The 114,019-nt window shown below is 36.4% G+C and overlaps 17 protein-coding genes across 22 annotated transcripts; 12 read left to right on the top strand and 5 right to left on the bottom strand.

The window, feature by feature from the left end:
* Nucleotides 1–311: 311 nt before the first annotated feature.
* LOC149392292 (uncharacterized) lies at nucleotides 312–4,995 on the bottom strand. Its single transcript, XM_089621318.1, has 6 exons — nucleotides 4,893–4,995; nucleotides 1,973–4,010; nucleotides 1,815–1,890; nucleotides 1,167–1,543; nucleotides 953–1,051; nucleotides 312–817 (listed from the first exon to the last, which is right to left on the bottom strand). The coding sequence occupies exons 2-6, from the start codon at nucleotides 3,938–3,940 to the stop codon at nucleotides 644–646; spliced, it is 2,694 nt and encodes an 897-aa protein (XP_089477444.1). The 5' UTR covers nucleotides 3,941–4,010; nucleotides 4,893–4,995; the 3' UTR covers nucleotides 312–643.
* A 1,228-nt stretch (nucleotides 4,996–6,223) lies between these two features.
* Nucleotides 6,224–8,035, top strand: LOC149392291 (outer envelope pore protein 24A, chloroplastic-like). The gene is made up of 3 exons (XM_089618589.1): nucleotides 6,224–6,483; nucleotides 6,858–7,217; nucleotides 7,635–8,035. The coding sequence occupies exons 1-3, from the start codon at nucleotides 6,283–6,285 to the stop codon at nucleotides 7,713–7,715; spliced, it is 642 nt and encodes a 213-aa protein (XP_089474715.1). The 5' UTR covers nucleotides 6,224–6,282; the 3' UTR covers nucleotides 7,716–8,035.
* Nucleotides 8,036–12,438: 4,403 nt separating this feature from the next.
* LOC149392290 (putative membrane protein At1g75140) lies at nucleotides 12,439–15,049 on the top strand. Its single transcript, XM_089620430.1, has one exon. The coding sequence runs from the start codon at nucleotides 12,717–12,719 to the stop codon at nucleotides 14,814–14,816; it is 2,100 nt and encodes a 699-aa protein (XP_089476556.1). The 5' UTR covers nucleotides 12,439–12,716; the 3' UTR covers nucleotides 14,817–15,049.
* A 5,317-nt stretch (nucleotides 15,050–20,366) lies between these two features.
* Nucleotides 20,367–23,729, bottom strand: COP8 (Proteasome component (PCI) domain protein). The gene is made up of 14 exons (XM_089620966.1): nucleotides 23,452–23,729; nucleotides 23,187–23,338; nucleotides 22,897–23,000; nucleotides 22,712–22,772; nucleotides 22,363–22,455; nucleotides 22,152–22,252; nucleotides 21,901–22,009; nucleotides 21,745–21,789; nucleotides 21,593–21,661; nucleotides 21,401–21,492; nucleotides 21,269–21,311; nucleotides 20,983–21,042; nucleotides 20,847–20,906; nucleotides 20,367–20,712 (listed from the first exon to the last, which is right to left on the bottom strand). The coding sequence occupies exons 1-14, from the start codon at nucleotides 23,579–23,581 to the stop codon at nucleotides 20,638–20,640; spliced, it is 1,194 nt and encodes a 397-aa protein (XP_089477092.1). The 5' UTR covers nucleotides 23,582–23,729; the 3' UTR covers nucleotides 20,367–20,637.
* Nucleotides 23,730–25,667: 1,938 nt separating this feature from the next.
* On the top strand, nucleotides 25,668–31,230 carry LOC149392288 (alpha-1,6-mannosyl-glycoprotein 2-beta-N-acetylglucosaminyltransferase). 3 transcript variants are annotated; one of them, XM_089620465.1, is made up of 16 exons: nucleotides 25,668–25,846; nucleotides 26,502–26,713; nucleotides 26,971–27,107; nucleotides 27,189–27,299; nucleotides 27,404–27,505; nucleotides 27,608–27,716; nucleotides 27,796–27,993; nucleotides 28,266–28,434; nucleotides 28,585–28,633; nucleotides 28,722–28,812; nucleotides 29,243–29,339; nucleotides 29,682–29,775; nucleotides 29,994–30,066; nucleotides 30,234–30,407; nucleotides 30,503–30,628; nucleotides 30,722–31,230. In XM_089620465.1, the coding sequence occupies exons 1-16, from the start codon at nucleotides 25,834–25,836 to the stop codon at nucleotides 30,881–30,883; spliced, it is 1,917 nt and encodes a 638-aa protein (XP_089476591.1). In that variant the 5' UTR covers nucleotides 25,668–25,833; the 3' UTR covers nucleotides 30,884–31,230. The 3 variants fall into 3 exon arrangements, with proteins under 3 accessions (XP_089476591.1, XP_089476590.1, XP_089476592.1); XM_089620464.1 differs by having other exon boundaries at nucleotides 28,552–28,633; XM_089620466.1 differs by lacking the exon at nucleotides 25,668–25,846 and having other exon boundaries at nucleotides 26,519–26,713; nucleotides 26,991–27,107; nucleotides 28,552–28,633.
* Nucleotides 31,231–38,985: 7,755 nt separating this feature from the next.
* On the top strand, nucleotides 38,986–42,107 carry LOC149392287 (zinc finger protein GAI-ASSOCIATED FACTOR 1-like). Its single transcript, XM_089619393.1, has 4 exons — nucleotides 38,986–39,433; nucleotides 39,521–39,917; nucleotides 40,015–40,259; nucleotides 41,104–42,107. The coding sequence occupies exons 1-4, from the start codon at nucleotides 39,286–39,288 to the stop codon at nucleotides 41,787–41,789; spliced, it is 1,476 nt and encodes a 491-aa protein (XP_089475519.1). The 5' UTR covers nucleotides 38,986–39,285; the 3' UTR covers nucleotides 41,790–42,107.
* Nucleotides 42,108–44,317: 2,210 nt separating this feature from the next.
* Nucleotides 44,318–47,733, top strand: LOC149392286 (cytochrome P450 734A1-like). The gene is made up of 4 exons (XM_089621006.1): nucleotides 44,318–44,815; nucleotides 45,432–45,682; nucleotides 45,888–46,275; nucleotides 47,068–47,733. Exons 1-4 carry the CDS (start codon nucleotides 44,318–44,320, stop codon nucleotides 47,482–47,484), a joined length of 1,554 nt encoding a protein of 517 aa, XP_089477132.1. The 3' UTR covers nucleotides 47,485–47,733.
* Nucleotides 47,734–49,873: 2,140 nt separating this feature from the next.
* LOC149392285 (cytochrome P450 734A1-like) lies at nucleotides 49,874–55,582 on the top strand. The gene is made up of 4 exons (XM_089618671.1): nucleotides 49,874–50,451; nucleotides 53,322–53,566; nucleotides 53,883–54,237; nucleotides 54,832–55,582. The coding sequence occupies exons 1-4, from the start codon at nucleotides 49,957–49,959 to the stop codon at nucleotides 55,249–55,251; spliced, it is 1,515 nt and encodes a 504-aa protein (XP_089474797.1). The 5' UTR covers nucleotides 49,874–49,956; the 3' UTR covers nucleotides 55,252–55,582.
* Nucleotides 55,583–55,969: 387 nt separating this feature from the next.
* On the top strand, nucleotides 55,970–60,352 carry LOC149392284 (cytochrome P450 734A1-like). Its single transcript, XM_089619414.1, has 4 exons — nucleotides 55,970–56,523; nucleotides 58,372–58,616; nucleotides 58,907–59,270; nucleotides 59,845–60,352. The coding sequence occupies exons 1-4, from the start codon at nucleotides 56,029–56,031 to the stop codon at nucleotides 60,262–60,264; spliced, it is 1,524 nt and encodes a 507-aa protein (XP_089475540.1). The 5' UTR covers nucleotides 55,970–56,028; the 3' UTR covers nucleotides 60,265–60,352.
* Nucleotides 60,353–62,250: 1,898 nt separating this feature from the next.
* LOC149392283 (cytochrome P450 734A1-like) lies at nucleotides 62,251–66,036 on the top strand. Of its 2 annotated transcripts, XR_016300128.1 has the most exons (5): nucleotides 62,251–62,887; nucleotides 63,463–63,707; nucleotides 63,817–64,180; nucleotides 64,373–64,862; nucleotides 65,747–66,036. XR_016300128.1 is itself a non-coding variant. In XM_089619413.1 (4 exons), the coding sequence occupies exons 1-4, from the start codon at nucleotides 62,393–62,395 to the stop codon at nucleotides 64,796–64,798; spliced, it is 1,530 nt and encodes a 509-aa protein (XP_089475539.1). In that variant the 5' UTR covers nucleotides 62,251–62,392; the 3' UTR covers nucleotides 64,799–65,009. The 2 variants fall into 2 exon arrangements, 1 of the variants encoding a protein (XP_089475539.1); XM_089619413.1 differs by lacking the exon at nucleotides 65,747–66,036 and having other exon boundaries at nucleotides 64,373–65,009.
* A 3,433-nt stretch (nucleotides 66,037–69,469) lies between these two features.
* Nucleotides 69,470–71,590, top strand: LOC149392282 (putative protein phosphatase 2C 55). The gene is made up of 4 exons (XM_089619415.1): nucleotides 69,470–70,379; nucleotides 70,467–70,794; nucleotides 70,938–71,087; nucleotides 71,172–71,590. The coding sequence occupies exons 1-4, from the start codon at nucleotides 69,781–69,783 to the stop codon at nucleotides 71,475–71,477; spliced, it is 1,383 nt and encodes a 460-aa protein (XP_089475541.1). The 5' UTR covers nucleotides 69,470–69,780; the 3' UTR covers nucleotides 71,478–71,590.
* A 532-nt stretch (nucleotides 71,591–72,122) lies between these two features.
* LOC149392281 (arabinosyltransferase RRA2-like) lies at nucleotides 72,123–74,187 on the top strand. Its single transcript, XM_089619416.1, has 2 exons — nucleotides 72,123–72,495; nucleotides 72,926–74,187. Exons 1-2 carry the CDS (start codon nucleotides 72,304–72,306, stop codon nucleotides 74,051–74,053), a joined length of 1,320 nt encoding a protein of 439 aa, XP_089475542.1. The 5' UTR covers nucleotides 72,123–72,303; the 3' UTR covers nucleotides 74,054–74,187.
* A 2,616-nt stretch (nucleotides 74,188–76,803) lies between these two features.
* JAC1 (J-domain protein required for chloroplast accumulation response 1) lies at nucleotides 76,804–81,704 on the top strand. Of its 2 annotated transcripts, XR_016300259.1 has the most exons (10): nucleotides 76,804–77,419; nucleotides 78,663–79,096; nucleotides 79,187–79,276; nucleotides 79,865–80,344; nucleotides 80,439–80,509; nucleotides 80,602–80,670; nucleotides 80,805–80,882; nucleotides 80,978–81,154; nucleotides 81,242–81,342; nucleotides 81,433–81,704. XR_016300259.1 is itself a non-coding variant. In XM_089620724.1 (9 exons), the coding sequence occupies exons 1-9, from the start codon at nucleotides 76,977–76,979 to the stop codon at nucleotides 81,278–81,280; spliced, it is 1,881 nt and encodes a 626-aa protein (XP_089476850.1). In that variant the 5' UTR covers nucleotides 76,805–76,976; the 3' UTR covers nucleotides 81,281–81,704. The 2 variants fall into 2 exon arrangements, 1 of the variants encoding a protein (XP_089476850.1); XM_089620724.1 differs by having other exon boundaries at nucleotides 76,805–77,419; nucleotides 81,242–81,704.
* A 12,630-nt stretch (nucleotides 81,705–94,334) lies between these two features.
* On the top strand, nucleotides 94,335–97,066 carry LOC149392279 (PPPDE putative thiol peptidase family protein). The gene is made up of 4 exons (XM_089618806.1): nucleotides 94,335–94,791; nucleotides 95,684–95,970; nucleotides 96,059–96,346; nucleotides 96,596–97,066. Exons 2-4 carry the CDS (start codon nucleotides 95,760–95,762, stop codon nucleotides 96,841–96,843), a joined length of 747 nt encoding a protein of 248 aa, XP_089474932.1. The 5' UTR covers nucleotides 94,335–94,791; nucleotides 95,684–95,759; the 3' UTR covers nucleotides 96,844–97,066.
* Nucleotides 97,067–97,123: 57 nt separating this feature from the next.
* LOC149392278 (Phospholipid/glycerol acyltransferase family protein) lies at nucleotides 97,124–99,839 on the bottom strand. Of its 2 annotated transcripts, XM_089618805.1 has the most exons (9): nucleotides 99,197–99,839; nucleotides 98,979–99,098; nucleotides 98,766–98,803; nucleotides 98,554–98,618; nucleotides 98,300–98,368; nucleotides 98,080–98,213; nucleotides 97,840–97,980; nucleotides 97,653–97,716; nucleotides 97,124–97,354 (listed from the first exon to the last, which is right to left on the bottom strand). In XM_089618805.1, exons 1-9 carry the CDS (start codon nucleotides 99,674–99,676, stop codon nucleotides 97,347–97,349), a joined length of 1,119 nt encoding a protein of 372 aa, XP_089474931.1. In that variant the 5' UTR covers nucleotides 99,677–99,839; the 3' UTR covers nucleotides 97,124–97,346. The 2 variants fall into 2 exon arrangements, with proteins under 2 accessions (XP_089474931.1, XP_089474930.1); XM_089618804.1 differs by lacking the exon at nucleotides 97,124–97,354 and having other exon boundaries at nucleotides 97,362–97,716; nucleotides 99,197–99,838.
* Nucleotides 99,840–102,726: 2,887 nt separating this feature from the next.
* PEX11A (peroxin 11A) lies at nucleotides 102,727–103,833 on the bottom strand. Its single transcript, XM_089618807.1, has one exon. The coding sequence runs from the start codon at nucleotides 103,714–103,716 to the stop codon at nucleotides 102,937–102,939; it is 780 nt and encodes a 259-aa protein (XP_089474933.1). The 5' UTR covers nucleotides 103,717–103,833; the 3' UTR covers nucleotides 102,727–102,936.
* Nucleotides 103,834–108,157: 4,324 nt separating this feature from the next.
* On the bottom strand, nucleotides 108,158–109,717 carry LOC149392276 (anthocyanidin 3-O-glucosyltransferase 5-like). Its single transcript, XM_089620805.1, has one exon. It carries the CDS (start codon nucleotides 109,683–109,685, stop codon nucleotides 108,246–108,248), a length of 1,440 nt encoding a protein of 479 aa, XP_089476931.1. The 5' UTR covers nucleotides 109,686–109,717; the 3' UTR covers nucleotides 108,158–108,245.
* Between the last annotated feature and the right edge of the window lie 4,302 nt (nucleotides 109,718–114,019).

Genomic DNA, 114,019 nt, shown 5'->3' with positions numbered 1-114,019 from the left:
GAGAAAAAACTACGTGATAAATTTTTTATACGTTCAAACGCGGCCAGTGAATGAACGTATTGGAGAGTGCTGGGAAATGTTGCCTCACATGGTCAAATCACATCACTGAAAACTGAGTCGGAATGCGTTGCTCAAGTTTCGTGCCTCGATATGCCCGAAAATTGTGCAAATAAGCCTTTTCGTGCCTAGTCATTAACAACAAACAAGCTAGCATATTTGTTGACGTCGAGTTCGGCTCTTCAACAATCACAAACATGAAAGCGAAAAGGATGTCATATTAATGTGGATCTCAATATAAGGAAATAGCGAACAAAAACAAATTCTTTATTAATCAGCTGGAATGAGTAACAATATTAGAAGGTCGAAAATTCGGCAACATCAATAGCAAATAAATTATGTCTCCATTTCTTCGCTAATGGATGCTATTCATAGATCAATCTTGTCATGACACGTGTTCGGCTCGAAACGGGAAGGCAAAAAGGATCGAAAATTTCCTGGTTCTAGGTACAGTTTAAGCAAGTACACAGGAACTCGAATAGCATATGTAAATAGTATAAAATCTCTATCATAAATAGTATACAGATCTAACTTTTTTTACTCTACCGAGCATCAATGAGATTATTAAATTTGGGGTTCACGTAAATTACTGGTTTGGCTTTTCTGTATCAGCATCCAACGAATCCGAAGAATTTTTCTCAAAGAACTTGACATGACACAGTTTTTCTCCGGCTTCATCAGCAAAAGTGATCTTTTTTCTCTCCTTGTTCACAACAGCACTTTCTGTTTCAGACACATCAGAATCTTTCTCGGCTAATGTCTGCGATGATGATGTGAGAAAAGAACCACAGTTATTACCAACCAAAGTATTAATGGAAAATAATTAAATAGAAAAAAGTACCGCTAGAGTAAGTTGTGATTTGTGTTCAGACCAAGAAAGTAAATTAAAACGAACCATAATTTTGCAGAAACGATTGCAGTCTCTTGCCATCATCGAAAGCCATTTATTAGTTACTTCTTCAACTCTTGTTGCACTCTTAACGGCCATTCTCACCTGAAATTAAAAATGACTAAACATTAACTCGGGGAAACTTATTATTAGACTTGTGAAGTACTAATTATTCGAGCAAAAAAATTCAGCAAGTGACTTTAGAAGTATACAAACGTACCTCATTTGGTTTATATTTCAAGGATATAGATGATGAAGCTTCATAACACAGTCTATCTTCTGCAATTTCCTTCATGGACTTTAATTCATTTGCGAGTTTTGCTACGAGACATTCGATATCTTGCATTTGGCGCTGTGAGAACGCAATGGCACTCTGTGTACAGCTTTCTATAGAATTGCACCCAGTAGTGAATCGTGGAACATCATTAGGGACGGCACTGCTTTGAGCATTTCTCTTCTCGCGCTTTGGTTTCCCAATGTTTTGCTTGTTACGGCTTACAGAAAATCTGATTTTGGTGATACGGCCAGTCGTCTCGATGTCATTCGCTTTTGCTTCACTGCCGTTCTGCTGTGCAAACCGCAGTTTCTTCTGAGGTCCTGTAATTATCACGCAGTGAGAAGCCAAGCAAATATAGGGTGGAAAATAATTTCACAATAGGGAACACAATGATATGCATATTGTATACGGACATGTCACAATACAATATGCATATCATTGTGTTGTATATTAGGAGACCCAATAACTTCAGCTTAACTTAAATCACAAATTTGATAACACAATTCATTCACAACGTAGATATAAAAATTGCATTTTATGCATCAACGGTCGTTAAGCAGGTAAAATCAGTAATATTTTTTATGAACTTACTGCATACTTCTCCTCCTTGTATTTCGATCGACTCCAAAGCTTTGCACAGTTTTTCTTGCGAGTCTGGGGAAATGGCCTGCAAGCAAGGAATATTTCTCCAATGAACAACCTAGACAACACGAATCAATCCGAACATGCATTTGATGGTCATTACTTACCTTTCGAGTTGATAGAAGCCGTTGAGGAGTAGGATCTTGCTTTGAGCGATAGCCCTCGTCACCGCCTGAAGAAGTTAGCTCTTCACATGTTTCTCGGTCTAGCTTTTGAGGGAGGCAATGATCGGAAACATCATAAGAAGAGCTTTGAGAATGTTTCTCTGGTGACGTTGGTGAATCTTCGGTAGACGCTCCAAAAGCGGTGCATAGCTCTTCACATGTTTCTCGGTCTAGCTTTTGAGTGAGGCAATGATCGGAAACATCATAAGAAGAGCTTTGAGAATGTTTCTTGGCCGACGTTGGTGAACCTTCAGGAGAGGCTCCACAAGCGGTGCACACACAATTGGTATTGTGGCTACAAAACAAATCATCGTTGGCCCTGACTTCTATTGCACATAAATCGCCTCCGGGTCCTGAATCGATCTGCCGAACGGACTTGGCGCTATCAATGTTACAAGGATGATCGCTGGAAGAGCTCGGAAAACCATGTGACATCTCAACACTACAGTCACTGTTTGGAATCACCGGTTTCGACTGGATACTTGCACACATATTTTGATCAGCATATCCCCAGCATGGAGATTCTGATCCAGGTAAATACATGCCCTGGTCATCATATGCTTCTGTATTAAAAGCACAGATCTGAATATCTTCTGTACCCAGAAAAGATTCAGTTTCTATCTCGGTCATTTCCCTGGGCACTGCTCCACAAGAATCCACTGATCTGTTTGCAACCTTGGTTTCTTCAGAGCTAACAATAGACTCGTGGTGTATTTCTCCGACAACAGAATGTTGAGAGGCCTTTGTCAGAGAAATCAGTGTTTGGGTCTCCGACTCAGAGTCAGAAGATACTGTTGCTGCGCTACTTCGTTCTGCTCCACAAGAATCAGACCGGTCGTCAGAAATGAAGAAAGTAGTGTAGTCAGTGTCTATTGCAGACACTTCACTGAGTACTTCTCCACAAGAATCCACTCGATAATCACAAATTAAGGAGTCAGATTCAGCGGCTGTCATAGGCAGTTCACTGAGCGTTTCTTCACTGTAATCTACCTCATCGTCGTAAATCAAGGAAGACTCAGATTCAATGCTTATAACAGTCACTTTACTAGACCCTACCCCACAACGATCCACCTTGTCATTGCAAATCAACGACGAATCACTTGTACAGCCGATCTCGTTCCTGCCATCAAAACCCGATGTTTCGGTCTCGACATCAGGCTCACTAACTATCTTCTCCGTTTCTCTGAAACTTTGGCTATCTGTACCAGAATCTAGATTGTCACCAAGCAATGAAGACCCGCCAATTGTGTTATGGTGATCTGAACTGATGAGTTCCAGAGCTTCCTTTTTTACCTCTACAGACATAGTAAAAGACTCAGTAGGTACCAGGAAATCTTCTTCAGACGATATCGGCTCAGCCTTTATAATTGACAAATCACTTTGAGGAGCTGCAGAAACTTGATTTTCTAAGCTTGCATCCTTGCCTTTCCTTTTCTTTGAAAATCTTCTTTTCCAGTTGATCAGAGGCTCTGTCAGATAACTTTCGTCCTCTTCAGTCTCTTCTTTTACACCGATGCAAAATTCTCCAGCCCTGGTGTCTACAGATTGTGAACGTTTCCTTTTCTTTGCCTTGCATTTCTCTTTAATTTGCTTCAGGGTGATCATACCGAATTCAAGATCATCATTATCCGCGTTGCTGTCTATCCCACCATCATCCTCATTACAAATCGAGTCAGAATGATCAGAATCACTCATTATTGGTCTTTCGAACTTGACTCTTTTGCTACCTGAAAGAAAATCCCCAAACTCATAATTTGGGTTCTGATGCTTTTGATCTTCAGCTTCATATATATCCTCAAGTGCTTTAATATGTAAAGCTGGCTTTCCACGATGAACACTAAAAGTTTTTACCACCGACCCATCTTTCAGGGCTTGGATGAAGTGCCAATGGTTGCAGCTTCTCAGCCCCATTCAAGATAAAAGGCTTATATTCTTCCAAATCTTTCGTATGAGCACTCACCAAATGACAGTAGCTATTGGCCTGCCACAAAGAGGTTAGTCAGAAAGTAAGAAACGTTGTATACAAAGTTACAAACACAATAACTTTGTGATACTAAACATGTGACCCATGAAATATTCCAACATTGGGTCTCTCTGGTGCTTTAGCAAATATAAATGATCCATAAACTAAGCAAGAAACGTGATAAATGCAAGTCAGGTATTGCATTTATCCCCAAAGTAGAACTCAGTCAATTCAGCCTTCACAATCCGACAAAATAATCGCCTATAACTATTAGCTATTGGCCTATTATGCAACGCCACTGAAGATAATGTTAAAAGATTGCCCAGTCTAATTGTTACCAAAAGGGCCTAAGAGTGTCGAGATCTATATTACCAATACCAATTCTAAGTTCATAAATTATGCAGACTCGCTGATAGAAAAAAAAAAAAAAAAAAAAAAAAAACCTTATTTTCATTAGAACATTCTAGATAAAAAACTTAACTAGACCTGATTTAAAATTAAAAGATAAAACTTTACTCACGCAAATGCAAATCCAGGACTCGTAGGCCAAGATAAGTCTTAAATCTGAACACCTAATGATTCTCACGTAGTACCATTATTTAACAAATCTAAAATCCCTCCCTCTCTGAAATATGTCAATCACTAAACTTGTTTTTAATACTGAAGGAAAAAGAAAAAAGGAAAACAAAAGAAAATCAGCTCAACATCTTTTTCTTTTCACCGAATACTTTAGGTTTTCAATTGATTATTTTCGGCCCGTAAAACTCAGCAATCTTTACTTGAAATCTTGATGATCGGCATAAACGAAAATCGCAGATCTCAACAATTTCCCATGATAAATTAAAATAAATAAGAAACCTAAAACAAAATAGAAATGGAAATCAATGGGCACGGACTCACCTGAGATCAGCAAAACAAGATCTGGCGAGGTCTCGAAGTTCAGATAGTGAGAGAAAGTTAGAGAGAGAAAATCGCTATAGGGCTTTAGAGAAATGAAAGAGAGGGAAAAGTAATATCATTATTGTTATCGACAATGGCGCGAAGGGTGTTTGGCGGGAAGACTGCAATGATGATTAAATAATATAAATATTATCGGGGTAGTAATAGCCTGGGACGCGGGAGTACCGTACTAGATCTAGCTGTAGGATCACAAGCGTTGGATCGGTGGATGTCTTTCTTTTGGGCTGTAGCCCAACTTTAGAAATAAGAGATTTCTCTATGAGCCCGATATACCTATATCTGATAAAAGTCTGTATATACTTGGATTTGTTTTCGAAATCTCTAAAATATCTCAATTATTATTTACGAAAAATATTTTAAATTAATTTTATTATGAAAAAGTGTTTCTTTTTTTCAAATGGAAAAGAGTTATTTTTATTATAAACCTTAGCCCGACATTAAACAATATTTACTAAATGTTGAGTTTACAACGTAATAAACTAAACTAGTTTCCCGTTTATTTTTTTCGAAAAGTTATTTTTGCCAAACGTTTCAAAACAACACTACATAAATTATTTCACGTTTTTTATGCTCATTCTGAAATCTTCCACTAATACCGATTTTTTTTATAAAAATAGTAAACAGCTATTATTCTACATGAAAATGTATATAGTAAAAATAAAATCATAAATAAACATAAGAACAAAATTGTTAAAGTTGATGTCAACAAATTGTTAATGTATATAGTTAAAGCTTAACCATGAATACAAGTTTAAGCTTAGTACTGGCTACAAAATATTTTTTTTTCTGTAGGTGACTGTTTTGAAAAGCTTATTTACTGAAGAGAAAAGAACAAAAGAAACGGAAGCTTAACCTCTTAGTAGCACACGCGGTCTCTCGGATATGTCTCATTTTACACTTAAATTATAATATAAAAACGACATCAACGATCGTCGAATATTTTTAAGTAAAAAAGAACAGGACTGAAAAAAGAAAAAGTCACATGTATGTTTTCTTTACATTTCAATAGTCATCGAAATAACTATACCTAACCTATCCATTGAGAGAAAAAAAATTATACATAAAAAAAGTGACATGTCGAATTCTTAACGATATTTTTGGTCGTTTATCACATTCACAGCCATAACATTATGAAATGGCGGTAGTTTGGTCATTTTCTCTATATTATTTATGTTTTTTTTTAAAATTATTTTACTCGTTCATTTATTTTTCTGGGAAATTGACAACAACAAAAAAACACCTTGAAAACAGACGCATATAGGTAACATAATCGCTTTGACGCACAATCTTCTTTTAAAAAAAAAAAAAAAAAAAAAAAAAATTGTATACAATGAAGGCCACAATCAGGGGCAAATACGACACTGACAAAGTCGGCGCCGGCGCCGCAAGCCTCACCGCGAAGGCCGGCGATGTACGATTCCGAGCTTCCATCACCGATGCGACCTTCGTCGGCGGTCCAAGCTTGAACGGCTTAGCCCTTGCCGTCGAGAAGCCTGGCTTCTTCATGGTCGATTATAACGTTCCCAAACAGGTACGCCTTTATGAAAAATTGAAGCCAGTTTTTTTATTTTATTTTTCCATGACAAGGACTGTTTGGCTGCTGATAAAACCGAGGCAAAGTAACGAAAGGTTGAAAATTGAAAAGAAACCTCAGGTCTAGGGTTTCTTTGTGACCATTTGATTTTATGGTATTGATTTTGTTATTATCTTTCGAATATCCTATGGAAATCCGATAAACCATAATTTTTTGTCATCCACAAATTTTTGTTTGTTTGTGTGTAATATGCAATTCAATAGTTATGGCAAACTTTGAGATTGGAATTTGTATGATTCTCGGAGATAATTTTACTGTTATGCAGACTTGTTATTTTCTTTTGCAATCTTAGTTTGAGACTTGTGCTACAGGATGTTCGATTCCAGTTCATGAACACTATTAGGGTTGCAGAGAAGCCGTTGAATTTGACTTACATTCACAACAGAGGAGACAACAGGACTATTCTCGATGGAAGTCTGGTCTTTGACTCGGCGAACAAGGTTTCGGCTAATTACATGGTCGGAACCGGAAATTGCAGATTGAAGTACACTTACGTGCACGCAGGTTCAACGACCTTTGAGCCTTCCTACGATTTGGCGAAGAACGCGTGGGACTTTTCAGTGTCGAAGAGGGTCTACTCCGATGACGTGTTCAAGGCCACGTATCAGACTACGAGTAAAGTCTTGGGTCTTGAATGGTCGAGATTCTCCAAATTGAATGGTTCTTTCAAGGTCTGTTGTTCGATGCCTTCTCTTATTATGGTTATTTAATGATGATCGCTTTTTTTTAGCTTTGCTTTTGCTGGCTGAGTTGAGAGTTATTAAAACCGAATCACTCGAAGTTGAATGAATCTTTCTATGTCTTTCGATGGCTTCTCCTTTTGAGCTTTTCTTTTCTTCACATAGTTGAGAATTCTTGAAAAAGAACGTTTCTACGTTTTTGGTCCATTTTTATCCATAGTGAGCAAACACGGAGATGTATCTTCTCGTGCAGCTAATTGGAAATTACTGTACTGGAAAGTTGTACTCAGTAGTCTAAATTAAATATCACCTCTGTCGCGAAATTATCATTGTTTTTATGGTCTTTTTTATTATAGTATATTACTGTCCATCGCTAAGCTTATCTGAGTTTGCATTTGCTATCTGCAGATTTCGGCAACCTGCGATTTGAAGGAGGAGAAGAAGGTCCCAAAATTAATGGCAGAAAGTTCATGGGATTTTGAGATGTGATTTAATTTCAATATAATTTTTTAAAATTCAATTGTTTACTTGTATTTCAAACAACACTTCAAACGCTGATGGTTTGAAAATCCCATTAACATTTATATTCTTGTTGTTATCGAGCTTGCCCTTACGGAACAGGCATCTCGGTGGCATGGACTGGTTTCTCTTTTTCAACTTAATTTGACTGGTCATTTGAGTTTTGTGTTTGGAATAATTAAAGCGTAGCTTCATTGGTCCAAGTCTTAAGAGGTTAATTCTTGCTTATGGCATTTTGATTTGGCTTTCTGCAAAGCTGTGGGAAGAAAAAGTTACTCCTTCATTTCCTTTTGACGTGCCTGTTCTTAGTGTCACCGAACAAAACTTAACACGGAAATAAAATATCATGTATATGAGCGCTTGTGAATTGCACTGTCTTCTTTGTAGACTTCTACTAGAGACCCAACATTGAAGTCCAATTGTGGGATGTAAAATATGCTCACACGGTGAGTTTTTCTTTACCAAGATACAAGATCGTGAGTTTGGTGACATTCTAGGTAATTTGTTGCAGGGGCGGGAAAAAAAATCTAGTTCGAGCCATCTCAAGTCACTCATTTTTAAATCTTTGGAAAGTAGCAATAGAGAACATGCATACAAACAATAGTGCTGACATTGTAATTGCGCTCATACTTTCTTTTGGATATAGGCTATATAAATGTGGAATCCAAACAAGAGTTTTCGAGCTAGTCTTCCCATCTTTTCTTCTGTCTGATCATTGCATATTAGAACTAATTACTCACTGTTTTGCCCATCACAGGACTTGTTTTCTGATTCCCATACAAGTGAAGAGGGTTTTGCCCGTTCAGGAATTTCATTGAATCAGCATGGATTATCACAAAGTTACACCCTCTCAATATTTTTATTCTTTAGAATTCTTCTTTCATTTTATTTTATAAACTGCACATGACAGTATAAAATCAGGGTATAGCATTTATGTACTCACTTTCAGCTCCAAGGAGAAGGTCGATCCCAGTCCACGTGGATCATCTGGAAGACGAACAAATGAAATGATACCTCATATGTTTACGAGTGATGATGATGGAAACAGAAGAGAAGCTGATTAAACAGTACCTTCTCGAGAAAGCGGTGAGTTGTTGGGGATTTAATAGATGATGTGAATTCTGAAGCTTTTGTTTCTGAGTCCGGAAGTATTTAATATACATTGTACCCGCAATCTTTTGATGCTGGTTCTTATTGTGGACTGGTGACCCTATTTTGATGCTATTTCTTACTCTAATTATTGTCTTGCAGCTTATTTTGACATGTCACTTATGGGAATAAACGCGAGTATTTCATCATAGGTAAGTTTTCCGCAATGTTCGGACTTTTCCTCGAATCCACGGTGCGCTATCTTACTTCAATGTCTCAACAAGCCTGTGATGAAAGCATTCCATTAAACCATTAGAGTGAAAATTCATCATAAACCATTAATGCGGCTAGGAAGTCCTCGCGTCGGTAGTTTCTCGTATGCTTTTTTCCTTTCTGATCTCCAGATACAGCAGTTATAGTTCTCTGTTCTTTTCTGAAAGTGAAATATGTTGGGACATGATGCGTAGAAGCAGTCAGTTACAGTCTTGTATAAAAATGAGAAACTGCACATTTGAGCATTGTCAAAATTAAATTAAATTCAGTAGCTGACTTGTAGTTTGATTTTACCAAAGTCTGCAAAAATTGGACCAAATGATATTAACATGTACCCACTCCTTGTTCTTCTATGCCGGAGATCTAGTGCTTCCGTGTCGTCGTCCGAGAAGCAAGGATCAAATGGCCGTTCGTTCTTTCATATTAGCATCATCTCTTGAATGTATTATGTATTCTGTAAAAATAATGTCAAATGTGATATCATATGATCCTAAGAATCTTTATTTGACAAGGCAGATGCTGAGAATCTAACGAGGACTATTTTCGCTAAATTCATAATCTTGTAAACATGGATTTGTACGCATTGGGTAGTGTCACAATGACAATAATCCAACCCGAAAATTGTGCCTGCGATGGCTCGAGAGCACTCCCTGCTTCGATCAACCAAATGCCTACACAATTCATAGTGAATAATCGCAACATGTGATTACAACAAAATAGTTTGAATTTAACACCAAACGTAAAGGAACAAGCCAACAAAAACACGTACACGATAACAGTGGACACTTTCCAACCTTTATTACTCAAAACAAAAGGATTACAATGAGGAAGACAAGACTGTAACAATAATCTTATTAGATCAACCAGTGACTCAAGTCATCCAAGTATAAAGAAATAGCTTTTGATAATCGTCGCTGTCCACATGGCAAGTTGTCTAATTATGAATTGACATTGATGTCGTAGCCATCGCGCATATGATGAGATAGTGTGCTCGATCAACACATGACCTATCGCGGACTCTTTTGTGTAAAAGCCTCTCACACACGAGCATCTTGACCCTCGTCTAGGTCGTACCCGAGTCCATGTCTCGGTCTTCACCATCCTAATACGACACTCAATCTGAGTTGTGCGATATCTTCAAGTGGCGTGTGCCAAATTCTAAACTCCATCAAGTATCTTTGGGAAAATAGTCGTCATTATGGACATTAGCAAAATAATTTATGTTAAAGTTGGCGATATTCTGTGTCTATATCATGCTTACCCGTATATATGTTGTAAAAGAAAAATAAATAGAGTGAGTGATGAGTTACTGATCAAAACATTCACGAAAAGTCACTCTATTATTATTTAGTGGGTCTCGAACTCGCGTCGAAGATACTCGAATCCAAAGACAAGGAATTAAAACCAAGAAACAGGAACGTATGAAAAAGACGATTTTATTGAGAGTAGTGTGTAATACAACAATTAATTGAAAGAGATAAATAGTATGAAGGAGTAATGAAAAATAATGTACATGAATAATCTTATTACATGCTATTTATAGATAGAAGAATAGTAAAATTTAAATCTAAGATCCTAGAAACAGGGATGACTTGTTAATAATTGTTGTTGTGCCAACTCGTCCACTCGATTCCTGCGTCTCCCCTCTTCTCAGAATGGTCGGTTGCTCATTTGACTTGACTGGGTTCGAATTGACTTTATCTCTCATAAAACGTTCTTCTTATTCTTTTTATGAATGGGCTTCTTCCTTCTCGGCCCACGTCGAACGAACGTTTTGTTTCATGATACACATCTAATTGGACCTCGTCCGGCCCAATTACCATAAGGATTTTAATCCACCTCTACAATTACCATTGTCAGAATTGGCGATGTGAACAATCCAATTCGATCTAAAATCAGACTAAAAATTGAGACCAACAGGATCATATAAGAAAAGAAATCAAATCGGACAAAAATGATTTTGACTGGTCAAGTCCGATTTGGATCGGTTTAAACCGTTTTATACTTTAATTTTTTTTGCAAATTTGATGAGAGGATCAGCTAAAAAGCATATATTTTATGGAAAAAAAAAAAAAAAAAAAAAAAAACTTAAATATTCTATTAATTAAGATGTTAGGCCCAAATGAGTAGGTTTTAATGTCTTAGAATTATAAAAATATGAAAACTTAAAACTTTAAAACAAGTTCGACCTAGACTGTGGTTTAAAATTTTGAAATCGAATCAAACAATCTAAAAAATTAGACCGAACCAATTAAGAGAAAAGTCATTTTAAATCAGACTGTTTTTTTTTTAAATCAGATTATATAAAATAAAATTGATAAATTTTGCTTACAAATATTGGAGAAACGAAATTTTATAGCTCTGATAAAGAGAAATTAACGTTGAATTTTTCTTTTAATGTAACATGTGTGTAAACTGTAAAGACTGATATTTGAAATTTCAACTAACTTTTTTTTATTTATTATTAGATGAAAAAAGAGAAGTGAATTGATTTGTCATATAATTATTATTAATTTTTAGCGTTAAATGGGTCCCGGAAAGTACTGATGACAACGTTGGAAAAGAAAGATTGAGTGGAAAGCTATTGAAAGGAAAATGCGGTGGAGCTTAAATTTTGTGCACCCTGTTATAGGGGCAAAACGGTGTGTTTTCACGTGACAAGATTAGATTACCAAAGAAATTGCCCACTCGCACGTGCGGTTCCTAAATTCGGCTTGCGAATCTAACTTCTTTGTATTATATATTGCACTTTCATTCTTCTTCCATATGATATGTTGCGCTTAAGATCCATTTGAAAAGGAAGTTCAATTTTCAAACGCCCACCACGCTTTGTATAATTATATTCATTTTGGATTTATTATAAAAATAATCAATTAGGGCATCGAATTAATTGAAGCAGTAGAAAACTAACCACAAGAGGAAACGGCTAATAAATACTGTTGGCACTAGTAGATTGCACATGCTCTAGTTGTATTATTATACTAAAATTATGACTGTCTAAACTTTTTCTTTTTTATAAATTTATCAATAAATAATTATGTTTGTTGACAAACATTTCAATAAACAATTGTGTTTATGGACAAACTTATCCTAATTTAGTGCATTCATTGTACATTCTTGTATTTATTTTTTAATTAATAATTTACATCATATTGAATTTATTCATCACAAGCTTTTTCTCCTTTACCATAAAGCCTCAGAGTAATTAACATATGAAATGCATAATACAATTTCACGTGTCAAAAGATGATTGAATGGAAAAATAAACGGAGGATAGGACTTGCTTACTGGAATATATAAAATATTTAGTTGCCAAAAAAACCTCGTTCGTGTAAAAAATTCGTTTTAAACTGTAGATTCTTCTTTTGCCCTAAATCTGAATCTAATTTATATTAGCTCCGTGACCGTACAGAGACCCAAGTAAAAAAAACCTCACAGTGTGACTCAGTTTGATTGAGTTCATCCTTTAGCTCAGATTCATTCAACGAATCTTGAGACAGCAACAATTTAGAGCTCTTACAAAACGCGAATTCCCTAATCAGCAGATCCGAAATGGATCAACAATGGTGAATCAGCGAAGCGAAAGGATATTTTTCGAAAGCTCGTTCAATGGCGAATCACGTCACAGGCAAGCTCTTTTTCGTCTGTTTTCTTTTTCTCTTAGGTTCTCTGCGTTTTTCGGGGGTCTCTGCTACTTCTGGCTCGGTCTCGATCGAGAACGAGAACGTAGAGGAACACGATTTGGGTGATCGGAAATCGGAGATTGAAAAGCCGAGCGGTTTGGATCAACAGAGTGTTCTGTTGCAGAGACTCGAAGAAATAGTGAGAAATTTGAGCGAAATAGTGAGTAGATTAGACTCGAAACTGTCGGAGCATCCGAGAATATCGCTTGACGACGAGAAGCGTGAAATCGAGGCCTTGAAGTCGGATCTCTCGGAGAAAGGAAAGGAAAGGATCGAACACAGAAAGAGAAAGCTCGAAAGACAAACCTCTGTCCCTGAGGTCTCAGCAGGAGCAGAAGAAGAAGAAGAAGAGAACTCCGAGGGCAAAATAGTCAGAGACGTTGAGAAATCCAGGGCCGTATCGGTGACAAAATACAGTCCTTTCTGGTCGGAGAGGTTTCAATTCGTGTCGGCGGTGAAACTGGATTCGCGAGCGACTTGCATCGAGGTTTTGCCGTTCAGAGACTACGAAGGGCTGAGCAAATACGTGGCGGTCGGGGACGAAACCGGAACAATCTACATCTTTCTGAGAAACGGCGATGTCCACGTCCAGTTTCAGACACCGTCTTCTTCCCCGATCACGGCCATGGTCTCGTACCTCTCGGTCCACAAGAACGAGAGCTTTCTCGTGACCGGCCACGAGAACGGCGAGATCACGACGCACCGCGTTTGGGAGCGATCCAGCGGCGAGGATTGGAGCTCCCTCGTAATGGAAACCCTTCGCCGGTTCGGCACCAAAGAAGAAGAAAAACAAGAAAGCGATCCGAGTCCGGCGGCCATAACTCTTTTGGAGATTCACCAAGCCGGAAGATTGAGGTACGTCTTCGCCACCGACTCCAAAGGAAAGATCTTCGTGTTCCGCGAGAACGGAACTCTCCACGGCTCGGCTTCGCCCAAAAGCAAGCCTCTAGCTTTCTTGAAGCAGAGGCTTCTCTTCCTGACCGAGACCGGCGCCGGGTCGTTGGACCTAAGAACCATGAAGGTGAGAGAGTCCGACTGCGAGGGGTTAAACAACTCTCTGGCGCGGAACTACGTGTTCGACGTCACCGAGAGGAACAAGGCCTACGGGATCACCTCCGAGGGCGATCTCATCCACGTTCTGTTACTCGGCGACATCATGAACTTCAAGTGCAGGGTCAGATCGAAGAGACGGGTCGCGGAGATGGAAGCGCCTCTCGCTTTCCAGGCGATCAAAGGTTACTTGGTCATCGCGAGCGGATCGAAGGTCTTCGTGTACAACGTCTCGACCCAGCACTACGTCAGAATCGGGGCCCCGAGGATTCTGTTTTCCGCGGGGCTGGACGAGATCAGAGCGTCGTTCCTGAGCTACCAGGCCGTGGCTGATTCGGAGGAGGATCGGAGAGACTCGATCCCGTTGATCGGAAGCAACAGAGACAAGTTCGTGGTGGTGGGGCTCGGAGGCGGGTACGTTGGGATGTACCGGTCGAATCTCCCGGTGTACAAGAGCGAGTTCAACACGGTGTTTTGGACGAGCCCGGTCGTGTTCTTCGTGCTCTTCCTGTTCGCGGCGTGGCATTTCTTCGCGAAGAAGAAAGAGGCGCTGACCTCGTGGGGCCCGGACGACCCATTCACGTCCACCAGCACGGCCTCGGCCACCGCCGGAGCTCCGTTGGCCGGGACGAGCTCCGGCGAGAGGACCGACAGGGCTCCGGAGAGATCCTCGTTCATGGACTCTTCCTCGAGGAACTCCGATATGATGGAGATGAGAGGCGGCGGCGCTGGGCTCAGAGGGCCGACTCGGAGGTACGTTTCTCCGCCGAGATATGGCGGCGGCGGTGGTGGGGCAACGAGTTCGTTTAGGCCGAGTCAGGTTGTCGATCAGAGGGGCGGTGGAGCGGCGGGCGATCCAAATTTCAGGTCTGCTTCGGAGCTTAAGTTTCGAGGGACGGGTTTGGATTCTTCGGGATTTCCGAAGAGAAGAGAGAGCCTGTATGTTAACACTCAAGGCGTGGATGATAGCAACTAACTTTGTTATGAAAGTTGTTTGATCCAAAAGTGTATGTGACTCTGAACTTCTTTATTGTTTCAGTTTTTTTTTTTTTTTTTTTTTTTTTTTTTAAGTTTTTGAAATTTCACTCCCATACCACGCTTGATTTCATTTGGCTTTGGAGTGGCATTTGAACTTAAAACTTGTTGCACCTGTAACCCTGGCTGTCGCTGAAATAAACGTATAGATACTGAAAAAAATTGGTTTCAGAATAATAACAATCCCTTTTAGAATTATCCCAGCCATATTGATACGTCGGATATGTTTTATCCCATGTTTTTTAATCCATCTGTAAATTTAAGCCTGCCATTCCAAGGCATATTGGAGGAGGGTATTAGAAGTTGATCTGCAGAATCCATTTTACAAAAAATTAAATTAGGTTGGGCAAGTTCAAATTGCTGCTAATACCTAGAAATTAGAATCCACACCTCTGAAGAAATTAGACCTTAGTGTGTCATCTGTTACATATTTGTAGACAGTTTTCAACTCCACGTCTTTGGTGGCATAATAAAAGAAAACGCAAAAACAGAGAGAAGCCTTTAGAAGAGGATACAATAACCATTTATATTTCTCAAGGTCTTGGGGATAATTATTTAGTATGCACAAGTTTGATATTACATGTTGCTATTCTAAGTTCCAATAAGAAAATCATAAAACCTGCCAACATCTATCACCCCATGAAGATTAAAAAGAGAGAAGACTAAGAGCACGTACAAGCCATCATGTAGCAATATTGCATCGTTAAGACAAAACAGGAACTCTAAATAGTATGTAACAAGCTTGTCATCTACATCAGCATTTTTCATATTGTTGTAATGTTCGTGAAACTGAAATCGCATACAAGTATCAAAAGGGCTAAACCGAAAGCTTTTTACGGAAATGCAAAAAGAAATGGTACTGGCTCACCCACTAGCATTAGCGGAACTTCGGAGTAACAATTGACTACAATGGCGAGAGTGTCAAAACTAGTTCACAAGCTCGACTCGGGCTTTAAGCTAGGTCTCCTTAGGAAATAACTCTCACTAGACTGGATGTTAAGAGCTTTACAAACATAATAGCCAACTTCCCATTATATCCCTCAAAATCAACAAAAGAAGCCATAAGAAGTAACGAATCAAAAGCAACAACTATAACCCCATTTCCTCTTAAGGCGACTGTATGATGTTGCCAACATATGGAAATCAATCTAAGTTTAGCCGGCGATCAACATGTTGGGATTTCTTCGTCGAAACCTCTCTCATAGAAATAAAACGAAATAAATAAATAGCAAAGAAACGACACAAGAAATTATAGTGGTTTACTTTCAATGCAAAAGTTACATTCATTTTGCCGCTGCAAAATCACACTATTGACCCCTATTTATATACTCTTAGAGTTCACAAAGTTGTTCTCCATTTCCCATGTGGGACTTTTTTCACTCCTAGTATTTTAGACTCCACATCTTCTAACAATCTCCAACTTGGAGACTAATCTCATCACGTGTATCCATTCTGCAGCGGCGACTCAACTCATCAGGCGAGGAGTCCAACTGAGGTCGAGCATAACCTCAGTTTGTCGTATGGCACTGACTTCGTTAGCATGTCAGCTGGATTCTGACTTCCCGCGATCTTCTCAAGCACCAACACTCCATCTTCTAACGCCGATATGATGAAGTGGTATCTCAACTGTATACGCTTCGTCCTAGCATGATACACTGGGTTCTTCCCCAACTGAATGGCACTCTGGCTGTCACTGTACAGCACACTCTCGTCTTGGTCTTGATCCAGCTCGTACAGAAATGTCTACAGCCATATGATCTCCTTCGTGGCCTCGGTGATGGCCATGTACTCCGCCTCGCAGCTCGACAAGGCAACAATCTTCTGCAAACTCGACACCCAACAGATAGTCGTCCCTCCGAACATGTAGATGTATTCGGACGTGCTCTTCCTGCTGTCGACGTCGCCCCCATTGTCAGCATCGACGTAACCTTGGAGTCCTAGCTCGGACTTCCTGAATACCAAGGCCGAACTCGAGTTGCCTCCCATATATCGGAGGATCCACTTCACAGCCTCGCAGTGCTCTCCCTGGGTTACTCATAAACTTGCTCACAAATCCCACTGCTCTCTCTCTGGGTTACTCATAAACCTGCTCACAACTCCAACTGCATGAGCAATGTTCGGCCTCGTACACACCATTGCGTACATCAAACTTCCGATGGCTGAAGCATAGGGCATCTTGTTTATGTACGCCAGCTCGTCCTCCGTGACTGGAGATTGCTCCTTGGACAATTTGAATTGGCTGGCCAGCGGCGTGTTGACCGACCTCGCGTCCTCCATGTTGAAGCGTTGGAGAACTTTCTTAACGTACTCCTCATGTGAGAGCTCGATGCACTCTCTGGTCCTCTTGATCCTCATCCCGAGAATCTGCTTCGCGGCTCCTATATCCTTCATCGCGAACTCTTTGGACAATTTCTTCTTCAGCTCGTCGATCTCGTGTAGGTCTGCACCTATGATCAACATGTCATCAACGTACAACAGAAGAATCACGTAGGAGTTTTCAAGTCTCTTGAAGTAGCAGCAATGGTCGGCCTCACACCTACCGAACTCAGCTCACTTCATGAAGTTGTCAAACTTCTTGTACCACTGGCGCGGGGCTTGCTTCAGCCCGTAGAGACTCTTCCGGAGCTTGCACACGAGCTCCTCTCTTCCTTTCATTGGCTATGTTTAATGCATCATATTTACGTTTCCATTAATTTTTTCTTATATATTTCAGTTATTTCAATATTTAAGGTAGTAACGTGATTTTTCTACATCTATGGTATTAAACATGATTTTTCATCAAATACAATAGATCTATTTTTGAAGATCTCGGCGTCACGAATCCGTAGGATTTGGAATCACTCAATTTCGAGTTCGTATGAGAAATTTACGAATTTTTGAAGTTTTGATGCAAAAAAAAATATTTGAAAAAAATATGAGAGAGAAAGTGACGAATTTGTTAATAAATAAGGGCAAATCAGACCTTAATTATTGCCACATAAGTTATTTGACCATATCCCTAAAAATTGTCAAACTTAAGCTAAAAACAAATTTCATACTTTCATTTTAGCTATTTTGCTACACTGCCCAAAAAAATATAATTATAAACATAAGAAAATAATTGTTAAATTTATTTTTGACCTAAAAACTAATCAAATTTCATAGGTTTAAAATATTTCAAATAATATTTTTGTTTATTTGACGTTCAAAAATTCACTTCTGTTAACTTTTTTTTTTTTTAAATCACATTTTTTTCTTTCGACTCTTTTGAATTTAACACTTTTTAATATTTTATATGATTTTTACAATCTCTCATGATTTTCGGCGATCACGCACAAAACTCATCATAAAAAGTTAATTATTTTTCATTTATAAGTATATCATTGAAAAAAATAGTGAATTTACCATTGCAAATCAATCCCTCTCCAAACATAATTGTCGCAAATAATGAAAGAAAAAAAAATAGATACTAACAACTATGAGCGACTCTTTTATAAAACTGAAAAAACAACATCGACTCTCGTTGAAGCCACTTATATTATTTGTGATGGTTAGCGATGAAATTCATCATTTTATTCAATATTGTTGGTCGAAAATCATAAAAAGTGTTTTAAGCTTTTAGCAAAATCGAAAGTGTTAAAATCGAAAGAGTTCAAGAAATAAAGAAGTCCGAATTTTTTTTGAGAAATTGTTTAGATAAATACTGTTGTCTAAAAATAAGACAATAATATAATATTAAATATTTTGGACATATCTGATTTTGTATTTTTTTTTTCAGAACATGATCAACATATGAGGTTTATTCAAGATATTTAATTTGTTTTTATGTCTAAAAAAAGATTATTAATTATAGGGCGCTTTAGCTTACTAGCCTAATTAAAACTTATAATTATGAAATAAACAACGTTTTAGTAATATTTTGTAATTAGATCTTTGATGCAATAAGACATAATTACCCTTATTTTTTCCCTAATTCTTTATCATAAATTAAATGAAAATAATTTATCTATACCTAAATACTCTCTCTCTCTCTCTCTCTCTCTCTCTCTCTCTCTCTCTCTCTCTCTCTCTCTCTCTCTCTCTCTCTTCGTTACATTTTTAGCCATAACGGAGGTTTAAAAAAAATAGCATCGCTGTTAATAGTCGATAATAACTGTTAATAGGTTTATGGTAGAAACCTATTAACAGTTATTACTGATTATTAGTTAAAGAAAAAACCTATTAACAGTTATTAACGACTATTAATTGCGCTTTATATGCTTTTGACCATAGCTAAAAAATGTGACGAGAGAGTGAGAGAGATAGAGATAGAGAGAGAGAGAGAGAGTGAACGTGAAAGTAGAGAGAGATAACTGAGATCCTAATAATTAGGGATTTTGAATAATAAATTAGATTTAATTAATTTCTAAAATAAATTATATTAATTAACTAATGAATAAAGGTAAAAATGGTATAAACAATGTGCCGAGCCCGGTTGTTGATCAGAGGGGCGGTGGAGGAGCGTCGGGCGATCCGAATTTCAGGTTTTCTTCGGAGCTTAAGTTTCGAGGGATGGGTTTGGACTCTTCGGGATTTCCGAAGAGAAGAGAGAGCCTGTATGTTAACACTCAAGGCGTGGATTATAGTAACTAACTTTTGTTATGAAAGTTGTTTGATCCAAAAGTGTTATGTGACTGAACTTCTTCTTTATTGTTTCAGGGTTTTTTTTTTTTTTTTTTTTTTTTTTTTAAGTTTTAGAAATTTCACTCTCAGACTTGATTTCATTTGGTTTTGGAGTGGCATTTGAACTTGAACTTGTTGCACTTGTAACCTCGGCTTTCGCTGAAATAAACGTATAGATACTTGGAAAAAAATTATTTTCAGAAAAATAACATTCCCTTGTAGAGTATCCCAGAAATATTAATACGTTGTATTATGTATTATTTTTCTTGATTCAATGACGATTATTTCAACCTCAGTCTGTTCCTTGACATCTTTTTCTTCAAAATTTAAAATATAATAAAACCTTTTGTATCCACAAAGTTAAAATGTTTAGTCACTGCGTTTGAGTGATCCAGTTTTGGAATGAATATCGGACAAAACGTCCATGCTTTATCATGTAAATGTTCACTAGCCGTGTACCATAAGGATTTTGCTATAGTTTAGACTCTAGTTTTAAGTCAGCCATGGATTAAGCTATTTTACATGGCTTATTGGAGGGTAAAAGAAGTTGATCCACCTCTTTGGCCAACCAAACCAATGGTCGGCTGTTTCCACTTTAGTCGTGCCACATAGATAACTAAATCCCCATGTGTCATCTTTTACATCTTTGTAGACAATTTTCAACTCCACGTGTTTGTACACAGAGAGAGCCTTTAGAAGAGACTCATCAATTAGACCATTTATATATTTTTAAATCTTGGGGACAATTATATAGTATACACAAGTTTGATATACAGGTTGTTATTGCAAGTACCTATAAGAAAATCATAAAATCATCCATCACCCCATGAAGATTAAAAAAAGAGAAGACTAAGAGCACGCACAACCCATCACTTAGCAATATCGCATCGTTAAACAAAACAGGAAATCTAAATGAATCCAGCTGAAGCAGAAAAGGCTTTTCTAATTAGAGCATGTAACAAGCTTGTAATCTACATCAGCATTTTTCATAGAGTTGTTGTAATGTTTCGTGAGACTGAAATCGCTTACAAGTATAAAAAATGGCTGAACCGAAAGCTTTTTACGGAAATGCAGAAAGAAATGGTAAAAGGGTTCTGGCTCACCCACAAACAACTCAAGAGTCAGACAGGAATTGATAATCCCTTCTTTGCCATGCTATCCAAGACATCATTGAGGGCTTGGCACAGACCTACAATCTGTAATGTTAAAAGTAAATAAATAAATTAATGGTGTCAAAGTCATAAAGATGGTGATTATGCTAATAACTGGTCCTGAACTGTTGGCAAGTCCAATTATTAGTGAACGCAATGAGAATAAACAAAAATAAAACCTGTTGATCCCAGCGCTGCAATTCTTCAGTGTCATCCTCGAAATGAATCGCAGCTTCCACCTGATATACCAAATTTAAAGAAGATTGGAATCATGGGCTCAACAAGAAATTGATTGAGAACCTTCTGTTTTAATACCTGATCAATAGAGCCCTTCATTCTATCTTCATATATCATTTTTGACGCAATCTTTTCAGCCTGCAACCAAATTACTAGAGCCATTTAAAATATTTTATGTAGAATTGTACACACAAAAAGAAGCGGTGAAAAAAAAAAGATTTCTCTTCATCACACATCAATACCTAAAGATGCTAAAATAGAAAGAAGCTAGATCCATGAAGGCTTATTTCATAAAATTTAAGACTCGGCTGCAGAGGTAAGCAAGGCGATTTACAATAGCACTAGAAGAAGCCAGGAATTGTACCTTATGAGGTTCAATGCCCAGTAAAGTGCCCAACTCATCGAAGCTACCAAAAAAAAATTAATTAAAGTTATTAATTGTAGAAAGATGGTCAAATAAAGAAAGAAAAAAATCCAATAAGTAAAGCGTAATAACCTTATATTTGTATAAAGTTTGCTTGCGCTCAGTAGATTATGCTCAATCATAGCACGATCAAGAACGGTAAAGTTGTCGGGCAAAACTGCTTGCTGTTAAAAAGTAAAACAAATTCAGTCATAAATTTATTATCTAAAAATCTTTGTAATGGATTAAGATGCGGCGAGTGGTGAGTTGAATGCAATACACAACCTGATGAGCTTTTAACTCTTCAGCAAATGCATCGATTTCTGGTTTTCTTAGTATTCTCTCCAAATACACCTAGCATCAAATAAATATACATATAAGGTTTCAGCAGGAATACAAACAGGTGCATAAGGAAAGAAGTCTTGCAAAAGGAATACCTTTTGGAGTATAGGATAAATCTTCAACTTCGAGCATCGTTCATCCTAAAGAAGGCATGGCAAAGCATCAGCGATATTAGAAGATTGACTCCATAATTTAGACATTTGTTTTGTGTATGCAACACCATTCATCATGACTCATGAGAAGATACTTACTTTGTATAAAGTTGCAAGAACACGTGAGCGTTGAGGTCCCGCGGCAGCCAGAATTGTACATGTTACAGCAGCAGAAAGTGCTTGCTCCAGTGCTTCCTCGTCAATCTCTCTAAAGATAGATTTTAAATATTACTCATTGGTCAATTGACCCAGGGACAGAAAAATATGCTTGGACCTAGAAACTAAAAACAAGCGATGATTTGAAACACAAGAAACCATTAAACAGCAAGAAAATTGTGTATATGACATACTCATCTCCTATTTTTCTCTTCTCAATCTGAGAGATGGCGTAGTATCGTAATGCTGCTTCTAAGAACTTCCTTTTCAAATCTAAAATCCTCGCATAACAAACCTGCCAAGAAGGACAAGCAACGATTATTATTTAGAAAGAAAGAAAGGAAAAACTTGTGTACATGCTCAGAATTGAACATCTAAAATTCACTCCCGCCACTGCCAACAAACCTTGTATTGTAAATTAAGAACTTCATGCTGACTGTTGCTAACCAAAAAGGATGCTTTGTTAATAAAAGCTTCAGCATTAACAGCATCATCGTCCTGCAATCAACAGAAAGCTTCAACAGATAAGAGACAATGCAGAGCTTATGGCACAAAGATTGGTACTACCGGTTCTTCCCTTGCAACTAATCGACAAAGGGATAATTCAAGTAGAGCTATTTTTTTGGGGGGGGGGGGGGGATTTTCAGACAGATAGCTGGCTGTTGGGGATATCACATCAACTTACTGCTGAAGTTATTTCGTGATAACAAATCTTCTAAATTAATAAGCTGCATCTAAAATTAAGGCAACTTGCCTCAAGATACAATCGAGCTATTTGAACGCATTTTGATAGCTTGAACGTGTCATCAATCAATCTGATGGAAAGAAAAAAAACAGAGAAAAAGAATACCCTAATTAATGCAATGATTTCAGAAACTTGTGAGCAACTCTCAATGAGATGAAACATATACAACTTATAAAAGAATCTTACTCTCAGACCTCATTCCAGAATCAAGATCAATTCCACTGAGCATCTGAGCTGCTTTTGACCACTGCTGCTCAGACTCGTACAACTCCGCAAGTTTCTCTCGTATAATTAGCACCTGAAACATAGGAAAAAAAAACCCTAATAAAAAACTTGCCTATACACTTTACTTAACGACAACACATTAAACCCGTAATATTGCAAACAGCTTCATCAATGTGACACTCAATATCAACCGAGAGTTCAGAATTTCAAAACTAACGAATTTCTCAAAGAAATGCCAAAGGTAAACACCGAAATGAACCTGTTCTTCGAACGAGACGACCCGGTGCTGAATTTGCAAAAGAATGTAATGTGCGATTTCCTTCTGACTATCTGTCTCCAACCTCCCCAATTCCTGAGCAAAGGTTTGAAGAAGTTGCCGGGAAACGACCAAAGGGACATCATCAGACAGCACTGCATAAAAAATAAAAAGCAACCGACGAGACCAATTAGGTTAATCAAAGATAAAGCATATCAAACACTAGAAATATATGTTCAATAACCAATAAGGGATTGGAAGGCGTTACCGTGATCGATGAACTTCCTGGACAGAACCACGTCGTTGGAAGAGATTACGGACGAGAGAATGTGCTTGTATTGCTCAATCTTTTGCCTCTGATCGGAGATCGAGGAAGCGTTAGAGAAAGCGCTCTCCATTGTTATATCTCGAAACCTAAACCCTAATTTTGTCGGAGATGGAGAGATGAGAGAAATCGCCGATGCTGGCTTTTTCTCTCTGAAATCAGTGTTTGTCGAAATCGAAACTCTTACTGTGAATTTTTCCAACCAGGTTATTATCAAATGTATACAATTGTAGGGTTGCACTAGTTGTAATTGAACACGTCATTTTATAAAGGGTGTTGCCAACAATTCGTCGTTTTCAAATTACTATATTAACCCTCTCCGATATTCCCATTTTTGACGCGTCAGTAAATTATTTTTCAGAAGCGGGAGTAATCTTTTTATTTTGAGTAATCGTGGACATAGAAGTTATTAGAAATGGAAACTCAGAGAAACCAAACTCAATTCACTATCACATTTGAAAATCTAGCTCCGTCCTAAACACAAAAAAATAAAGTTTTTGAGTAAATAAAATGTCAAAAATATTTTTTAAATTTTTTTGAAATCACTAAAAAATGAAGATAAAAACTTCGAAATCACAAAAAAAAAATATTAAGGCAAAACATTCGAAACGATCATAACGATAAAAAAAAACTTCGAAATCACTAGTGTAGAATAATCTTTTTCAAAGTTTTGCATTCATTTTTATATCTTCGAATATTTTGTCTTCGCTTTTCTAGTGATTTCAAAATTTTTGCTTTCATTTTTCTAATCGTTTAAAAAAAATTACAAATGATATTTTGGTCATTTACCTATCCCAAAACTTAGTTTTTCTCAAGTGTTCAAAATGGAACTTGATTTTCAAATTTGAAATAACATTAAGCTTGGTTTATCAAGTTTTCCTTGGAAATTCTTATTCCAATGTATAACTTTACGCCACCTAAAGTGGTAGGCGGTATCAAAAGCTCACTTTTTGATGGAGTGACAAGCAGATGATAGTCCACGGAAGTACTCATTGTGTCTTCTAACAATTCGTTGTGGCGAACTGCAATGTTAAAATTATCATAACTTAAACGATCAGAACTTAACAAATTTAGATTGCGTTATTGGAAATTTAAATTATGAAGAAACCAGATAATTGGTGTACAGTGATCGGAAGCTTCCGATTCCAGTAAGCATCGGGGATGGACTTATTCGGAACCAAAATTTTTGATAGTCGACAATGTCCAAATTCAAGCGGGAATAATGATGTTTGGGTATAGTGAAGCTTTTCTCAAACTTCTATATCAAATATCAAAATATCAAAGAAGGGACTCGTTATGCGCATTTTATTTAAAATTAAATTTTTGTCACATTTTGGACAAAAATATATCTCCAAACAATTTATTCACTTCTCTAACTCTTAAACTCTCTCAATTCTCATATTATGGTGATCTCCTTTGATTTCTGATGATCGCCAATGAATACGCGCAAAATTAATCTTAAAAATAATTTCCTCACTATATTATTGAAGAACACACGACTTCCATTGTTGTTGATCATAAATGATCGCAAATATTTAAACAAATAAATTGAAATTTTTAGTAAGAGCAAACTTCTTTTGTAGATTTTGTTATCTAAAATAGTTGTAATAATTCAATTTATCTACGATAGTTGTAACTTTTTACGATGGAATTTAATTTTTTTTTCAATTACTCATATGAGATTATGAATTCTCAAAAAACATTCGAATAAGATGAGACATTACACAGGACAAAATTTAAAAGTTTATTTTTTTATTTTTTGCTCTCGAAAGTTAAGATTATTATGTATAAAATAATATAAACGTGGAACAATAAGATTGAAATCTATAGTACGAGGTGAGTGAATAAAAAGAAAAAAGAAGCAAAAAGATGTACTTTTTCATAAAGAAATAAATCCATACCACTCAAAAAAATGAAAATGGGACAATTCAGTCTATTGTCTTTTTTTTTTTTTGCTCTTATCTACATCCCGTTGTTTATGGTCGTTTGAACTTTGCTGTCGTTTTGTTACAGTTTAGTTGAATAAATATAAGTAAAATTGCAATCGGAGTTAAAGTAAAAAATAAAAATAAAAATAAATAAAAAAATCGTGCACTGCCACACTTGAGTCGAGGTACGCTTATGCTTATCACACTTCGTTTCGTTTCGTTTCGCTCTGTTTCTCTCACTCACAACACAACACAACAATTTATTAAAATAAAAAATAAAATTATTTGATTTCAGTCTCTTCCTTATTTATTTTCTTCATTTACAAAAGCGATCATCTCTTTCGGGTTTGTTTTCTCTGCAGCGATTCTCTCGTGATCGTCGTGGGTCGTTACAATCATGGAAAATTCTGGTCTGTCTATCTGCTCTGATTCATTCCATATGCTCTTAGCGTTTAATTTATTCCATGCGAATTTCTCGATCACTGTCTGAATTGAACACTGGTGTCTGGTTAGCGGGAAAACCGTTGTTTGGCGCGTTTTGTAAGAGTGGTCGCTAATCGGAAGTTTGTTACCAGATTTGTGCTGTAATCTCCATGAAATCAAACATATGATATGTCTGTATTTTGTTTCTTAAATTCATCGGATACCGATTTCTAGGTTTTCCTTTTGTTTGCTCACTCGTCTTCTTTTTGCCAGTTTTGGTCGGTATTGTTTCGCCGTCTTATTTTAACGATCATCGGCGTTGAATTAAGTTTCAGATTAACGTATAACGCCATGTTCTCTGCTTTCTAAATTATATTATAGTTGTATTTGGTTTCAGATTTCGAAATGAATTTCCAGATTTGTGTTTCCTAGTGTTTTCATACAATCTGCATTGAATATTGCAGTAATTGTAAATAACTTATATAATGATATTATAACTCTTTTTTTTTCATTATAACTTTCGAGTCTGCTATCTGGATTTGGAGCTCAAAAGGACATTGTGTGGCTATTAATTTCTTTATGAAAGTTATAATGCTTCGGTTGCTCTGCCATTAATGACTTGTTGGATGGTGATATGAACAGGGAATTCCCAGGAAACATGTGTTCCTCCAGTAGAAGGTGTTTCTGGAGGCGGTACGGCGTACGGATGGAATGATGGTAGTTTACCTAATTTAGGCTCATTCAAGGGATCGATCGACCCCTTGGAGGTCCCGACGGCAGATTTAGTACATGTGTGGGTCATGCCAAGCACAGCAAATATTGGAACACAAGAAATTCCTAGACATTTGGAGCATGTAAGTGTAATGGTATACGATTTTGTGGTTACTTAGTTATATGTTTAGTTTTCTTGCTTATGGGTTTTAAGTTTAAAAGTTGCAAGAATTGTGACCTAATCATCTAGATGTTTTTACATCGGCACTTTGCTTTACCTTTTTATTTAAGCTCGTCCGTCTATGGGCATTGTCCTGGATTCCAACGTGTCGGCTAAGACTGACATTTATGCTTTCCTGATATTTTGATATTGGATGAGTATGGTTTTTTCTTTTTGAAGATAAATCTTCTGGCTGCTAGGAATGAGAGAGAAAGTGTTCAGATTGCATTACGCCCAAAAGTTTCCTGGGTTAGTTCTGGCGTTGCAGGAAGTGTGTTGGTCCAATGTAGTGACTTGTGCTCTGCATCTGGCGATAGGTAAGCTCTGTGAAGTTAGTGCGTCTCTCTCTCTTGATGTTTATAGAGACTTGCTGATGTTTTCTGTCTGGCGATTGGCAGATTAGTTGTTGGACAATCACTGAAATTACGACGTGTAGTACCAATACTGGGTGTCCCAGATGCACTTGTTCCTCTTGATCTTCCAGTCAGTCAATTAAACTTGTTACCGGGGTACCAATCTCATTGTTGATGCTCTGATGCTTAAAGATATGAATGGTCCGAATTTGATGCTTAAACTTGTTTGCTCTTGCACTTTCTATCGTTTGGGTCTACAGAGAGACTGCTGCAATCTGGGTTTCGATAGATGTTCCTAGTGACCAACCTCCAGGCCAATATGAGGGTGGTATCAGCATCACAGCTACAAAACCAGAAACTGAGTGAGTATACTCCTATTTACTGTGTTGGTTCAATATTTCGTTAAAATATTGAAATTCAGGAATCTAGATATATAATTATGCTCTCATGTTGTCAATTTGTAGGTTTTCATCTCAAAGCTTTAGCAGAGGCGATAAGTACAATCTGTACAAGGAGATTCAGAACATTCTTGAAATAGTGGGGCCAATTGACAGTAAACCATACGATGAAGTGGTGCGCTTCTGTAATATCTTCAATTTGTGTCATTATCTTCTTTACTTTGATGGGTTGTTCTTAATATTTGGTTTTTTAGGCAGAAAGAGTGAAATCTGCAACTACATCTTTAAGAAGAGTTCTTCTGTCTCCGTTATTTTCTGAATTTTCAGAGAATGGACAAGTTGATATGATGGAAGAAGATGCTATGTCCAACCTTTCGATACATTTGAAGATAAGTTTGACAGTCTGGGATTTCGTTCTTCCCGTGACACCATCACTGCCAGCCGTATTTGGAGTATCCTTATATGGGGGCATTATTTTTTTTCCCTCTGTTATATATCTGCGGCTGTTATAATCTCTTGCTGAAGTTTTTATTGCGTTATTCTAGTATCCCATGCGCTAACATGTATCAAATTATTTAGGATCGATTTCTAAGAATTTATTGATTAGGTGTTCTCTTCTCATGTTAGATTCATATTTTTTTTCTCTTTATTTTTATTTATATTTTTATTTTTTATATAGTTGAACCTTTAAGAAACACAAGTCTTCAGATTAACCATACTTTAGATATCTGATACTGTTATTGAAGACCGTTTTGGCGTCGCACATGGGAGTGAAGACTGGTATCAGGCGCTGGATCAGCATTTTAAGTGGCTTCTCCAATTTAGAATAAGCCCATATTTTTGTAGATGGGGCGATAGCATGCGCGTCCTTACATACACTTGCCCTTGGCCAGGTAACTTGCAAGCAGGAGGAATATTATATAATGCTTTGATCCTTTGTTTATATGATGATCCAGTTTGTTCAATCAATATGATTGTCATCGTTTTTTTTATTCTTTTGGACATTGTAGCGGATCATCCAAAATCAGATGAATATTTTTCAGATCCACGATTGTCTGCATATGCTGTACCATATAGTCGAGCTTTTACTGGGTATGAAATCAGTTGTCGAAATAAACTTATTCTGCTTGTTTCGGGATGAGAAGTGAAAGTAGGTTTGACCCTCTTGACGGTGTTACAGTGATGCATCCAAGGAATACTTGCGTCAACAAGTTGAGATATTGAGGTTGAAGAATCACTGGAAGAAAGCATATTTCTACTTATGGGATGAGGTACGCCTTACTGTAAAGTGATGAGAGAAAATTTTTATTTCTTTTCTCGATCTAAGTATGTCTGGAAAGTACCAGTAGCACAATGTGAACACTTCGATCAGCCGAGCACTAGAGAGGCTCAGTGACTCCCAGATGACTTCTATAGCCAAGCTCTCACACACACATCCTCGCACATTCCCCTGCCAGCTCAGCACCCTAAATAACTAATCCAAATTTTAGGTGAATCTAACCTTGAGCCTAACATGGTCAATGTTTCGCTTACGACCCGCTGATCTAGTAGGATTGAGGTGAATTATGGGTTGGAGGTTAAAGGGATGTGTGTGTGTACACATAAACGATGATGGCTGTTTCTTTTCCAAGTTATAGACAACACTTTTGATGAATGACAGTATTAGCCCGGGAAGCTAATGTGCTTTCAAAAAATTGGCAGCCACTTAACATGGAACACTATGATTCTCTCCGCACCTTGGCCTCTGAGGTTCATGCTTATGCTCCAGATGCTCGCGTCTTAACTACTTACTACACAGGTATCCGTTTTTCAATTTTATTTATTAATTTATTTATTTATCAATGCATGTCTGGGTAACAATTAATTATTTATTTTTTTACTTCAAAAAAAAAAATTATGGCTGCTGCTGACGTATTTTGATACCATTGTTGCGAACTATAACTGCATGTGTTAATATGTTTCCTTCTCTTTGAACTTGTTCTACTTCACTAGATTTTCTTATTGATGCAGTATTGCCTTGATATTCTTCTCTGGTGACATCTTTTTTTACTAGACTTAGTACCTCGGTCTAAATGTTACTCATCCCAAAGTCTTATACAGGCATCTGGAAGTTCTTATATTGTTTTCTGATCTTATGTAGGCCCAAATGATGCGCCTCTGGCCCCTACTCCTTTTGAAGCTTTTATTAAAGTACCAAAATTTCTCCGTCCTCACACTCAAATTTATTGTACAAGGTAAGGTTGAAATTGGCACATATATCGCTTGTTTGACTTGAATTTTAGTTGAAAAACTTTATATTAAATGACTTGTCTTCCAGATTCTAGCTACGCCACCTAAATTAATACTATGACTTATATGCTAATTAGACTAGTAAGTATATCAAAGCCACTTGGTATCTGCTTGATAAAAACATTGCTTATGGGACATCTTCAATATTGTTTCATGTTTTCAGCGAATGGGTCCTCGGGAACCGAGATGATTTAGCCAAAGATATTATTGCTGAACTACAACCAGAAAGTGGCGAGGTAATATCAATGACGGATTTGATCTCGACTCTTACAGTGAACGTTTAAGCCGTCTTACGTAGTGAATCTTTCTACTAACGCATTCCTGCTTTTTTTTCATCTATGGAATTATTAAGTTACCGATGCGAGCTGGTTTTTGAAAGAAAGTGAACTTGTGATTGACACAGGAGTGGTGGAGTTACGTGTGCATGGGACCTTCTGACCCGCACCCCAATTGGCATCTCGGAATGAGAGGAACGCAACACCGCGCCGTGATGTGGCGTGTATGGAAAGAAGGTGGGACCGGATTCCTCTATTGGGGCGCTAACTGCTACGAAAAGGCAACAGTTCCGAGTGAAGAGGTAACTACTGGATCATCTCTCTCTGTTAACTCTTGGAACCCATTTATTTTTAGCCGAAATAAAGTAATATATATATATGTAATTTCAACGGACAGATAAAATTTAGGCGTGGCCTTCCTCCCGGAGATGGTGTTCTGTTCTACCCCGGCGAGGTGTTCTCACCGTCGTCCCATACGCCCATTGCTTCGCTACGACTTGAGCGCATTCTCAGTGGCTTGCAGGTGAGTTTTGGAATCTAAATCTGCAGCTACTTCGTTGTTAAAGAAGGCTGACCATGTGGTTGAAGTAAATATTTCTTCGGGACGTGTTTATAGGACATAGAGTACTTGAAACTCTACGCGTCAAAATATGGTAGAGACGAAGGGCTGGCTCTCCTCGAGAAAACGGGAATGTACTTGGGTCCTGAACGTTACACCCTTGAGCATATGCCCATTGATGTGATGAGAGGCGAGATCTTCAATTCATGTCGATCCTGAATTTTGAAGTGCTATGCTCGTGGTGGAAAAGATTTATCTTCTTGATAATAATAATATAAAAGAAACCACTTTTTGAGTGTCGGAATTGTGCCAAAACTTTTGTACAGTGAACGAGACACGCCGATGTGTACAGCTGGACGATAGAGATCTTCAACGTCTGCAAAATCGGCCGACAAGAGTACGACGTACGCTGATATTTGATACTTGTGCTTTGCAGTGAGTTTCTGAAAGTCGTCTTATTCATTTATTCATTGATTTTAAGTTCGCTTTATTTTATTGGATTGAACATGTTATATTGTGCCCGTGAAAGCCAAATAAACTAACTTTAAAATGAGTACAAAGGAAAATAGACAGTGTTTATACATGAAACCACACGACGTACAGTTGTGTTTTAGTTGGATCGAGTAAATGGAAGTCGTTCTGAAAGCAGTGTGCCTGTCGGCTGTCGTATCTGCTGTTATATCTTAAAGGTTGCTTGGGGTTTTTTTTTTTTTTTTTTCATGGGCCAGCTTTGGTTCATTGATTAGAAATATATAATCTCGCTTAATATTTAGCTCCGGAAGTTATTTATTTATTTTATTTTTATATTGTTGCTCCAAGGAGCAATAAAGCCGAGGAAGCTTAATTCAAATAAGGTCATTTGATGACCGTGTTTGCTTGGAAGACCTTGACAAGTTTTCTTGAGTATGAATCCAAGATGATTGAATCTACTTTAGTCGGCGCTTAGGTAGTTGGATCGTCTCTCAACAACTATGGGTTGGACATTTCTTGGTAATATGTTGACTCAAAAAGAGTCGTATTCAAAATAGTGAAAGGGAAACAAACCAAGCAGAAACGAAATCTTATCTTGAGCGTTGGTATCTAATATCATTCCCTATATACTATATCGCACATGACATGATCGGACTTCAGTTAAACGTCAGAAAGTTCTGACATGTGCTGATATTCCCGGGACTTGCTGAAATCGCCACGTTCTCACTCATCTCTTGTAATTGTCACAAACTGTAGTCTATTTTTGTCCTGAAAATTTATTCTCGCGTGTTTTTGGTCGGCAACAAAGTGAGACATTTTGCACCGACCCTCGTGTGTGCCTATTGCTATGTGTTTGTCTTTTGCTGTTTCTGAAGAAAAACAACACCCCGAATAAACTTAGCTTTTATCTTTCCCTCGTTTGATTATTTTGGTTCTGTTGATCTCCTTGTAAAACCCACCACATGTCCTAATGGCCCAAGAAAAAGATAAAGAAAGAAATTAGACGGAGAGAGAAATATTTATGGTTTTTTTTTAAGACCAATAAAAAGATATTTTGCCCCACTGCCAAAAAAATCCGATCCCTACCTTTTCCCACTTTAAAAAGAATCAGTAGCCATTGACCCACGCAATTTTTACAGGCAATACGCGACCCCACAATCTACACAAAAACCACAATCTCAAGCTGAGCTGTTCTATAATTGTAATACTCGAGATTCAATGTGGACTTTTTTTTGCATCATATTGGAATCATCAAAGAAGGCAGAAGAAATAGTTCGATATAATAATTATTTATTCAGATCTCTTTATTTTATTTATTTTGATTTATTACATTTTTTTGCATCGTATTGGAATCATACTATCATAGTAGTTTTGTATTGATTTTTACAAATTTTACTGATTAGAAGGAAAAAAAAAACGATATCGTAAGTAGTAGCAACACCTCGAATCAAAGTTTGAAATGCCGGTTATCGATTTTGTGCCGATGGTCCAAAATAGCAAAAATTGCAATGACCGATGAAAATTGCGGCAGAAATAATGTGAAAATTTGAAAGAATGTTGACAAAAATTGCGATAACCTATGAAAATTGCGATAAAACACGAAAATTGCGATGAAAATAATGTTGCATAATTTTAAATATAAAAAATAAGTGTCATACACATCTAAGAAGTTCTAAACATACATATTAAATTTCAATTACAAACACACATAATACACAAACATAATAAGTTCAAACTTCAAAGTTCAATACATATAAATAAACATACATAATAATTTGAAAATATAAAGGTCAATAACAATATAACAAATACACATAATAAGTTCTAAACTCATCATAATTTCATGGACTACCTCAAATATGAAATTCACTAATAAATTATCATTTTTCATATTTTTCAAATACTTGTTTACAAATACATATATATATATATACATATACATATATATACAATATATATATACTTTCCAAACAACTAGCTTCCAATTAACATCAATTTAAAATTTGTAACCTCTCCAAAAATATTAAAACAATAATATGTTCCCCATGAAACAAGCACAAACAGCTTCCATATGAAAAAAAATAAAAATAAAAAACCTTAAAAATTACAATTTGTATGCCGAAAAACACAAATAAAGCAATTTTCACACAATTTCTCAAAAATATTGTTAAATTTGCACTGGATTGGTCGGCTTTTGGACGACGCGACCGAAATTGCGATGTGGAATGCGACAGAAATTGTGACAAAAATGACATGATTTTTTGTGCTTGATACCATGGGCTAAACGACATTAATGGACGCAACGACATGAAAATTTCCACACAATTTCAACATAATACCCGCGACACAAAATGACAAAACGCACATATGGTCATAAACGTGTCGGACTTCTAAAATTACCGCAATTTCTCAAAATTTTAAACCTTATCTCAAATGACGCGAAAGTCATAATCAAACCATAATTCAAGTAAAAAAGGTCAAGTCCATCCTCGAATCAGATCGAGAAAATCTAGTAAGTAGGCACCAACCAACGCAAAAGACACTAAGCCACACTACCAGTCTCCCAGCACAAGTTACTCTGATATTACAACAACCTCATTTCTTGACCTCTTCGGCTCCACTATCAATATAGGTATTCATCTAGAGTCCGTGTTAGGCTCTTTGAACTCTTCTCTCTTTGAGAATTAGTCGCGATTCTAATTTGACCGAAAGCTAAAATTATTATAATATTTTTTGGACTACTAATGTCATTAAATAAATGTGTTGGGTCATTATTAATTAAGTCAAAATTGACGTGACCTAATTCAAAATAAAGGTTGTGACTTAAAGATATAATTGTCATGATGTTATTATGTGGACCATAAATGCCAATTCTAATTTGATGACGGGACAAATAAGAAATAGGCAGTAGTTATCAGTAACTGTTTGTCAGTTATTAATAACAGGTATGATCCATGATTGCAGTACGTATATTTTATTTTATCCTCATTAACAAGAATACTCTAAACTCAGACAAATTGCAATTGGAAGCCATCACCACCGTGTGCATTCAATCAAATGGATTCGGGTACCCTTCCGCTTTTTTTATATTTGACTTTGTTTCTCTTGAATTGAATTGAGATTAAATTAGGGATTTCAATAAAATCCTAAAAAGAAATAACTACGAAATAAAACGATTGGTAAGGCACCGATTTCATACATGTTAACTTGATTACATCGTGATTGTATTGCTTCTTTTAGATAGATGATGATGAATCATTGTGCTTCTAAGCATCTCAATTTTTTTTTCATAATGCTCTAATGGCTTAAATAGAAAACCTAGATGGTGTCACGTCAATGTGTAGCCGGAACTGGAGCACTTCTAAAATCTTCATCTTTCAAACTTGGTATCGCGACATTGCAATGCAAAAAAAATTATGAGAACCAATAGCCCAACGACACATGATGCCACCATCAATCTTTGAACTTCGTTGTAACACCTCATACATCACACGAGACTTTCATAACATTTGAGTAAACTAAAATTGAGCTTCGCAAACGCATAAACTTAATATTTCATTTCACTAGATACATAAATAAAGGGTGCGAGCCATAGCCCCCTACTTGGACATTATAGTTGAGCGTGCTTTATTCGTATGAAAGAGAATTGTACTCTCATTTTCCGGTCATAAAAGAATGAAGATAAGAAAATTCAATCTCTCTTCAATGGACGTAACATTTAATGTTCATCTATTTTTCAGTATGTATTATAATCTTGAGCATCGAAACCGAAAGTCATCGGGAATTTGGTTTCGATGTTTAACTTAACGCCATGGTATACCGTTCCGATGGCAGACGGTATCAGAAGGTGAGCTTCCGATGGAGTGACGGAACGGTAGGAAACCCACATAAATAATGACTTCCGGTAATTTTCGTAAGTTTTATGTTCATTTTTTTCACAGCGGCGAGACATGTAAAAAAAAAAAATTGGGCACCATTGGAAGGATTGTTACCGAATTTAAACTAAAATATTTGTTTATACATCGAAAGTTAACAGAAATAGTATTTTCTATATCTTTAGCGGAAATATAATTTTCAATAACTCGTAATTTTGGACATTATCGATCGGAAATTTTCATTCCGATAAGGAATGGATGTCCACGACTCATGGTGTACAAACGGCCACCATTGGCTACCATTTAGCTGTTAAGGCTTTACCACCGGCTTAATGGTAGCGGTACTACCGTTAAGCCATTAATTGCTACCGTTAGCTTAACGGTAGCGGTAGCTAACGGAAGTGCTTAACGGCTACCATTAAGCCGTTAAGAAATAAAAAAAATTAAATTAAATTATATTTTCAATGGCTGAAATTCATTCTTACAATTTTTTAACGTTACAAATCAATAGAATACTGCATAACGGTACAATTTGGGACCACTGACAAATGTGAATCGGTACCCTTCCGCTGACATTGGCTTAATGGTAGCCACTACCGCATTTAATGGCTTAATGGTAGCCATTAAGCCGCTTACACGCGGATGGATGGACGGCTACCATTAAGCCAATACCATTTGTCCCGGATGATCCACGACATTAGAAACGGTCCTTTTGTTATGTTCGATGCACAAGATTATTCCGGATTCTTTTAAGAGCACACAATTTGTATTATTTAGTCTATATATTAGGTACTTATGAATAACAATAATGGATAGCTTTTATTTTTATTTTTTTATCGATCAATATTGATATGAGAGTTTATATATATTCTTATACACTCAACTTTACGATGATTACAATCCGGACATTTTTTTTCTCTCTAACTTCTCTAGCCTTACATCTTTACATATTTTCAAAACCTTCCAGCTGTTTTTTTCTTTCTTCTCAAAATAGGTCCTATATATCAATTATCAAATGCATACCAATGAATATGAAAGTGACATAAAAAAAGGGAATCCACAATCTTTTCCCCTAATTTTAAGCTTCGGCCACTTGATAACTTTCCTCACATTCGAACTAAGTATATAGCATGACATCTACAAACTATAATGCCCATAGCTTTCTATTTACTTTTTTTTGTATTCCCTTCTCTTTTTTACTCACCTTTGGCCCAATCATTTCTTCTATAGCAACTATGGTTATAGGCATTTAAACAAGTTTGTGATCATGGGCTATTTGATGATGTTACATCATTAATTTTTTTTTCAACTGGCCCTATAAATGTGTTTTTATTTATTTATATTCATCAGGAGGGCCTAATCTAAATAACTCAACTATCCACGGCGACCATTATTTCTCCATCGACTAAAAAGTAAAAGACATTCGGATGCAATTCCATATCTTCATTTTTTTATTGGAGAAGCTTAAAAAAAATTTGTGCTCTCCTTATCTAAAACGCTGCACACTATAAATGCACATAATGCGGAAAAAAGAGAGGTAAATAAATGCTTTCAAAAAACAGCTGAATCGATAATTTTCCTAAAGAAAAAAAGAAAAAAGAAAAAAGAAAAAGAAAAAAAGAAGAGAGAAGCTCTTTGGTCAATTTTTCAATGATGTTGCCCGACTAGTCTTCCTTCAAATACAATGTAACAAATGTCATATTATTTTTACTTGTTTTGTTATAAACTTGAGTTCAGTCTTGAAAATAACTCATTTAGTTAACATGCTTCTTTAGTCTTTCCGATTCGTCACACGATCTCATGTGTGTTGTTGACGATCACTTTCAGAGATAAATAAGGTTTATAAGGAGACCTATAATTTTACACTAACTTTGAGAAATTGCCCAATTTACCACCAATTTCATAACATTTTTCCACTTTCCACAAAAACATTAATTTTTTCCAAAATGCCACTGAGATATCAACATTGTTGACATTTATGTCAACAATGTTGACATCTCATAGTGAAGGGAAAAAATAGATGTCAACATTGTTGACATAGATGGTGGCATTTTGGGAAAAATTAATCTTTTGATGAAAAGTGAGAAAATGTTATGAAATTGGTTGCAAATTGAACTATTTCTCTTTCACATTTTGGGTTTGGGGGTCACTTTTTAGCTAAAAGAATTTAATCACACACGCATGAGAAAAAAAACAAAGCCTACAAATTCTGTAATTTGTATCAAGTTATCAACAATGCCAACTATAAAATAATCCTCTACAAATTCCATTCCATGGAAAGAGAAAAAAAAAAATCAACGCTGCGAAACAAGAATAATCATATGGTCAAATCAAACTAGTTTCTTTCTGAGCCGAACCAAACAAACAAATAAATGTGTATGTTTTCTTTTCTAAATAAAAAATAAAAAATTAAATGTGTATGTTTGACTTCTCAGTTTTTGCTGATGCAATTCGTTGACGCAGAGTTGTGATCCCTTTTTTTTAGCATTTTTGCTGAATTATTAATTAAATTTTGGCAGAACTTTAACTGTTTTTCCGTTCATAATTTTGTTTTTTGTTTGTTTTATTTTAATCTGTCTCAGTGAACATTTTTAGTTTGAGCTAATTGAACTGTCTGAGCAAAAAAAAAGAGCTCTAATTGAAGTTATTGAATTTGAACTGCCTACATACATGCAGCTACGTACACAATAACTTAATACCTTAATTAATTCTCATCATTATAATTTATTAGCTAGATTAGGATAAGGTAGATCTCCTATCATACCACCTAAAATTTGCAATTATGATTGATTTTGACTACAAATTTTTTTTTGGTTGAATAATCTTCAATTAATTGAGATAAACTAATTTAGTTCTTATTTATTTATAAAAAATACTTTAAGAAATTTTTAAATGAAGTTCATAGGTTCCCAATTTTGCACTCCTGTAATCATACTCTAATTATTTAAATAAAAAAGGGAAAAAAAGAGATGACGAGCAAATAATTTGGTATTATGTACAATGGAGAGAGAGAGAGCGGTATGAAATGAGTATTGATATTCCACGTCAGAATCTGAAGTTGCCAGTCGGTGGGTCCAAAATGTTATGTCGTGCACAGTCTGAAGTGTCTGAAAGGGTGGACCGCTTTAATTTACGAAAATGCCCTCAAGTCTGTAATCATGGCCTTTTGAAAAAGATGGTGCCCTTTGCATAGCTGTCCATATTGGGATCATAGGCTTTGGACTATAAAGACAAAATGATTTTATATCCTTTACCTTTTTGGGTAAAGAAAAACTCGCTAATACCCTGCATCAGATCTACGGATCTCAATCATGCAGCTGCTTGTTGAGCCGTTGATGCTTCAACTTCGAAAGGGCTTTTATGATATTCCGGGTCCGATTTGTACTATTCCGTACAGCAATTGAAAGGGTATCACTGTAATTTCAGTGCAGAGTGTAATAATACATTATAGACGCTATTTTAAGCCGGAATACCGAAGATGCCACTGCCGTTTTTTTACGCATTCACCGGAAGCCGTCTAGAATTTGTCTTGCTCGTTCTTATCGACTCAGTGGCATTTCCGTTATTTACTTTGCATATCCAAATTATTGTCCCAACGCAAACCAGGAGGGGTGATCTCTCTTGAAAACCCGAAAACATCCTTGAATTCAAGCGGCAAGTACACTGCACTGCGAGGGCATAACCGTCACTTGGATAATAAATAGGCAAAAATATAGAAGCCGAAAAAATAGCACCGCTAGTCCAAATAGTTCCGACAATGGTCGTAAAGCTGGCGATGATGACACGTGGACGACGAGATACGAATGAGCAAGCAGTGGTGTGAAACTTGGGTCCTTCCTTCGTAGGTCCCTAACCGTGGCTAAAGTCCAGTTAACCATAGTTAACTATCTATCGCCGCTTAAAGTTTTTTTATTTTTTATTTTTTATTTTATTTTTAACAAATATTATATTTGTTGAATTTTCAAGTTCGGTTCAAATCTCTCTCTCTCTTTTTATGTCTTTCTGTATCTCATTTCTTACCGCTCTCTCTCAAACCCATCCAGCTCAGCTATGAAGCCGTCTCCAAAAGCAACCTTCCGTCTCCGGCGACGATCAGCGTCAATCATCGAAGCTTGAATTCGCTCTCACTGTTCGTAGATATACTCGAGATTTCTCTTTCCGAAATTTATAAAGCTATCAAGCACGCGAGTTAATATCTCTCAACGCACCGGAAAAACGTTGTTGTTACTCTACTTGGACCGAAACCCTAACTTCCTTGAGCTCGGAGATTCGAAAATGGGAGAGTTGGAGATGAATTCCTCGGGATTGGCGGTTCCTACAGCCTCCGGCGACGCAAGCGTGTCTTCTTCTGGCTTCCAAATTACAGCTGTACCGATCTCCGTCGTTCCGATGAAGAAGAAGCGAAATCTTCCGGGAATGCCAGGTGAGAGATAGTTCTCTCGTTATCACAGACGGTACTGTTCGAAAAGAAAATTATATTGAAAAAAGAAGTTTGATTTTGCGATTACAGATCCGGAGGCGGAGGTGATCTCTCTGTCGCCGAAGACTCTGATGGCGACGAACAGATTCGTGTGCGAGATCTGCAACAAAGGATTCCAGCGAGACCAGAACCTCCAGCTCCACCGGCGAGGCCACAACCTTCCGTGGAAGCTCAAACAGCGGACGAGCAAAGAGGTACGGAAGCGCGTCTACGTCTGTCCCGAGGCTTCGTGCGTCCACCACAATCCGACGAGAGCGCTCGGCGATCTCACCGGAATCAAGAAGCACTTCTGCAGAAAGCACGGCGAGAAGAAGTGGAAGTGCGAGCGCTGCTCCAAAAAGTACGCCGTACAGTCCGATTGGAAGGCTCACATGAAAACTTGTGGCACGAAAGAGTATAAATGCGATTGTGGAACTTTATTCTCCAGGTACCAAAAAATCGATCCGAGTAAACCAAAATTCCGTTCGAAAAATCCATGTCTCTCTCTTTTAATTACACACTCCTTTGATCCTTCCTTGTGGCAGGAGAGATAGTTTTATAACTCACAGAGCCTTCTGTGATGCTTTGGCCGAGGAAAGCGCGAGGGGTCAAACCCTACCGGTTTGCTTAGAAGACAATAGCAACGATAATATTAAAGCGAATAGTAATAATAATAATAATGTTACCATAAAAAGTCCTGAAGCAAAAGCGGTGGTGGCATCGCCGCCTCCGCCGCCGCTGACGCCGTCGACGACTGTGGTGTCTCCGTCTTTGTCTATTCAGAGCTCAGGTGATAATTTTTTTTCCTTTCTTTCTATTATTTATTGCGGTCTTCAATTCTGTATCTTCATTATTACTGGACTGTTGCTATTTATATGTTGGTCTTGGTAATATGTTCTATTTCTATAGCCTTTACGTAGGTCGTCAAAGTAGGTAGTTTTTGAGATTCAATGCATCTCTATTATTTATTTTATTTTATGATATGTTTATGGATCACTTGCCTTAGTTTTTTAATCTTAATTTTGTTTCAAGAATGAACGAATGATGAATTTTTTATTTTGTTTTTATTTTTTTGTTTTAGCATCTTATTGTTGTAAATTATAAAAAATAGGCCTTGAAAAACAACGTGGGAAAGAATCTGAAATAGGGATTTCGACGTGTCTATAAATTATACATGTATATGATGATACGTTTGTATTCTTCGGTACTGTTGCTTGTCCACGACAAAGGGGTTTTGTTTTGCCAGTTTATGAAGAAAGCTCAAGGGTCGAAGAGAGTGGTGAACTAAAACCATTATTATTTTTAATAAATAAATAAAAGAAACTGAAGAGAAAGGACGATATAATTGCCTGTCTTTTTATTCACAAGTTCAAGGTGTTATCACTTTGTGTTCTTTAAAATAATGGCTTTTAAAAGGTTCCCAAGAGGAATATATATATAATAGATACGCTATGATCCCCCCCTTATCTTTTTCTCTTTCTTTTTGGCTTTGCTTCTCAAATCTGTCCCTTTTACTCCTTTTCTTTTTTCTCTTCCTCCAAATCATAACAAAAAAAAAAAAAAAGCTTGCTTGAACCAATTATTATATATGAATCACATTTCGTTAACTTTTGTCACATGCGTATGATCTACAGAGCTACCCGAAAACACAATAGGATTATCACCTCCGACGCCCGCCACATCATACTTGACCACCGCCGGAAACACCTCGAGCACGGTTTTCGCGAGCATCTTGGCGCCTCCGACGAGCCCTCTCTTGCCGCCACATCATCACCACCAGCACCACGACCACCATCGCAACCCGGCGAGGGCGATTCCGACGATACCCTCGCCGATCGAGCCGACCTCGCTGTCGCTGTCGACGTCCCTGTACTTGTCGAGCAACGGAGGCGGCTCGTCGTTCTTCCCGGAGCAGAGCTGCTACGTCCAGTCGTCGCCGGCGGCCATGTCCGCCACCGCGCTGCTCCAGAAAGCCGCCCAAATGGGCGCCGCGGCGGCCTCGAACGCCTCTCTTCTCTGCAGCTTCGGCTTGACCACTTCCACGCCGGCCATGAACCATCATCAAGTCAAGACCGAGACCGGGCTCGGCCTCGGGATTTCAGACCACCATAATTCGGGCATGACCGATCTCGTCATGGGCTCGCCGTTCGTTCAGCAGCCCATCATGACCCGCGATCTCCTCGGCCTCAGCATCGGCGGCCCCGCCGGAGCTTCCTCCGGCGGACTCTCTGCTCTGCTCAGTTCATTCGGCGGCGCTGGAGCCGGGTTCGACATCATGACCGAGCCGACGTACGGTCAGGATGGAGCATCGGAGAGATAATCTGTTCTCTCTCTCTCTCTCTCTCTCTCTCTCTCTCTTATTTCCGAGATTTAGGAGTAAATATACTAAAATAGCCCAGCTTTCCTTTTAGAGATCTTCCTATATAGTGCAGGCATTGTACTGGTTGAGTTTGGTGTCGTTTTAGAAAAATATGTGTAATGTTAGTAAATTTATAGTGTATTAATTTTGAGTTGGTTTTTTTTTTTTTTTTAGAGCTTTTTTGTTTTATTTTATTTCTTTGGTAGGAAGGTTGCATACAATTTTATTCTAATGAAGTGGTGTACAGAATTTTCTTCAATATCAAATGCCAATTAGTTTAGAATCAATATTTCAAAACCATAGGTCCATAAGTGGTTTACTTCTTTTATTGTGATTGTGAAGTGATGATTGTTGCGGATTTCATTTCTATTCTTTATTTTTGTACCAAAGTGATTAATGCTTATCTGAGCGCCTGAAAGAAAATAAATATCACACGGAATCACATGTTGAAGCATAGGTATCAGGGTAAAAAATTCGTTGTAAACTTTATTTTTATGGAACTCATTGCATATACTTAATTTGGTGATATATGTACTCAATATGGTTTATTTACCGACGCGAATATTTTACCGTCATTTTTTGGGGTTAATTTATTAATATTTCTGAAAATATGTGTAATTGTCATAAAAGGAAAAAAAGGTGAAAAGAAAGCATCAACGTTACTTTGATCGGCTTTTTTTTTTTCCTTCTAACTTGATACTTTTGAAATGAGTATCATTGTTGTTAAAGATGATATGAAAAGAGAGGGAAAAGAAAGGAAAGCATCAACAAAAAAGAAAGTATAAAAAAAAGGAGATTTAATTGGAAATTTGATCAGTGTCGAAAATGGTTGCTGATGGTGTGTTCCATTTAATACCACTTTTGAAGTTGCATGGTTGATGGTGGTCTAATATCACTAATGGGGTCCAAAGTGGTCAAATCTAAATACAGAATTGGAGTGGTCAGATTGTATTTAATTTTATGAGTTGGCCGATACGCAATATAATTTTTTTTTTTCTTATATTCTTTTCATTTTGCACTGATCATCATCATCACTGAATAATGGGCCCAGCCCTTTTATGGCTTGGTGGGCCTATCTCTGTTGGGTTACTACCCATAGCCCGACCATCGATTCTTTCATAATCACAGCTGTACTGTTTAGTCCATTTGTAGCCCATTATTTTATAATTATTCCGCTATTATCATGTATTATTCATTATTAGCAACACGCCAACCTCGAACCACCCCATGTTATTGTATAATTCAAGACAAAACAATAGTTACATAATAATTAAATATTCAGTAGAAACAATAAAATTATTTCAGATGTCCAATCCTCATAATTTCGATGGGTTGAACCGTTGAAGTAGTTTCAAATATATTATTTCCTTGTCGCACTTTTCAGACGAATATAATATGAGATTTTAATTTTATGAGATCCGAGGGTATGCTTTGCCTTGCCGACTATAATAGCTGGAATTAAGATATCTTATTATTCTTCCAGCAAAATATATATATATATATATATATATATATATGTATATATATATGTATATTTATATATCTTGTCAAAATACAATGTATCACTATTGGCTGTGAAAATCACAACCCTCGGATTAATTGATAAAAAGATAGTCCCACACACCAGTGAATAATTCATAAAGATAATAATATCAAAGTTGAGATAGGTGACATAAAACGCTTTAAACAACAATCATGGAGAGGGCTAAAATATTTTTTTGAGAAGATTAATACTGAGATGCATCACGTTTCTTATCATTTTTTTTCTTCAATTTATCATTTTACTACTGAAGTGTCTGACCCTAATGAGAAAATATACACAAGAGTATGCTGTTATAAAAACATGCACTGTCCAACACTAGTTTCTTCTCAAATAGTAACAGCATTTTACTTAAATACAGTCGCAGACAATCTTTTAAACATAACATATTCGAGCGGATATTAATTAATTCCAAGCACAGTAAATAATAAATAAATACAAGTTATATATAGCTGGAAGTTTTGAAGTAGATAGATGGTTTAGGGTTTCTATAATCTCTTCTCTTCTTGGCTCTCCAGTGAAATAATCTTTAGTTTATTGATTTGATTATCCTTTCTATTCCCAACGTGAGTGTACGCGTCAATATGCCATTTTAAGACCATATTGCATGGTGTGATCGTGTATCGTGCGTGCATGTGCATATTGTTCCCTGCTTGGCCGTACGGACATATCTCACACCCATTAATTATCTTGTCCAATTCATTAATAAAGACCTAAAACAAATCATATAATATTGAATATTCTAAGGTAGTTTAATCATCTAAATCTCACACATCTATACGAATAAAATAAACATGTAAGGTCTATAATTTAAGATACACGATTTGTAGACCATGTGTATTCAACATTGATAAACGTACCATTATCGTCAAAACCTAGCCTGACTACTTAATTATCTCTCTCTCTCTCTCTCTCTCTCTCTCTCATACACCGTATAGATTTTAGCAATATGGGGTTGGTACTTCTTTTGGCTATTGCCTTGTTTGTCACAACCATCACTATCATCTTCAAAACCCTATATTGTGTCATATGGGTCCCACTAAGGATCCAGAGCCACTTCAAGAGACAAGGCGTTCGAGGGCCAGGCTACCGTCCGATCTTCGGGAACACGGCGGAGATCAACCGGATCAACGGCCGAGCCGTCTCCGATTGGTCAAAGGGCGTTGACCTCTGTATTGTCAAGCGTTTGAACCCATTTTACTCCGACTGGTCCTCAAAGTACGGCAAAACGTTTGTGTATTGGTTCGGGACGAAGCCGAGGCTGGCCGTATCGGACCCGGGTCTCGTCAAGGAGATCCTCGTCAATGCAAGTGGTTGCTTTGATAGGATTCCATTGAGCCCTTTCTCTAAGCTGTTTTTTGGAAGAGGCTTGTTAGCGTTGACCGGTCAAACTTGGGCTTACCACCGAAATATTGTAAATCAAGCCTTTAGGTTTGAGCAAGTGAAGGTGATTTATAGAGCTTCTAATTAATCATCTGTATTTATTTGCTATGGATCAGATTAATGTTCATATATAGTTTATATACATTTATATGGTTGATTTCAACCTTCATTTTTTCGATCTCTTGCTGGATTTTAACAAAATTAATTATAAGACTTTTATAACCTCATGCCATTTTGCAAACGAAAGGCATTTTTCTTTACTACCTAGTACACATAACGATTGCAAAACAATATATGGAAGACATATCATACTTTTCTAGCTTGTCCCTAGGGTTTATTTATTTATAATAATAGGGGAATTAAATCCAGGTCCTAATTGAATAGAAAATTTTAGAGCACAAAAAGAATTATATTAAAATTCAATCTCTTATATTGTACTAGCTAGTAGCTATCAATATAAATTTTATGAAATAAAAATTAAAAATAAATATATCATAGGGTTAAAATACATTATTTTCTTTCCCCTTCAAGAAAGTACACTACTTTTGCTATGTATGTGAATTTTTTTTTCTTTGTTACTATTCGGCTTAATTAATTATTTTGTTTCTAGCCAGCTAACTTTTTTTATATTATTATGTGACACGCTTGTGGAATGATAAATCTACCATACAACGTTCAAGACTTGGGTTCCAGAAATTGTGGCCAGCGCCGGAAATATGATAGAGAAGTGGGAGAGTGAGATATGCCGCAAAAATAAGGTCGAATTTGAGATTGATGTCCACAAAGAATTCCATGAACTTTGCGCAGATATCATATCAAGAACCGCTTTCGGAAGCAGTTTTGAGGAGGGAAAGAAAATTTTCAAGCTACAAGAGCAACAACTCTTACTTGTCCATGAATTTTCTCAAAGAGCCCACATTCCCGGATTCAGGTGTATAAAATAAATACAGAAAAAAAAAAAAAAAATTATGCATATTAAATTTCACGGGTTGCATTTCAAAATTAGTTGGGAATCAGGCAAATAATTTATAATCTTATAAACTCTTAATTGTTCTCCTTCTCTTCCCTCTCTCAATATGGGACATTTTATTGTCTAAAAAATCAATGACAAAAACATGTTGGGTGGTTTGACTTAGGTTTTTGCCGACGAAGAAGATCAAAGAAATGCGGAGACTTGAGAGAGAAACTCGCGAATCGATCGAGAGCCTCGTCCATAACCAACAAAAGATCGGCGGCCATGAACCGAGCAATAATAATAACAATCTTCTGCGCATATTGTTTTCGTCCCGTGAAATGTACGGAAAGGGTGATGATCAGACGATGAGATTAACAATGGAGGATATAATAGACGAGTGTAAGACCATTTACTTTGCAGGGAAGGAGACAAGTGCAAGTTTTCTCACTTGGGCACTTGTTCTTCTTGCCTTTCATCAACAATGGCAAATCAAAGCCCGACAAGAGATTCTTCGGGTTTGCAAACACAATGAACCGCCCTCTGCTGAGAATTTGAACGACCTTAAGATTGTAAGTAATTTGTCTTCAATTATAACAATGTGACAAAGACCTTAATCAGGGCTGGGGACGTGGCAATTAGGGGATAGTTAAGGGGTTAATAGTTAATATACAATACTTAAATGTTTCGCATGTCTTTAAATAGTATGAAGAGTTCGTGATTTAATTAGGGTAACGTGCAAGGAGTTACAAAAAAAACAAAAAAAGGACAAAGGACTTTGAGATGGGAGACACATATTGGACATATAGATTTAGGTTGTATTAGTAGAGCCAAGGGTCTCTCAAATTAACCGGATTGGCTCTCTTATTACAAATCTAGTCTAAATGTTAGGCCAGCTCTCTTCTCATAATAACCTCCCATGTTTTTAAGGCTTATATGATTTCTAGTCATTCTATATTAAGCCCATAATTACCCCACCTAAGATTTATCATAATGGTAATTATTATGACCAATTGGTTATGTTAGATATAATAATCTCATTATTGCCTTATATTGTACTGATTTTGCTCCATATCATCATTTGGAAAAAAAGATCATCATATCACATAAGAGTTTTAGCCTAAATTTCATGGCCGATTTTAATTTTATAACCGAATGAAATGATTTATTCGTTTTGAACAATTAATAATAATTTTCAGTTACAAAAGTAATTAAATGACTAAATATAATACAATTTTTCAACTTACATGGACTATTACAATCTTCACAATTCAGCGAGAAATTAGCTTATTCAATATCTCTTTGTACAACATTCAAGCTATCTTAATCGCCCTAGCTAATTAACATTTTTTTTTGTCAAATAGGTTAGCATGATACTACACGAGACGCTACGATTATACCCGATCGGTGTATCACTTCTAAGGAAAACGGTGAAGCAAGCGAGGCTAGGAAACCTCGACATTCCCAAAGACACGGAATTGTATTTGGCTACAGCTTCGGTCCACCGTGACAAGGAAATTTGGGGTGAAGACGCAGATGTTTTCAACCCTTTGAGGTTTTCCGAGCCACGGAAACGTTGTGTTGCTTCTTATCTCCCGTTCGGGTTGGGAAGCAAAATATGTCCGGGTCAAAGCTTGGCTTTGGTTGAGACTAAGATTGCTCTATCCATGATCATCCAAAACTACTCTTTTGTGCTCTCACCTGCCTATGTTCATGCACCCATTGTGTTGGTCACTTTGCAGCCTCAGTTCGGAGCTCCAATCCTTTTTAGGAGGATTTAATAAAATATTATAATTATTTGTTGAAATTTAATCAATTAACTTGATATTTTCCTATTGTTTGTTGAAGAGTAATACCAATACTTTCCTTGTGTTTTTCCCTATTAATTTAGACATGCAAATACGAGTTTGTTTCGGTTACGGCGCGTTGCTACATATTATTTGACAAAAATCCAATATGTGTAAAAGTTTATATTTATATCTCATAATTAATACATATATATGGTATATATATGTATAATTGATATAATACTTGATATGATGGTTCTGCTTTTCACATTTCATTATGTTTGGTTAAATTTTATGTCATAATCCTTGACATGTTTTTTCACATGTACATAAGTAAAATTAAAGAGTAAAGAGATGAGTCTTTCACATATAATATGTTGTCACTTTCCCTGTTTAGCACTGAGGTGCCACGTCTCACTAGCCATACTTAATTAATCCCAACTTTGCCATAAATCAACTATTGTTGACAATTATATCTTAAATCTGAAAACGTATCTGAACACCATAACTCGACGTGGATCCTGCTTTTACAGTACAAATTAAGGCATGCATAAAAAATAAAAATAAAACCTCAATAATTGGCCATTAATTCATTGAAACACCCACAAAAGTTGTACTTTTGATTAAAATAAGTATGCTTAAATTAGATTAGTAATTTATGATCACCTCTTTACTGATTCTTATGGTCATCAACATAAAATAGATTACTGAATTTTAGTAGCATTGGTCATTTTCATAAAATAATTCATTATTCAAACGAGTGTTACAAACTTAAATAATTTGCTTAGCATAATAAAAAGTTAATTGTTATAACAAAATCTTACTCAAAAAGCTCAAAATTATTTATTTTATTTAGTAATTTAGCTAAATAATATAGCTTAAGTGGTTCTTTGTATAAGTTTAACATATTAATTTAGGTTGGCAAATATGTTTTGTGATAGATTTCTTTAAAAAAAAAATTATTATACGAACATGACTAATTAAAAAAAATACAAAAAAAACAATAGTTTGATGTGGTAATGCATTTTTTCAATTAACATTGGATGACACGTAGCGTGAGCGGACTTGGTCACGTGTCATGTTTCGGAGGGCCTTCGGTCACTTTTCTAATTTTCAAGAGATTCAAGGAAGATTAATATATTGGAGCAAGAGCCCAATAACCAAGAGTTCCAGTAGACCTTCGAATCATGATGAAAGGTGAGAAACCCGCTTTTTTAGAAGTCAAGAGAAAGAAAGAACACTTTGCAGGCGTTGGCCCTAAAAGTCCTCCGATCTTTGATTCTTAGGAGGGATTTGAGGGTGATGCGTCTTGAGACGGCCCCAAGTCACTTTTATAGGGTTCGGGAAGTACAATGGAGATAAGGCAAGAGCTCGAATAACCGTGAGTTCCGGAAGACCTTCAAATTATGACTAAAGGGGAGGAATAAACTCATTTTGATGCCGAGAAAGAGATAACACTTTAGGGTCGAAACCCAAAACGTCCCTTAATCCGCGGTTCTAAGGAGAGATTATGAGTGTGGTGGTGGCTTCTCGCTCCACTTCACGCCGAAAGTGAGTTCGTTCTTCGCGCTCTACATTTAACTTGGTTCGCCTTTTGTTTGTGAGAGAAAGTATCTGATAGACAGTAAATATTTATTCTCCTATTATAGAGATAATGGAAGTAGATTATTCGTCTTTTCTGTTTTTGGGTGAGAGAGATGAGAGAAAATTACTTCTATTTTTCTTATGATGTTCTTTTTTTTTTGTTTTTAGGATCTCAAATGTGTTTGTGAGAGAAAAATCAAGAGAGAAAAGTGAGAGAATATTTTGACATGAGTTTGTCTAGGTTTAGAATTTCTTAGAGAGAAAATGAAGTGTATGGATTAGTTAACAAGGCACCGAGGTTGTACCCGATAACTGCGAGGAGAGTGAGGATGGGACGGCTCGAATTTCCATCGGGGACAGAGTTCTACATTGTGATGACCCGCATTCAATGTGACACCAAAATCTGCGGCGAAGATGCTCATAAATTTAAGCTGATGAGGAAGTGAGGAACCACTTGGTGTCTCTTATTTCCCATTTGAATCTGTGCTGGCTATGATCAAGATTGAGATTTGAGACCAAATTTGCGTTGGCTTTGATCATCCACAGACCACAGCTAAGCTCTTTTGTGCTCATGAGTCTCCAGCCTAACTACGGTGCACTAAATGCCTTCACCATCATCATTTCTTGATAGATTATATTTTATTGGAAGATACTCTTTGTACTCAACTTGTGAATTTTAAATTTGTTAGTTAAATAAATAATGCTGCTCAATCACACGAGGAACTAAAAAAATGTTTTTGTTTGTTGTTATTTGTTTGAAAGAAAATGTTGTTGTACTCTAGAATTATAGATACACTGAGTTCTATTTTATCTGAACTCTGAAGAACTGAGACCTCAAAAACTCTCGGTCTCTCTTTCCTTTGCTGGTTATAATCAGCTACGATGGATTTACTATTCCTTACGGTGTGCCTCGCCATCGTAGTTCTAGGTTTAGGGCTCTTGAGGGTCGCTCACTCGATTGTGTGGGTCCCACTGAAGATCCAGAGCCATTTTCGAGCGCAAGGTGTGAGAGGCCCTCCGTACCGTCTGTTCTTCGGAAACTCGGCGGAGATCCAACGGCTGTACGGAGAGGTGAAGCCGAAGTCAACGCTGGTGGAGAACGACGTTTTGCGGAGCGCGTGTCCATACTACCATAAGTGGTCGCGCGAGTACGGGAAGAATTTCGTGTACTGGTTCGGGACGAAACCGACGTTGGCGATCGCGGATCCGGATATAGTAAAAGAAGTCCTGATGAACACTGGCGGCTCCTTTGGGAAATTACCGTTTACCCCTTCGACAAAGAACCTTTTTGGACAGGGCATTCTTGGGCTCGAAGGTCGAGTTTGGGCTTCACACCGAAGGATCGCTAATCAGGCCTTTACTTTGGACCGAGTCAAGGTAAAAACATAAGAGATAATTGCCTAGTGTAAAGTAATTACATGAATATTTTTTTTGTTTTTTTCGTAGTGTTTTTCAGTATGTAATTATTATTCTATATTAAAATTTTACATGAATTTTCATGTAACATCATTTCTAGGATATTTTTGTTTTTTCAAAATCATATTATTATATATAAATGTGAGGCATTTTTTAAAGAATGACAATTAGTGTTTCTAAAAATAAAAATAAAAATAAAAAAAGTTAAGAAAACTACTATTGTGTCGTTTTAAGGAATATAGTAAATTCTATTGTTTGTATTTACTATTTTTCTCAAATAATATTTGGAAGGTAATTTTTTTTTTTTTTTGTACACTCGCGGAGAGCTAAGTTGACTAGGGGGATAAGCTAACTTATCTTTTTTTTTTTACGGCTTTTTTTTTTTTTTTAATCTTAATTGTTTTCTTTACGTGAAAAAGAATTGGGAAATTGCTCCGACTGTCACCTATTTGATAACTTTTTCCTATTTTCCACCAAAACCTTAATTTGGACACCAATGCCACTAACATCTATGTAAAACTACCCATTTACCCTTCACTTTAAATTTTCTTATTTGGTTCTCTCTCTCTCTCTCTCCCTCTCTCTTCGCGTTAATCACTAATTCTCATAAAGTCTGACTCTCTCCTCTCTCTCTAATCGCGTCAGTGGTTTCTCTCTCTCTCTCTCTCTCTCTCTCGTTCTCTCGTTCCCGCCAATTCCTCTCTCTTTCGCTTTCTCTTTCTTGACCCCAATTCTCTTTCTCGCACCAGCTTTATTTCTCACCGTCGAGGTCTAAAACCAGATGACCCAAACGCCCGCCTGAGAACCCTAGTCTCTCTTTCTCGCCGTCGGTCTTTAAAACTCGAATACTCAAACGCCCACGAGATGTGACATTAGATGTCAACAATTGACGTCAACTGTTGACATTAGATGTCAACTGTTGACATTAGATGTCAACAATTGTCGTCAACAGTTGACATCTACTGTCAACAGTTGACATTAATTGTTGACATCTAATGGATGAATTTAAATTTAGTTCTTCACTTAGGCATTCAATTCACAACATTACAGATATATAAAACATAGTGTAAATGGACATATAAAGCAGTTTCAGGTTTTCAAGTCATACAAAAACCCATACACAAATATAAATATTAAGAAGTTCCAGGCATTCAAGTCATATAAAAACTCATACACAAATATAAATATTAAGAGTTGGTGCGAGAAAGAGAGCTGGTTCTCGGGCTCCTGGGTTTCTTGGGTCTGGTGGTTTGGGGTAAAGAAAGAGAAAGAGAAAGAGAAAGAGTGAGAGAGATCGGGAAAAAAAACAGTCCGACGAGGGGACGGAGAGAACGAGAGAGTGAGAGAAAGAGATAGAATGGGAAGAGAGAACGTGAAAGAGAAGAGAGAGAGATCGACGGGAGAACGAGAAAGAGAAGAGCGAGAGAGAGAGAGAGAGAGAGAGAAACCACTGACACGATTAGAGAGAGAGAGGAGAAAGTCTCAGACTTTATGAGGACTTAGTGACTGACGCGAAGAGAGAGAGAGAGAGAGAGAGAGCCAAATAAGAAAATGGATGGGATTTAAAGTGAAGGGTAAATGGGTAGTTTTACATAGGTGTTAGTGGCATTGGTGTCCAAATTAAGGTTTTGGTGGAAAAGAGGAAAAAGTTATTAAATAGGTGGCAGTTGGAGCAATTTCCCAAAAGAATTTGAATACATGTTTTAATTTAAAAATTTGTAACTTATTAGGTCATTCTAAACATCACGTTTGAGATATAACCAACGTTTGTAAACTTATTAAAAAATAGCAAAACAGATGATGTGACACTTGAATAAACCATAAAAAAATTTCCATTTTGTCCTTCCAGAATTTTTTTTTTTTTTTTTTTTTGCTACAGTGATTCGTCACTCTTTCTCTCTCATGCCTTTTTTTTTCCTAATCAAAACTTCAAAAATCCATATCTTCCTCATATGAACTCGAAAATTGAATGATTCCAAATCTTACGGATTCATGACGATGAGAGCTTCAAAAATAGACTCATTGTATTGGATGAAAAATCATGTCTACTACTGTAGAATTCCGCCGGAGTTCACTAATTGGTACATTAACTGTCATTAATTGTCAAATTTTTAAATTATTTACATTTTTTTGTTAATTATAACATGTTTAATATTAGGATATTTAAGTCAAATATAATTGTCATTGGCTATTTTCCTAAACATTTGCAAACGTTTGCTACATCTCAGTTTTATGGTTTAGTTTTGCCTACAAATCTACGACGCTCTTTAATTTATTAAAAAAGCGGATCTTAAGTTCAAGATAGGCGAGCTGTTGGCAGGGCCGGCCCGTTATTTGGTCTTAGGCAAGAATGGGAAAAAAAAAGTAAAGCTTTATATTATAAATTACAAATTAGCAGCTTCCTTTTTTATATATAATGAAGAAATATATTTAGGCTTTTTCACCAATAAAAATTGAGCCAATAGATCATTGCCTAACTGACCTAAGGTAAAGGCCGGCACTGGCTACTGCAAGAGGATACCCTACTAGCTATTTAGTAAAGACGATAGACTGAATGAACATGTAACTTATAATGATTATAAATTATATTGCATTATTATTATTATTAGAAAATTTAGAGGAAAAATATTGCTACTTTTTATGATTATATGAAGAGATTATACATATATTTTATGACATCGTAATGAATCGATACAATATTTAAAAATATTTTGATGATATCTATGTTCCAAAATTGAGCTTACAATACTCAAATTGATTTGACTAGTGCTTTTAAACTATGTTGATGGATGAGAAGTTGATACCAACACTATTGTGAAATGTATGTGAAGAGTTGGGTAGGAAATATGGTTGCTAGCACTGAGAAGAGGATTGAGAAGTGGGAGATCATAAGAGAAGGCAAAGATGAATTCGAGCTCGACGTTCACAAAGAACTCCACAAAATCTCTGCAGACATTATTTCTCGAACCGCGTTTGGAAGTAGCTTCGAGGAAGGCAAACGCATCTTCGACTTACAAGAACGCCAAATGCACCTTTTCACCAAGGCAGTGAGAAGCGTTTATATCCCCGGTTTCAGGTCCGCTTTTCTCTCTCGATTTAAAAAACAAAACCACAAACACACACGCACGTTTGTGTTGAATTAAAAGGCTGTTGTCATAGTCTCATAGACATTTAAAGGATCTAATTAAGAGTTAGATAGAAGTTTTTAGTATAAAAGACATGTCCAATTATAATTGGCGCTAGTTTTTTAAACTTAGTATAGTATATTTATAACTAAGATCATAAGTTGTATGTTTTAAAATTTAGGGAGGAAATAATAATACATTTAATTCATCAAAACTACGGACATATATGAAACCTCTATAACTTTCGATATGTTCTTATGAACTTAGGTTTTTGCCGACAAAGGACAACAAAGAGAGGTGGAGGCTGGAAAAGGAAACCCATGAGTCGATTCGGAGGCTGGTCGTGACAAAGGGCAAAGGAAAAGAGAATCTAATTTCTCTGTTATTGTCTACTTATAGAAACGAGGAAATGGAAGAAGATAAACTAAGCGTAGAAGAAGTGATTAATGAATGCAAAACGTTTTACATAGCCGGAAAGGAAGCGTCCGGCAATTTCTTAACTTGGACATTTCTCCTTCTGGCCCAACACGAAGAATGGCAAACCAAAGCCCGCGAAGAGATAGCCCGTGTTCTCGGATCAGGCGGTCTTCCCCAACCCGGGAATCTAAACCACCTCAAAATCGTAAGTGAAATTTGCATGCGATAGTGTGATTTGAAACTTATCACAAGAGTGATATGTCTAAAACTTTTATCCATATAATATTATTTTTCAAGTCGTAAACAATCAATTTTTTTATATTTAAAAAAAATGTATTTACTATTTAGGGTTTAGGGGTTTGTTTAACTTTGTTTATTATTTACATCTTTATTATAAGGAAAATAGTCTCAAAGATTACACTTTGAAATAACTATTTTTAAATGATTCCATACAATCACTCTTTTAAATTTAAAAATGTTACACTTTAAAAACACTACTCAAATCTTTCTATACCAAGTGTTGAAAATGAGATGAAAATATTCATTTCAAATACTGGAATTCCCAAAACAACCACTTTTGAAATTTCAAAAATATCGGTTCAGCTGATATGTTAGACGATTTTCTCCTTAAAATTATTATTATTCTGAATTAAATTACAATTTTAAAAAAAATTGTTATGAAAATACACTGGATTCTTGGAATTGTTATGATTTATACGACACTTTTGGAATTAAAATTTGCAAATATGGTATTATAACTGATTTGCTTGTAACTTGTTTTTTTTTTCTTGTTGACAAGGTTACATTGATAATCAACGAATCTCTCCGACTCTACCCTCCGGCGGCGATCATAATGAGGCAAACGAGGGAGAGAGTGAAACTCGGGAATCTCGATGTTCCGGTCAACACTCAGCTCTACGTGGCTTTGACTGCGGTGCATCACGACCCCGAGATTTGGGGACAAGATGTTAGTCAGTTCAATCCGCTGAGATTTTCTGAGCCACGCAGTCATTTAGCCTCGTTCTTCCCGTTTGGACTCGGTCCGAGAATCTGCGTTGGCCAAAATCTGGCCTTGGTCGAGGCCAAAATAGTCCTCGCAATGGTCCTCCACCGATATCATCTAGCTCTCTCGCCCACCTACGTTCACGCTCCTGTTTTCTTCATAACCACGCAACCCAAATTCGGTGCTCAATTACTCTTTACGAAGATCCGTTCTTGAACTTTAATTGTAATTCAATTACTTCACATCATTTTTGTTTTATTATTTTGTGTGTATTTTTGGAGTGGTTGTAAGATTTTTTTTATTTTTTATTTTTTTTAAGACCAAGTATTAAGGTTGAAAACATAATTACATAATCAAGCTTAATTTATATGAGGCGTCATTTTTATTTTTGAATGTTTTGTTAGTCTTAGACAAGAAAATGTTATATTCTCAATTGTCTCTCTCAATCACTCAAACTTTCTCAACTACATCGTACCAAGGTCAAATACGTCAGCACTTAGCGAAGCAAGCAATAACTCTACTATTATGGATAACTGAGTTCACTATGAAGAACAGATCTGAGCCCTTAAAGTTGTGTTTGGTAGTTAACTCAAAAAGTTTTTGTTTTCTATTTCCTAATTTTTGTAGTTATACTGAAAAATTATTTTGGAGTTGTTTTTAAAAAGCTGTTAGGTACAGTTTTCATTTTTGTTTTTGAGAAAGTGAAAAAACTGGAAAAAGTGTTTGGTACAGTTTTCGTTTTTGTTTTTGAAGAAATGAAAAGAGAAGATGAGGAGAATGATGAGAGAAGAGAAGAAATTTTTTTTCCAAAAACACATTTTATTTGTTTTCAGTTTTCTTTACTTTTTTACAAAAACAACTTCAAAATTTTTTGAAACACATTTTCACTTTTTGTTTTCAACTAAAAAATTTTTGGGATAAGAACCAAACATGAAACACTCATCAGTCTCTTCTTCGGTTTATTTTCTCAGAAGTCACTCATAATCAGGTACGATGGATTTGCTATTCCTTACGGTGTGCCTCGTCATGGTGGTCCTGAGTTTAGGGCTCCTGAGGCTCGGTCACTCGATTGTGTGGGTCCCACTGAAGATCCAGAGCCACTTTCGAGCGCAGGGCGTGAGAGGCCCTCCGTACCGTCTGTTCTTCGGAAACTCGGCGGAGATCCGACGGCTGTACGGAGAGGTGAAGCCGAAGTCAACGCTGGTGGAGAACGACGTTTTGCGGAGCGCGTGTCCATTCTACCATAAGTGGTCGCGCGAGTACGGGAAGAATTTCGTGTACTGGTTCGGGACGAAACCGAGGTTGGCGATCTCGGATCCGGATATAGTAAAAGAAGTCCTGATGAACACTGGCGGCTCCTTTGGGAAATTACCGTTTACCCCTTCAACAAAGAACCTTTTCGGGCAGGGCCTTCTTGAGCTCGAAGGTCGAGTTTGGGCTTCGCACAGAAGGATCGCTAATCAGGCCTTTACTTTGGACCGAGTCAAGGTAAGAACATAATCAAGATTCAAGAATAGTGAAAATTGCCTAGTGTAAAGTAATTACATGAATATCATTTTTTTCCCCTAGTGTTTTTCAATATGTAAATATTATACTCTTTTAAAATTTTACATTAATTTTCATGTAGCATTATTTCTAGGATTTTTTTTTTTTCAAAATCATATTATTATATATAAATGTGAAGCATTTTTTAAAATAGAGACAATTAGTGTTTCTGAAAAAAAAAAAAGTTAAAAAAACTACTATTGTGTCGTTTTAAGGAATATAGTAAATTCTATTGTTTGTATTTACTATTTTTCTCAAATAATAATTTGGAAGGTAATTTTTTTTTTTTTTGTACACTCACGGAGAACTTAGTTGACTTGGGGGATAAGCTGACTTCTCTTTTTTTTTTTCTTAATTGTTTTCTTTACGTGAAAAGGAATTTGAGTACATGTTTTAATTTATTAAAAAAAATGTTTATAAATACAGAAAATAAAGAAAATAGCTAATTTACACGTTTGACATTGCTAAATAGCTAACGTTTGGTAAATCATAGGTAAATAACTGTAATGATGAGATGTGACCTAATATATAGAAGTGATTATTTACCTAAGACTACGTCTATAAATTTATGAAACTTACTATATAACTAAGATTTACCAAATGCTGACTATTTACCTTATAAATATGAACGGATCTTAAGTTCAAGCTAGGCGGACTGGTGGTAGGACCGGTCCAAGTTATTATGTGATTTTAGGCAAGAATGAAAAAAAAATTTAAAAGCTTTATATTATAAAGAAATTTGAACTTGGACATAACAGTTTCCTTTCCAAAAAATTTGAGGCATTTTATTTTTAAAATTTTAGGCCTTTTTTTTTATACAATGAAGAAATATATTTAGGCTTTTCTTCACCAAAAAAAATTACACCATTAGTTCATTGCCTAAGGCAAAGGCCTGCCTTGGCTACTGCATGACGATACCCTACTCAAGGTTCAAAATATCGCGATATATCATTTTTTTGAAGAGTCTCGGTAAAATATCAGCTATAATCGTTATTGTTTCATAAATATTAGTAGTTAAAAATTCAAAATATCGATAAAATATCGTCCGAATATGAATTTTTTTAATTAAAAAAAATAAAAAATTCATTATTTACTTATTTTATTTATTTATTTATTATTTCATATTCTTTATTGATTTTACTTTGCATTGTCGATATTTCTTTATTTATATTTTATAATACATATAATATATATAATGACAATACATATTCATATGTATTTATATGTAAAACAAAAAAATCAAGCTTTTGTATATAATATATATATATTCTTATTTAATTTTATTTTTTAAATTATATTTTGTTATAAGATTTTTGTCGATATATTGATCGGTAGTCGATATATGATAGGTATATCATGGGTATCATCGACACCATTGCTATTAAAATTTTTATTGGATATCTATCGATATATCCGTCGATAGTCGATATATCAGTAAAATCAAAATCTCGATATCAATACCGATATCGGTATTTCAATCCTTGATCCTACTAACTATTTAATAAAGAGGATAGACCGAATGAACATGTAACTTATAATGATTAGAAATTGTATCGCATTATTATTATTAGAAAATTTAGAGGAAAAATATTGCTACGTTTTATGATTATATGAAGAGATTATGTATATATTTTATGACATCGTAATGAATCGATAAAATATATAAAAATAATTTGATGATATCTATTTTCCAAAATTGAGCTTACAATACTCAAATTGATTTGACTAGTGCTCTTAAATTATGTTGATGGATGAGAAGTTGATACCGACACTTGTGAAATGTATGTGAAGAGTTGGGTAGGAAATATGGTTGCTAGCACTGAGAAGAGGATTGAGAAGTGGGAGATCATAAGAGAAGGTAGAGATGAATTCGAGCTCGACGTTCACAAAGAACTCCACGAAATCTCTGCAGACATTATTTCTCGAACCGCGTTTGGAAGTAGCTTCGAGGAAGGCAAACGCATCTTCGACTTACAAGAACGCCAAATGCACCTTTTCACCAAGGCAGGGAGAAGCGTTTATATCCCCGGTTACAGGTCCGTTTTTCTCTCTCGATTTAAAAAAAAAATCCCACACACACGCACGTTTGTGTTGAATTAAAATGTTGGTGTTATAGACCATTTAAAGGATCTTATTAAGATTTAGATAGAAGTTTTAGTATAACAGGTTAGTGCTAATTTTTTAAACTTAGTATATTATATTTATCACTGAGATCATAAGTTGTATTTTTTAAAATTTAGGGAGGAAATAATAATACATTTAATTCATAAAAAATACAGACATATATGAAACCTCTATAACTTTCGATATGTTCTTATGAACTTAGGTTTTTGCCGACAAAGGACAACAAAGAGAGGTGGACGTTGGAGAAGGAAACCCATGAGTCAATTCGGAGGCTGGTCGTGACAAAGGGAAAAGGAAAAGAGAATTCGAAGAATCTGATTTCTCTGTTATTGTCTACTTATAGAAACGAGGAAAGGGAAGAAGATAAACTAAGCGTAGAAGAAGTGATTAATGAATGCAAAACCTTTTACATAGCCGGAAAGGAAGCGACCGGCAATTTCTTAACTTGGACATTTCTACTTCTGGCCCAACACGAAGAATGGCAAACCAAAGCACGTGAAGAGATAGCCCGTGTTCTCGGATCAGACGGTCTTCCCAAACCCGAGAATCTAAACCACCTCAAAATCGTAAGTGAAATTTGCATGCGATAGTGTGATTCGAAACTTATCGCAAGAGTGATGTGTCTAAACTTTTATCTATATATAATATTATTTTTCAAGTCGTAAACAATCATTTTTTTTTTACTTATTTGAAAAATATATTTACTGTTTAGGGTTTAGGGGTTTGTTTAAGTTTGTTTATTATTTACATCGTTATTATAAGGAAAATCATTTCAAACATTACAATTTGAAATAACTATTTCTGAAATGATTCCATACAATCACTCTTTTAAATTTAAAAATGTTACACTCTCAAATCTTTCTACACCAAGTGTTGAAAATGAGATGAAAATATCAATTTCAAATACAACCACTTTTGAAATTTCAAAAATATCCGTTTTGCTAATACGTTAGACGATTTTCTCCCTAAAATTATTATTAAAAAGTATTATTATTCTGAATTAAATTACAAATTAAAAAAAATGTGATGAAAATACACAGTATTCTTGGAATTTATACGACATTTTTGGAATTAAAATTTGCAAATATGGTATTATAATTGATTTTCTTGTAACTTGTTTTTTTTTTACTTGTTGACAAGGTTACATTGATAATCAACGAATCTCTCCGACTGTACCCTCCGGCGGCGATCATAATGAGGCAAACGAGGGAGAGAGTGAAACTCGGGAATCTCGCCGTTCCGGTCAACACTCAGCTCTACGTGGCTTTGACAGCAGTGCATCACGACCCCGAGATTTGGGGACAAGACGTTAGTCAGTTCAATCCGCTGAGATTTTCCAAGCCACGCAATCATTTAGCCTCGTTCTTCCCGTTTGGACTCGGTCCGAGAATCTGCGTTGGCCAAAATCTGGCCTTGGTCGAGGCCAAAATAGTCCTCGCAATGGTCCTCCACCGATATCATCTAGCTCTCTCGCCCACCTACATTCACGCTCCTGTTTTCTTCATAACCACGCAACCCAAATTCGGTGCTCAATTACTCTTTACGAAGATCTGTTCTTAAACTTTATTTGTAATTCAATTACTTCACATCTTTTTTCTTTTATTATTTTGTGTGTATTTTTGGAGTGGTTGTAAGATACTTTTTTTTTTTTAATAACAAGTATTAATCTTGAAAAAATAATAACATTGTTATAAATTTATAATTAATCAAGCTTAATTAGTTGAGGCATCATTTTTATGTTAGTCTTAAACAAGAAAATCTTTATATTATTATTCTCAATCACCCTCAAATGAACCCAAACGCTAGCCCAATCCCTCCCCCTAATGTAAACCACCTCGTCAACCAAACTGCTTCGCTCAGGATGGACGAAGAAGAATGGGATGACACTCTTCGCGGCTGTGGATCTCGCTCGGCGGCACATCCCCGATCCTCTGCAGCGGTGGGTAAAGTTATTGCTCCGCGCATAGGAACCCTCAAACTTCTCATAACCATCATTTCCCGTCTATGGTGGGGAGAACCGATTTGGCGCTCGAAACTCCTCAACAAATCTGACAGCGCTTTCTTCATTGGGTTCGAATTCTCCGACACCAAGCAGCGCGCTCGACTTCTTGAAAAAGGCCCGTGGTGCTTCACCGGCGGTGTTCTCCTCCTCGAGCCCTGGCCGGACTCGGAGCGCTGGGAAGACTGTGCCTTTTCCTCAGTCACACTTTGGACCCGCATTTATTGCGTTCCGCTCCAAGCCCGTACTGAAAAAAACATCACCAGACTTGCTTGCACTGGAGGCGAAATTGTTGAACTCAAATGGGATAACTCATTCTGTTCTATCCTAAATGAATTCTTCAGGTTCAAATTAAAGCTGGATCTTTCTAAGCCAATTTGCCCTGGGCGTTACATTCCGATAGCAGGAAAAGCTTTTTGGATTTCTTTCAAGTACGAAAAGTTACCTTTCCTCTGTTACGGATGTGGAATAATCGGCCACGACCTTGCCTCCTGCTCCGCTCCGGCAATCACCGTCCTCGACTCGACAGGAACTCCACGCCATGCTCTCGGACCCTGGCTCCGATCAGAGACCGCGCGTGTTTCATGCTTCGACGGACCTGCAACACCCACGCCTGAGCCTCCAAGCAATCGCGACGCGTCGACCTCTGCGAAAGCCTCACCGCCGAGAATTCCGCGTCCCGTTCCCGCAGATTCTTCCGCGATCCGCCTCAATCGCAACATCCCCAAATCTTCGCTCCAAATCCCCGAAGATCGCGTGTCAATCCCCCTATCCCCAGGAGATATCTCGCCGATTGAAGCGGGATTGAAATCGCCTCAAATCTCGGCCCCAATTCCAGGCGTTGAGGTCGCACGAGGAAATCGCTCGACAATTCCTTTAGATCGTTATTCAGAGTCAGACTTTGGGCCTAATTTTGACAAGCCCATATCAAACCCTGAGGGCTTGTTAGACTTTGGGTCAAAATGAGTCAGCTCAGGACTCATCTACTGCTGCTGAACAAAAAGCCCAAGGGAAAAAAGCCCAAATTTCTGAAACTGACCAGCATCGCCCCACTCCCATTTTTGGGCCCGTGCCACTGCTCGTCGACTCGTCCACAAAAAAACGCAGACTGCTGTCCGGGGAGGTTATGATTTGCAATCAGCCCGGCCAAGGCAAGCTAGCTCGATCTCAGCGGAAATACAAAGGTGCGAAAGGAAAACATGGAGACCTCAAGGACGGCAACGACCTTATCGAAGTCATGGTTTTTGAATCACCGGGCTTAAAAACCCCCAAAAGAAATGGTTCTTTCGAGGGCCAGCCAAAAAGCTAGTTCTCTTTTCGGAGGGCGAGTGAGAAATCCCGTCAGATGTTTTCGGACATCTTTGTTACTGTTTGTCTCTCAGGAGTTTTAGTTATCTTTTATGATTACTTCGTGCTCTTTCTCTAAAGAGTTTCAACTATTTGTAGGAGTTTATCCCCGCTTGAATTCTGTATTCAATTTTCGTTAAAATCATCAATAATACGGTTTTCGTTTTCAAAAAAAAAATTACTCAAAACTTTCTCAACAACTTCGCACCGAGGTCAAATACGTCAGCACTTAGCGAAGCAAGCAATACTGAGTTCACTCTGAAGAACAGATCTGAGCCCTTAAAACACTCATCAGTCTCTTCTTCGGTTTATTTTCTCAGAAGTCACTCATAATCAGGTACGATGGATTTGCTATTCCTTACGTTGTGCCTCGTCATGGTGGTCCTGAGTTTAGGGCTACTGAGGCTCGGTCACTCGATTGTGTGGGTCCCACTGAAGATCCAGAGCCACTTTCGAGCGCAGGGCGTGAGAGGCCCTCCGTACCGTCTGTTCTTCGGAAACTCGGCGGAGATCCGACGGCTGTACGGAGAGGTGAAGCCGAAGTCAACGCTGGTGGAGAACGACGTTTTGCGGAGCGCGTGTCCATTTTACCACAGGTGGTCGCGCGAGTACGGGAAGAACTTCGTGTACTGGTTTGGGACGAAGCCGAGGTTGGCAATCGCGGATCCGGATATGGTAAAGGAAGTCCTGATGAACACTGGCGGCAACTTTGGGAAAATACCGTTTAACCCTTCGAGTAAGCAGCTTTTCGGACAAGGCCTTGTTGGGCTCGAAGGTCAAGATTGGGCTTTGCACAGAAGGATCGCTAATCAGGCCTTTACTTTGGACCGAGTCAAGGTATGAACATAACCAAGAAAAGTGGAAATTGCCTAGTGTAAAGTAATTACATGAATAATAAGACTAGATTTTTTTTGTTTATCGTAGTGTTTTTTCCAATCTGTAATGAATATTCTCGATTAAAATTATTGATGAATTAATTAATTGTTAAAAGTATAGAGTAACTTATATTAAGCTTTGCTCAAAAAAAAAAAAAAAAAAAACTTATATTTAGCTCCACGCATACACGGTCTTAGTAGGACTATTTTCTCAATTAAAATAAAAATAGACTATGATATTAACACAAGAGTTCTAAATACAACATATACCTCTCCATTATTTGTATAATATTTCGGAACTCATTATTTATTATGTCACTCGATTTTAGGGATGAAAATGAAATCTGCAGATTTTAATAATAATAATAATAATAATAATAATAATAATAATAATAATAATAATAATAATAATAATAATATTGTGTCCTTTTAAGGAATGTAGTAAAGTCTATTATTTGAATTTACTATTTTTCTCAAATAGTTTTAGTATTTGGAACATAATCAATATATTGACACTATTGTGAAATGTACGTGAAGAGTTGGGTAGGAGATATGGTTGCTAGCACTGAGAAGAGGATTGAGAAGTGGGAGATCATAAGAGAAGGCAGAGATGAATTCGAGCTCGACGTTCACAAAGAACTCCACGAAATCTCTGCAGACATTATTTCTCGAACCGCCTTTGGAAGTAGCTTCGAGGAAGGCAAACGCATCTTCGACTTACAAGAACGCCAAATGCATCTTTTTTCCAAGGGAATCAGAAGCGTTTATATCCCCGGTTTCAGGTCACAAACTCTAAAGTCAATTGATAATGAGAGAAGTAACACGTGACCTTATAGAACTTGTTAGTTCTCGTTTGCTACTTAATAAACCTTCATATAAATAAGCTCACAGGTTTTTGCCGACGAAGGACAACAGAGAGAGGTGGAGGCTAGAGAAGGAAACACGTGAGTCGATTCGGAGGCTGATCGTGAGAAACGACAAAGTCAATGCGAATTCGAGGAACTTGATTAGCCTGTTATTGTCGTCCCACAAAAACCAAGAAGGGAAACAAGAGAGACTAAGCATAGACGAAGTGATAGACGAATGCAAGACTTTTTACTTCGCCGGCAAGGAAACAACCGCTAATCTCTTGACTTGGGCTCTTCTGCTTTTGGCCCAACACCAAGATTGGCAAACAAAAGCCCGCGAAGAGGTTTTCCGTGTTCTCGGCTCAGACTCGCCTCCACGGCCCGATAATTTAAACCACCTCAAAATCGTAAGCACTACTCTTTTCAAATTTATATTTGGTTTTTTTACCCTTTTTTATTTTTTCGTAAAATTTTATAAACTTTTATGTAATTATATTTTGTACAAACTCGTCAAAACACCAAAAAAAAACATACATATATTTAGGATGCACTATAGAGCAAACTATGAACTAAATTTTGTTACCGTATTATCTTACAAGGTTACACTGATAGTCAACGAAACTCTCCGACTCTACTCTCCGGCAGCGATGATGATGAGGCAAACGAGGGAGAGAGTGAAACTCGGGAATCTCGACGTTCCGGCCAACACTCAGCTCTACGTGGCTTTGACTGCGGTGCATCACGACCCCGAGATTTGGGGACAAGACGTTAGTCAGTTCGATCCAATGAGATTCTCGGAGCCACGGCGAAATCCCTTGGCCTCGTTCTTCCCGTTTGGGATCGGTCCCAGGATCTGCGTGGGCCAAAATCTGGCCTTGGCTGAGGCCAAAACAGTCTTGGCTATGGTGCTCCAGCGATATCATCTAACCTTGTCGCCCACATATGTTCACGTTCCTGTGTTGTTCATAACCATACAACCCAAATTCGGTGCTCAAATACTGTTTAGGAAGATCTCAACTACTTGAAGCATTATCACAAGATAACTGTTTACTCTCCTAATAAACTCGCCGTGTTCTGACTTCTGAGTAGGTAAGATTATCCATTTCAAGTTTCAACTTGAAGATGGATTTGTAACAACTTGAGAAGACATATCCTATATTACAAAAATCGTATAACATAATCCGTGCGCTATGGTGTTTTAACTGTTAAGTTTCTATAAAATCATTGGCTGAATAATTGGTTTTTGTATTATTAAAGCAAGAGTAAATCATTTCTACTAAAAGCTCAAAACTTTACAGTTATGCATTGCAAAGTTTATGGTTGAGATGATTTATATATGAGATCTGAGGGTAATGATTAATCTGAGGGTAATCATTATTACAATTGTAGCATCGATCATGATTTTTTTTTTTTTTTAAACATTTGGTAGAGAAACGAAAAATTCATTTTTTTTAATTGAAGATACATTTATTTAGTTGATGGATTTTGTAGGCATTTATAATAGATACATCTTTTCTTCCAATTTTTATTTATTTTCCTTTTTTAATTAATTTAATATGTTCATTAAATTTAATATTTATTTTGAGCGTTTGTAATGTGCTTTTACCATGCACTACAAGTGTTGAGCGTTTTTAAAAGTCGTAACCGAGCTTCAATACTCCGTTGTTAAACTGTTCCATACCTCTTCTGTAAAATGAGACGAAACCAAGACATTTTTATATTTCCTCTCCTCCTCAGGAATTGTTATTTTCTTTGTAGTCTTAGGCCTTGTTTGGTAGGAAGAATTAAGAGAAAATAGATGAATTCTTTTACAAGGGAAAAAAATGGAAAAAAAAGGATTAAATAATTTCTTAATTATGTTTGATAAAAAGGAAAAAAAAAATGATATATGAATGCATTGTTTCAAGGGTATATTTGTAAAAAAAAAAATATCATTTTTCTTCTCTACTTTTCTTTCCTTCTCAAATTGGAAGGATTACAATTTTGCAAGGTCTGAAGGTCGCAGCGTCTCTCCATATCCGGAACGTCGTTATTCAATCCGACTGCCAGAGCATCATAAACCAACTCCAACGAGCTGAGCAACAGTGACGGAACTTGGGTCTACTTCTCGAAGAAATTAAGTGCCTTGGGGAAAGCTTCGACAAGCTTCAATTCTCTTATATTAGCCGTGAATGTAATAGGGTAGCACACAAGCTTGCTAGATATTCTTTACAATTTATTACTGATGTAATCTCGGAAAAGGAAGCTCCTTCATGGCTGTATGGTGACATTTTGATTGATATGCCTTATTAATAGTTAAGTCTGTTACTTCAAAAAAAAAAAAAAAAAAAAAAAAAAACCAACCAACAAGAGCGCATGTCACATAAGCTAAAAAAATCAATCATCTCCTTCCCTTTCTCTTCTACCAAACAAGGCCTTAGTGATAGCTTCTGGCAGACATTTTTAAATTTGAAAAGCTCGTCATTTTCAAAATCCGGTGGGAAAACAATATTACTTTAAAGATATCTTCTACAGAGCCTGACGTCTGTATCCATTTAATGCTTTGTATATTTCAAGTTTCTTCCTTACACAATTTTTATTTTCTTCGTCTACTTTTGTTTTCTTTTTATTATTTTTGTCGATATATTTTCAAATTTCAAAATTTTGCAAACTGTCTTATATTACCGTAATTATTTATTCAATAATTTCTAACAAATGGTTGGATTCTTTTGCTATAATAAATAAAAATAAGAGGGCAAAAATTTGTACAACTCTTCAAGTGTCGCGCGACAATCTTTTTGCGTTTACGATCGCAAACAAACACTCTTTTTGCGTTTATGATCTCAAACATTTAAAAAACGGACAAGTTTCCCCCCTCGCAAAAATTAGATTTTGAATTTGATGTGATCATCTGTCGCCATTCCGTGTCCCTCTCCATTGTCACTCCAATGAAATGATGACAGCTCATCACTTATTTTTGTACCGACTAATGTTTTCTAATTCCGTTATCACAAAACTCCGAAATTTCTCTTTATTTTTTAACCCCAAATCAATAAAAAAAAAAAAAAACACACGCTAGTACTCTTGTGTTGATTCACCGCCAAATAATCGCCGACCAACGTTTGAAGCTATTCACAACCATACCAAATTCAGTTTTTTGCTTCCGCGGCCTCGTTGGGGTGAAAACAGGCTTTGATCATGACGAGACTTCATCGTGGGCTAGGGCCTATGGAGGACGAGGTAGTCCTGCCGGTTTCATTTACTCTTTATATTTTTTCAACCAATGTTAGTGAAACCTATCGAATTTTATGATCTAAAAAATTCTAAAAAAATATTTAGAATTTTATGAGACCATCTAAACTTGTACCGAATCCCATAAAAAATGTCGAATCCATTATTCAAAAATATTAAAATTTATGAAATGTGAGGGAAAAAATGGATAAATATGCACAAAAAATTCAGATATATAGAGAAAAATAATTACGAAAATAGATAAATAAACTCCGTGAAATGAAACCGAAAACATGTAAGAAATATGTAAAAATAAAATCGCTAAAACAACTTCTTTGATGTTTATAGCAAATAAACTTATTCATTGATTACTAGGAAAAAAAAAGGCTTTCTTAAAGAAAAATATTTCTTTGTGATTCATTTTTCATGGAGAGATGTATTTTTTAAAATAAAATTGTGGAGGACGAGAGAATATCGAATTTTAAGTTTGTAGTTGTGAGTATTCTTGTCTAATTTAAAATTTTAAGTTTACTTTTCTAAATTTTTAATTAAAACTTGAAAAAAAAAAGTGTAAATGATACATAAAATATTAAAGATTGGTGTCGTCATTACTTATCCACCAATAAAACAATGGCACAGATTATAGAAAACAAAGTATCCATTGAAACATTTAAAACATGAACTTGAAGCAAACTAAAACACGGTGACTAAAGATAGACACAACAACCAGGCATGTTGACATTTTTAATGGTTGGAAGGATTAATATTCTATTAGATTAAAAAAATTGAAAAGAGTTTTGTTGTTGTTGGTGTTCGAGCATACTAATGAAGTTATTACTAGGGAAAGAACAACAATTTGTGAAGCTGCATGGTTCGTGTATAATTTGTATTGAATGACCAGCATTAAAACAAATAAATAAAACATCGGAGAGAGCATCTAATTTGGACACATTAGTGAAGGGAGCCAAAATTGTGTTTAAATATTACGTTAAAAAGTTTGATATCGTGAAGTATCATGGATTTTATAGTGTAAGAGTCCATTTTTTGTTCATTTTTAGTTTTTATTCCTACATGCCCTCGAATGTCTCATTATCTTGGACTATATTTCAATTATCGGACTAGATAGGTAATACTGGTTTCCATCTCATAATCATTTGTATGAGGTTGCTTATAATGTGAGAGCGTAAATTTAGTTTTCATAAATGGTGAAACGCCTTTCATTTTTAAAATTTAAAAGATTTATTTGTAATTTGTGGTTAAATGTTCAATATAATTAAATTATACACTATATTTATATTAAAAAATTAAGTAAATAGCCAACTGAAACGTTTAGAATTACTATATATTTAACGTTTTGTAAATCTTAAATAAATAGTCATAAAAATAACGTGACCTGATAAATAAAAGTCACTATTTACGTTTGTAAATATATAAAAGTAGTTTTTTACTTAAAATTTATGAAATGTTGACTATTTAACAATGTCAAATTGTAAATGTAACTATTTAACCTTATTCATATTGTGTGAATGTAACAATGGAAATAGTAAAATAAAAAAAAATCAGTCAGACGCCCTATTAAATTCTAAGAAGCTTTGCTTCCATTGTCTGAGTCCCAAGCATATGTGAAGACGTGTTTACCGCGATAGTGCCATCAGATCGTATGGCATTATAATCGACTGATAGTAACGAGCACTTTCATCCACACCAATTTAGAAGCTGTAGGTTTGAGAAAAAAACAAAGTTCCACTAAAAACATATATTCAATCACTTTATTAGTATTTTGAAACATTCATATAACTCTTTTTCAAATCATCACCATTTTGAAGACACGAACGAACTCATTTTAGCATATAACGTCATGCTAGTGAATTCAATCACTCTCTGTAATATAATCACCCTTTTAATTTATTTTCTAATTTGTAATAATTATTTATATAAATCAATCGAGCGAATTCTTAAATAAAGTTAATGAGTCCAATTCAAACTTTAATCATCAACGTCTTTTTCTGTTCTCTATGAACAAAACTTTTTGTGGCTATAAAAATAAAGTCAGACCTTTTAGAATCGTCATCGTAATTATTTTAAGTAGTTTCTGAAACTTACTTATAGAATCACTCTCACTATTTTGAAGACAATAAAGATGCAGCACATATTTAATTTCTGGATACCAATCGTCATTACTTATCCACCATTAAAAATAAAACAATGTCAATTGTATTTGTGGCATGTTTATGAAAGGCAAGTCCAAAAGTCTACTACCCTTAAAAAAAAAAGGAAAACTACATATATAGAAAAAACACAATAATAAATTAACAAGATTTTAATAATTAAAAGGTGCACACACGACGATATGGACGTGCACCCAATGACGAAACTACCCTCAGTTGGAGGGATAAAGATCACCGCGACTCGTAAATATTCCCGCCATTAATAGCGGCTAAACAGTCATATCACCGCTCTCTATTTATTATTAATTGATTAAATATATACGTCGGCGGTCAAAATTCCATTATCGTCAAAGCATCGAAAACCCTAGCGAGCGTTAAAAATCCCTTTCTGTTCCAAAACGGCCGTCTTTTATTTTTCTCTCGCCGATCGCCAAAAATACTCTTTCCTAGTTTGGCGAGAGAGAAATCTGGAGAGAAAGAAGGTGAAGAATCAATCAGATTTGGAGTCGAATCGAAAGTCAAACGAAGACTCCTGAGTTCTTGGGCTCAGTAGAGATATTATGAGATTACCTTCCTTTCACGTGTTCTGGTTTCCGTTTCCATTCCCTCGGCCGTGTGAATAAAAAAAAATGCCATATTCGTATTTCTCTAGGCTCAGGACCGGGGCTCAGAGATCGAATCGTCGCTCGGATCTTCTTCAAGCGTTTTTCCGGCCGGAATCCGACGGAAGAAAGAGCCTCTCCGTCGTCGGAGCTATCTCTCGGACCTTCTCTGTCCCCTCCGTCTCCGGCCCTCCGTTCAACGCCTGTGCCTACCACGCCGACTCGTTCCTTCCGAGCCCGAATCAGATCAAGCTTCAGGGCAATCAAACGGCTATGGCGGCCTCGGGATCCAGGATTTTGTTCGGCGAATGTTCCGTCGCGAATTCGGCTTCGTCGAGACTCGCTTCCGATGGTGGATTCAGCTCCGCTCGCGTTCTTCGGAGAGCTGCGATGAGTCTGAGCAACAACCGTGACCGGCCGAATAAGAGCGCCATCTTTGGGTATCTGGTATACGAGGTCGGAAAGAGGTGGTTCAGTCCGTCCTTCAACCCGGTTTCGGGGTCAGGATTGAGAGAGTTTCACGGCTCTGGCTCTTCGCTATCCTCTGTCGGCCCTGCAAGGGAGGTCTCGTTTGACAGCTCGTCTCGAGACGAACAACTCTCCGGCTCCGCCGATTCCGCCGATCGGTACGTCTTGATTGTACCATAGAAAATTTTGTTCTTTTATTCCCTGAGCTTTTCTTCAAATTTTGCATTCCAACGATGAAATGACAGGAAGATGGGAGATGTGAAATCTCTGAAACTGGTATCGGCTTCGTGCTATTTGCCTCACCCGGATAAAGAGGAGACAGGTGGCGAGGACGCGCACTTCATCTGCGTGGATGAGCAGGCGATCGGAGTGGCCGACGGAGTCGGAGGCTGGGCCGATCACGGCATCGACTCGGGGCTCTATTCCCGGGAGCTCATGTCCAACTCGGTCAACGCCGTGCACGAGGAGCCCAAAGGCCTTGTCGACCCGGCTCGCGTCCTCGAGAAAGCTCACTCCTCCACCAAAGCCAAGGGCTCTTCCACAGCTTGCATCATCGCCCTCAACAACGAGCAGGTAACTCCATTACCAACCTCAATCTCTCAACTCGATTACACAGTAATGTTATCCATAAAAGTATGTCAAGACATTGATGTGATTCCCAAAGATCCGGACACGCAACCGTTCTTATAGTCATCGTGATGTTATATATATTGCAGGGAATTCACGCGATAAATCTAGGGGACAGCGGGTTCATGGTGGTGCGCGACGGTTGCACGGTGTTCAGATCGCCGGTTCAGCAGCACGATTTCAACTTCACGTACCAACTCGAAAGTGGTCGCGACGGAGATTTGCCCAGCTCCGGCCAGGTCCGTTTCCCCGATCGGGAATTGCATATTATACTACCGATAATAATCGTCGAATTTCGAGCTCATGTTTTTGTGTGGGATCAGGTATTCACGGTGGCGGTGGCTCCGGGGGACGTGATAGTGGCGGGGACGGACGGGCTTTTCGACAACTTGTACAACAACGAGATAACGGGTGTGGTGGTCCACGCCGTAAGGTCGGGGCTGGGCCCACACGCAACGGCACAGAAGATCGCGGCTCTGGCCCGTCAGCGGGCCCAGGACAAGAACCGCCAGACGCCCTTCTCCACCGCCGCCCAAGACGCCGGTTTCCGATACTACGGAGGAAAGCTCGACGACATCACCGTCGTCGTCTCATTCGTCGCCGCTTCTACTTCCGAGAAAACCAAGTGAAATGTGAAACATTTATCCTCGTATGTGTAAATATATATAGAATTGTAAATTACTCTCTCTATCTCTCCACGCTGTTCTATTCATGGTTGGTTATTAGTATTATTATTCTTCTTCGTGGCCATTTTGTCTCTTAGAGTGACTTGTTCCTCTGTTGTGGCAATAGCTTCCTTAAGGTAGAAGCCAGATTGTTTTTTTTTTTTTTTTTTTTTTTAAGCTTTTGGTGGTGTTGTAGTGGTTTTAGTTTATTCTAATTCAAAGGTACCAAGCAAATTATTTTATGGTTGTTATTTTGTCATTTTTAGCTTTTAAAATTAAAGGTATTAAATCATTGGCATCAAGATCTAGATTGGCTTCAAGTGATATTTTTTTTTTCCCTTTACTTTTCATGATCCACTTGTCTTGAGGTCGATAACCAATTGCTTCTTTTTTCCCAATCCCCACTCTCGTTCATTATTTAAAAAAAAAAACTCGGAAAAAGCAAGAACATATTACGTGTCAAGACAAGATATACGAAGGTGCTTGGAAAGTTCACATCGTTGTGATGTGCAAAAACATGTGGGAAAATGAAAGGGTAATGAAGTCAATGAAATTGACGACTCACATTAACTAAACATGGAGCGCGAAACACTGTATCAAAGCCAAAAGTCGTCATCTTTTGCCAAATCAGCAACGACCGAACTCCCAATCGGACTAACGAATCTTTTTTGTCTGACTTCGTTGATGGCATTTTTAGGGCTTCACATTCAATCCAATTTGAGAGCTCAATTGAATTCAAACAAACACAGCTCTCGACTACTCGCTGTTAGAATTAGGGTTTGGTGAAGCCATGGCATTGGTAGGTCGGAGAGACATGTCGCTGATGCGAGAGAAAGGCCCGGCCAGTCGTGGATCGAGAATCGCCGTCGCGATCGTGATCGGAGTAGTTCTCGGCGGTTGCTTCGCTCTTTTCTATCCCCACGGATTCTTCGTCACCGATTCGCCAATTCAGAGCCGTCGAATCGGGCGAACCGATCTCCAGGTATTCGATCTCTGCCCCTCCCACTGTTGTCTGTTTCCTGTTGGACTCTGTGTTACGGTGTCGAAGCGTTGACTTTATAGTTTGGAATGATCTTGATTGATGCTAGAAGTTGACTTTTTGTGGTCTGCGATACACCTTGTTGATAAGACGTGTGAACTTGAAGTGACTCATTTCCCATGTGATGGTTTGTGCACATCAATGACGATATGAGAATCGTGCAAAATTGTATCGTCTCGCTAGAATTGTCGTAATAGAAACTTAATCCTTATCTTATCTTTGTTTCACTTGGCTAAACGTGGAATTGCATTTTACAATTCAGGCTAGCTTTTAGATATATTGATTAGTTTGAATGTAGTCGATCTTTGTGTATAATTTTTCATTCCCTGCCTTTGGCCAAGCATATGGTAGTAATTCCTGTTTCATTTGCTAGACAAGCACGTCATTGTCAACATGTGAGTCGTCGGAGAAGATCAACTCGCTCAAGTTTGATCTCAGATCACTGTCGGAGAAGAACGCAGAGCTGACCAAGCAGGTCAAGGATCTAACTAGAAAGATACAACTCGCTGAACAAGAAAAAGACAATGCAGAGAAGCAGGTTTTGGTTCTCAGTAAGCCTCATAAAGCCGGGCCTTTCGGTACCGTCAAGGGATTGAGAACCAACCCGACCGTTCTCCCAGACGTGTCGGTGAACCCCAGATTGGCAGGGATATTAGAGGAAGTCGCTGTTCACAACGAGCTTATCGTCGGACTCGCGAATAGCAACGTGAAATCCATGTTGGAAGTCTGGTTCACCAGCATCAAGAGACTCGGCATAACCAACTATCTAGTCGTAGCTCTCGACGACCAAACCGAAGACTTCTGCAAGACCAACGGCGTTCCGGTCTTCAAAAGAGACCCGAACGGCGGAAACGACACAATCGAATCGATCGGAAAGTCCGGAGGCAATCACGCCGTCTCCGGGTTGAAATTCCGCATCTTGAGAGAGTTCTTGCAATTGGGATACAGCGTTCTCTTGTCGGACGTCGATATCGTGTACTTGCAGAACCCGTTCGACTTTCTGTACCGAGACTCGGACGTGGAGTCTATGACCGACGGTCACGACAACATGACGGCCTACGGATACAACGACGTCTTCGACGAGCCTGCGATGGGCTGGGCTCGGTATGCCCACACGATGAGAATATGGGTTTTCAACTCCGGATTCTTCTACATAAGGCCCACCGTTCCCTCGATCGAGCTCCTTGATCGCGTGACCGCACGGCTTTCGAAAGAGAACGCGTGGGACCAGGCTGTTTACAACGAAGAGCTCTTTTACCCTTCTCACCCGGGTTACGACGGCCTTCACGCCTCCAAGAGAACCCTGGATTTCTATCAGTTCATGAACAGCAAGGTCTTGTTCAAGACCGTGAGGAAAGACGCGAGGCTGAAGAAGTTGAAACCGGTGATCGTGCACGTGAATTACCACCCCGACAAGCTTGAAAGAATGAAGGCCGTAGTCGAGTTTTATGTGAACGGGAAACGAGACGCTCTGGACTCTTTCCCTGTTGGCTCGCAGTAGATCAAGTCTGTGCTATGTTTCCTCTTTCTTTGTTTTCTTTTTTCCTCGGCATTATGATGTTTATTGTATACAAGTACTTGTGGGGTTTTCTTGTTTGAAATCTCATCATATAATTTTGGTTTTCTTGTTTGAAATCTCGTCATATAATTTTTTTTTTTTGTTCTGTTCTTACGTCACTGACAGATCCACATGGGAAGCGGTTATTAACTTATCATATATTTTGATCAGCTTGCTATGTATAGAGAGATTGACACTGGCTCTAGTTTTCTTTTTCAGTAACCATGTTTTTTCATTGCTTTGTAATTTGTTCTCTATACGTTCTGTGGTAGCGGTAGATTTCTAGCTAGCTGCATATTTTCTCTGAGACATGTCACATGTCTTTGATCATTGAGGGAGAGGAAATTCAAGAAGGAAATTCTCTGTTGAGCCCTGACACATTACATGTACATCACTGTTATTGTTGTGGGAATAATTCAATAAAGGGAAATGATTTTTGTCCCGATTCACGAGTGGGTAACGATCCACTCGTGAGTTGACACGTGGCCACTAACTGCCACGTGTCAATTCACGAGTGGATCGTTCCCACTCGTGAATCGGGACAAATAGCATCACTCTTCAATAAACCATTATTTCCTTATCTCCAACGCCTAGTGTTCAAGTGTTCATTTGGCCCGCCAAGTATTCGATTTATTAGATAATCGAAAACGATGAACATTAAAAACTATTAGAAATTCAGAAGAATTACATGAGAGGTCCTTCGAACAGCCGGAAAAAGTCTGATCCCATTTACGAAAAGTAGAAAAGGAAGCTGGATCGATTGAATGGATATTCTGAACGAGAAAGATTTAACATTCTTGCATTTAATAATATAGTTCTGCCAAAGCTAAGTTGTAACAATGTTGCTATGTTTTAAAATTGGGTGTAAAGTAGGCACTATGCATTGCTAAAAGACATTACACACTTAATAAATGATTTAAATGTTCACAATATGCATTTATTAGCTTGTACAAAGATTCGGAGCTGAAAAATCAGACAGGCGAAAGCGAATCGATTATTTGTTTTAACTTTTAAGCACTGCAAACAGTTTTAAAGAGTTCAACAACGAAACAGCTCAACATTAAACACCAACAAGCATTAAATTTCCCAACAGTGTCATACCCTATAATATATTAACCCGATGTTCCGTTTATAAAATAAAGCGATTTGCCGTTTATGTCCATGTATTCAAAATAGTTAGGCTAGAATTTAAAATGACCATATGCCTAACTCTCTTATTTTAATTCATGCATTTTTTAAATTATCATCCATTTGATCTATTATTCTATAATTTGTTGATTTTTATCTTTTACAAAATCTAATATTAAATTTATTTTAAAAATAAAATTAGTCAAAAATCTTTTTTGTTCTATTAACCTATGATAAACTTAATTTATTTCCTTTTTAATTTGTAAGCACTAAGGAGTAATATATTATTATTATTATTATTATATTATCATGATAAAAAAAATATCTATAATTTCTTTTATTCACTATAAATTTAAAGCATAAGGTATAATAGCTATTTAGACTTTTACGCCAAAAATCAATTTAAAAATATATATACTAAATTTAGGTTTTAGTCACACAAGCCTCATCAAACTTAGTTAGGTTTTAGTCAAATATTCAATTTTTCATTTTTTTAAATAGCCAAAATTTTGTTATTATTGTCTTCGTTTATTACGTTTTAGCCCTTATCAATTATCCTATCTTTGTCTTGTTTATACTTTATAATATCCTCTAATATATATATATATATATATATATATATATATATATATATATATATATTCGGTCTCTTTTTTGTACTCAAATACACGGAATTGACATTGTTGACTTATTAGTATATATTAATGCTTTGATTTGTAATTACTTATATTACTAGTCAATTAGTAACAGTCTCCATTCAAAGTCCGAAATTAAAGGCCCACTTTTTTAAACTCCTTTGTTTTTACTAATCAACTTAGTTATACTTATAGCTATTTAATTTAATATTTTTTACTAATTAATATATTCTTTCAGTTATGTGATTTTGTGAATCCCTTAGTTAACTCATATCCACTTCTCTTCTCCAATATATTTTTTTGGTTTTGATTGTTTTAACACCGACGTTAATTTCTTGCAAATCCCTTGGTTATTCTTACAGCTATTTAAACAATGGAATATATATTAGGGCTTAACGTTTAAGGTTAAATGGTACTTTCTTTTTTTTCCCTTGACCTACCACGTCTATTAATTTGTTGGGTCTGTAGTCTATACAAATCTCTCACTGTCTAATTTGCATGAAATCTATCTTATCAAGTTCGAACCATTACAAAAACTTAATCAAGCACTGTGATTGGCCAATAAGAAATTGTACGGACCCACAATAGAGACATCCCTCGATTGTACCCATCCGATACAACCGCAAATTTAATTAACATCACATAAATTAAGGGAAAATCTTCGAATAACGGTAACCAAGAGAATTTTCAGCCAAGAAAAAAAAAATTAAAAATAGAGAAAGAACCCCAAAAAAACTGACCAACAACAACATGATATTGATCTTTCCTTCAACATTGTCGTTTTCTGATTTTTCCTGTGGTTTATCCGAAAGGAAACACAAAAGCCAGATCAGCTAAAGCTTATACCTTTTTTGTGTGGCTTAAGACCTCTCAACTCTCAACTCACAACTCTCTAACTCTCACTCTGTCTTGTTCTCTCTTTTCGCTTTCATATCTAAGATTAAAAAAAAAAAAAAAAAAAAAAAAAAAACTCTCGATTCTTCGTTTCTTTTTTGTGGCCTATGAATCTTTCATGGTTAGGCACTTCCCGCCATTTTTATGACGAGCTGGTACAGTAAACTTACGTGCGTGTGAGGAAGAAAAAAACACTGTTCATCGAATCGATGGAGAGCTTGAGAGAAAGAGAGAGCGTTATGTTGGGCTACAGCCTTCACCAACGCCCGTTGACCGACGTCAACTCGCCGGGCTCTTCCAAGCCTTTCCGAAACTCCGGCGTTGACTTTCACGACGTTTTCGGTGGCCCGCCGAGGCGGTTCTCGATGCAGGAACAGGCTCGCCCCGGGCTCGAAGCGGCCTCCGACGAAGATGACGACGACGACGATGACAGGCCGGTCTTCGGAGATGACGTGGCGAGCCGGAGGAGGCTTCCGAGCGCCGACTTCTTCGCCGACATATTCGGCGGCGGATCGTCCGTACATTCCACGCCGATGAGGCACAGCCGCGAATACGCGTTTCCGAGCTCGCCGGGGTCGAGTGCTCTCATCAGTCCTTTGCCGCCGAGATCCGATCAGCCTTTTGGGACCTCTTCTTTTCCTTCTCAATTCAGGTTCTTCTTTTAAGTCCGGGCTTCTTTTGTTTCGGGAGTAAAAGTGATACTACGTGATAGTTTTTTTTTATAGAGATAAAATCTGTATGAAAAAAAATGTTTCAATGAATTACAAAGCCTATTATGGAGAAATTTTATCCGAGTAAATGAGTTAGTTGTCCATCCAATTAAATGAGTTAATTGTCCAGTTAAAGAGCTAAAGTTATCAAAATTATGAGTTGTTCAATTAGTCCACCAATAATTTTGAGAAAACTTGGGGGCCGTTTGGTTTAGTTTTCTAAACTCGTTTTCTGTTTTTAAATTCTGTTTTCTGATTCTAATTTTTAAATTTAAAAAACAGATTTAGAATTACGTTTCAGAATATTTTAAATGTTGTTTGGTTATGTTTTCCATTCAATTGTATAGAGATAAAATAGAAAACAACTTTTCATTGTTTTCTGTTTTCTAAACAAATTTCAAAGAAAACAGAAACATGATTCTAAATCTGTTTTCTGAATTTATAACCAAACAGTTTTTCTAAAACTGTTTTCTAGAATTTAGAATCAGAAAACAGAAAACAGGAATAAAAACATAACCACACGGGACCTTGATATAATATGATTAAGAGTTCATAATATTTAATTTTTTCCGAACTTAAAAATAGCGGAATAGTATGATTATGAGTTTCATAACTCACCTTCTATCTCGCTAGTTTTTTTTTTTTTTTAAATTAATTACTTAAGAATTTTTTATATAAATTATTAGATTAAAATATTTTTGTGCATAAAAATTAAAATTAAAGATTCTAGTTAATTTGATATTACGAATTTAGATTTTTTTTTAATAAAAAAAATATGCAACGACCAAGTTCTGAAATATGTAATTGTCAATTAGAATACATGTTTATTTTTTAATTCAAGGATATGTTAATAAAAGTAATCATATTTCTCATATATTTGTGATGATAGGTTATGAAGAAAAAAAAAACCCTATTTCTTAGTGAAATTAGGGGGAGCAATATCCTCTAACTAACCAAAGTAATTTTTTTTTAGAGACTAAACAAAGTTAATTTAAGTTGCACCGTGCAACTTGCACGTCTAAAGAGTATAAGTTATTGGTGTGAATGTGTGATACGTGGTAGATAGTGATATTGGTGTGATACGTGGCAAAGGCATATATGGGCTCACTCTGATTTCACAAATGTTTTGACAAGCTCTGGTTTGAGGATTGTTGAATTAACTATGGCTTTGAAAAAAATGTGTAGCCTTCCCGAAAAAACGAGCAACTCTTTAGAGGTTCCTAAATTCAGATCTTCTTCTTCGAATGCGACGACGATACCGCACTCTCTCTCCTCCACTTCTCTTTCCAGATTCGCCAGCGAACCGATTCAATCGTCTCAACCGAATTCTATGTTCACCGGCGACGGCGAATCGCCGAAATCCGATAAATCGGAGGGAGATTCGAAGAAGGAGTCGAAGAGCACGAAGAACTCGGCGACCAGCAACAATGGTCACTTCCATTTCTCGATATACAAGTGGAGAAGCAAAGGCGTGCCTTTGGACATTCCACTCAGAGGGAAGGCTTCCAGATCCAAACACGTGGCTCAATCTCAACCGTCGAATAAAACGACCCCTCTCGACGAGTCTGTTGAGCTCTTTCTAGAGCAACAAGCACCGGATGGTATCAAGGATGAGCCAGGTACCAAAAAAAAATATATATGTATGGATTGAATATCTTAATCAGTGACGACATTTTAGTAATTATCTTTTTGGAACAAATTCAAAACAGCCAAAGAGTTCGTGCCAAGCAAAGAAGAAACTCACAAGCCTGAATTAGTGAAGTCTGTTCCTTCCCTCTTTTACGACGACATGGAAAAGGGTAAGTTAGTTTTTAAGGAATTAACTCGTCTTATTTTCTAAACTTTTTCCACACATATCTACTAGTATTTTTTTCAAAAATTTAGCGATATAAGCCAAGTACATACACATAAGTGTTTGTGTTTTAACCAACATTTTGTAAATAACCAAAAGCTATTGTAAATATTTTGTAAATAGTCGTATTTATTATAAATTTACTCTACGGTTTTTATTATTTTGATAGCGTAAATAGATTTATGTGGCTATTTACAAAAAATTAACGAAACGTTGATTATTTCGAAATTTCTAACGTTTCATATGACTAGAATCGTGTAAAATACCGACTACCGAACTGTTGTTTACTTTAATGTTTACAGTTTTCTTTACTGTACACTTTATTTGCAATTTCATTTAGAACGAGAGAGGGTGGTTTAGTAGTATATTAATTCAAAAAGTAGGTATTTGTGAAAGTTTTTGTAATTGAATATTCTTGAAATGACCATTATAAAACCGATATTGGTGGAATATGTCATTTGGTTTTCTAATTCATCTTTTATTTCAAAAGCCGGTTAAAAAATAGCAATTCATAATGTTTCGTGTCGTTTTTCAGGCATGGACAGAATCGCCAACGCCTCTCCATCTCCGGCCGTTGGTTCCACTAAAACGACAAAGAAACAAGATAGGAAAAACAGTTTCTCAAAGTCTTCCGAAGCGAATAGTAATACAGTGAAAGGTGTCCAATTCTCCGAGAGCAATAACACCAACAATGGAAGGAGCAAAGTCAAAGGAAAAGTCAAAGATTTCGTGAAGATATTCAACCACGAACCCTCGCCGAAAGCACAAGACGGTCCTCGCGTGTTTTTCCGGAGCAAGAGCTGTAAATGGAATGAGAAACGCTCTTTCGAAGAAGAAGAAGAAGAAGAAGAAGAAGAAAAAGAAAATGAAGAAAAAAGTATTAACACACCCGAAAAAGTGGAAGAACAAAAATTTCAGACCAATTGTAATCCAAAGGCGAGCGATATTCATGAAGATCTCAAACAGTCAGCCAAAGTACACGCTTCAGTACAAGACCGGTCAACGCCTGGTTCTGGTTAGTTCTCTTTGTGATCCCGTTGACCAGAGATCACGAGGCATATGGAAAAAGAAAATGCACTGATGACTAATTTGACTTTGTTACAATTCAGATTCAGTATCAGATGGTTCAAATAAGGTTACAGCTGAAGAAACAGATGATTCTTTCCATGATAACTTCCAGGTTTATAAATATCTAATTTCCTGCTACGTAAACCTATAATAAATACTAAATAGCTTAAGATTCACACTGAACATCTCTGAATGATTTGGCAGGTGAAAGATATAACCCAAGATGAGAATAATGGGCAACTTTTGGAATCAACCAATAACCAAGAATTCACGGTATATATTATATTCGGATGCAAACGGATATCTACTTTTACTTTATTTTAAAATTCCACTTAGCAAAAAAAAAAAAAAAAAAAAAAAAAACATCAGTGTTTATAGATAATATTGTAGAAACTTGATCATATCAGGACATCGATGCCAAGATACGAAAGTGGACAAGAGGAAAAGAAGGAAACATACGTTCTCTACTATCAACTTTACAATACGTGAGTATTACTATTTGCCAAATGTATATACATGTATATGTGATGATCATGATATATATTAATGATTAATGAGATGATATTTATAAAATAAATAGGTGCTTTGGGCTGAGAGTGGATGGAGAACTGTACCTCTGGTAGACATAATAGAAGGGAGTGCAGTGAAAAGAGCGTATCAAAGGGCTATGCTTTGTTTACACCCAGATAAGCTTCAGCAAAAAAATGCTTCTCCACAACAAAAATACATGGCCGAAAAAGTTTTTGATATTTTGCAGGTCAGTGTTTCGTTTCCCTTGTGGAATTTAAGATAAAAAAAAAAATTGGTGTGCATTTTCTAAAAAGTGTTTATTGTTTGAATACAGGAAGCCTGGAATTACTTCAACAATCTTGGGGCTGTATGAGTGTGTGCCAATAGATGAACTTAAAGACGGGTAACAATAATAGGATACAAAAAAATATCTACGTACGTAAATATCCAAATCCAAATCCAAATGTGTAAAGTTCTTCTTTCATGTCTCTCTTATTCTTCTATGTTTTTGGTGTGGATATATAGGTTATACACGTCATGCTGATTGGTTCTGTAAAACATTGAAAATTAAATTTCAGCGTGGTATATATACTGTTGTATACTGTAGTGGAGAGGCTGTTATCTATTTGAATCTTACTTCTGGTTCAGTATCCATTTGGGCTGAGGCCATTTCAGTAAAATGGGCCTTCAAGCTGATCGGAAAACGTTATTGATGCGTAGTTGTGGGAGTTTAGCTGACCAATTGGACAAGTACTACAATTTGGTATATTTATTATTTTTGCAGTTTTTCATCATTATATGAAGCGTTACCATGCTCAAATCTTTAGGGGGCCACAAGAATAGGGCGTTTAAAAATTTTATCGCAAAAATTGTACTTTTTAAGCTGTATACAAGTCTTTTTAATGTTTATATATTTTAAAAAAAATTAGTTACTATTTTAGACTATATATTTAATTTTATTCATTGTTTGCAGTTTCATTTATAAGAAAAATAATCTTAAATAATTATATATAGTTTGTTTGAGAAAACAGTATTTTTATATATGAACCATCACTTTGTTAGAAAATGTTACATTTTAAAAACACTATTCTTATAATTTTTTCTTTTAAATTTATTTACACTCTTGAGTGTAATTAATTTGTGTATGAGCCTACGAATCGCAACTAATACACTAATGTTCGCAAATGCCAGCTGCCGAAACAATGTATATTTAATATTGTGTGAAAGAAGAAGAAGAAGAAAGTATGATACTATGATCCAATAATAATAAATAATAATAACAAAATCATGAGCAGGTTATAGTTAGATGCACTTTATCTTGAGCTCTCTCGAGTCCTTGTTTTACACGTCTAGCTATTCTTGTTTTGTCACATTGCTTTGTTGATTGAAGATTCCTTTAGAATTTCAAAAACAATGATAAAATATATAAATTCAGATAAAAGCAAAGCGTGGTATGTACACTGTAAAAAAAAACATAATAGAATTCTCGGTATCTACTATGTAAAGCTATACTTTGAAGAAACTAATGCTAGTGTGGACCTAGGACTTGGTGTCCACCTTGAATAATGTTATCATATGATAAGATTGCTCTTTATTGAATTTTAAACTTCCGTCAATGTATTACTAAGTTGTGACCCACAAAGCGGGTAAAAGTTAAAACGCGGTTCTGAATTTGTAGCCAAAGTATAGTGTATGATTGGAGAGAGATCCTTTAAATATTGTGGTTTCATGTTAAAATCAATTGATAAAACAAGTAATTTATGATCTTTATAAAATGTACAAAAGATATATTTTCAGCCGATGTAGGACTTTTTAATGCATCCTCTTACGTCCAAAATTAAATAATTGGTTCACGAAGTTTGTAGAAACGGATAATCCAACATCGAGAATAGTTTTGACTTTAATATCATGTTAAAGTATTATGAGATTTCATCTTAAAATCAATTAGTAATAAGAAGAGTAAGTCATGACTTTTATAATGAACAAATGATTCTCAATCGATGTTAAGGTCTCCCGTTAATAAAAACTAATCAAAGTCAGCAAGCCATTTACTTACAATTTTTCAAAAAAAAAAAAAAATTAATAACAGCATGGATTATGAAATGGGTTTAGAAATTTGTAAAATAGAAGCGGCATTTTGGAAGGGATGTTGATGTGAAGTGAGAATCAGAAGAAAAATAAAGTGGCTTTGTTGAACAAGAAAAGCGCTAAAGTGTGAGATGCGAGAGTGTTGCTTCGGAAAAGAATATGGAGAAAATAAGGGGCCGTTTGGTTTAGTTTTCTAAACTCGTTTTCTGTTTTTAAATTCTGTTTTCTTATTCTAATTTTTAAATTTAAAAAACAGATTTAGAATTACGTTTCAGAATATTTTAAATGTTGTTTGGTTATGTTTTCCATTCAATTGTATAGAGATAAAATAGAAAACAGCTTTTCATTGTTTTCTGTTTTCTAAACAAATTTCAAAGAAAACAGAAACATGATTCTAAATCTGTTTTCTGAATTTATAACCAAACAGTTTTTCTAAAACTGTTTTCTAGAATTTAGAATCAGAAAACAGAAAACAGGAGTAGAAAACATAACCAAACGGGGCCTAATAGAATGGTTATCTCTACTCTAGCCAGCCAATTGCAAGAAATGTGGAGAATGAGAATCCTCTATTTTTTTTTTTTTTTTTTTTTTTAATGGAGAATCCTCTTTATTTGGAACTCCGGTTTTTCCTCTTATTGCCTTCTATTTATTATTTTTATTCGAATTTTAACTCTGTATCCCATTTCCCTATATAAATTAGAATGCTTATAGTTGAGTTGGATAGAAACTTCAAATGGGCTCCCTTTATCCATCACAAAACAATGAAAAAAGAAGTAGAGATTATAACACGTACGTACGATATTTCAAATAATTTTGGACCAAAATAAGTCTATTTTAATATAAAACTATGACTACTTATTTTATGTATTTAGTTTTTTAATGTCTCTCTCTCCCTCTCGTACGTGGTTGTATATTTTTATTTGTACACTTTCAATCTCATAGAACCTTTTGAATATTTTTTTTTTTCATTTGCAATTGAGAATTCGTTTGAAGAGTAGTAATTGGTATTTTGTCAATTTATTGACATTAATATTAATAAATCTTTAACGATTATGAGAATTTCTTTGAAGACTTATTGACATTGTTGTCAATAAATTTTCAAAGGACCCAAAATCTTCCAACGAATTCTCAAAGTCTTTGAATCAATATCAATATTTAAATTATCATGGAACGCAAATAATTTACCGAGATTTCAATAAAATTTGAAATCTGTATCTGTATTTTAAACACTTATTCAAATTTCAAACAATACCAAAAATATATGAGGAATTTATTTTGTTTTCCATAAGAGCAACTTTAATGATTTTTCTAAAGGATAGTAAATAACATAAAATTAAAGCAAGTAGTTCCACCATTGCTTTACATTTAAGTCATTTATTTTGAAGAGCAAATTGGCTCTATAGAGCTAATTAGCTATTAAAAAAAATATTAAAAAAAAAACACACACTAATGTGTCAAATGAAAGCTTGTTAAATTGTTATGGGATGATATTGATATATGAGACCCATTTAAAAAAAAAAAAGGGTATTCACTTACTATTAGAGGTTCTTATTGAGAAATTTCATTATGTGAACCTCAAAGTTAACAAAACATCAAGACTAAACTTCATAATTCAAAATTATTTAAAAAGAATTTTTGTCTCTATTTCGGACAAAATTCTCCTTATGTCCATATACCATCATATGGCATCGTATGTCATCATACACATCATATGGCATCGTATGTCACAATGGTCAGAATTTTATTTTTGTCCGAAATAAAGATAAAAGTTTTTTTTTTATATTTTCTTAATATTTAAATCTATAAAATGAAATTTCTCTTCTTATTTATTTAAATAGGTGAAGGTTGATAATCTTAGGTAGCTTATGGATATTCGAGCAAGTGATGCAACGTTGTGATTGCGAAGTGATTATCCCCCTGGTCCTATCATATGTGTTTCAGTTTGCGTGGTAGAAATTATTTTGTCGTCTATTTTGTACTAACCATTAATGTCACGTCTCATAACTGTGGGGGGGTTTATTTTTTAGCTTTGAAATTAGAATGACCCTGACGTCCTCGTCGAAATAGAGAATACGGCCTAAAAGGAATAAATAAAATTGAGTAGAGCACGAGCATCCAAGGTTTGCAAACCAATTATTGAAGAGCATTGAACCCAGACACATAATTTGCACTAGAATAAATATACATTTGTACGATACGTGACATTTTATTATAAAAAGAAAACATAACATCTTTGTATTCTAAATTAACCACTTCTCGTGCGCTATTAGATTGATAGTGTAAGGGACTTCTTGTTTGTGAGGTGATCTCTGTGAAAGAGCGAGAGTTCAATCTCTAAGAAACGCATTATTGACGTTTGAAAGTTAGATATTGTAATTCGTGTTTAAATGTTCAATATAATTGATAATATGATGTATGATGTAAATATTGGATTATTAAAAAATAAATTGTCTTTTAAAAACTTCATGTGACTCTGTCCATAGTCATAAGTTACTATAGTTCTCAATTGGAGTCTAAAATTTTGTTACTCTTGTAGTTTAAAAAATAAAAATAAAAATAGTTTTGACAATGAATTTGTATGCTTAAGTATTTAATTTACGAATGAATTAACTTGATTATTTTAATCTTGTAATTAAAAAAAATTGTATATCTAATGTTAATTTGTAGATTTTTCTTTTGACCGGGGAAATTATTGAATTTATATTTTTGAATTTTGAAATCACAAAATCAAATCATTACATATTTATTTGTTCACACGTACGACTTTTTGTTTGCTTGAAATTCACACGTACGAATTCTGGAACATTTTGAAACGATTTAACGACAACGCACGGGGATCATTAATTTCGCTGCAGTAACAGTTTAATTTTAGCCATTGTCGGGTACGTAATGCCATTGTCCAATAACAAAGGAGATTATCAGAAGAAAAAACAAATAATGTTGTATTAGTTAATTTTAAAATTTCTTTTTAGATTTTAGTCCAAAATTTATTTTATTGAAAAAATAGTTCATCGAATCGAAGTTAATTAAGTAATTAAATCAATTTATTTAATTAATTTAAATTTAATGAACTATTTTTTGAAGTAAATTAAATTAATCTAATCAGTTAATTAATTAATTTCGATCTCGTGGACTATTTTTTTTAATAAAATAAAATTTTGATTATTTTTTAAAAGGAGGCGAATTATTGAACTACTAACCTAATTTTCTCGTAGAAAATATTAACTATAAATTTTTTCATCAAATAATATTTGAAAAAGTGTTTAAAAGTGTTATAAAATCATATTTGAAAACCACACTCGAAAAAAAAATTAGGGAAATACACAATTAATATTTGAGCCACCAACATATTATATATATATATATATATATATATATATATATATATTTAAATGAGTGATCTAGTTAAATAATCAATTTAAAGTTATGAATTTCCAAAATAGTCAAGGTTTATCTTAATTTAGAGAAATAGCCAAAATGTGCAGCAATCTAGTTTCAAAAAAAAATTTTGACCCCAAGATTAATTTTTTTGAAAGTGATAAATTGCTTATAATAATCGTAAAAAATTTTAATCATCGTTGTCAAAAAAATTTGGTTACTTTGCTGAAAAGTTGAAACTTTGGCAATTTTGATAATCAATAAGTTTCGAATGGCTATTTTGTACAATTTGTATAAAGTTTTGGTAGTTGATATTTATTGGGAAGTCGGTATTTTCCGCACAAGAGAGAAAATTAATGATAAGAACATAGGGCATTGTAGCGAAATAGCCAAAATGAAACTATGAAATTTGTTTTTAGCCTATGTTTCGCAACTTTTAGGGAAATAGCCAACATGATTATGTGGCAATAATTAAAGTCTTATTTACCCTTATTTATTAATAAATTTGTCATTTTCTCTCTCCTATTTTTTTCCTACAATTTTTTTACATAAAAACTTCAAAAACCATATTTATCTCATATGAACTCGAAATTGAGTGATTCCAAATCCTACGGATTCGTGACGCCGAGATCTTAAAAAATAGATCCATTGTGTTTGATGAAAAATAATGTTTAATACCATAGATGTAGAAAAATCTACCTTAAATATGGAAATAACGGAAATTTTTTTTAATTATAAAAAAAATGGAAATGTAAATATGATGCATTAAACATAATTTTTCATCAAACACATTGGGTCTATTTTTGAAGATCTCGACGCCACGAATTTGTAGGATTTGAAATCACTCAATTTCGAGTTCGTATGAGAAAGATACGAATTTTTGAAGTTTTGATGCAAAAAAAATTATTTAAAAAATAATAGGAGAGAGAAATTGACGAATTTATTAATAAATAAGGGTAAATCAGACCTTAATTATTGTCACATAGGCCATTTGGCTATATCCCTAAAAATTGTTAAACATAAGCTAGATCCAAAATCACATGTGTTTAAAGTGTTCTAATTAGTTACAAATGAGAACATATCACATAATGCGTATGAACCTCTTTTTTCTTTTTTTGAATCTTCACGTATGAAGCTCTTAAAAGCGCTGGACAGCATGCAGCTGATTTTTTATTTTTTATTTGGAAAGAGCTGGCAAATTATTTTAATACATACAGATACGTACGTACTACGTATATATAAATATTTGCTTTTTAATTATTGTCATCCCAATATTTATGATGTTGTTGACTTCAGCGCATTTGTAATTATATTACCAATCATCATGTAGATAATAATTAATAGCGTGAAAAGGGCAAAAGTATAATCCACGCTTAAACACATTCATTCAAAAATCATTTATCTTTTACATGTCGTTTGCTTCTCTTTATTTATTTATATCAATCTGCTATGTTTTTTTTAAATAATAAAAGAAAAGCTATAAAACTTTTAGATTCATGTCACATAATTATACGAATCAAATTTTATTCCCTATGATCGTTATATTTCACACTCGTAAAAGCTAAAGAGATATGATAAAAGCTAAAACCATCAAAATTCCTTCTAGAGCAAAATCTAATTTTTAAACTATTAACTGCAGGCTCGATTTGACCTTTAGAAAAGTCAAACAATTACTTTAGGCCTCCACTAAATAAAAACTTAAATCGTTAAAAAAAAGTCTTAAATTCAATATATTTTAAGTCTAAATTTAATAATTTTTTGCCTAAAGTATATATTTTTAGGCTCAAATATGTTAAATAGTCTAAAAAAATGTTAGAAAAAACTTATAAAAATAAATTTTCGTTAGGCCTCAAAAATCTTGGAGAGCAGCTGGACCTGATTAAGTGTTTGTCTCGAGTTGTTTCATCATATTTAAAGCTTTTAGTATTGATAATATTTTTAATATATATTGAAAATAGGTTAGTGATAAACGAGTCATGAAATATTTTAAATAGTTACTTTTTTAAGGGCTCCGTAGCTAATTAGTCAATAGTAAACTTAAATTTTGCTAAATAGTCAAGATTTTGCTAATTTTGCAAATAGCGATTAACATAAATGAATGATGATAAGATATCCAAACTACCATTTGCCAAGCATTTCATAATTTTAGTCAATTGCCCACATTTAATGGTCGCATAAAATAAAATAAAAAATAAGTCATTAAATGCACACTCATTTTCTTAACAGTGACTGATAGTTTTCTTTCAAAAAGCAAACACGCTGAAATTACCAGAATATATAAAATAAACCAATATTAACCAAATTTATCATATCGCAAATAAAATAAACAAATATTAACAGATAAAAACCCATCTCAGATGTCTCCAAGACGTATTGAACAACTTTGATCCTCTCGTGGAGGACTTCCACGTGGAGACGGTCCGATGCCTTCGGCCCACGGCGTTGCAAGCCTATGGGCGGCAAAAGCCGATATCACCTTCATGATGCTTACGTGTCCTTCCCTGACTGCCACGTGGAAGGGCAACATTCCATGGATATCCTTGATGAGGAGGCAGTTGGGGAAGTTTTAGAGGATGACATGGATGCGTGTGGTAGGTTCCGTGTGTCACAAATGGGCTGCAAAGTGGAGAGGTGCCACCCCAATGTGTTGCCTTGTTTCCGCTAAAGACCCGAGTTTTGTGTCTCTAGTGCATTTTTCATGAGTGCTTGTATCATCTCTATACATAGTATACTTAGTTTTGAGTGTCAACTAAAAAAGGAAGGCTACTTTGGAGTATTATAGTGAAAATGCCAAAAGAGTACATGATGGTGTGTGCAAGACGAACCTTATGAACAAGGTTCCTTATGACAAAGGTCTGTAGCAATAGCAAACCAAATATTCTGAAGAACCTTTCCTCATTCAAGAAATGGATGTTCTCAATGAAGAGTTTGACCAAGATTTTCAAACTCCGTAGCGACAAATTTGGCGCATGACGTTCCCAAGTTCTTACTGGCCGGATAAAAACATGTACAAATCTTATCGATCGAAATCATTCTCTCTCTCTCTCTCTCTATCCACACACACACACACACACACATATATATATATATATATATATATATATATATATATATATATATATATATGTTAGAGGTGCGGAGCCTAATCGAAATCATTCTCTCTCTCTCTCTCTCTCTCTCCACACACACACACACAAGTTCTTCGCGAATTTTGTTTTCTAATTTTAGGTCGGAGTGTGTTGAATTCTAACAATATAAGCATGGTAAAACACTTTATTCTGTTTATATATATACATACATACATACCGTTGTGGAACTTAATCGGCGGCGCGTAGAGTTCGTCGGAAAGCGTCGGACAGGCTAAAAAATTACATTTTTTTATGATGAGCCTCGCAATCCCGAGGGACCTCTTTCGACGGCGAGGAACAGCGGCGACTCATCGGCGTTGTTGAGCATGCCAAGATGGCCATCCACGTTTGTCTCAAGAAGCAATTCAGCCACAGCGGTGAAGCCTCGCCCTCCTCATGGCTCCGGCGTCCTCTACGTCAACTTTCGCGTCAACGTCCAAGAGAAGCTTGACCATCTTGATGTCACCACTCATTGCCGCCGCATACAAAGGCATCTCGCCGTCGTAGTTTGGCATAGTTACAAGTTTGGGGTAGTGAGCGATCGCCTGCTCGGCAAACTTCATGTTTTCGGACCGGATCGCCATGTGGAGGACGATGTCCTTCTCGTGGGCGCCACTAGTCTATCGAATTCCGCCGCAGGTAAAAGTGTCAGTATGTTGTCTAAGTTCCTGGAGTTTGTGGCTTTGAACACTACTTGATCTATTGTTAAAATGCTAATTCACAATTAGGATTTGATCATTGTGCGGGGCAATAATGCCGCGTCGTATTGGAGGTCCCACCATGGCCAGCTCGTTGGCCAAGTCATGAGTCAACATGGTCTAGGCTATGGCCATCCCAACATTGCCCACTCCGACTCCGACCACAAATATTTTTTCTCGTTCTCCGCTTCGTCTCCGATGCTGGCGCCGCCCCTTCGATCGCCCTGAAGAAAGGCTCCGAAAAATCTTAACCCAGTGACGACGTTGACGCAACGTTGTCCACTCCGACAATGGATGTCTTCGTCCTGACACCGACGCTGCCCCTTCGATCTCCCTGAAGAGCGACTCCGACATGTCTTGACCCAGCGACGACGTTGATGCACTCATTTCCATTTCTTCCTCTGCTTCTCTGTGGATCCGATTATTAAAATAAAGGCAAATAAATTATAATAATAGCAAGTATAAAAATCTTAAAAAAAAAAGAGAACAAGCTTAAAAACTTTCCAAAAAAGAAAGAAAGAGAACAGGATATAAATGTAAAGCCAACAATATTCATTTATAACAGGATAATTAAAAAATGTTGGCTATGAATATGCTTCAACATCAAATGTTTGCTATTAACATAATAATTTATATTTGTTGTTGTAATGGATTCATCCAAAATATTCAATTAACAATCTAAAATTATGTAAAAAGTTACAATTTTTATTGTTTTTCTCTAAGTTGTACAAAAATTCATTTCAATCATCTTAAAATCGCTCAATTATTCTCAAAACACTTGCATTTCATTAACAACATATAAAAACAAATAAATTAAAAGAAGAGATTTGTAACTAATTAGGCCACTTTAAACATGTTATTTTAGATCTAGCCTATGTTTGACAATTTTTAGGGATATACTCAAATGGTTTATGTGGCAATAATTAAGGTCTTATTTGCCCTTATTTATTAATAAATTCGTCACTTTCTCTCTCCTATTTTTTTCAAATAATTTTTTTTACATAAAAACTTCAAAAATTTGTATCTTTCTTATACGAACTCGAAATTAAGTGATTTCAATTCCTTCAAATTCGTGGCGTCGAGATCTTCAAAAATAGACTCATTGTGTTTGATAAAAAATATTTTTAATGCATCATATTTACATTTCCATTTATTTTTGTTTATAATTTCAAAAAAATTTAGTTATTTCCATATTTAAGGTAGATTTGTCTACATCTATGGTATTAAACATTATTTTTCATCAAACACAATGGATCTATTTTTGAAGATCTCGGCGTCACAAATCCGTAGGATTTGTAATCACTCAATTTCGAGTTCATCTGAGATAGATATTATTTTTTGAAGTTTTTATGTAAAAAAAGTGTAGGAAAAAAATAGGAGAGAGAAAATGACGAATTTATTAATAAATAAGGATAAATAAGACCTTAATTATTGCCACATAATCATGTTGGCTATTTCCCTAAAAGTTTTGAAATATAGGCTAAAAATAAATTTTATAGTTTCATTTTGGCTATTTCGCTACAATGCCCTTAAAAGAAATAGACGAATTAAGCCACTGCAAACACGTTAAGATTGTTATTTAGTCAATGTTTTATAAACATTTCAAATATAAGCACAATTGATGATGTGGCGAAATTAATCCCTATTGCTTTTACATAAATAACCTCGTATAACAAAATTGTAAGGTGATGTTTGGTACGTCACTCAAAAAGTGTTTTCCACTTTTTGAGTGAAAAAAATGGGAAAGTAGTGTTTGGTTAAAATTTTCGGATAAAGTTTTTAAAAAATTTTGGAATTGTTTTGAAAACAGTGTAAAGGAAATTGAAAACAGGGGGTGGGTGTTTTCCGAAATTGTTTTCACTTTTTTTCTCGCGTGTAGTCACGGGCCTAGTCTGTCCTCTGTCATTATCTCTCTTCCTCACTTATTCTTCTTATCTCCTTCACGTTTCCTTTTTCTTCTTCCTGGTTCTCCAGCGTGCGTCCATCTGCACAAGAGAAAAAAAAAAATTTAGCTCAATCTCCTTGATCACCGATCATCACCATCTCCTTCATTTCTCTTCTTTCTCGCACGCGCGCTCCAACACCGAGCTCCACCGCGTGTTTTGGTTGAGGAGACTTGGACCGCCGCGAGCCGCTGTGGCCGCCGACCGGGAAAGGAACGCCGGGAAAGAGAAACCACCGAGGAGGCCGAATCTCACAGGAATTAGGTGAGAATTTCTCAAACCCGAAATGGATTTTTGAATCTAGGGTTCATGAAGAGTTGGATTTTGGGGTTTTGCTTTGGTGATGGATTTCGGAAAAATTATTGTTATTGATTTTGGACGAATTTGCTTTGGATTTTGACAAGTTTGGCCATGGGTTTTTGTCTTGGCCGTGTGTATTGTTATTTGGCCGTGTGTTTGTGTCTGTGATGTTGTTGTTGTTGTTGTTAGTCTGGACTTGTTATTGATGATGATCTAAGATCGATAGGTTGAATTGATGTTTCGTCGCGGTGGTGATAAGTCGGAAACACGTTGATATTTTGGATTGTAATATGGTTAGTGAGCTTTGTTTCGTTTGCGAGTTTATTGTCAAGGGTCTAGGTACGGTATAGGTGGGCTACGTAGAGCCCAAAACAGCGAGTTCGGGACGGCGAGGGCGTGACCGGGAGACGACGGAGCTATAGCGCGAGTATCGACAAGGCGAACAAGACCAGGAGAACGTCGAGTGGATACGGCGTTTCGGCTTTGGCTCGGAGGCTCGCGAGTGTCCGTTAGGATTTTATGAATTTTTTTTGTTGTGATGTGTTATCACGGGTTTTAAATAATTTTGTATACGAATCGTTTTGAGTTAACGTTTGGTATCTCGGTTACTCGAGCGTCACGATAGGAAATTTGACTATGTTTTCCTTGAGATTCGGAGAAGAAAAAAAACGATCTTTATTTTGTTGGAGTTATTTTCTAATCTCATTTTGGATAAATGAAATTAGTTTTATTCAAGGAAGCACAAGCTCGCTTATTAGAGTTATTTCTCAGTTTTGAGAATTATCATAGTTTCTCGTTCGAGTTTATACTTTCTCGTATCGTTTGAAGTTTTGTATGAGAACTTGGATTCCTTACAGTGGATATGTCTTTGGGTCCTACGATTATTAAATCTAAACAATAATGTCATATTCATATTTATGATGATAAAAAAAAATTTGTATTCAATCTAAACAATAATGTCATATTTATATTTTGTGTAGTTAAACTTATGTTTAAAAAAAAATTTGAGTAAAGAAATTGTTTCCATGTACCAAACAGTTTTCACTTTTCATTTTTTCAAAAAAAAAAAAAGTGAAAAGTGTACCAAACAGTTTTTCCAGTTTTTTCAATTTCTCAAAAACAAAAATGAAAACTGTACCAAACAGCTTTTTGAAAACAACTACAAAACAATTTTTTAATACAACTACAAAAATTAGAAAACAGAAAACAAAAAAAGCAGCCTATCTTCATTCAAAGACAGAATCATTCCGAACATGCCTATAAAGACATTTGAGTTAACTACCAAACACTACCTAACTTTCTCTTAGCTTTTTAAGTCATATTTATTTGCAAAAGTTGAAGGAGTGGGGTGGAGAGTTTTATCACGTCTCTTGAGTGCAGAGAGAGGAAGTGAGGATTTAGAGCGAATTTTGGTATAGTTTACCTAAATTTGAGAAAAAAAAAAAAAAAAAAAATTCAAGATGATGTTTGATGGGATATTTATAGACCTCGGAGGTTTTGGGAGGCTCAAATGGAGCTCTTGAGAGAGCTTGATGCTCGGTGCAAATTTTGGTCTTAAGGTTGTCGTTTTTTTCGCTTGTAAAAAATGACGGTATAATAATGATGATGACTAACTAATAGCTATTGTTATTATGACGACACAATTCTTTTAGAAATAACCATATGCAAATAATGATGTATGCACAAATATCCGATTGAAGCAAAATAAAAGCGACAGTAAAATATTTGACCAGAAAAGAAATCGAGTATGTCTTTCTTAATCCTTTTGCGGTAAAATCAATATCAACTGGTGGGTTACAGTCTTCAGAGCTCGCATGCTTTTGGAACCCAAAAAAGAAAGGAAAAGAACATAAGAGAGAGAGAGAGAGAGAGAGAGAGAGAGAGAGAGAAGCAAAGCAAAGGACAATTATGGCCTGTACAATGAGATTCTCGAGTGTAACTATACCAGGATTCTTGCTAACTTGACCTACACTTTTTCCTTTACTTTTTAACCTGCATTACCTTATTATATCCCATATATTTATTTTTATCTGCCTTTCTTTTCCGAAGAGAGCTTTGCCCGAGAGACAAGAACCATTAGACAAGAAAAGTGGGGTTTCTTCAGCTTCCAAATTTTGAGCCTTTTTTTGTGTGTGCGTGGGTATTTTGTTTGTTGGTTTGTTTCTGTCACAATTCACACACACAAAAAAAAAAAAAAAACCCCAGTGCTTTTGAGAAAACACTTATTCTGAGCTGGTATTGGGGATAGTGATATCAAGTTTTTGGTCTTCAAAGCTTGAAGTCTCACCATTTATGAGCTGATCTAAGAAGCTTGGTTTTGGAGCTTCAATGACCATCTTCACCGACTCCGTAAGTACTCTGTAAAACCAAGTTCATTCTCTATTGTTTTCTTTACTGGTTTCTTCTCTTTTCTCTTTCTGGGTTTCTACCCAAAAAATGTTATGCTTAGAAATCTAAGCAGATTTAGAAATATCTACTAATGATTTGGGCCTCAATGACTTTTCCGTCTTATGTCAGATCTTTCCCATGGTTAAGGGTTTAGCAGATCTGAAAATGGATGTTTCAAATTTAGCTTCGAAAGATACCTCATTTTCATGGTGTAAAAAAATGCTTTGGCTTTTTGCGAATGCATTGTGTTTGTGTGCAATTCAAGTTCTAGGCTAAAATTTTGGGTGTAACCTAATGATTAACGAAAAAAAAAGTCTTTCTTTTTCCATGTTTCTACAATTCTTTCCTTCTCTCTCTCTCTCTCTCTCTCTCTCTCTCTCATTTGATATGATATGGGCGTTTTTTTGTATTAATCTCATAATTGATTATAGAATCATATAATTATAAACTAAGTTTCCTTCTCGTGTATGAACATTCAGTCCAACAATCCTAAACTATTCGCAATACCAGTCAAGTGGGGATAAGAATGAACACATTTCTTAATTCAAATATATAAAATCTTAGTTGACTAATCTTCCTCTCCATACCAATAACTCTCTCTCTCTCTCTCTCGTCTCATGAGTCATGACTCATCTGCCAATTATTGAGACCTGCCTTCAAAAACCCAACAATCTCATAAACTAGAATTTTATTTTTCAACACTGCTGTCACATTGTGATGCTTGTTATAACATGCTAACAAGTCCTTTGACTTTCCTAATATTAAAAAAAAAACCATCTCACAAACATCACCAGTCTGTCTTTATGTTCCTTCCCATCTACAAATGCTACAATTTATTTATTTGTGTTTCCAGGTTGGAGATTCAGATTGAACAAAACCCAGAAGAAAAGAAAAGAAAAGATAAGAGAGGGAAAAAAAAAAAAACAAACATGAAATTCGGTATAAAGAAAAGCTGGAAAACTATCGGGCCGCTGCGATTGAGAGGTAAATCAGCCACGAGATTCTGCTTGTTCTCGAAATCAAAGTCCGGAAATTACGGCTCCGGAAGAACCCCGGTGTTTCTCAATGTATACGACTTGACACCGATGAACGGCTACGTCTACTGGGCCGGCCTCGGAATTTTCCACTCCGGCGTCGAAGGTAATGAATAAATTTGAAACGAAACGAAACGAAACGGAATCGATCCGTGTACTAATAAATGAATGGGATTCGTTGTGACTTGTGTCAGTCCACGGAGTTGAATACGCATTTGGAGCTCACGACTATCCGACGAGCGGGGTTTTCGAGGTGGAGCCTCGGCAGTGCCCGGGATTCAAGTTCAGGAAATCGATATTCGTTGGGACGACGTGTCTGGACGCGGCTCAGGTGAGGGAGTTCATGGAGAGGCAGTCCGTGAGGTACAACGGCGATACCTACCATCTCATCGTCAAGAACTGCAACCATTTCTGCAGAGACATTTGCTCCAACCTCACCGGAAAATCCATCCCCAAATGGGTCAACCGCCTCGCCAAAATAGGTAATCACTTCGATCCAACCAATTCCAAAATGAATGTCAACCGAAACCCTCGAACGATAATATATTATGTATAAAAAAATATGCGTCAAAGTTAATTTATTTTAATTTTTGTTATATTTTGGATATTTGTATACAACTAATGGCTACTTTGTAAAACGTTGGCTATTTATCAAAATTTAAGTCTTTAACGTGGCTAGTTAGCAACAGAACCCTTGTTTATTGTATATATGTGTTTTGATTGGACGGCAGGTTCGTTATGCAATTGCATACTACCAGAGGCGCTGAAGATATCGGCGGTGCAACACGACCCGAAAGGGCAGCCATTGGAGAGCGAGAAGAGGAGCTTGAGAAGGAGCATAAGTTGCTTGTCGTCGATATCGATGCGCCAGAAACAGCTCTCCAATTCATCGCTCTTCATTCAGTCTCCCTTGAGAGGTTGTTTGCCTCCATGGGAGCTCAAAAGGTCATCCACCAATGGTTCCATGAAAGAAAGGTGACTCTGTGATCACATTGTACATGTGTATTGTTACGACCATATCTCTGGGACTCACTTACCTCTGTTGTTCATCTTCCACTCTCTCTCTCTCTCTCTCTCTCTCTCTCTCTCTCTCTCTCTACTTGCCGGGTAGGCTTGAAAGCCTCTCAGCCGTTTTGGAGTGTAAATCTTGTAGGCTTTGTTATTTTTATCCCCTTAATTTTAGCCGCTTTCTTTTTCTCTCAGATTAACTTAAGCTTAAGAAAGTAGAAGAGTTCATTGTTCTGTTTTACGTTCCATGATTTGACTTCAATCTATCTATATTCTTCATCAACTTCTTTATGATCAGCAATCATATGGCAAGCTACAATATATTATGGCCTCTCTATAGATGCCAACAAAATAAGTTGAGGTTGAATACATTCTCTCTTTCTGACTACTATGTGCAAAAAAAGAATTGCTTCTGCATAAAATGATTTTCTAAGAAATTTACACATGAGGAGAACCCGAAATTAGCATTTGGCATTACAGACCTGCAGGGACACGAAAGACGATATTCAGACTAAAACAGTGCAAAACTTGTCCTTAAAAAGGGTTTGATATTACATAATAGAAAGTGATCTTTTATTCGAATATTAGAATCATCTGTCTTATCATTCATGTGCATATCCAAATGTTTGCAACTATAATGGGGGTACACACAGTTGCTATGCGTTAATGATAATAACTAAAGCTACAAGACTCAACCGCGACTACGTATCGTTTCCCGAGCGATTCCATTATATTATCAATCGTCTTTCTGATGCAAAACAGGAGGCACGCGATTATTACCGTTGAGAGCTGCATGATATATTCTCTTCTCGGCTAGTCCAATATCCGACATTGTCAAATTACCCTGCAGAAAAGAAAAAAAAAGAGCTAAATTTCCACTTTCCATCACCAGATAGGGCAGAGGTACTACATCCTAAAGCTTTCATTCTAGATGTTAGAGTAGCTTCAATTGAAACTTAGATGCTACCTTTGTCGCCATCAATTTCCTGACGTTCTCGGCAAAAAGTTTTGGGTCATCCACTTCTTGCTGGTTTGGATAGTAGATGGGCAGCCGAGTCACCTCCAAGTGATTAACAAATTGGCAGAGAAGAAGAACCACATGGCGAAACTGCGATTACAAACAATCGATGAAACTAGACTAGACACAAAAACATAAACGCCAACATTTTCTTTTACTCGGAACAAGTCTTGTTTCATAAACACGCACCCCTGAAATCGAGTCCCAAGCAGGACTAAACCTCTGATAAGGATACCTCAAGATCACCGGAAGAACGGGAACTTTGGCGAGAAAAGCACCAGTCTTAAATGGGAGGAGAAAGTCTCCATTTGTAGTCGTCCCTTCTGAGGCAAGAAAAAAAAAATTTGAGGTCCTGCAAAATGCTCTTAAAGCTTGTAAACTAGTTTCATTTGTGGAATTGAAAATGAACCTGGAAAAAGCATCATCATGGGAGCAGACTCATTTGCATGAGCTTCTTGAATTCTCTCAGTTACAACAGCTGCAGAAGTTACAAAGTTGAATGTTGACAAGAAATAAATTCATACACTCGTCTTTTGACTTTGACATGCAATTCATAATGCTTTCCGTGCTGTCTATACATTCGAATCAGAATATTGGAATACAAGGAGAAAAGCCTCCACAAGGACTCAGTATTTGCGAAGCAACATATGCAATTATATTCACCTGCAACGCCCTTAAAGTCCGAGGATTTCGACTCCCGCTGAACATAAACACAACCAAGGCATTTGCTGTGAAAAAAAAAAAAAAAAAAAACGGACTTGAGTGAACTTTTCTCGACAAATAAATTTCTTTACTAGCACTACCCTTTTCTCATCAATCAAATCTCTCAAGTGAAACTAGCTCAGAACACACATAATAAACCTATGATGACCAACCTGATCAAGCCGACTAGAGGAAGCTTAGCCACTGATCTCTTCATCAACAAAATCCAACATACAAATGTAACGGCCAAGAAAGAATAATGTCAGTTAAAAAGTACCCAAAAAATTCCCTCTTGTATTACACACTCGATGAAACTCCCTATTAAAGTTACTTTCAACAATTGACAAAACATTCTACTCATAATGGAATATGTTAACTGAACCAACCTTAGCAACAAAGCTTGGGAACGATGAGGACATATGATACAAAATATCAACATATGATACATGATTAGATATGATAACTCCTGGGCGTTCATGCTCGTCAACCTGACTCTCACCCTCAATCTGACAAATAAAAAGACAATAATGAGGAACTCTCGAAACTAAAAGAACAAAGCAATGACCAAGTACTGTATCAAGAATAAAAAAAATAGAAACCGTACCTCACTCTGATCGGGAATCAGATTGGTCTCATTGATCCAATAAAATCCAAAGACGAAGAGCAAAACTCTAGAGCAGAACTTCCCACAAGCAAAGATCACGGCTCTCCTCCAACCACCCATGTGCGCGTAATCCTCTTGATCGTCACCACCGTCGTCCCGATTCGGCGCCGAGAACAAAGTACAAACCCTACAAATCAAGTAGTACACAACCAGAACGCTCATCCCCACAAAAACCCTAATCGGAACCAAAGTCGCCATAGCCGCGCAAAGCAGCACCTTCTCCGCCACCGGAATCTCGCCCAGGCCCATTGTGCCGTACACGTCGCTTCGCACATACGCCGCGCACTTCTTCTCGAGCTCCTCGAGGCTCTCTCCACCGTCGGCGATGGCGGCGTAGGGTTCCGGCGTCAGGAGCGGCCGGTCATCCTTCGCCTCCGACGGCGGCGAAGAGGAACTGAGGTCTTTGAGCTCCGATTCCATCTAATTTGGGCTAATCGACCAAGGAATTAGGGTTTCACTGGACCACCATCGATTCGCTTTCGAGGTTTTCCAGTACTTTTTGTCGGTATAGATCTGCCAATCTGGGAAAAGGCATATTGTTAAGTGAAATTGTTGAAACACGACCAAGTAAGATTTTCATTTTGATATAAAACTATTTAAATAATCCTATGATGCATTCTATTCTATTAGACGAAGCGGGGATTTCCTACGGGTGGTTCTACCGTACGCCTCTTTATAGTGTGCGTTTATCACCATTCGTTCGATTGACTTTGTGATATTACTACATTTGTTTTCTCTGGAAGCTTCATTTGACCACCTTATCTATAAAGAATATATATCTTCGGATAAACGTAAAGATTGCTCTCATTTATTTAGGAAAATAAGTAGAGTCTATCTTTATTCATGTTTCTATCTTTTTTACTTATTGCTTTCCTGATTCCAAGTTCCAACTAATCTACTTATTTGGGACGATATGATTTGAATGAATTAGAATGATCAATTTATGAAGGTTTGTTATCAGCCATTGATTTCATTCATGTTACAGTTATAAAATTAATATGCATATCAATTTGCACGTCTTAATTATCATTATTGTCGTTTTGTCGAGATACCACGGCACTATTTTTTTTTTCTTTATCAAACTATAGAGAATCGCGAATATAAAAGAACTGACTCGATATGCCAGTCTTTTTAAAGAGTTTTAAGTAAGTTTACAAAAAAGAGAAAATTTGTGAAATTGTTAAGGGGCTGTTTGGTAACATTTTTGTTTTTTGTTTTTCAAAATACAAATTTTGTTTTGTTTTGTTTTCTAATTTTTAAAAAATGAAAACATGTTTGGTAATTGCGTTTTTGTTTTCTGTTTTTAAACCGAAAAAACAAAAACATGTTTGGTAATCACATTTTTATTTTTTTAAATAAAAAATAAAAAAAACATGTTTGGTTTGTCTGCTTTTAAAGTATAACAAAAATCATGGGGTAAATTTGTTATTATTTAAAGTATAAAATACGAAAAAAAAAAAAAAAATTAAGGTCTTTTTTTGTTGTTTTTTTTTTTTTTTAGAGAGCTATAGCATGAGCTAATAATTCTGGGAATGGGTTATAAACATACAGTAATTTAGAAATAAGATTACTAAATAAGGCTAAATAATTCATTTATCTGTTAAGCAACAAATTAATGTGAAATTATTTAATAACAAATTTTCTCGTAAAATAATGATAGTTGTTTTTTTTTTTTTTTTTTTTTTTTTTTTTTTTTTTTGCGGATAAGATTTCTAAACATAAAGAAAAAGAAAAGAAAAGAAACGAGATTTGCAGTAGTCTCTGGCGGCGCGCAGGACGTTGACGGTGCCGTCGACCGCCGGCGAGAGCAGCTCGGCCTGCGGGTCCCGCGGGGCTTTGAGCGTGCAGGGGGACGCCACGTGGAAGACGCCTCGGCAGCCTCGGACGGCGGCGGAGACGGCGTCGGCGTCGAGGAGATCGGCGGAGAAGATGCGGCGTCGGCGTCGAGGAGATCGGCGGAGGAGATCGGCGTTCGAAAAGAAGAATCTCGAGAGTTTTTGTTTTTAAAAATTTTGAAAACAAGTTTTTTTTATTCTCCAGTTTTTGTTTTATTCTCTCCCCTATTTTCAAAAACAAAAAACAAAAATGACTTTACCAAACACGTTTTTTTTTTTGCTTAAGGTCACTTTTTCATTTTTAAAAACAAAAAACAAAAAATAAAAACGTTACCAAACAGTCCCTAAATATTATTTCTCCGTTAAACTCGTAAAGACCGTGACAATAAAAGAGAGGATCTCGATATGCCACGGCCTTTAAGGAGGCACAATCGGTAGACGAACATATGGTCGTCTGACTAAATTATAATGACGGTTACTTTTGAGCGCACACACTCAGTTTTAACTTGAATCAAAGAACCGAGGTCCATCGACTAGATAAAGGGCGTGTTTGGCATAGCTTTTTTAAACCTGTTTTTGCTGTTAGCAAAAACCAAACTGCAATCTTACTGTTTGGTAAAACAGTTTTTAGAAAAAAATTCAAAAATGATTTTAAAAATTGTACATGAGTCACAAAAGCTAAGAATCTTAGTTTTTAGAAAAAGCGTTTTTGTATCTGATATAAAATTACTTTAATATCCTCACGTGATTATCCACAACACTGTTAAATATTTATTTTATGTCTATTTTAGTCTTTTTACTATAATATATTTATTTTACCAAACGCTAAATCAGTTTTTGTTACCAGCAACAACTATTTTATAAACAGTTTACCAAACACCTTGTCAGTTTTTGAAAAAAACAGTTTTTTTCAAAAACTGAATCTAAAAGCACTTTTTTTAAAAACAAAGTTGTGTCAAACGATGCCAAAATGTCGTATATCTTGTAAAGATTTTTTTTTTAAAATTGTCCGTCCTTGTAGAGAGTAGAGACCATAGAAGACGGTCTAATACATCTCACTTGATCAAACATAAAATGAAAACGAATACATCTCACTTGATCAATCATAAAATGAAAACGAATACATATCACTAGTTCAACATAAAATGAAAACGAAGTGCAGAGTAAAGTTAAACAAACAGTACACAAAATCAACAGCTCAAGGATCATTTAGCTCCATAAAATACTATAATGCTCAATCATAGAAGTTCAAGGACTATTTGAACTTAAAAAAACAAACAGGCTATATAAATATAAGATGATTTTGGCTTCCATGTGGTTGCTGAAAAACCAGCCTGTAGTGCCACCAAACTTTTGCAGGTTTTATGAATTACTCTCCATATGTCTTGAAAGCTTTGCGATGTCAAAATTTGCATGCCGTTCACACAAGAAATGATATATATATATAGGGAGAGAGAGAGAGGCTTGTGGTGGCATTGTCTGGTTGGATCGATTTCAAAAAAGCCAATCGCTCTGATGTTTCCAATTTGCTATTTGAATTCATGTGTTGATTTGTGATGAAACTTGTTTAAGGACTGAATAATAACTTCCCAGTCTAATAAAAAGGACGATAATGCAGACAATGGGAGGCTAGAATTTGTTAAAAGGGTGAAATTTTCACCATATGAAGATTCAATATTGAAAATATTCCAGTTTGTATGTATACAACAATCTTATTTCAGATGAATTCCGAGTTTTTTTTTTTCTTTTATCAATACAAAAATAAAAATAAAACCAAACTGAATCCTGAAGAAAAGACCATAATTCATTTCTCACCTTCTTAAAACGATGAACGACACGTCGTTTTCAACAAGAAATCCAATTCTTGTGAGTGCTGATGAGCGCCGAGACCAGCCCTGCGAACGACACCGAAAGCGGGCCGAAGATCACCCCTTTGCCGTCGCGAATATCGGCTAAAGCCATCAACGCGTCGGCCAAATCTTGAACGATCGACAATCTTTTCATCGTTTCCTTGAATCTCAGCTTCCTCAATCTTTCTTTCTCGTCTGGGTACTCGATTCCTCTCAGAATCGCTATTCCGATGCTCGATTCCAAGCAAGCCACGTCCTCGCGAATCCATTTCAGATCCCTAATTTTCAGCGAAATGCTTCCAACGTAGCCGACTAGCTCTGCCCAAGCGCTGATCGTTTGGAACGTCTTCGAGTGCTTGGGATCGATCAGCCCCGATTTGGCGAGCCACACGAACTGCTCGACGAAGAAGTAAATCCCTTCGCCGCCGTAGGCGATCGCCGAGAGAGCCAAATCCTCTGGCGAGTCAAATCGCGAGGCTCTCAGCGCGTTCACGTCCTGGACGAACTTTCCGAGCCGGAAGGCCTTTCGGCTAAGTCCGACGCTGGATTCAAAGCTCCTGAGGCGGCGAGTCAGCGTTAGGGTTTCGGGAAGAGCCGAGGAGGCGAGAGCGATCTTCGCGGCATAGCGGGAGATCTTGAGGAGCTTGTCAACACCGTCGCGCTTCGCGAGGTAAGACTCGAGGTGGTTCAAGAAGTCACGATCTTTTTTCGCCGGCGCGTTTGGGGGATTAGGGTTTGGATTAGGAATTGCAGTCGTGGAAGGTTTAGAATCCATGGATAATCGGAGACGGAGTCGGAGAGGGAGCGAAAATTTTAGTCCTAAAAAACACGTTTGACGAAAGACGGCTCTGAGGGTCCGAACGATGACGTTTAGTTCACTTTTATTTCTTTTTTTTTTTTTGGGTGGAGTTCACTTTTTATTTCTTATTTTGCTATTTTGCATAAGCTCGTCATCACCTTTTCGAATGGCGTGCCATTTGTATAATAATATATAATATATTTTAATCAGGATAAAAAATATATGAAGATATAAAAAAAAAAAAAAATACGTAGATTTTAAAAAATGAATTCAAAGTTTTTTTAAGACACTATTTTTTTTTATTAAAAGAAAGAAAAAAAATCCGATATTTTAGAATAAACAATACTTTGTGTCTAAGGACAATTCCAACCCTAACACTAAATTTTATTTTGAAATCACACTATTTTTGTGTGTTTTTATCACTAAATTTTTTTAACTCCACTCACAACACTAAATTTCACACTAAAAATACTATTTTCATTACTATATTATTAAAACAAATAAAATAGTACAATAAATTTGGTTTGGCAGTGGAATTGGTAATCAATTAAAGCTAAAATAATATAAAAACTATTATTTTTCATTTTACCGTGTGATACAGTAACACATCAAATTTGACGTGATACTGTACACACACTAAAATATAGTGCTGTATTTGCAGTGTGGTTGGAGAAGATTTTGAACTATATTTGATGATATACCGTGTGGTATGAGTTGGCCTAAGGTCTAACATCTTCTTTTTTCTTTTTGATTAAAAAACAATTGTAATGTAGAATGAACAGTATTTTGAGTATAGCCTACTTTACATATATATAATAATAATTTCTTTAAGTAAATATTATGCGAAGCAAAGGACATGGCAGTTTTGTAATTTTGTAAAGTTTAAAAAAGTTATATTTATTCAGTGATATTTTTGTAATTTTAAAAATTTATAATGACATTTTCGTCCAAACACTATACAATGAACAGTGAAGTTAGTATGCGTGAATAGTAAACTTTTCTTTTCCTCTATATAGATACTTGTTTCTCAATTGTTACAAGGAGAAATGACATTTTTTGTCTCTCGACTATGTGACCTATATTAATGTGGTCTCCGAACAAAAAAAATTGCAGCGTGGCTCCCTCATAATAGTGTGGCTCCCTCATAATGATTTTACCTTAAATCATTATGTTACATTTAGCGTCAAATTAACCGTTCATTGACCACGTGGCTATCACGTTTTAGACAAAAATAGGGTAATATAAATTTGATTTAAAAAAAAAAAAAAAAAAAAACTTCAACTCTCTCTCTCTCTCTCACTTGAAGCAACAAAAAAAAATCAATGTATACATGCATGCACATAAAAACAGATTGGATTATTTAAAGATTATATTGGCTAAATTTTTGTCTGACGAATCTGAATCCTTATTTGTGTAGAAATTGATTTACTTTCAAACACATAATGTAAGTAAGAACGAAGGCTTAGAAGTAATAAGACTGAAAATAAGAGCAAAATGTGTGAATTTGAGAACATTGCGCTAAAATATGTATGAGAATACGAGCACATACGTATTTGTACCGATATACAAGCATTACATATATAAATACAAATATTAATGTTTATATCCGTATTGATTATAAAATCCGTAACGTTTCTGATTAGTTACATTGGTTACACACTTCAAATCTAACTTGAATCTTCTTTATCCAGCTGTTGTAGAGTTGAGTTGTCCAACGAGCTTGACATAGAAGTGGCATTAGATATTAATCTGTCATTGAGTAGATCTTATGTTGAGCTCGTCGTCGATCTGGTACTTGAAATAGGCCGAGCTTGCTTCATTTCCTCGTATCTCTTCACTCGAGCCTTCAAAATTGGGCCAGAGCCATTGGACCTTTTAAGTGGACGAAGTCTTACACCAACAACCATCAAATAATTTAAAGGGCTTAGTAACTTTGGTCAATAACACCTACAAAATAAGTTGTCGTTGTTGCCATTAATTTCAACGACTTCTGATTATTTGCGATTAATTTTATTTATTTAAATATAATCAGTGACGAAACCAAAAATCTAAACTAAAAGAGACTAATATGTGAGAAAAAAAATTAGTGGGGGCTGATATGTAAATTGTTAGGTTAATTTTTTATTTAAAAAAAGGTGCATTAGGAAAATAGCTAACTTAAACGCTTGATATTACTAAATAACTAATGTTTGGTAAATCTTAGGTAAATAATCATTTTCATGTATTTACAGATGTAAATTTTAGATAAATAGACACCTCTATATATTAGATCACGACGCCACGTCATTATTTATGGCTATTTACTTATGATTTACCAAAAGTTGGTTATTTAACAATGTCAAACGTTTAACTTGGCTATTTTCCTAATTTTTTGGAAAAAAAAAACACTAGCAAAAAGTGCAAAACAAAAAAAAAGTTGGCTATAGCTCCTCCTGGATCTCTATTGGTTTCGTTATATATATATATATATATATATATATCAAATTTAAGTTTTTCTAAATAGCCAAAGTTTTATCAATTTTGCAAAATAACCATTAAAAAAAATTAATGAAAATCAAATATTCAAAATACCATTCTTTAAATATTTTAATATTACAATTTTTGCAAAATAACCATTAACAAAAATCAATGAAGATCAAATATCCAAAATAGCATTCATTAAATATTTCAATATTACAAATAAAAATAATAACTAAATGAGTTGACCATAACCACATTTAATTCTCTCTCTCTCTCTCTCTCTCTCTCTTAACGATGAGTTTATCTCTTTCCTCCGACTTTTAGTCTTCATTGCGGCGCTCATTTACCGATATCAACACAAATATAGCGATATTAACACAAATATACCGACGTTCATGCAATTTCTTTCCTAGAGAGGGAGCGGAGCGGTTTTGGTTTTTTTCCCGTCGAAAGTGAGGCCTTTTTTTTATTATTATCAAGAACAACTTATGCCTCAAAAGCCCCACCCGGTCATCCAATCTTCCACAGCTCTGCAAACAAACCCCCAGATCAAATCAAATGAGCTTAGAGAGAAAAAAGGAATGACAAACACAGTTCAAACAAATAGAGCTTTGAAAAGGTTCTCAAACCTTGTATAGATCCAAAAGAATGTTGTCAAGAGATTCTTGAGCATGATCAGAGCACCACCGATGCCTCAACAATTTGATGGCTTCAACCATTTCCTTGGCCCTATTCTGCTACGTCATTACGATAGCCATGTATTTTAAAGCGATGTCGACTCTATCGCCTATCGCTGGAATTTATCACTATCCAGAAAAGAGGAATCACCTTTTCTGGATCCCTGCCATGCAACTACACCATACACAAAATTTAAATGAAGAGATAACATTAGAAAATTCAATTTTATTATAATATTAAGAATTTTCTTGGTGCTGACTTACTTGAACATTTTTTGCTCTAACATAAGGAGTGACCGACCGAGACTTTGTTGGCCACATGGAAGGATTCTGACAAAGTTATCATAACTCCGATGGGTTTCGCCGGAGAAGATGGAACTGATTTTGTCGGCATGAAGCTTGACGGTGCGTTCCACATATCTACCAACATTTTTTTTTCTAGGGTTTCAAATTTTTTTTTTTGGAAGATATTGACAGGGATATAGAAATTGATTATTTTTTAAAGATTTTTGAAACGAAGTAGTTTAGTTCGTATAATTTTTCTATAATATATAGATAGATATATAATTTGAGGAAGTGATACAAATTTAATACCAAACTTACAATAATTATCAAACAATATTTTAACTATCACTATTCATCTCAAAGAAGAAGAAGAAAAATAATCATTAACATAATTAATAAGTAATCACTAACAAATCATGACAAAAACATGTCATAATTACAAAATTATGAGTTAAACCTATTAGTTAAAAGTAATACAAACGGCCAAAATTAGATTTTAATATCTTGCAATGACAGATTTTTCTGTAGCGATTATTTTAGTTGTTTAAATTAACGAGAATATGATGCTGAAAGACTAGTTGATGAAACCCGGTCCCAAATAATAATAATATAAAAATACAGGAATTGATCCAGGTCTGGGAAATCACGCCACGTATACAGTGAAGTGTTCCTATATTATTCGTAAACTTACTATTTAACTTAATATTTAACATATATTCAGGCCGCGGAGCATGATATATTATTTAAATACAATGCTGAGAGAAACTTTGCATCGCATTATCAGAAAGCGAAAAATGCCATACAGATAAGTCTATAGCTGGCTGTTACGACGACCAGTCTCTGTGTTATGACTACTGTATCAAAAGAAGAAGAAAAAAAAAATCTAAAAATATACGATAAAAAATATATGCCTGGATACGTATAACATGCGTATTAATTATTCGACTATAATAATTATCATTAGCCAAAATCAAGCAAGTAAGGTACACAAAAAAAACAAAGTCAAGCAAAGCATTAAAGATACACACATTGATTTTATTCGCCATTAATCAAATACAATAACAACAACAGTACAAACACGCACTAGTACGTCCACTCTTTGACCACACGTGCCAGGCCGTCGTGGGACGAGCCACCGGGCAGCAGCGCGGCGGCGGCGCTATCCCGGAGCTCCCGAGCGCGGCGGCGCATGTCCTTCCCCTCCACGGCCTCCCTGACGGCCGTCTCGATCTCCTTCCTAGTCACGAGCCCGGTGGCGGGGTCCGGCTGCGGCCACACCGCCGCCCCGACCTGCTCGGAGAGTATGGCGGCGTTCATCCGCTGCTCGGCGTACATCGGCCACGCTATCACCGCCACGCCCGCCGCCAGGCTCTCCAGCGTCGAGTTCCACCCGCAGTGCGACAGAAACGCCGCCGTGGCCGCGTGGCCCAGCACGGCCCCCTGCGGGGCCCACGAGGGGACCAAGAGCCCCCTCGCCTCCGTCCGAGCCGCGAACCCCTTCGGGAGGTACCCCGAGGGGTCGGGGGCGTCTTTTTCCCCCGCGTCGAAGAAAGTGCCGAACGGCACTTCAGCAGGAGGTCTTACCACCCAAACGAATCTCTGGCCACTGAGCTCCAAGCCCCAGGCCATTTCCTCTATCTGGCCTGGGGTTAGGGTTCCGCCGCTCCCGAGGGCCACGAACACCACCGAATTCTCCGGCTGCCGGTCCAGCCACGCCAGACATCGCCTCCCGGACTCGCTCACCTCCTCCGTCTGCTTCACGAGCGGGCCCACCGGGTACACCCTCGGGGCGTCCCGGTAAAACCGGTCCTCTTTTATCGCGCGGAGAGTGACCGGCTCGAGGTCTCCCCACGTGTTGACGAAGACCCCGGCGGCTCTCGGGAGCATGCTGACGTGGTGGAGGAACCAGGCGTACTCGTCGAGCTTCCGGTTCTTGACCTGGTCGACGAGGTTCTCGGTCCGGATGGGCTCGCAGCCGGGAGCCCTGACGGGCCCGGGGAGGTCGACGAACTCGGAGTCGGCGGCGACCTCGCCGTGGAGGGTCGGGAGGTAGAGAGAGAAGGCGAGGAACGCGGCGGAGGTGGTGACGAAGGAGTAGACCGGGACGGAGAGCTCGTCGCAGATCTCGATGGCGGCGGTGCAGAAGAGGTCGATGACGAGGGCGGTGACGTCGGCGAGGCGGCCGAGGAGGAGGGGCTTGAGGGAGGCTCTGAAGCTGACGTCGACGACGACGGAGAGGCGGGCCAGGATCTGGGTTTCCGGGACGGCGGCGAGGGCGGCGGAGGCGTCGGCCTCCGGGAGGTGGATGACGTGGAGGTTCGGAGGGAGGATCGGCGAGCGGAGGAGGTGGTCCTGCGCGGCGGAGGCTCCGGTGGTGATGTTCAGGAAGCTCACTCGGAGGCCGTGCTCGCCGGCAAGGCGCTTCGCGAACTCGAACAGAGGGATGATGTGGCCCATCCCGGGGCTCGCCACCACCGCCACGTGGCATGAATTCGGCGTCGGAGACTCAAGTTCCACGACCATGGTGGTGCAAGTTAGTTTTAGTCTATTTGTGGAGTGAGTGTGTATTGGTTGTTTATGTGCAACCCTAGAAATGTTAGATATATATAGAGAGAGGAAATATATGATATATGATTATCATGCTTGTACGCACGTCATTATAACGTAGATATTTTTTTTTTATTGGTAATAATTGAATGAATAAATGACGTGAATTCTTGTGTGTTTTAGTCAGCTTTATGTCGTCTGGTGGTATTGGGCTTAAAATTATTGATATATACTTTCCTGGAGAATGAAGACTAGATCGGGATGATGCGGAAGTGAGATCACTTATATTTAAGTAATTTTTTAAGTTGTAAATTCATTTTTACTTAGGTAACTTATTTTAAAACTAAAGTAACTAATAATAAAATCAAAGTATGACTCGTCTCGAAGCACTGTAGAGTTTAATAGGAAGACAGAAGCTAAAACGCACTCTCCCGAAAAGTTTTCCTCTTCTGAAAACCCTAGCTTTTCACTCTGCCGCCGCCCCTCTGGATTTCGGACTCCGTCACTGTCACGGTTCCGGTCCAGGGGGAGGGCGATTCCTCACGGGAGTTGGCGTTGCTTTCGTGTATCTCCACCTCTTTGTTTTCTCAGCCCGCCGAGCTCACACGCCTCCACCGTTCTAGATCCGCCGGTGAGTCCTCACGCCGCCTCGTTTCTCGACCTCGGCTCTCGCCCCGCAAGATCCTCTCCCTGGCCGACCCCGCCATCTCGTCGACGTTGTGCGGCGGCTGGCTCCTAATCTGCGACCGCCGACTGCGTCTGGCTCACGGAAGCGGCGGCTTTGGCGCCAGGCTGTCTCCACCGGCGTTGGTTCTCTCTCTCGGGTGGTCCTCGCCTTCTGAGGCTTCGTGGGGAGCCTGGATTGCGTGTGGTAGCATATCTGAGTTGGGTCTTTTTTGTGGATGGCTTCCTCAGTTTAGGCGTTTGTTTTTGTTATTTGCTTTTCCTTTGTCTTGCGTTAAATTGGTACTGTTGTGTTATGTTTTGCTTTGGAGTCGGAGTAGCCGCAGCTCCCTTTCCCGTAGTGAATTTTCTGTTAGGTTTTGATCTATGTAGGTTGAAGAGCCATCTTATTCGTGACTATCGGACCGAGGTTGGTTGGATTTTTCCATCGCCAATCTTTGGGTTTTTGAACGAGCCTCTTGTGTGTTCTATTCGTGCTTGTAATCCTTCCTGTTGTCGGAAGTTTGCACATACGTGTTTTTACCGGAATTTAGTGTTAGATCTACTTCGACTTAGATCTTGATGATCCATGAACTAAAATGTCTTTATCCTGTATTTATGAGTTTTTTACTCAATTTTAATGAAAAATCCGTTCTATTAAAAAAAAAAAGTAAAATATGGTGGCCAAATTTTTTAACCTTATGGAAAATGGTTCCAAAATTTATTGGTAGACGCGTCTGAGAGTGGCACATATAAGTTATATAACTAATTCTTGGAAAGTCTAGCTGGGATGGAGCATCTTTTCTTATCGCGATTGTTTTCTGTCTCTAAAGTCTGACTCATATAAAATCTGTTTGGATGTTCGTCCAAAAAAAAAAAGATCTGCTTGGATAATAGTCAAGTTGGGTTTTTTTTTTTTTTTTTTTTTTTAATATAAATATTGCAGAAAACAGCGACTTATAGTAGGCGAGCGTTATGTAGAAGTAGAAGGGGCAAACATTTTATCAAGTTTCAGTAAATTGAATTGTTCAATAGTTATGTGTGTTGTGTGGTGCCGGTCATATTCACTTCAATTGAATTATTTAAGTCAAGTTTGGTTTTATTTTGTAATCTGTATATGTTACAGATACAGAATAGTGAAACAATATATATACTTCTAAGCTTTTTCGTCCAAAAATGAAAATAATTAAAGAGGTCAAGAAGCGCTATCTAGAAGTAAAAATAAATATCTTAGAAATAATGAGATGAATAGTGTTTTAAAGCGTTATGTCGTAAAAAAAAATATGATAGTTGTTTTAAAGTATTCTTTTAAATATATTATTGTTTAACTCTAAACCATTATTTTTCTTATAATTAAGAATCTAAACTAAACAAAGTTTAATGAAAAAAAATATAAACATCAACCAGTTTATAGCTCGAAAATCTATTTTTGCAATAAAATAAATTTATACACATTATTCCTACCATTAATTTGAAAAAGAAAAAAAAAAAAAAAATTTCTCAACAAACATTTTTATCAAGTTTCATAGAATTGAATTATTCAAGTTAGGTGTGTTCTGTGGCCTTTTCACAATCAAATAACCTATTTTTCTTTCATATTATTCATGTCTATATGTATAGCACTATACGTCATATATAATTACATGAGTTAAATAGTGGGCGTTGTAGATTTATAGCAAAAACTAAATTATAAAATTGAGATGTAGCCAACGTTTGCAAACGTTTAGAAAAATAGTCAATGACAATTATATTTGACTTAAATATCCTCATATTAAACATGCTTTAATTAACAAAAAATATATATATATAAATAATTTAAAAAATTCGACAATTAATGACAAGTGTTATGGGCTCCGAATTTCTAGAAAAATTTCAACATACTTTCTTAATTAAAAAAAAATTCACAAATTTCGTTTCTTAGTTTTTCTCTGTAAACCCAAAAACTCATACTAATCTTCATTGAATTTCCATTTATTCCCCAAAAATTTCGAAAAATTTTCAGTTATTTCCATTAAAAAATTACATAAATTTCTAGTTTTTCATAGAAAAAGCTTTGAGTATCACTGAGAAGAAAGAGACGACGATAATAACGATCCTAAAAGTTTATTATGCCTTGATCTTGAAAATGAAGATAAAAAATCACCTCTCGCCAGTGAACGGTAAATGTATCAATGGTGGACTGCGGCGGAATTCTAGAGCTGTAGACATGACTTTTCATTCCCTCAAAAAAAAAAAAAGACATGACTTTTCATCCAACATAATAGGTCTATTTTTTAAGCTTTCCTCACCACGAATCCATAATATTTGGAATCATTCAATTTTCGAGTTCATATGAGGAATATATGAATTTTTTATTAGGAAAAAAAATTGTATGAGAAAAAGAAAAAGTGGCGAATCATTATAGCAAAAAAAAAAAAAAAATGCATGAATGACAAAATGAAAAATTCAAATGGCTTATTCAAGTGTTACATCGTCTGTTTGACTATTTTTTAATAAGTTTCTAAACGTTGGTTATATCCAAAATGTAATATTTGGAATGACCTAATAAGTTACAAATTTCTTAAATATTTCGAGAAATAAAATAGTATCTGTTAACTACACTCATGTGAAGGTAGAACTGAGGCCAGCCTTTCCATGTTCGAAGTTCGAACTCCGCTAACAAATTACTGAACATTAAACTCCAGTTCGTTAAAATTACTTTTTAGGTAATTTTATCCGATATTTAAATTGAGAGCAATTTTTACGATTCATTGTTTTTTTTCTTCTTCAAATTAATCAACAACTGTAGTTTTATATGTACATGTAATGGAAACTATCAAGCTAGATCGATCAATAATTAGGAGGGAACAGTGAGGGACATAGGAAATTCCCTTGCCTCTTTTGTGTTTCAAAATTCAGATTGGCTTTTTACTACCCTGGGTGGTATTTCCATAAATGGCTAATTAAATAAAACCAAAGAGCTATTTCCTATGATCACAATTTTATGTTTATGCCGATCAAATTAAAATATGTCAGTTCCAAATTTAGCCGTAACCATGTCACCTCATAAAAATGGAAGAAAGCAAGAAGCAAGAACCAGATGCCTAGGTTGTAGTACAAGCATAACGAGTATCCATGTTTATTTTATTGTTCAAATCAGTGGGATGTCTGAAATATTCCAAATAATTTGTTACTCACTTTATTATACTCTACCGTCCTTTTCATTTTCATTATCATTTTAGGGAAAGATGAAAAGCCTTAACGGTTATTTTACTACAAGATTTATAATTATTATTATTATTATTGTTAAAGGAAATTCGCTCATAAATCAAGATTACATCCACTAATAAGACTCATGGTCAATCGAGCACACAAACGACTTTTTAAAACATCTCTATTGGTAGACATTCTCAAGCGATTGAGATCAAAACACATATATAAAGAGACTAACTCAAACCATATATGTGACACAATGGTAAGTAACAACATCATTGTCAAAGAAAACTGTTTGTCAAAAATAAAAGTTTGCCAAAAAATAAACAACACTACACATCCAACCTGACTAGATTTTAAGGCTCCAAAAATCTTAGAGAAGAAACTAAATGAGTAAATCATCCGGAGAAGCACCTCGTAGCCCCACATCGCCACACCTTGCCCCGATCCCCAAG

The sequence above is a fragment of the Urtica dioica genome, chromosome 7 (genome assembly GCF_054948205.1).
Source record: "Urtica dioica subsp. dioica isolate 48M chromosome 7, U.dioica_male_clone48M_v1_H2, whole genome shotgun sequence".
NCBI classification, from domain to species: domain Eukaryota; kingdom Viridiplantae; phylum Streptophyta; class Magnoliopsida; order Rosales; family Urticaceae; genus Urtica; species Urtica dioica.
The sequence above is the reverse complement of the archived record's forward strand: the minus strand, read 5'-3'. Positions and strand labels throughout refer to the sequence as shown.

Bases quoted from the DNA above. Each gene is read 5' to 3' on its own strand.
- LOC149392284 (XM_089619414.1), top strand. From the start codon at position 56,029: ATGGATTTGCTATTCCTTACGGTGTGCCTCGTCATGGTGGTCCTGAGT. The intron at 56,524-58,371 runs GTAAGAACATAA...ATGTATGTGAAG, and splicing joins TTACTTTGGACCGAGTCAAG to AGTTGGGTAGGAAATATGGT. The intron at 58,617-58,906 runs GTCCGTTTTTCT...TTATGAACTTAG, and splicing joins GTTTATATCCCCGGTTACAG to GTTTTTGCCGACAAAGGACA.
- LOC149392288 (XM_089620464.1), top strand. The intron at 28,634-28,721 runs GTATGAAATCAG...ACGGTGTTACAG, and splicing joins TATAGTCGAGCTTTTACTGG to TGATGCATCCAAGGAATACT. The intron at 30,629-30,721 runs GTGAGTTTTGGA...ACGTGTTTATAG, and splicing joins GCATTCTCAGTGGCTTGCAG to GACATAGAGTACTTGAAACT.
- LOC149392276 (XM_089620805.1), bottom strand. From the start codon at position 109,685: ATGGTCGTGGAACTTGAGTCTCCGACGCCGAATTCATGCCACGTGGCG.
- LOC149392286 (XM_089621006.1), top strand. From the start codon at position 44,318: ATGGGGTTGGTACTTCTTTTGGCTATTGCCTTGTTTGTCACAACCATC. The intron at 44,816-45,431 runs GTGATTTATAGA...ACAACGTTCAAG, and splicing joins TTAGGTTTGAGCAAGTGAAG to ACTTGGGTTCCAGAAATTGT. The intron at 46,276-47,067 runs GTAAGTAATTTG...TTTGTCAAATAG, and splicing joins ATTTGAACGACCTTAAGATT to GTTAGCATGATACTACACGA.
- LOC149392287 (XM_089619393.1), top strand. From the start codon at position 39,286: ATGGGAGAGTTGGAGATGAATTCCTCGGGATTGGCGGTTCCTACAGCC. The intron at 39,434-39,520 runs GTGAGAGATAGT...TTGCGATTACAG, and splicing joins AAATCTTCCGGGAATGCCAG to ATCCGGAGGCGGAGGTGATC. The intron at 40,260-41,103 runs GTGATAATTTTT...TATGATCTACAG, and splicing joins TTTGTCTATTCAGAGCTCAG to AGCTACCCGAAAACACAATA.
- LOC149392292 (XM_089621318.1), bottom strand. From the start codon at position 3,940: ATGGGGCTGAGAAGCTGCAACCATTGGCACTTCATCCAAGCCCTGAAA. The intron at 1,891-1,972 runs GTAAGTAATGAC...CCTTGCTTGCAG, and splicing joins GGCTTCTATCAACTCGAAAG to GCCATTTCCCCAGACTCGCA. The intron at 1,052-1,166 runs GTACGTTTGTAT...TTTTAATTTCAG, and splicing joins TGAAATATAAACCAAATGAG to GTGAGAATGGCCGTTAAGAG.
- COP8 (XM_089620966.1), bottom strand. From the start codon at position 23,581: ATGGAGAGCGCTTTCTCTAACGCTTCCTCGATCTCCGATCAGAGGCAA. The intron at 22,010-22,151 runs GTATGTCATATA...ATCTATCTTTAG, and splicing joins AAGAGAAAAATAGGAGATGA to AGAGATTGACGAGGAAGCAC. The intron at 21,312-21,400 runs GTTATTACGCTT...TTTTTTTGGTAG, and splicing joins AAACTTTATACAAATATAAG to CTTCGATGAGTTGGGCACTT.
- LOC149392290 (XM_089620430.1), top strand. From the start codon at position 12,717: ATGGCGAATCACGTCACAGGCAAGCTCTTTTTCGTCTGTTTTCTTTTT.
- LOC149392282 (XM_089619415.1), top strand. From the start codon at position 69,781: ATGCCATATTCGTATTTCTCTAGGCTCAGGACCGGGGCTCAGAGATCG. The intron at 70,380-70,466 runs GTACGTCTTGAT...ATGAAATGACAG, and splicing joins TCCGCCGATTCCGCCGATCG to GAAGATGGGAGATGTGAAAT. The intron at 70,795-70,937 runs GTAACTCCATTA...TATATATTGCAG, and splicing joins TCGCCCTCAACAACGAGCAG to GGAATTCACGCGATAAATCT.
- JAC1 (XM_089620724.1), top strand. From the start codon at position 76,977: ATGGAGAGCTTGAGAGAAAGAGAGAGCGTTATGTTGGGCTACAGCCTT. The intron at 79,277-79,864 runs GTAAGTTAGTTT...GTCGTTTTTCAG, and splicing joins TTACGACGACATGGAAAAGG to GCATGGACAGAATCGCCAAC. The intron at 80,510-80,601 runs GTTTATAAATAT...ATGATTTGGCAG, and splicing joins CTTTCCATGATAACTTCCAG to GTGAAAGATATAACCCAAGA.
- LOC149392283 (XM_089619413.1), top strand. From the start codon at position 62,393: ATGGATTTGCTATTCCTTACGTTGTGCCTCGTCATGGTGGTCCTGAGT. The intron at 62,888-63,462 runs GTATGAACATAA...ATGTACGTGAAG, and splicing joins TTACTTTGGACCGAGTCAAG to AGTTGGGTAGGAGATATGGT. The intron at 63,708-63,816 runs GTCACAAACTCT...ATAAGCTCACAG, and splicing joins GTTTATATCCCCGGTTTCAG to GTTTTTGCCGACGAAGGACA.
- LOC149392279 (XM_089618806.1), top strand. From the start codon at position 95,760: ATGAAATTCGGTATAAAGAAAAGCTGGAAAACTATCGGGCCGCTGCGA. The intron at 95,971-96,058 runs GTAATGAATAAA...GACTTGTGTCAG, and splicing joins TTTCCACTCCGGCGTCGAAG to TCCACGGAGTTGAATACGCA. The intron at 96,347-96,595 runs GTAATCACTTCG...ATTGGACGGCAG, and splicing joins CAACCGCCTCGCCAAAATAG to GTTCGTTATGCAATTGCATA.
- LOC149392285 (XM_089618671.1), top strand. From the start codon at position 49,957: ATGGATTTACTATTCCTTACGGTGTGCCTCGCCATCGTAGTTCTAGGT. The intron at 50,452-53,321 runs GTAAAAACATAA...ATGTATGTGAAG, and splicing joins TTACTTTGGACCGAGTCAAG to AGTTGGGTAGGAAATATGGT. The intron at 54,238-54,831 runs GTAAGTGAAATT...CTTGTTGACAAG, and splicing joins ATCTAAACCACCTCAAAATC to GTTACATTGATAATCAACGA.
- LOC149392278 (XM_089618804.1), bottom strand. From the start codon at position 99,676: ATGGAATCGGAGCTCAAAGACCTCAGTTCCTCTTCGCCGCCGTCGGAG. The intron at 98,804-98,978 runs GTTGGTTCAGTT...TTGTTGATGAAG, and splicing joins TCCCAAGCTTTGTTGCTAAG to AGATCAGTGGCTAAGCTTCC. The intron at 98,619-98,765 runs GTTGGTCATCAT...TTTTTTTCACAG, and splicing joins CCTCTAGTCGGCTTGATCAG to CAAATGCCTTGGTTGTGTTT.
- LOC149392281 (XM_089619416.1), top strand. From the start codon at position 72,304: ATGGCATTGGTAGGTCGGAGAGACATGTCGCTGATGCGAGAGAAAGGC. The intron at 72,496-72,925 runs GTATTCGATCTC...TTCATTTGCTAG, and splicing joins TCGGGCGAACCGATCTCCAG to ACAAGCACGTCATTGTCAAC.
- PEX11A (XM_089618807.1), bottom strand. From the start codon at position 103,716: ATGGATTCTAAACCTTCCACGACTGCAATTCCTAATCCAAACCCTAAT.
- LOC149392291 (XM_089618589.1), top strand. From the start codon at position 6,283: ATGAAGGCCACAATCAGGGGCAAATACGACACTGACAAAGTCGGCGCC. The intron at 6,484-6,857 runs GTACGCCTTTAT...CTTGTGCTACAG, and splicing joins ATTATAACGTTCCCAAACAG to GATGTTCGATTCCAGTTCAT. The intron at 7,218-7,634 runs GTCTGTTGTTCG...TGCTATCTGCAG, and splicing joins AATTGAATGGTTCTTTCAAG to ATTTCGGCAACCTGCGATTT.